General features: G+C 41.9%; 2 protein-coding genes and 2 pseudogenes across 14 annotated transcripts in view; 1 reads left to right on the plus strand and 3 right to left on the minus strand.

The window, feature by feature from the left end:
* Positions 1–13,729: 13,729 nt before the first annotated feature.
* On the minus strand, positions 13,730–119,157 carry LOC114032778 (butyrophilin-like protein 2). Of its 8 annotated transcripts, none has more exons than XM_027848216.1 (9): positions 118,806–119,157; positions 111,059–111,174; positions 87,612–87,748; positions 71,963–72,307; positions 61,079–61,432; positions 28,688–29,032; positions 24,261–24,614; positions 16,769–16,891; positions 13,730–13,880 (listed from the first exon to the last, which is right to left on the minus strand). In XM_027848216.1, the coding sequence occupies exons 3-9, from the start codon at positions 87,718–87,720 to the stop codon at positions 13,771–13,773; spliced, it is 1,740 nt and encodes a 579-aa protein (XP_027704017.1). In that variant the 5' UTR covers positions 87,721–87,748; positions 111,059–111,174; positions 118,806–119,157; the 3' UTR covers positions 13,730–13,770. The 8 variants fall into 8 exon arrangements, with proteins under 8 accessions (XP_027704017.1, XP_027704019.1, XP_027704020.1 ...); XM_027848218.1 differs by lacking the exon at positions 118,806–119,157 and adding an exon at positions 113,684–113,841; XM_027848219.1 differs by lacking the exon at positions 111,059–111,174 and having other exon boundaries at positions 13,730–13,877.
* Positions 19,488–22,089, minus strand: LOC114032777 (annotated as a pseudogene).
* On the plus strand, positions 92,922–94,834 carry LOC114032776 (annotated as a pseudogene).
* Positions 119,158–125,579: 6,422 nt separating the features above from the next.
* Positions 125,580–144,179, minus strand: part of LOC114032742 (myelin-oligodendrocyte glycoprotein-like) — a 24,709-nt gene continuing 6,109 nt past the window's right edge. For 3 of the 6 annotated variants that reach the window (XM_027848152.1, XM_027848151.1, XM_027848147.1), the window contains 3 exons: positions 134,513–134,866; positions 128,821–128,940; positions 125,580–126,725 (listed from right to left, as the gene is read on the minus strand). In XM_027848152.1, coding sequence (XP_027703953.1) covers positions 126,571–126,725; positions 128,821–128,940; positions 134,513–134,866 — 629 coding nt within the window. In that variant the 3' untranslated portion in view covers positions 125,580–126,570. The remainder of the gene's footprint in view (positions 126,726–128,820; positions 128,941–134,512; positions 134,867–144,179) is intronic. The other 3 variants (XM_027848148.1, XM_027848150.1, XM_027848149.1) reach the window with 3 other exon arrangements.

Consider the following 144,179-nt stretch of genomic DNA (forward strand, 5'->3'; position numbering starts at 1 on the left):
CTGACTCAGACTGGAGGTGAGACAGGGGAATGGGGCAGCAATCAGACTTTGCCCTGGCCTAGACCACTTTTAAAGTACTGAAAGCTGTCTGTCTCGAAGACCCTGGAATAACGTAACATTCAATAGCCCAAGAAAGCAGAAACAGGACCACCCAGATCTTTCCCCTAGAGTGTGGCAGAGCCCAACCCTCACATCAGGTCTGGAGTCAGGAAGTAGGCTGGAAGGATGAACAAACAAAAGAGAATCCTACCATCAAAAGCTATCGTGGAGCCAAGATGGCAGAGTAAAAGAAGTGACTTGCTTGAGCTCTCCCCCTTACCTTCCAAATACCTGTAAAAAAATGACTCTAAAAAGCTATTGTGGAAACAGGAAACCAAGATGATGGAGAGGAAAGAAGCAGCTTTCTTCCCTTGGACCTCTTGTCTTAGCTTTTTCCTGGTAGGGTCAAGCTTGACTTTGGCTCCTCTCTTCACTGTGTGGCCTTCCATTGCTGTGGCATGCATGTTTTCTCCAGCACAGTTTCCCCAAGCTGAGCCGCCTCAGCCTTCCTAGTTGGGGTGTGTGAGAGGCTTGTCCTGAGTATACTGCTGGGGGAGGTCTAGTTCCATTTCCCTGGGCATGGAAATGCCTTCCATTCTAACTTGCCCTGCCTACTATATCTCTGCTCCTTTCTATCATCACCTCCCCCACCAGTTGCAATTGTGTGGCTGGACAGGACCAATATTTCCCTCCTTTTTGAAGGAGTGTGTGTGTGTGTGTGTGTGTGTGTGTGTGTGTGTGTGTGTGTGATTGAGTCCTGGGGAAGACTTTTTCTGACAACCAGAGCTATCCAACACTAGAAAAGGCTGCCTCATCCCTAGAAGTGTTCAGGTGGAGTCTGGGGGACTCACCTTACCCCCACCCACCAATCAGGCTTTAATAGAAGAGATTCCTGCCCTAGTTGGGAGGCTGGACTAAGTGACTTTTAAAGTTCCTTCCAGAATGGGTTTCTATTGCGCCAACTACTCTCTGAGTCTGGCACATGGAGATATCTCACACTGTGGATACCATTCCCACTCAGTGGTGTAGGAATCAGAGGCTCAGACTGGCCATAGCAGGGGTGTGTGGGGGTGGCAAAGTCATCAGAATGGACAATATGTTAATTTTTCAAAGACTTACTAAGAGATTGAGTAAGTAAGCCTTCTGGGCCTTAACTGAGTTGCTCTGAATGAAAACATTCGCCTCCTGGTGGCCAGCCTTCTGTGGATGAGTTTCTCCATGCTTAGCTAGCTAGGCTGAACCTCAGATAACAAACACAGTCTGTCACAGGGCCCATTCTTGAAGCTTTTCCATCTTGGCAGGGTTTTCTAGGGCTTGTAATCTGCTGGCATGGGTCTCTGAGACCAGAGAATCCTAACCTTTTTGTGTGCCATGGATGCCTTTGACAGTCTGGTGAAGGCAATGGGCTCCTAATGCATTTAAATTAATAAAATAAAACACACAGGATAATAAAGGAAGTCACTATATTGGAATGTAGTTATCAAAATATTTAAGAAACAACCTCATGGACCCTAGCTTAGGAATTGCCCCCCCCATAGGATTATAAAATATAATTTGGAAAGATACCTTAAAAATAATACCAGATAATCCCTTGTTTTTACAAAGGAGAAAAATGAAGCTCTGAGAGGTAGAAATGATTTGCTCAAGGTCACATTAGTACAAAGTTCCAGACCAACTTTCTGGGGATTCAAACTGTGAGAGATTAAGGTACTTGCCCAGAGTCACATGGTTAGTAAGTATCTGAGGCAGAATTTGAATTTAGGTTTTCTCACCTCCAAGGCCATCCAATATGCCACTTAGCTGCCTGGGGTATGTAGTTGACCAAACGTGGTAGAGATTTAGGATATAGGGCAGAGACTAGAGTTGATGGGATTGAAACTTTGGAGATTATGGTACAAAGGAGCACCATTCCTAGTCCTAGGGCCTTCTCAACTTTGTTAGCTGGCTCCAAAATCTATAGCCCATCTGGGCTTCATTTTCTGCTACCAAGAGGAAAATCAGGCACATGGAGCTTAGCTCAGTGTCTTACATATAGTAAGTGCTTAATAAATATTTGTTAGTTGACTGGGGCTCTTTTTTTGTACCCTAATGTACTTGTTTATGATCTTGAGACTGCTGGCCTGTCTTTCAAACAGAGATAGAATAAGTGTGCCACTCCTCCTCCTCCTCCTTCTTCTTAATTCTTCTTCTTCTTCTTCTTCTTCTTCTTCTTCTTCTTCTTCTTCTTCTTCTTCTTCTTCTTCTTCTTCTTCACCTCCTCCTCCTCCTCCCCTTATCCTTCTCATCCTGCTTCTCTTCCCCCCTCCTCTTCCTCCCCTCCTTCTTCTTTTCCTCCTTCTCCTCTTCCCCCCTCAATGTAATTATAGTTTCCTCTCTGACAATTGAGTACCAATAGAAACAGTCCTGGGACAAATCACTATTTCTGCTATTATTATTTTATAGCTAATGTTCAGACAACAGTAGGGGTTGATAAAATATCTGCCTTTTGTATTTGGCTGATCCTCTGTAGGATTACAGAAAATATATGGAGAGGTTGAATGATTTGTCCTAAGGTCACCCTCATTTTAAGTGGCAGAGCTGGGATTTATGCCCCTGTCCTCTGGCTACAATTCCAGTGCTCTTCCCTCTGTGCCATGCAGTCTCCAATACTATTATTTCTCATAAATAGAATTATTTTTCTTCTGCTATTCCTTCCACAAGACAGCCCATCTCCTGACACCATGCATATTCACTGGCTGTCCCCTTTGTTCAGATTAATCTCCCTCTTCCTCCTCTCCAACTCCCGGCTTCCCAAGTCTTAGCTAAAACCCTGCTTTCCTAAGAAACCTTACCTATTTCTTCTCTCTGTTGATCATCTTCAATTTATCCTATATCTATCTTGCTTTAATATGGTTGTTTACATATTGTCTCCCTCATTAGGTTATAAACTCCTTGAGGACAAGAACTATTTTTGCTTTTCTTTGTATCCCCAGAAACCAGCACTATGTATACCTGACATTTGATTAATGCTTGTTGATTTGTCTTGATTCATGACTGTAGTATCCTCCTCACTTCAATGGTTTAATTCTTCCTGTTCATCCTTTAAGGCACAACTCAACCTCATATGGGAGGCCTTCTTTGACCCCTATAATTGGTTAAGAACTTTCTCCCTGGGACTTCCCATAGCATTTTTTCACCATTCAGATTCACTTTTCACATAATATTATCCATTATAATTCTCTGTGCATCTTATGCCCACCTTATCCAAAGTTCGCATCTCTTCCACAAACAACAGTTGCTTACTAAATGTTTATTGAATGAATAACAGCTTACCTTTAAATCACACTTCATAGTTTATCAAGTGCTCTCTGTCTCTTTATACACATATATATACATACATGTATATGTAATATATATATATATATATATACATATGAAATCTCATTTGATATACATAACAGACCTTTGAGTAGGTATGTTAGGTTGATTATCACCATTTTACAAATGGAAAAACCAAGAGTGGAAGAAACATGTCAATAATAACACAACTAGTAAGACCAATACATGGGATTTGAACCCTTGACTTCTGACTCTAGATACAGTGCTCTTGCTATCCCACACTTCCCTCTGGTGTTGCTGAGCCATGGGACTTCATATACATTGTATGACTGATTCACAGTGTTTAGTGATGTCGTCTCCTTAGTTCTGTAGCAGTTCCATTTCATACCACATCCCTGTAACCCAGAATTCATACCAGTGTTTTCCTCTTAGTCTCTAGCCTGCTATCCTAATTCCTACTCCCTATTAGGACACAATCCAACACCTATTGCCCCCATTGCTCAGGCCCAGTATTCCTCAAGGCATTTAAAAGCATTTTCTATTGGGCAAAAATGTGGACCATAGAAATGTTGTCCATACCCCTGTGCTTAACTATAAATGCTTTAATTAGGTGCTCACTCTGGCAGAAGAATACCTGCTTGACCTCTGACCCCTCATTGTATGACATTATGAGGATCAGAAGATGTTTGGCTACAGTGTCCAAAAGAACATTTCCTGTAGAATTGGCAAAGACCAAGGATCCAGGAAGTTCTGAGATGTGAAAGTAGAAAAAAAATACTGGAGTTAAAACACCTGGGCTCAAGTCCACACTCTGACATTTACTAGCTGTGTCACATTGGACAAGTCATTTTGCCTCTCTAGGATTTGTAAAAAAGAAGAGGTTGGGAAAGATGATGAATGAAGTTCCTTCTAGCTCTGAATTCTGTTATGATCTCACAATCTCTAAGGTTCTTTCCAAGTTTAAAAGTCCATAATGTGATCCTGTTTTGCTGTGAGAATGTGGGCAAATTACTTAATTTCTAAGAACCTGTACCCTAATCTGTAAAATGGGGTTGATTTTTCTTACTCTGCTTCCCTCACAAGATGTTGTAAAGATCAATTATGATATGATATATGAAAAATCCATTCATAAGAATGTCATTGGATCAGACTGGGATGGACTGTTTAGGACCATGGAGAGTTTAGAGTATAGCAGATATTGGGGGGAGGGGGTGGGGGATCTAGACAAACCAAAAACTACTCCTACCCCTAAAGACATTTAAAGCTGTCCCTGAGACTATCTTCCTATTCATATTCTTCAATTGCCCTTCCCTTTAAGTAATTAAAACCTCTTTGAATTAAAAGGCCAATTTTGGGCAAAGGTTCTATTTGGTTGTTCAGTCAATTAGTTGTGTCTGATTCTTCATGATCCCATTTGGGGCTTTCTTGGCAAAGATACTGGAGTGGTTTGCCATGTCCTTCTCCAGCTCATTTTACAGATGAGGAAACTGAGGCAAAAAGGGTGAGATGACATTCCAAGTCACGCAGCTACTAAGTGTTTGAGGCTGGATTTGAACTTAGGTCCTCCTGACTCCAGACACTTTATCCACACCACCACTTAGCTGCCCCTGAAGAAGTTTCTATAGTGAGCCTTGTTTCTGCTTACCCTCACCCAAATCTGGTCCCATGACAAGTGAGTTATCAGAATCATAAAATATTAGCGCTAAAAGAGATCTTAAACTGATTGAGCCCCCTTCATTTTACAGTTAGGAAACCAAAGCCTAAAGAAATGAAGTGACTTGCCCAAGGTCACATATTTAATGTCAGAGCCAACACTGTTTGCTTAGGATTGGGTTGGGTAACTCCATGTGTATGTAATAGTGTATATGTAATACACATATGTATGTATACGTAATATACATAATAGTAATATGTAATAGTGACTACTCTTGTTGTACTACTAATAGTGACTACTGGCCCAAAAGCCCAGTGTGTTACATTTTACCCTTCCCTCAGGGTTCTCTGGTACTCTTAATAGAGTTGGGAGGATCTCTCTTCTCTACTATTGCCTCAAGACCCTACTGATTATGTCATCTTAATTTTTAGGGGTCCTAAAACTTCATTTTCATTTAACCACTGCAGAGTCAGATTAGATTTTACAAAGTTATATCTGCTTCAAAGGTATGGCAAGAACAAACGTTTAAGCATCTCCCCCAGCACCTACCCTACCTCAGTCTCTGGGGAAAGGAGAGGGATTAGGTTCACACTTTCACTTAGTTCCTATATATCATGGTCCCACCAAGTTACAAGTCCAAAGCCCCACTGGGCTTACATACTGGTACTTTGGCTTCTCAGGGCTTCCCAGCCCAAGTAATAGCAACATCGGGCCTAGAATCTTGGCTCCAAGGTCACCAATGCTCAGGTTCCCAGGTCATAGACTTGACGGCTTATGCCTGGAATTGAAAAAGATAAATGAAATAGACCAGAGGTTTCCAAACTTATTTGGCCTACTGTCCCCTTTAAAAAAAAATTACTCAGCATCCCCCTGGAAATGTTTAACATTTTAGGCATTTAACTTTAACTTTTTTTTTTTGAAATTTGTGTCATTTCAAAAAAATATATAAAATATATATTTTAAAATGATGCATCTTAAATTTAGTAATTTATTGTAAATTTGTATTGTAAATTTTTTCTGCATTGAAATTTTGATGATGCAATATTGTGTCATGTAACCACATAATGTCATTTGTAAACAGGTCATTATATGCACATATTCCTGCTGATGCATGATGGACTTCCCCACAACATGCTCACCTGCCAAGACTTGCTTGTTAAGACCTGTGGGTGGACTTGACCACTGATTGGTTATAACTTGCATTTTGTATGTTTATTTGGAAAATAACATAATCACTATGACTTTAACTCTGTCACACAACAGATGAAACATGTATGAATATCAAAATTTTCTTCTTTTTTCTTCTTTCCTTATGCTTCCATTATCCTCTTATTTTTATTAAATGCCTCCCAATTGCACTTAAGGCTACAACTGCCCCCCCCATCATTCCAGCACCCCCAGGGGGCAGTATTGCCCACTTTGGGAACTTATTTAATGGACCAAAACATCTAATCCAATTCTTGTGGCCACAGGGACAAAGATAGGTGTTGGAGGGAGGTGAACCTACCACCCCAACACTTAACTTGGTGCATGGTACCCATGCAGTGGGCAAATAGGACCTTCACCCCTGACTGTAGCTGGAAAGAGAGAGAGGTGCTGATCCAGTCTGGTAGTTTAAAGATGTAACCAAGGCTGTGCAGTCAGTGGGAAGAAGCATTTCTTACTCATATGTTAGGGAAATACAGAATGTCTTGTCCTGACTCTTCTCACATGGGTGCCTCCATTTTAGATAATCTGGGCATGATCAAAGCCTGGTTACATAATCACAGACAGTCACACCTGGAAAGGTCCTCCTCAGAGGTAATTGAGTTCAGCTCTTCCCGGAGCAGGATGGAAGGGGAACGTCATCTGTCTTTACAAACATTTCTCAGTAATATTTGACCAATGATTCTGTAGCTCCATTTGAGCTCAAGCACGGGCTAAGCACACAGTCGATGCTCATTGATCCTGGATAATTTACTGGTGGAGCTTTATTTTAAGGCCAGCCTGAAAAGGCAACTCATATTCTCTCACATATCAGGCCTGCTCTGTGGTGCTAATGGATGGACCCTACATCATAGCACTTCAGAAGTGGTTACCCAAAGGACCCCATTAATCTTAACCTTTATCAGCTCTGCATTCCCAATCTCCAGGAAGGCCAAGAATATGAACAACTTATACTTTCCTCTTTAAGAAAAAAATGGCCCTCTCAACCCCATAAATATCCTGGAGCAGGAGGGAAATGCAAAATAAATATCAGGCTGACTTTTCCTCTGTTGGTATAAAGACATAAACATCCTTCTTACTTCTTGCTCAGTGGTCCCCTAGTGAGGGAACAGAGGTGAGGAATCCAGACAGGGTTCTTGGTGTCTGAGGATGGCCCACTGAGAGAGGCATAAATAATAATTTGATAAGATCATTTGTCAAGGGACATTGGTAAGTAAGTTGATCTTGGAGTCAGGAAGACCTGAGTTTGTATCCTGCCTAAACCACTTACTATCTGTGTGACCCCCGACAAATCACATCAATTCTTTCAGCTAAAGATTCATCTTCTATAAAATGGGAATAGTAATGATAATACTTACTTCCCAGAGATGTTATGAGGTTCAAATAAAATAATATGTATAAAGCTTTTTGCAAATCTTAAATTTCTCTATAAATGGTAGTTATGATGATGATGCTCTTTTGGGGGAATGTGTTCAGCTTCAAGACCTTCTCTTCCATCTGTTCTCTATGTATCCTAAGGACAATGACTGTTTTTGCCTTTCCTTGTATCCCCAGCACTTAGCACAGCATAGTATATACTTAATAAATGCTTGTTGATTGATGGATTGAGGTAATGGGAACCCTTTGCCCACATTTCCTTGCCTTTCCCTTTGCCAGTAATTAGGCACAAATGTGGATATAATACTAAAAATGTTTTCCATGTCATCAGAAGACTTCCTGATAGGCTGAGGTGAGTCTTGGATTATAGGATATAAACTCAATCCAGAGTAAATTAATATGGGAATATGTGAGGGTGGGAGATTCCATTTTTAAATATTCCAGGCTGAGGGTGGGTCATGGACCAAGCCAGGCCTAAGGAATCAGAGCACAGTAGAATTGCTTAGGAAGTTTAGGGAGACCTCCCAGTCTGGGATGAGGTAGTCTTTTCTGTGCATATCTAATCATTTTATTCAGAGATCTTCTTTTTTAAAATGAATTTTATTGACATCTTTTACACAATCTACATTTCTCACTAGATCTTTCTTCCTTCCCTCCCAGAGAACCATCCATTATAATAAAGATATTTTTTAAAGAGAAAAAGAAAAAATGTTCCACAAAACTAACTAAAATCTCAACAAAATATCATGTTAAACGTAACATTCCACATCGATGGTTTCCAGCTTTGGCAAAGAAGTTGGAGATATCTTTTCATAACTCCTTTTTGGGGTTGAACTTGGTCAATATAATTTCACAGAAATTAGTTTCTGTTGTGTTTTTTGGGTTCTTTTTATTCCCGATATTAGAATCATCATGTATATATTGTTTTCATGGGCAGGCTTCACTTTACTTTGCATTCATTCATATAAATCTTTCTGTGATTTCTTTTATGATGTTTAACATCTCTATTCTCTTGTAAAGTCTTTGAAAATGCATGCTTGTAATCTGGAGTGTATAACTCCAGGAAGAAGTTGTTAGAATGGGATACTGAGATACAATGACAGCAGTAGAAAGTAGGTGGAATGTAGAAGTTGGGGGAAACCAGATCTTTGAGCCCATGCAACCTAGCAGGCTCACAGTGCAGGAAAACTTAGGGAACCCAGTCCCATAGGCTGTGATTCAGTTTGAGGGAAATTTAGAAATTAGTTATAGGTGAAAGCTATAGTGCCAAGGGGAAGGTGCCCTAGAGTTGCTCCAAGGTCCTGGGAAGCTAACTGAGACCAGCAAGGCCTAAGACCCACAGCCAGGTCCAAAGCTCCTGAAATCTTCCTCTAAAAAAGGAATATCTCAAATAAAAGTTTTGAAGCTAGTCATGTTTGTCTTCAGAGTTTTCCCTACCCCCAATGGTGCTTTCTTTCTTTTTTTATTTTTAAATAATATTTTATTTTCCCCCAGTTATATATGAAGAAAATTTTCAACATTCATTTAAAAAAAAACTTTTGAGTTTCAAATTTTCTCTCTCCCTCCCTAACCTGCCTCCTCCCTGAGACAGTAAGCAATTTGATAATAGGTCATATATGTTCAATCATGTAAAACATATTGCCATATTAGTCATATTGTAAAAGAGGCTACAGACCTAAAGGAAAAAAACACACAAAAAATACAGAAAGTCAAAAATAGTATGCTTCAATCTGCAGTTCTTTCTCTGGAGGTGGATAGCATTTTTCATCATGAATACTTTGGAATTGTCTTAGATCAATGTATTGCTGAGAATAGCTAAGTCATTCACAGTTGATCATCATACAATATTGCTGTTACTGTGCAAATAGTTCTCATTCTGCTCACTTCACTGTGTATCAGTTCATGTAAATTTTTCCAGGTTTTTCTGAAGTCTGTTTGCTCATCATTTCTTATAGCACAATAGTATTCCATTATATTCATATACCATAACTCTGTCAGCCATTCCCCAATTGATGGGCATCCCCTCAATTTCCAATTCTCTGCTACCACAAAAAGAGCCACTAAAAATCTTTTTGCACAAATAGGTCCTTTCCCCTTTCCACAATGGTGTTTTCTGTAATCTTTTCCCCAGTCCTTCATCACTCCTTACTTTTAGGAAGGAAGATAATCTTTACACTCCTTTCTAGATGTAACGTTCCAGGTGAAAATGATCTGATATAAGCCACTTACACTTTAATGTGAAGTCCCTTTTTTCCTCTTAAGAGTATTTGCATGTTGAACTTCATCTCTTACAGTGGAAAGAAAAGCCTCGCTTTCTGGAAAAAAGGATTTCATGCTGAGCAAGTGAGGGAGGGGCTTGGGGGAGAGAGGAGGGCCATCCCAGGACTCCTGACATGACAAGTCTGGCTGTGTCCTTGCCAGGGAAACTAATTACCTTCCAAATCTTATGTGAGAAGAGGAATGAAAGGAGTAGCATTCTGTAGGGTCCTTGGAGGCTGGTTAGACACTTCTGCCTCCTTTATTTTCAGAGGCACTAGATAAGGATAAGGGTTCACAGTAGCTAGAGGGGTGGACTTCCAGCCAGGAAGAACTGTATTCAAATTCTGCACTAAGATAGATGGAGTCCTAAACTTGGCATCAGGAATAATTGAATTGGAATCTTGTCCTGGTCACTTAGTTGCTGGGTGAGCATGGGCAAGCCATCCAACCCTTCTAAGTCTCAGATCCCTTATCTATAAAAATGACAAACCCTCTTTAGCCCTCCCCGAAAAGGTGGACATCAGTTACCCTTACAAGCACTCAGACTCATAAGGCAGAATTCATAAACCAGGCTTTATTTATGAAAGAATGTGAATCTTAGCCTATAGAGAGTTAAGAAGCATTCCCTTTCCTTTACAATGCATCTTCATTTCCCCTCTTCAGGGGCCTATATGGATAACTTGCAGCTTAAAATGCTACCTTGGGTGGGGTTGCCAGGAAAGGGAAAGAACTTGGGGTTTTTTAGGGGAGTAAGGGTTCCCTTCTTTCTATCCCTGAGCTCTCCTCCCTTGGGTCCTCTATAGTCCCTTTGACTTAGACTGCTTCCCTGAGTAGAACCACAGAAAAGGGGAGACATTGAGTTTCACACCCCTGCTAGCTACCCTTCCTTCTGGTGGACTATTTCGTCCAAACGAAACTCAATGTCATCAATCATTGGTCCAAGCTCCCTACAAGATGGCTGCACATTGCTATCCTCTACTCCCAGACAGAATCATGATCCTTCTTTTTCATGCTTCTTCACCTACCATCCCTCACTTCTGGGGCTCCACTTATTGGTAATAAATTTAAACTTAGAAAGGACCTCATAGTCCAGCTAATCCATCTCCTGATTTTACAGATGAGAAAACTGAGGCCTGGAGAGTTTAAGTGATTAACTTGTGATCACCCACTGTCAGAGGCAGGTAAATGCAGCTCTTTCTCTGCCTCTCCTCACAGATGCATTTTGATCTGCCTAATCTTTAGCAGTTGCTCATTTTCCCCACGAGATGGTGCCAGCACTCTAGCAACTTTGAGAATTATATTAGCTCATTAATGGTACAGCTCTTCTAGGTCTTCTGGGCAAGGATGGCTTTAGGTTATTTACTCCTTTCTTTTACATAGGGACCTACTGACCTGCCCTATAAACAAAAAACTGAAGAAGTGTGATTATCAAAACTATTGCAATCTCCTTAATGATGAGTTTTCTGGTGATTTATCTACATTATTAATATTTTTTCTCCATCTCCAGGTTGACCCTGACAGGTCAACCTCTTTGTGCAGACTTTTAACAGCTGAGACACTAGAATCAAAGAGGGTCTAATGTGTTCAGATTGTTGCAAGCCAAAGGATTCTACCTAGCTACTTGTGGCTGGCTTTTAGGAGTGCTGCTCTGAGGTCAGCTCTTCTGGCTATAGCCAGAGTTAGGAGATTAGGGGATTAAATTTTGAATTCACATAAATACTGTCTTAGTCATTTTTCTTCTTGCAAAGTATAGCTTTGAGCAGATGTCACTTCCACTAATTACCTAGACTAATCTGTTCTAAGAGTTGCCCATTCAGATGGAAGTGGCCCTTATCTTACCCCCAGGAGGCTAGAACGGTGTATCTTTCCATTATTAATGGCACTAGACATAGTTCTTTGCATTTAATTGACTTTTAAAAGTTCTTATTTTTCTCTTCTCACCTCATTTTCCAGCCTCCATGTGATGATTTCAACATAAACAGAAGTTTGCGAGACTGGTATATAGATGCTTGGCAAATTTTGTGAAAGGGAGATTAAAATGTCAAGGGACTGGTGAAATTGGAACACACAGGATTTTCCACTCTGTCTCAGATTGTGTGGTATAACCAAGAAGTCTTCTAATTAGTTTGCAAGTGCTGTCCTAACTGCTATCTTTTTCAAATTTCAAAAGCAAAACAAAAAAAAAACTCAATCAACCTCTCAGGACTTCAGCACTGGACAGCAACCATACCTGAAACTCCAACTCAGAAAGAGCCCTTCCTCTTCACTGTAGGTGCTAGTGTCCTTCAGGAAACCCTACTCCTTTAGAGAGGATGCTATGCCATCACTGACATTTTCCACGTTTTTGGCCTTGATAACATGCCAGATAAGTAAGCTTCAGTTAATGGTAATATCTTCTGAGTTTACTTTTTTTGTTATATTTTGATGGTCTTTTTAAAAAATTAATTTATTTTGAATTATCAATAATCACTTCCATAAGCTTTTGAGTTTTTTTTTGGGGGGGGCTAGGCAATGGGGTTAAGTGACTTGCCCAGGGTCACGCAGTTAGTAAGTATCAAATGTCTGAGGCCGGATTTGAACTCAGGTCCTCCTGACTCTAGGGCCAGTACTGTCTCCACTGCACCACCTAGCTGCCTCCAAGCTTTTGAGTTTTAAATTTTTCTCCCCCTCCCTCCCCACCTTCCTCCCCAAGATGGTGTGCAATCTGATATAGGTTATACATAAACATTCCCATTAAACATATTTTCTCACTAGTGAGATTGTAAGTAAGAATTAGAACCAATAGGAGGAACCACCAGAAAGAGGAAACAAAACACAAGAGAAGAAAAAAATAGCCAATAGTATGCTTCAATCTGCATTCAAACTCCGTAGTTCTTTCTTTGGATGTGGATAGCATTTTCCATCATGAGGCCTTTGGAGATGTCTTAGATCCTTGTATTGCTGAAAAGTTAGTCATCACACAAAACAATAGATTAGAAATTGACCAGGTAAAGAAGTGGCTGCAACCTCCCAGAAAGGATGGAGACCATTGGCATTCTTCCATCAGCTGCTCACCTCATCTGCTTAGCACTGGTTCTGCTCAGGCCATTCCTGCCCTCCAAAATCTTCAGTGGCTCTTTATTGTGGAGCTTACTCAAATTTTGCTTGGCCTTGATACTGGGCTAAACCTCCCCAATGTGGTGCCCTTCTGCCATTCCAACCTTATCCCATCTTCCTTCATGTGCTCTGTTCTTCATCAGAACCAGGTCTTGTGCCCTGAGGTTGCTCTGCTCTTCCTACTTCCAAGCCTCTGCTCACACAGTTCCGTATGTTTGGAACATCCTTCTTCTCTTCCTGTTGAGTCTCTACCAGTCCTTTGAAGTACAGTTCAAACATCACCATCTCTAGAGAGCCTTCCTGCAATTTTCAGTTCTTTGCCACCACAAAGAGAGCTGCTATAAACATTTTAGAACATATAAGTTTTTTTCCTATACAGCTTTTTTTCCTATACAGCTTCTTGGAGCCACAGGAGAGAGTTGGGGGAATGCTGATTCTGGATACCAGAGGTGGATGAGTAGCTATCAAAAGGGCTAGCTGGGTGGGGAACCTGTAATGCTAAGGCCATACGTACCCTTCTAGGTTCTTAATTGCAGCTTTTTGAGTGAATCCAAATTTTATGGAACAAATCTTTTCAAGATTCATTTGTATTTATTCATATCTAGGATTCAGTCAAAAGGCTGCACTTAAGGATCTAGAAGCTCACATGTGGCCTTAAGGCCACAGGTTTCTCACCATTGGGCTAGGCAGTCCTCACACCAAAGTTATTTGTCTTCCCTGAACACAACCTATTATCCCCCCCCCCCCACCACCCTCTCCCCCGCCGAAGGGAAAGGGGACACAAAAGAAGGCACTGCTCTTCAGTCATGCTGCTCTACCTATCAAGATTCTGGTGATGTATGGGGAAGTTGGGCCTCCTCAGGAGGGGCAAGTGGGTCCCTCCTGCTTCTCCGTCCTCTTCCTTGAACTGAACACCATGGAATAATATCTTCTGTCAATAAAACAAAATCAGTTATTTTATAAGAATTAGCAATATTTTGATAAAGCAAGTGTAATACATTTGCAAATGAAGAAATAAGAAATAAAAACCACTAGAATGTGGACCTGGTCTCAGGAACCAGGGCCAGCCAATCCTTGCATGTCTTAGCCTGCTCTCCCTTACCCCCCTGGCCCTTACCCAGCTAACCTGGACTCATACCCTGTCCCTTCCCCAGGCCTACCCACCCACAGGCTGACTCAAGGAATTAAATAATTTTGATTTGAATAAAACATTGAACCATGATTTAGGGGTGGATTGGACTTTGCCTCATCTGAGTCTCATTTATCTGCTCATTGAAGCAGCCTGGTCCTAGATGCCAGCTCCTCTTCCCAGCATCCTGGCAACCCTACTCCCTGTCACTGCCTCCAGCTCCTCTGTCCTAGGTGAGGTAGCCTCCTGCCTCTTGTTGTTGTGGTTTATCCTTCATTCTCAAAGAGGACCATGACATCAAGGAGATGGTGACATGGCGTGCAATTGTCTGATTTGAGTGAGGGAGGGCTGTGCAAGGTCACCAGCCTCACTTTCTCCTCCAGAGCCATCTGGATCCAGTGACCAGATATTCATCAGGAAGACTGGAGATGGCTCAGGTCCTGCACCTCATAAACTGAGGCCCTGAGACTGAGGAGGGATAGCTGAGGCTTCCTTCAACAGTCATATCCTGGACCAGGCCACTTCAATAAGCAGATAAATGAGACTCAGATGAGGCAGAGTCCAATCCACCACTAGAAATCATTGATTATTTTTTTATTCAAGTAAAAATTACTAAATTCCTCGAGTCAGCCTGTGGGTGGGTAGGCCTGGGGAAAGGACAGGGTATGAGGCCAGGTTAGCTGGGTAAGGACCAAGTGAGTAAGGGAAGACAGGTTAAGACATTCAAGGATTGACTGGGCCTGGTTCCTGGGACCAGCTCCACATTCAAGTTTTGAAGGGAAGAGCTCTGGAAATGAGATACATCAAGTCAGGGTTTTTGAAGGAGAAATAGACCATCCCTAAAGTTGGTAGACCAAGTTATCCTGCCTCTTCTGGTACCTGGCCCTTTAGGGGCATAGATGTGAAGGAGGCACTTCTCTGGAAAAATAAGAAAGTATATGAGATCAAAAAGTGAAAGAGGAACCCCCAATTCCTTTGGGTGTGGGAAGGAAGCCTATTGTCCCTGCCTGCTCTTCTAGGGCTACAGCTAGGGAGGCAAGGGGGGGGGTCTCAACTGTGAACCACATGAAAAGGATCTGCTGGGAGATTGGGACCTCATGACTGGGAAGGGGAGTTAGTCTGGAATATCAGAGGCTACAGTAAGGGAAGAGAGTAGGGAAGAGAAAGGAGAAGGGGAGATCCTATTACTCTTTTTATCCTAACACTCAGTAAGGTTATTCTAGGTTCCTTCTCTCTACTTCTAAGTTCTCAGGCCCATTTCTTGCCCCTGTTATCCCTCTGAATCTTGGAAAATCAGGAAACCTCATCTCCCCTAACAATACGGATTTAAACTAAATTGTTTTCTTGATGATAAAACATTTTAAAAGAAAATATAACTGATTTTTTAAAGGATAAGGGAATGGATTTGGCATTTCATTGGTCTAGGAAATTCTGGAGGAAGAACTTTCATTAGCATTGCTGGTCTGTGCCTCCTCTGCTACCTCTCCCCTTAGAGAGCAAGGAGAGGTAGGTGTCTAACCAGGGTCACACATCCAAGATGTGTGAAAATAAAAAGGGAAGAGGATCCATAAGAACTAAATTAGGGAGAAGATAAAAATAAGTGACATAAAATAACAAAATGTTAAGGAAATAAATTTAAAATAAAAATAAGAAAAAATGAGAATGTGTTTTCTAAACAAATTTGAATTGAAAAGACCCAATTCAACTGGTCTAATAAAAATCTTCCTGGTAAAGGACAGAGTAGAATGTCCAACAATTGAAAGGACATAGTCTCAGGCAACAAGTGACAAATGAGGGAGACTTGGAGTCCCTACATGGGATCAAAGTAGATGTCCTCCTGCATTGAGGATCTGACTTTTGGGGAAGCCCCAACTATCCCCCCACCCTCAATCTCAGGGCCTCAGTTAACCAGGGCAGAATCATTCAGAGGAAGCTGACTCACTTAGGCAGAGAAGCTAGAGGCAGTGACAGGGAGTAGAGTTGCCAGGATGCTGGGGAGAGGAGATGGCATCTGGTGCCAGGCTGCTTCAACAAGAAGATAAATGATGATGCCTCAGATGAGGCAAAGTTTGATCTACCCCTAGAAATCACTGATTAATGTTTTATTCAAATTAAAATTACTTAATTCCTTGAGTCAGCCTGTGGGTGGGTAGGCCTGGGGAAAGGACAGGGTATGAGTCCAGGTTAGCTGAGTAAGGGCCAGCAGAGTAAGGAAGAGCAGACTAGGACATGCAGGGATAGATTGGGGCTGGTACCTGAGACTAGGTCCACATTCAAGGATTGAAGGGAACAACTCTAATAGCAGGCTGCCAGGCAAAGGGCAGCCTCAGCAATCTCCATTCCTCCACTAGACCTAGAAAGTAACCCAGAAACTAGTTCTTGGATGGGGGTTTGTGGAGGATTAGGCTGAAGCGAGAACATGACTAAGAGGTTTCTACCCAAGAGTCCATCTTCCTAACTCCCAGTGGATAATCCTTTTTGATCCAACCCAACTATCACAGAGATCACTCCGGAGTTTCTCTGTCATCCCAGCAAAGCCTAGGTCTCTCAGGCCAGATCATAGGTTCAGAGTCAAGGGAGGGGCCCTACTCCAACCAATAAGGGATCCTCAGATCCCTCTCACAGCAATAATCAAAGGGTCTGGTGGGTAATGGAAGGACTAAAGGCCTAAGGACAGGGCCTTCTCTTACCTCTGGTTCTCCGAAGTTTCATTTGGCAGAAGAAATAAATCATAAAGAGGGAACCAATGAAGACCACCGGTAAAACAAGAAGAATCTTTTTAAGAAGTGTCTTCTCAGACGTGGGGATCCTCTCTGAAAGTAAGTCCCCAAACTCCATTACTTTGGGAATCAGAAAGGGAAACCATGGTCCCTCATCCCTGTGACCCAGTTTAGGGTGGGAGTATTGAGGGTATCAGGATTCAGGAAATCCTGGCGAGGATGGTGGCTTTGTGCGCTGATGATGCCATCTTCCTCCCTTTCACCAACCTCTAAACATCCCCCCCAAAACAAGCTTCCCCAGGACTTCAGAGAAGAGAATAGAAGAATTGGAAGACAGCTTGGACAGAATCTAGCCTAACTGCTTCAGTTTACAGGGAGGAAAATGGGAGAGAGAGGTCTTCCATCCTTCAGTCTGTAAGTCACAGAGCCAGGGATGAAGCCTGGGTCCTCTGCCTCCCAATTCAGGCCTCTTCTCACCACCTCACAGCTGTGTCCTTATAGAGTCAGAGGCTTTCAGGGGATGATGGGCCCTTAGATCACATCTAGTCAACCCCATCATTAGACAGAGGGCCACAGAGCAGAGAGGGAAAGAGACTTGTCCAAGGGATTATACAGAGGTAATGAGAGAGACTGGACTAGGCCCCAGATCTCCTGATTCCAGAGGATGCTACTCTCTTCTGAAGTCCATTCTGGGTTTGGTTCTTACATTCCCATTGAGAAACTCTCTCTGGCTCTCTGCTGAGCAGCCTGGATTCCAGCAGCCCTGGGGTCAGCCGTCCACTAAATTGTCACATTGGTCCATTGCCCTCTCTAGACCTTGGTCTGACCAACTATAAAAGGATGGGATTGGGGACAGCAGTGTGATACAGGAGAGAAGAAACAGCCTGAGCCTTGGAAAATCAGAAGATCTGGTTGCAAATTGTGACCCTGTCACTTGGTGGCTAATTGAACTTGACAGGTCATTAGGCTTTCTCTTCCTCTATAAATAGAGGAGCAGCCCTGGATAACCTCTGAGGTTCCTTCCAGAGATGACACTCTTCAATGCCAAAATTGTCTCTGTCAGCATCTTTCACCTTTTTAGTAACCTTCCCTTCCCCCAGCCTCCCAGGAGCCCAGTGCTCCACTGTCCTCATCAGTAACATGGAGAATAGAGTAGAGGGAGGGGCCACGACATTGGAGAGTTATGGTGGAGCCAGATTGTGGAGGACTCTAAGACAATAGGGAGCCATGGAAGTTTCTTGAGCAGCTGAAGTGACATGACCACAGTTGTGTTTCAGGGAGATGAATCTGGCGGCCTGTGTTAGAGAGATTAGTGAAAGGAGGAAATGGAGACCCTCCTTTGAAACAAAAGTGGAAGCTGGATTTTGGAGTCAGGAGAACTAGGGTCGCATCTCATCTCTGGCACTTGTCAAGGACTTTATCAGGTAAATTAGTCCCTTTTTGCTTTGAATCTTATTTTCTCAAATGTGAAATGTAAGTTAAATGATGAATAAGATCTCTTTCAACTGCAACTCTAGATTCTAACTGTTCTGCTCTAGAGAAGGGCAGCTTTTCAGGAGCTAATTAACTGCTGGGCTGTAGCCATGGCCACGGGGACACGGCAAAGGCTAGGGCCAAACCTGGTCCCTAGTCTAGAAATGCACCCTCTCTGCCTCAGGGCTCTTTCTGTAATGCTTCAGAGGAGGAGTTTTCTATCAAGGTCCCTACTGAGAGTCTTCTGTGGGTCTGCCCAGACCTGTCCTAGGCCCTTGGGGTAGGGAAGGAGCAGGAGAGAGAAGTCAAACAGCGTAGGCCCCGCCCCTGAAGAGCTCACTCTCTAGGTGGGGAAATGAGCTTAACTCCTGTAAAGACATTTGTGAACCGGATGACAGTGTAGGGTCTGCTGGTGGGGTACAGAGACACAGCCCTCTGACTGCTTAGAGACCCCATGTTTGACTTCCACCAGATGAACCAGTGTCCTCAGAACTAGACCTGATTTCTTCCTTTTTGCCCTAGAGGCTGAATTGGGAGCAAGAGCTAGAAGTGAAAAGGAGGCCTATTTATCCTTCCTGTCCAGGTGAGCTGCCCCAGGTGGGAGGGGCTGCTTCAGTAGAGGCCAAGGCCTCTGAAGGTCTTCAGCCAGGGGCTGGATGACCATGTGCCCCCAATGTTTTAGACCTTTCAGTGGTTTCCTTTCAGTGGCTGGTAGAACTAGGTGGTCTCTGAGCTCCCTTCCAGCTCTGAGATTTTGTGAGGAGGCTGAGTCCTGGTGAGACAGTGCAGTGTGAGTCTGAGTGTGAGGCCTCTCCCTTCCCTTCCTTCATCCTCAGAGCTCCTCTGCATCTTCACTCACTCTCTTCTCTTCCTCTGTCCACAAAAGGAGAGGCTTCCCTGCTCATTAAGGCTGATTCCTCTCCTCATGCCACTGATCCTGTCCCCTTTCCTTCTTCCTTCCCCTAGGACCCTGCTCTATAATCATCCCCTCTCTTATCTTCAATGTCTCCTTTTCCAGTGGCTTCTTCCCATTGGCCTAAAAATATGGCTGTCTTCCCAGTCCTAAGGCTTTCTTTTCTTTTTTGATGGTGCCAGTTTTAAAGAAATTTTATTCTCCAGGACAAGAATTGCATTTCTGCTTATTTACAGAACTGATAAAGTGCAATGTTGTTCACTTCTCTCCCTCTGCACAAATTTAAGTATTCAGAATGCCCAGACTCACACAGTATATGTTACTTTTAAACTGCTCCTGCTTTGGATACAAATTTGAGTCCTTCAAGTTTTGGAAAGCTGTGCAGAATGCTCTTTCTTCTGGTGTGTTTAGTCGACCTCTTCAATGGTGGGTCCAGAAGAAGCACCTCCAGGGAACCCACCAGGCATGTCTCCTGGCAGGCCCCTGCACTCTGGTACAGCTTAGTAATGATGGGGTTGCAGACCTTCTCCAATTCTTTCTGCTGATGCTCAAATTCTTCCTTCTCAGAACTCTGGTTCTCACCCAGCCAGTTGATTATCTCATTACATTTGTCAAGGATCTTCCATTTGTCTTCATCACCAATTTTGATTTGCAGTTTTTCATCCTCTATGGTAGCCTTCATGTTGAAAGCATAAGATTCAAGAAAATTCTTGGGAGACACCTAGTCTCTCTGTTTCTCATCCTCAGCCCTGTATTTCTCAGCCTCCTGGACCATGCACTCAATATCTTCTTTGCTCAGATGACCTTCATCATTGGTGATGGTGCCCTTGTTCTCCTTGTCTGTGTTCTTATCCACAGAAGGAACAGTGAGGATGCCATTTGCATCAATGTCCAATGTTACTTCAATCTGAGGAACACCCCTGGGTGCTGGGGGGATTCCTGTGAGCTCAACTTGCCAAGCAGGTTGTTATCCTTTGTCACTGCTGTCTCACCTTCATAAGCTGAATAAGCACACCAGGCTGGTTGTCTGAATAGGTGGTAAAGGTCTGTGTCTGCTTGGTGGGGATGGTGGTATTATGTTGGATCAGAACTGTCATAACTCCACCAGCAGTTTCAATTCCAAGGGAAACAGGAGTAACATCCAACAACAGCAAGTCCTGCCCATTCTCAGATTTATCTCCAGACAAAATGGCAGCCTGGATGGCTGCACCATAGGCCACAGCCTCATCAGGATTGATGTTCTTGTTGAGCTCCTTGCCATTGAAGAAATCTTGCAGAAGTTTCCAGATTTGGGGATGTGAGTGGAGCCCCCCAAGAGGACTATGTCATGAATCTGTGATTTATCTAGCTTGGCATCTCTTAAGGTCTTTTCCACAGGGTGCAGTGTGCCATAGAAGAGATGAGCATTCAGCTCTTCGAAACGGGCTCAGGTGATTGATGTATAGAAGTCAATACTTTCACAGAGAGAGTCAATCTTAATACTGGCCTGGGTCCTGGAAGGGAAGGTATGCTTTGCATGTTCACAAGCAGTGTGAAGACAGTGAACAGCCCTCTTGTTCTCACTGATGTCCTTCTTGTGCTTTTGCTTGAACTTGGCAGTGGAATGGTTGACCATCTGGTTGTCAAAATCCTCCCCAGTGGGTGTCCCCAGCTGTGGACTTGAACTCAATGATGCCATCTTCAATGGTAAGAATGGAGACATTGAAAGTGCCACCTCCAAGGTCAAAGATCAACATATTTCTCTTGTCTCTAACCTTTTTGTCCAAGCCATAAGCAATAGTAGTAGCAGTTGGCTCATTGAGACCAGTGATGGTTCCAGCATTTTTGGTGGCCTAATTTTGAGAATTGTTGAAATAGACTGGTACTGTGACCACAACATTTGTGACAGTGTTGCTTTAGCAATTTCTTTCATCTTGGTCAAAACCATAGAAGATACTTCTGGATATAAACTTCTGGTCTCCCTTGGACCTTAGGCCTGCCTGCATCATTCACCACCACGAAAGGCCAATACTTCATATCTGGCTGCACAACTGCATCATCAAATCTGCAACCAATCAGGCATTTAGCTTCAAAAACTGCGTTGGGGGGGTTCATTGCAATGTGATCCTTTGCAGCATCACCAATTAAACGTTCTGTGTTGGTAAAGGCAATGTAGTTTGAGGTGGCCCTGTTTCCTTGGTCATTAACAATGATCTCCACTTTTCCATGTTGGAAGACGCCCACACAGGAATAAGTGGTGTCAAGACTAATGCCAACCATGGGTCCCTTTGACATGATTGCTGGGGACTTGGGGTTGTAGCTGACTGCTGTGGAAGAAGAAGGGCTGCTGCTGCACTGAGTAGACCAGGCCTAAGGCTTTTAATGATATCTTTACCCTTCTCCAGTAACTATTCTTTCACTGCTAGAACTGGGGGGAAATTTGTCCAATCCCAAAAGTCTCCAGGGCCTCATACCACACTTTCTCTTTCATGCCCTTCAATCTAACTTTCTCCCTGACACCATTCTGCTGAAATGTTCTCTCCAAAGACAACAGTGGCCTTCCAAAAAATGGATGCCCTGGAGTCCTTGGAGTCCTCATTGTCCTTAACCTTTCTGATTGTTATTGGCCAACCCCTTCTGGGACATTTATTGTTCTGTCTTCCACTGACTGCAGAGACAAGACCCTCTCCTGGTGTTCCTTTTACTTCTCTGATGACTCCTTCTCCATCTCCTCTGTTGGCTCTTTGTCCTCATCTCACCCTGTTAAGGAGATGTTGGCTGAGACTGTCTTTCATCCTCTTTTCTCTCAATACTTGTAATCTTGGCAATTTTATTCTCCAAATGTATCTAACTAACAACTCAAACCACACGACTTTCAGACCTAAATCTCTAGCCCTGACTTCTCTTCTGTGCCAAGGCCCTCCTCTCCACCTACCCTCAGAGAATCCTCTTCTAGATGCCTTTTCAGCATCCCAGACTCCCCATGTCACACACTGAGCTTATATTAGTCCTTCTTCAATCAGTCCTTCTTTCTGATTCATCATTTTAAAATCAGAGGCACCATGATACACCCATTCCACTACATTTGAGGAATCTTTGATGCCCTATGTCCCTCACCTTGAATACCAAAGACTCTGCTAATTCTTCCTCATCTTGCCTTCCCTTCCTCTTCATTCTCTCTGACACATGGCTTCCTTTCCCCCTGCCTGGAGTCTTCCATTAGCTTCCATACATGATTCCCCACTTCCACTCCCTCTCTGCACCCTCCATCAGCTGCCAGGCTCCTCTGCCCAGCATGCAGCCCTGCTCAGACTATTCCTGCCCTCCAAAATCTTCAGGGGATCTTTATTGTGGAGCTCACCCCATTTCCCTTGACTCTTATAGAGGATTAACCTCTTCACTTGGGTGCCATCTGCCCATAGCCTCCTTCATCCCACCTTCTTCCATGTGCTCTGTGCTTCAGTCAGACTGGACCACACATTGTGCTCTGAAAATGACCTGGTCTTCTAGCTTCCATGCCTTTGCTGACACAGTTCCCTGTGCTAGGAACTTCCTCCTCCCTCTTTCTCTTCCTATTGAGTCCTTACTAAGCTGTTAAAGTCCAATTCAAATGCCCCCACCTCTAAGAAGCCTTCCCTGATTTCTGTAGCACTAACACCTCCCCCATCAGGCTCCACATATTATTTCATTTTGCTCCCTTCTCATGCCTTTATCTTGAACTAGTGTGTATTATACTTAGGTCTTATTATCTTAGTTCTTTTCTTTCTTTCTTTCTTTCTTTCTTTCTTTCTTTCTTTCTTTCTTTTTTTCTTTCTTTCTTTCAGGCAATTGGGGTTAAGTGGCTTGCCCCAGGTTACACAGCTAGTAAGTGTCAAGTATTTAGTCTGAGGCCAGATTTGAACTCAGGTCCTTCTGACTTCAGAGCCAGTGCTCTATCCACTGCGCCACCTAGCTGCCCCTTAGTTCTTTTCTAAATGAGCAACAGGGTCTGCACACAGTGGGAGCTTGATAAATGTTTTTGGAATTGAACTAAATTATGGCCTATATGATCTACCACTTCATTATACAGCTGGGTCCTGATTAGCTTGCAGAATGAGTCCCTCAAAGTGGTCACATTGTTTGATTCCGCACTGCATATTCCCATTGGGTTACAATCAATGACCGTATTTCATATAATTTCAAACCATGTGAATTGGAATACATTCAGTTCACTCTAAGTGGGACCTAGCTGTATACATCAATACCTTAGGCATTGCAACCTTGTGGGTGTGCATCCAGCTAGAATGAATTCTCTTTTGGAATTAAGTTGGCACAGAGACCTTAAGTCATTTGCCTGTGGTCACACAACTAATAATAGTCAAAGGAAGCATCTGGATCTGGGTCTTCCTGACTCCAAGTCCAGGACTCTAGTCCCTGAGCAATACTGCTTTTCACTCTCCTCTAGACTATTTTGGGGGGTGTTAATCATCATGTCTCCATGGCTAGACTAGAATCTCTTCAAGAGATGAGACCAGATTTTCTTCCCTTTTTCCCTTCTTTCCTTCACAGACTCAGCTAGCATAGAGCTGGGCACACAGAAGCAATCTAGTAAATATTTATTAATAGGCCAATGTGGGTGAAAGCTCCATAGATGACAGTCAAGAAGCCCTCAGACATATAGTACACTGGGTAATGTATGGTTTGGGGTCCCAGATGAGGTGTGGCATATTGTAATTAGAGAAAATAATTATCTGAATTTGGGAACCTCGGCATATTGGGAAGGCCTCCATAATTGTTCAGTGAGAAACTCCAGAAGGATCAAAGGGAGGGAAGAGAATGGAAGTCACGAGCCAAGGTTCATGTTTCAAAGTGAGCTGGTCCCTTCCTCAAGCACACGATTTCACACAGGCTGTATCCAAGCAGTGTGTAGAGAAGAAGAAAACGGTCAAATTTGGAGTAAGAAGAGCTGAGTTTGATTTTCAGCCTGACCATTTCTAAGGTATATGATTTTGGTCAAAGCGTCTCTCTTCTCTGTGCCCCATTTCCCTCATTTGTAAAATGAGGGGGTTTTGACTCAACGTTCTTTCAGAAAGAAGTCATAAACCAGATAAGACTTACCTTCTACCTGTAGTTCAAAGTGGGCATCATTGGAATAGTCACGTGCCCGGAAATGGCAAATGTACTGACCAGCGTCAGAGACCTGGACCTGATGGATACTTAAGATCACCTTTCCCTCTGCCATGTCATATTTCAGCATTTTGGTCCTCCCGTGGAACTCAGGGTCCTGTGTTTCCTCCACTTTGCCCTTATTACAGTACTCGTGCACAAGAGTCTGGTCTCGGAAGCATTTCACAGTCATCTTCCTAGCATCCATCTTAGGGGAGAGGTGACAGGAGAACATGATATCCTCTCCCTGCTTGGCTTGAATGACTTGAGCAGGACCAATCACAGTGAAGGGTCCTGTGGGGAGTTCTAGGGACAGAGCAGAAGAAAATCAGAGGACCATGTGGGTCAAGGAGGGAGGGCAGGTATGTTTGGGAGTGGGAGGCAGGAGATCTCAGGACTATAATGCTCTGACTTCTGTTCCCGGATCAGTTGCTGGCTGTGGACCACTTTTTAAAATGTGATTCATTTGTAGACAAGCCATTCTCTCTCTTGACTGCCTTGTGTAGTCACGGAGGTAGGTCAGCTGTTTGGGGGCTGGAAGATTGGAAGCAGGGACAGGAAGTCTCCTGCTGCCATCAATGGCCTTAAGGGAAGTATCAGCTTCCGCTCCACCCTTGCCCATAGATAACTTACAAGTGTAGAGGGAGCCCAGACTTCTGGTCTGGTGTTAGCCTGGCCCTTCTACTATGGCTGTGCAGCTGAGTATTTTAGAAGTGGGGAGAGCCAGGTGGGACCTCTGTGCGGCAGAGTAGTGAACTCAGGGAGGAGTAGGGGAGTCTGGTCATCTGGATAGATGGAAAGGCCTGTTTGGCTTCCTCTTCTAGATCTCAGCTGGCCAGCATGGGGATGGATCTGACCAACTCATTCTTTTTTTTTTTAAATGCAGAAAGCCAATTTATTCCATCATAAGCCTTACACAGTTAGTCATGGACAGTAACAGGCTGCTGGTTGGACGAGTTACCCAAAAGACAGAGTATACAACAAGTGGTCAAGGACTAATTCCATTTCTGTTTGTTGAAAAATAATTTAAAAGAAACAAAAAAGGAAGAGAAGGAACCATCCAGAATTAATTTTAAAGCACATTGGCTCCCAATTGTTATGTTTTCAGATTATTGGGCAGGCTACTAGGCGTGCATCTGTCAGGTAAAAACATACACTTTCTTTATGACTTGGTGGTCCCAAGTTTAAAAAAAAATCCACAGGAAGGAAGGAAATTATATGAAAACATAGCTCTAGAAAGATACTAGGGAGCAAAACTGTATGAGAAGGTGAACAGAGATCTTTTGCAGGTACAGCTATGACATTTCACATGGTTCTTTGTCCCCCACCAGATGAGAAGTGAAGGACAGAGTAAAAAGTCATTAGAAAAAAAAACAAATTAAATGAAATAGAAAAATTTCAACACTTGAAAGACACTTAAAATGAACCAGCAGAAGCCAGTTTATGTTGAAATTTCAAGGTGGTATAAAAAAAAACTTCCAGGCTATAGTCAGATCATTCATTTTCACTACAATTCCTTTTAGGGATGGATTTAAGCTCTCATAGAGTCTGCTACTCTATATCATCCATCCATCAGGGGCCAGCTTTGACTGTGAGGTACCAATAAAATAGATCAAGTTCTATAAAAATTTTTGTAGAAGAATGACTGATGCTAGAAATTCTGGACTTGACGATGTTATTGTTTGAGCAAGTCCAGAGATTAAACTGAAGGTAAATGGAGGCTTCAATTTTGGTAATTTCCAACTTTTGTGTGGATTTCAATCATTCTTTCAAAGCTCAGGCTTGTAGTCACATGTTTCCTTTTGTTGATATCATGCAAGTTATGGTTTAAAATACGGCCAGCCAGTTTGGATGGAATTGCTGAATTCCTACTGTCCACTGGCTAATGCTTTTGGAGCCATGGGAAAGTTGGCTCTCATTTCTTCATACCTAAACCGTTTCTTCATAATAACCTCCATATTTGGAGAGAAGGGAAGAGTAGCAACCAATCCACTCAAACAGTTTTCCTTGTGCTTTATGCCTGATTTCTTCTCATGCACTCCTCCCCAATACAAAAATGTCCATTAAAATCTTCAGAAACCTTACCAACTTTAAAACTATTTTAGTGACAGATTCCAGTTCAAACACTGCTATCTGCACCAGTTTGTATGGGGGAAGGGTGGAAATTCTCAAAGAAAAAGACAACAGACATTGGCTAGGTTCCCTCCAAACCTTTATTTTAAAATCCAAATTGGTTTCCATATTCCCCCAAGAGCTTTTGAATTTTCATTTTTTCTAGTAAGTCCATAATTATTACATATTTTTAAATGTGTATTTCCCTTTATGGACCTGAACCATCAGAAATGAGGAACTTGCAACAGACTCTCTAACTTATCTTCATGGACTTAGGAAAGATTTAGACCTGACAATGATGGATTCAAAGAAGGTGAATAGATTTAACATTTTTTTAAATTTTTAGGCAATTGGGGTTAAGTGACTTGCCCAGGGTCACACAACTAGTATTGTGTGTATCTTGGTACTAGTATAGTATCAAGTATTTGGTCTGAGGCCGGATTTGAACTCAGGTCCTCCTGATTTTAGGGCCATGCTCTATCCACTGCACCATCTAGCTGCCCTGAAATTTAACATTGAATCAGAGGGGCCAATGGGAAGATTTATAGAATGAATTTGAGCAGTCCAGTAACAACAGGTCAGAATTTTTAAGACATCCCACACCCTCATCAAAGCATGGAATGTGGGTGTTAGTCCAGACCTGGTGCCTTTAAGGGAGGGAAAATAGTTATTGTCTCAGTGTTCTGAGTCCAGGCCAGAGAGCAGGTCCCCCAACCAGTCAGTGGAAAACCCAGGCCTGAATGATTTCCCTGTGGTGAGAGTTCCATGTTGTTTAGAAAGCTCAGTGGGACCTGGGCTTCCATCAAAGAAGGGCATCCAGTTTTCTTTGTCTTTGCTCCTTCATTTCCTTGAGAGGGTGGGTTGGGAAAGGCCCTGAAAGGCTAATGGTAAACATGCAGAAATATCTTGTCATCATTTTAAATTGTTCCTTGCTTAGTGAATCTGCAAAATTTCAGGGATGATTGTGATTTTCATCTGAAGCTGTGGGATTGTGGGATTGTGCATGATGCTGTACCATTGACTGCTCTGAGATTCCTTCCTGTAGGTCCCTGGGGAAGCAGATGAAAGGACGTCCCTCATGGCTGCCCAGAGACCAGAGAGGATTGGTCTGAACTGGGGACGAGAACTGGGTTCCAAATGCATCCCTGCCTGTGGGATAAGGATGCGAATATTTGAAATGGAGGGAGAAGGAGAAGGGGGCTTTGCTTTGTGATTGACCTGCTGACCTGACATGGAGGGACCCATGTGGGAGATTCCAGTAGCCTGAGTCAGCGAGAAGCCGTTCTATGTTTCCTTACCACTTGGGTGGGACTAGCTACATTCTATTGGCTGAAACAGGCTGTGACTTGAAAAGTACCAGACTAGGACTCATTCTTTGTCTCTGTCTTTCTGTCTGTCTCTGTCAACCTCTCTCTGTCTGTCTCTATATTTCTGTCTGTCTCAGTCTTTCTGTCTTTGTCTGTCTCTGTCTTCCTGTCTCTCTCCCACTCTTTCCCTCTCTTTCCTTTCAGCTGTGTCCAGGGGATGTGAGTGTCCTATTCACCCACAGGGCACAAGTACCATGAACTGAGCTGGGTATGGAAGAATGTTCTTTCCCTCCCCAATCCAGGCCCTGTGTCCCTCTACAAACAGGCTCAGGGTGTGGGTAGGGGCTCCTTCTAGGCACAGGTTGGGGATCCCCCACCCCACCCATACCCAGGCCATGGGTACCATGTACACTATACAATTAGTCAGAATAGCTTTTATGCAGTAATATTTAATTGTACAGTGTCATGAGAACAAATGTACAAATGACACTTTCCCTGACACCCAAAGACATTGTCCTCTCCACACAGGCCACCTCAGTCTCTGCAGATTGTGGGGTAAAAGGAGTTCAGGTTCATAGCTTAACCCAGTTCCTACATAGTAGAGTCCCTCCAAGTTCCGACTATTTAGTGGTTACATAGAATAAGGGTGCAGAAGAGCCTCTAAAATTGGGGAAGCATCATTGAGGGGGTTTGAGCCAATGACAGAGAGGCTGGATGCCCCCAACCCCATTAAAGGTACCAGAGGACCCTGAGGGGCTGAAAGATAACGGACCTGGCCTTCAGTTGGTGGGGGCTGGGCTGGGTGGTCCCTGTGACAGAAATACTGACCCACAAGGTAGTTGTGAGACTTCAGGGAAAAAATGTATGGAAAGTTACACACTTTAAAGATCTGGGCCAATGCCAATAGTCTGAATGTCCCTTCCAGCTCTAGAGAGAATCCATGCCCCAGGTAGGACCTACCTGATACCTGAAGGTCAAAGCTGGTTTCGTTGTAAAAGGAGCCTTCCTGGAAATAACAAGCGTACTGGCCAGTGTCGGAGAGCTTGACCTGATGGATGATCATGGTCACCTTCCCCTCAGCCATGTCCTGTCTCAGCATCTTTGTCCTCCCTTGGAATGCAGGGGCCTGGACTTCCTCCATCTCCTGGCCCATGCGGTACAAGTGCACAACCAGTGGGCCTCTGACCCACTTCACAATCATACCCCGAACATCGATCTTAGGGGAGAGGTGACAGGAGAGCTGGACATCGTCCCCCACCCAGGCCCGGATGGGCTGGAGCAGAGGGCCAGATACTGTAAATGTGCCTGTGTAGAGAACCAGGGACAAAACAGCAGAGAATCAGAGAACACTGGGGTGGAGGAGTTAATATGGCCTTCAGAGCAGGGGTCAGGGCAGCCCAGGACCATGGAGCTCTGAATGCATTGCTGCTCAGGGGCTGCTCTGCTTTTAGCCCCTCTTTGGTGAAATTGCTTTCCACACTATGACACATCTGTGAGATGGAGACAAGACATTCTCCCCCTTCACTACCTTGTATATTCAGGGAGCCAGGGCAGCTGATTGGGGGCTGAAAGTTTGGGGTGGAGGCAAGAAGGTAACAGCTGCTGTCAATGGCCCCATGGAGGCACCAGCCTCTGCCCTCCCACTGAGGCTGCCCACAGATAAAACAGATCAGGCTTCTGGGCTGGTGTTGGACTTGCCCTCATTCTGTAGCTGTGCAGCTGAGTGTTTTAGAAGGAGCCTGGGCCAGAAAGCTGTGGGAGACCTGTGTGGGACAGAGCAGTGCAGCTCAGTGGGAGAGCAGGAGCGTGATTATAGAAATGTGGGGAGCTTCCAGGGTGACACTGTAGTGATGGCATCCTGGGTTACTGGGCCTTGAGGGAAAGGATTTGAGTTCAAATGAAAGCTCTGTTATTGACTAGCTGTGTGACTTTGGACAAGTCACTAGACCTCTCTGGGCCTCTGTTTCTTCAGTAAAATAATAGGATTGATTTTAATAGTTTCTGGGGCCTTTTCTAGTTCTAAAAGTCTGGTTCTATCTTTGTATTCCCTTTAAGGCAACTAGGTGGTGCAGTGGACAGAGCACTAGCCTTGGAATCAGGAACATTCATCTTCATAAGTTCAAATTCTGCCTCAGACACTTCCTAGCTGTGTGAGCCTGGGCAAGTCACTTAACCCTGTTTGCCTCAATTTCCTCATCTGTAAAATGAGCTGGAGAAGGAAATGACAAACCAATCCAACATCTTTGCCAAGGAAACCCTAGATGAGGTCACAAAGAGTCAGACACGACTGAAATCAATCAACAATAACAAAATTCCCTTTGGTTGTATGTGTCATTGGGGAGAATCTCCCTGAAGCTCTTTGGTATAGAGCCCACAAAAAAGCTGGGGTCTTATCCTTTGTCAGAAGGGGAGAAACAGCTGTGCCCTCAATGACACATTCTAACTTTCCTATTTTCTTAGGTGGGTATGGATCAGAAGAGATCGGACCCTTTCATCTGTGGATGACATCTGTTCCGACAACCTCACTCACACACAGGTCAGGATGTCAGGTCCTAGTGTGGACACCAGCACCCTCAGAAGTCTGCCCATCAGAGGGAGGCAGCAGTGGGGACTGGTCAGTGCTGGGATTGGAAGGCAGAGCTCCAGGATGCAGACTGCATCAAGCACTCATCTCATTGACACTGCTGGTCCTGGGGTCCTGGAACCCTGGCAGAGCTTTCTAGCTGAAACCTCCATCCAGGTCCTGGCTTCCTAAGTGCCCTGTGTGTGGTGTCTCCATGAGAAGCTCTGGGTCCTGGCCTGGCTTGGCCTGAGGTTTTGCTCCACACCTTTCAGTCCTGCTCTTCCTTCCCCAGCAGTGGCTTTCCTTCAGGCCCAGGGCCTTATCACCAGCCCATGTGGGTCCCCTTGGTGGAGGAGGGAGGGAGACTTTGGAAAGTGCTTGGTTGAGCCTCTGAAGGAAACCTGCCCAGGCGTAAAAGCCTTTCAGACCTCACTTCATGCCTCTTCTTCCCTCTGGACAGGACAGAAGTCAGAGAAGTCCTGTAGGCCACAGAGAAGCAGAATCCTGGCAATCCTCCACTGGATGTCAGAAGATTTAGACTCAGGTCCTGCTTCTGTCGTGTCATGTTAAGCAAATCCCAACTGACCCCAACCTCAGTTGCCTTTCTTATAAAATGAGGATTGGGTATTTTATCTTGCCTAGAGTTATTTTAAATGGGGCATCTCTTACTATCTCTTCTTGCATGGTTTTGCTTGTGATCTATAGGAATGCTGATGATTTGTGTGGATATAATTTATATCCTGCCAGTTTGCTAAAATTATTAATTGTTTCAATTAACTTTTTGAGTGTTTGGGATTTTCCAAGTATATTATCCTATCATCTGCAAAAAGAGATAGTTTAATTACTTCATTTCCTATTCTGAGTTCTTCTGTTTCTTTTTCTTTCATTGCTATTGCTAGGATTTCTAATATAATATTGAATAATGGTGCCAGTGGGCATTCTTGTTTCACACTTGATCTTACTGGGAAGGCTTCTAGCATATCCCCATTGGAAATAATACTTGCTAATGGCTTTTGACAAAAGCTTTTTATTAATTTAAGGAAAAATCTATTTAAACCTCTACTTTCAAGTGTTTTTTAATAGAAACGAGTGTTGTACTTGATGAAAAGCCTTTTCTGCATTTATTGATATAATAATATGATTTTAAATCTTTTATTATTGATAAAATCAATTGTGTTAATAGTTTTCCTTATTATATACCCTCATTGAATTCCTGTTCAATTGGTCATAATGTAGTCTTTGTAATATATTGTTGTAATATTTTAGTTAGTATTTTATTTAGGATTTTTCATTAATAACATTGGTCCATAATTTTCTTTCTCTACCTATACTCTTCCTAGTTTAGTTATCATTATCATATTTGTTTCATTAAACCAGTTTGGTGGGATCCCTCCTTTGCCTACTATTCAAAATAATTTATTTAATATTGGAATTAGTTTCTCTTTCAATGTTTGATAGAATTCACCTTTAAATCTGTCTGGTCTTGGTGCTTTCTTCTTAGAAAGCTCATTTATGGCCTGTTCAATATTTTTTTTCTAAAATAGGCCTATTTAGATGTTCTATTTCCTCTTCTGCTAATTTATACATCATATTTTTAAAAATATTCTTCCATTTCACTTAAATTGTTAAATTTATTGGCACATAATTGTGCAAAATAACTCCTTATAATTGTTTTAATTTTATCTTTGTTAGTGGTGTATTCAACTTTTCTTTTTTAGTAATAGTGATTTAGTTTTCTCTCTTTTTTTATAAAAATTAAAATAACTTATGATTTATCTCTTTTACTGTGTTTTCCCATAAAACTGATTACTAGTTTTATTTATTAATTCAATGGGTTTTTACACTCAATTTTATTAATCTAACTTTTAAGTTTTAGGATTTTCAATTTTAGTGTTTAATTGGGGATTTTTAGTTTGATCTTTTTTCAGTTTTTTTTAATGGCATATCCAATTCATTAATCTGCTTTTTCTCCATTTTAGTGATATAAGCATTTAGGGAATACATTCTCCTCTGATCACTACTTTTACTTTATATATATATATATATATATGTTGTCTCATTATTGTCATTCTCTGTAATAAAATTATTGATTGTTTCTATGATCTGTTCTTTGACTCACTCATTTATTTAAGATTAGCTTGTTTAATCTCCAATTAGTTTTTAATTATGTTTCTGTGGTACCTTATAAAAGGTAATTTTTATTGAATTGTGATCTGAAAGGCATACTTTATTCCTTCTGCTTTTTTACTTTTAATTATAAAATTTTTATACCCTAATATATGGTTAATCTTTGTAAAGGTCCCATGAACTGCTGAGAAAAAGGTGTATTCCTTTCTATTTTCATTCTCTCCAGATATCTATCATATCTAGCTTTTCTAAAATTCTATTCACTTTCTTGACTTTTTTTAGGTTAGATTTATCTAGTTCTGAGAAAGGAATATTTAAGTCCCCCACTATTAAACTATTTTCTATCTCTACCTGTAATTCATTTAACTTTTCTTTTAAAACTTTAGATGCTATAGTATTTGGTGCTTATAGGTTCAATATTGATATTGCTTCATTGTTTGTGGTACCTTTTATCAAAATGTAGTTATCCTATTTATCACTTCTAACTAAATCTATTTTAGTTGTAAATTAGTCTGAGATTATGATTGCTACTGTTGCCTTTTATGCATCAGCTAAAGCATAATAAATTCTGCTCAACCCTTCATTTTAATCCTGTGTGTATCTCTCATTCTTAAATGTGTTTCTTGTAAAGAACTTACTATCACATTTTTATTTTTAATTCATTCTGCTGTTTCCTTTTTATGGGGGAGTTCATTCCATTCATATTCAAAGTTATAATTACTATTACTAGATAAAATATCTAGGAGTATACCTGCCAAAACAAACCCTAGAACTATATAAACAAAATTATAAAAAAAAAACTTTTTATACAAATAAAATCATATTTAAATAATTGGGGAAATATTAATTGTTCATAGGTAGGTGTGGCCAATATAATAAAATGACAATTTTACCTAAACTAATTTACATTTTCAATGCCATCCCAATTAAACTATCAAAAAATTATTTTACTAAATTGGAAAAAATAATAACAAAATTCAATTAAAAGTCAAGAATATCAAAGAAACTAGTGAAAAAAAATGTAAAGGAAGGAGGTTTAGCAGTACCAGATCTTAAACTGTATTATAAGGGACTAATTAGCGAAAGTATTTGGTACTGCCTAGGTTTATCAATAGAACAGAGTAGACATGCAATTCATAGCAACAAATAGATATAGTAGCTTTGTATCTCACAAGTGTAAAGACTTAAGATTTTGAGATAAGAATTCATTACTTGGAAAAATTGTTGAGAAAACTGAAAAGCAGTATACCAGAAACTGGGCATATACCAATATTTTACACCACTTGCCAAGATAAGATCAAAATGGATATATGACCTAGATATAAAGTGAAATATTTCAAGAAAATTTGAAGAACACGGAGCATATTCCTTGTAAGACTTATGGATAGATGAACAATTTACGAATTTATCAACAAGAGACAAAACAGAGTGAGGTATAGAATGGATAATTTTGATTCCATTAAATTGAAAAGGCTTTACACAAATAAAGCAAATGTAGCCAAGATCAGAAGGAAAGCAGAAAATTGGGAGAAAGTTTTTATAGAAATTTTCTCAGATAAAGGTCTCATATCTCAAATACGTAAAGAACTCTGTAAAATCTATAAAAAATATGAGTCATTCCCCAATTGATAATGGTCAAAGGATATGAACAGGCAGTTTTCCAATGAAGAAATCAGAAGCATTTATAGTCATATGAAAAAATTCTCTAAATCATTATTGATTAGAGAAATACAAATAAAACAACTTTGAGAAATCATTTTTCACCTACCAGATTGGCTAAAATAATTGAAGGAGAAAGAGACAAATGTTGGAGTGGATGTGGAAAAATTGGGAAACTAATTCATTGTTGGTGGAATTCTGAATTGATCCAACCATTTTGGAGAGCAATCTGGAATTATGCCCAAAGAGTTATTAAACTGACTATACACTTTGACCCAGCAATACCACTAGTAGGTCTATTTCCAAAGATGATTAGGGAAAAAGGAGATGAATCTGTATGTTCAAAAATGTTTATGGCAGCTCTCTTTGTGGTGACAAAGAACTGGAAATTGCAAGTATGCCCTTCAATTGGGGAATGGCTAAACATGTTGTGGTATATGATCTTGATGGAATACTACTGAGTATAAGAAATGATGAGCTCGATAGTCTTAGAAAAAATATGGATAGACTTACACAAAATAATGAAGAGCAAAATAAGCAAAACAAAGAGAATGCTCTATACAGTAACAACAATATCATTTTAAGAAAAACTTTGAGTGAGTAAGTCATTTTGACTACTATAAATACCCAAATAAACTGGAAAGAACATATGAAGGAAGACACTATTTGCATCCAGAGAAAGAACTGATCAATAGAAGTACGTATTGAATGATTTTACATATATATACATATTTGTTTCTAATGGTTGCCATCTCTAGGGCAGAATGCGGGAAGGGTAGAAAAAAGGGAAAAAAAGAATTTAATGTGATAACTTTATTATATATTTAAAAGGAATAGCAAATGGTACATAATAGATTTGTAGTTTCATGCACAACCATCTTTTTATTATACTATATTATACTGCATAAATTAAAAATAAATAAATAAATAAAACTGGGGTTGGGGATTGCATCAGTTCATGTGTGAAGTTAGCCATCCCAGCTCTAATGATCTGTGACTCTCTAGTCTACACTGTCGAGTTGGGAGACCAGGGAAATCTCTGCTAGCCATAAATGAGCAATACTTTTGTTGGCAGAGCAGATGATGTGTAAAGGCCATCCCAGCTCTAATCCCCTCTGACTCTCTACACTGTCTAGCTGGGAGATGAGGGAGCTCTCTTCTAGCCATAAACAGTTAATAATTTGCTGGCAGATTTGCCTTACAAAGGCATAAGTGTGGACAATTTACTTCTATTAACTGTTCTTCTTGTCCCTAGATTTATTTCAGGGCCAATCAAAGAAGATCTTGGTAATAATATTAAGTCTTTGCATCCTAACCTCCAAACAAGTCCTAGAGAGTTATTGGGAGTTGAGGGAGGGCCCAAAACTGGGTTTATGGACATAGACTCTTATGCAACTATTTCATAGAAGTTTTGAGAGATTTTCTGTTCCCTAGTCAGATAGTTATCTGGAACCAAACATGCCCAGTAAGCACTAAACCAAGACAAGAAAAAAATAGTCAATCTTAGCTTGGAGCATTCTGATGACTTTTGTTGATTGCCTGGTTTAGTATAGTGGCTCAGGATCCCTGGTCCGAGAGAACAAGGTTACTAAGAATTACAATTATTTTTTGGAATTCCCATTAGTTCTTTGGTTGTAAGCTTATATTCCCAAAATCCATTTTGGGGTGTGCTTAATAGTCTCTACTCGTTTTCATATATTATGACTATTTAATATGACCTGTTAGTAGAGCAGAGAGAAATTTAAAGTACCTAACTTTCAATGAATCCTCAGAGATATTTGAAAGCCCTTCCATATTGCTCTCATAGACTCCTTATATTTGTACAGCTTTTCCCCCTCTATTCAAGAGTTGACCTGAACAATGACAGTTTCCTCCTTTACTGACAAGAGTGGACCCCTATTATAAGAGATCCTTCTATTCAGTTGTGTCACTTCCCTTCACTGGCCTGTAACATAAGGCACTTGAACTGAGCCAGATCCCCTCCAACTCTACAATCCTATGTTTCTGTATTGCCCATATTGGTGAAGATGCCTTGGAGGGAGGCAATGACCTTGAGATCAGAGATCATATCTTTTCTAAACTTGTAACTTCCAGTAATGTTAAAACACAAGGTTCTGTGAGCAATGGGGGTTAGATAAGTGTTTCTTTTTTAAAAATTTTTAAAATTTAAAAAAATTATTTTTAGTTTTCAACATCTTTCTGTAAGATTTTGAGTTGTTAGTTTTCTCCCTCTTCTTCTCCTCCTCCCTCCTCAAGATGGCATGCAGTCTGATATAAACTATACAAGTACAATCATAACAAACGTTAAATGAGTGTTTCTTGAATTGATGGTTTAATTGAATTGAAATATCAGTGGGTAGTGATATGTGGAAAGCAGAGACCAAAGTGAACTTACCTGAGCTAGGAGTACCAGAAAGGGCAAGGATGAGGTATATGAGGTATAAAGGTAGAATGAGGGTCCTGTAGGAAGCTGGCTGGTGATTCTGCTTCATGGTGCAGATCATGGCTGACAGGAACCCAACCAGGGAGATGCTAAGAGCAAGCAAGGATGTTGCCAGTGAACAGCAGGATCACAGAACCTGAAAACTATCCCCATTGACCCCTTAGCACAGGATTCAGGAGTGTTGTCTCAGAGTCTGGGCAACCACACATTAAAGCACAGATTAAAGGGCACAGAGCTGTGGTCCAGCTTGTGTCCACCCCACCTCATCTCCCCTCCTCATACAGATCTCACAGGTCAGGTTGGTTCCCATACACCACATATTCATTTCAACATCCACAGCTCAGCTTACACTATTTTTTCCTCATCTATAATGTCCTCCCCACTCCTTTCTCTTTATTCCAATACTTCAATGTCTGACTCAGTGGGCCACCTGCTCCCTGAAGGCTTGTTACATTAACTTCTTGTTCATTGATCTTCTATCTCTGTATTTCTCTTCATCATCTCAGCAGCTCACATAGATTCAATGATTTCCTCTATGCAGACGCCTCTCAGCTTCACGGATTCAGCCCTAACCTCTCTCCTGACCTCTAGTGTCTTTTGGATACTCTGACCTGGATGCCCCATAGATATTAAACACAACATGTACAGAACTGAACTCACTCTCTTTCCCCCTAAATGTTCTCAATTTCCTGCCTTCTCTGTTACATCAAGGACAGCACCAGACTTACAACCTAGATATCATTCTCAACTCCTTATTCTTTCTTTCCCTGTAACCCCATTTCTAGTCTCCATAGCCAAGTCCTGTCAAGTCTACCTGTCCAACGTCTCTCATATCCATGTCTTCTCTCCTCTGATATTTCTGTTATCCTCATGCAGTACGTTCTCACCTGGTTAGGGTCTCTGCCTCCAGCTTTTCTGCTCTCCAGCATTTGACATTCAGTTGTCAAAAAGATCCCCCTAAAGTACAGGTGTGACCATGCCAGCCCCCAATTCAATAACATACAGTGGCTCCCTATCACACCTAGGATAAATAAAAACCCTCTAGTGTTGAAAGCCCTTTACAACCTGGCCCTTTCTTACCTCTTTCATCTTCTTACACCTTCCTCCCCCAGAGTATTCTGCCACCTAGTGACACTGGCTTTTTGGCTGTTCCTCAAACAATACCCTCCACCTCCCTCCTTGAGGCATTTTCACTGGCTGTCTCCTTTACCTGCAATTCTCCCTCTTCCTCTCTATATCCTGGCTCCTCTGATGTCCTTCAGATCCAGCTCAAATCTCACCTTCTGCCAGAAGTCTTTCCTCATTCCCCATAATGCTAGTGTCTTCTCTCTTAACATTAACTCCAATTCATCCTTCATATATCTTGTTTTGTGTAAAGGTTTGTGTGGTCTCCATCATTAGACTATGAGCTCCTTGAGAGCAATGAATGAATTTTGCTTTTTGTGGTAACCCCTGTGTCTAATAGCACAGTGCCTGGCACACAGTGGGTACTTAATAATGCTTCTTGACTTGATTTGACTTCTACCCTTGTTATCAGTATCACTAAGCAGAGTATATGGGCGTTGAGGGTATGTGCTGTGTCTTTCCTTCTGTTCCTCTGTGCTGAGTAACTGGGCACAGATGTAAGACCTTACAGGCCCAGCATATAGATGACAGATGATTGATGAATGTGGAATACAGTTCTGTTATCTATGGGCAACACTGTTGGCTAGAGGCTTTTCTAGAAATGCTGGGGTTGGGCCTTCTCTAAGTCTCCAACTGGTTCCTTGGTAGCTGAGGTGCTAATGGTTTTGATTTCATTTTATTCAATCATTCAAAAATATTAATTAACCAAAGGATGGGAGTTAATAGCCTGAATACATCTGTAGAAAGTAAGATATGTTACATCTTTTGTGATTACTTGAGTGGGAATATAATGGAAGTTCTTTACATCACAGCTATTTATGGCATCTTTACATAAATTAACCATGTGCTACGGTATGATTCCCTATTGGAATATAGAAAAATAAAAATTTTAAGTATATACTTTACTGATCACAATGGAATAAAAATTACAATTAATGAGTCCTTTGAAGGAAGAATTGACCCCAGAACTCCTGGATTCAAGAATAGTCCTCTCTCCAGTGTGCCAGGCTGCCTCCCAAGCTTCCTCTTACAATTCAGTCTGCCTCTTAGACAGAGTGGTCAGAAGGGTCTGATTAACAACTGACCTCCCAATTGATAAATGATCAAAAGAAATGAACAGGCAATTTTTTAGATAAAGAAATCAAAAGAATTTATACTCACATGAAAAATTGCTCTAAATCATTATTGATCAGAGAAATGCAAATTAAAATGAGCTTGAGATATCATTTCACAACTATCAGATTGGCTGAAATGATTGAAGGGGAAGGCAACAAGTGTTAGAGGGGATGTGAAAAAAATTGAGACAATAATTCATTGTTGATAGAATTGCGAACTGATCCAACCATTTTGGAGAGCAATCTGGAATTATGCCCAAAGAGTTATTGAACTGCATATACCCTTTGACCCAGCAATACCACTATTAGGTTAGTTTCCCAAGATGATTAGGGAAAAAGGAAAAGAAGCTATCTGTTCTAAAATATTTAAAGCAGCTCTCTTTGTGGTGGCAAAGAACTGGAAACTGCAGGGATGCCCATCAATTGGGTAATGGCTGAACAAGTTGGTGTACATGATTCTGATTGAATATTACTGGGTCATAAGAAAAGATGAGTTTGATGATCTTAGAAAAACATGATTTAACTTACATGAAATAATGAAGAGCAAAATGAGCAAACCCAAGAGAATGTTGTATATGGTAACAGCAATATTGTTTTAAGAACAACTTTGAGAGAATAAGTCATTTTGACTATTGTAAGTACCCAAATTAACTACAGAGAATACATGAGAGATGTGTATCCAGAGAAAGAACTGACATCTAGAAGTATGTACAGAAAGATTTTACATATACATACACACACACACACATGTATATATACATATATTTGTGTGTAGTGATGACCATCTTTAAGGCAGGGTGGGGGAGGTAGGAAAAAAGGAAAGAAAGTAATTTATGTGATAACTTCATTATACATTTAAAAGGAATATCAAATTATATATAAAAGATTTGTATCTTCCTGTACGATTATCTTTTTTTATTATACTGTTTTGGAAATGCTTGTTTCATGCCAGTAACACAAATTTTAAAAAATAAAAATTAAAAAAAATACCTAACCCACCTGTCCTTCCCAAGTTTCTGAAACAGGGCTACAGCCCAGAGAAGAGTGACCGCTATGAAAATGACTACAAGCCCTTTGGAAAAAAGCCCCTCCCAACAAAAGAACTACCCCAGCCTACCCAGAAGTTAAACAGGGACCTCCTTCTGAGGGCTCTGTGACTCACCTTGCTTCCTACTGAATAACAATCATATGGACACGTTCTCAGGAAGAAAGGAGGAAGGAATTCATCCCTTCAAGAAGACAAAGGTCCTTTCTCTTTCTTGCTATTGTCAAAATATTTTGGAGATACCCTGTTTCCCAGAGTGAAGGCCCAGCAAGCAGGCTATGCCCTGAGCTTGGCATAATAACAATCCTTTGCTCTCTGGATGATCTCACCCTCTGGCAAAGTGTATTGCACCACATGTTGACTCTCTCTATTTCCCAGGGACCAGAAAGCCAACATCCACCAGGTCTCTGACATGCTCATAATCTCTGTTCCTTGTATTATACTCCTGTTCCCATCACAGAACTCTGGTTCTGTACTGCATAGAGTAGTAACAACCCCCAAGACTTGGGACAATACTGTTGCAAAGAACCTGTGGGCACAGTAACTCAAGACCTAAAAATGACATAGTCCAGCCCACTTATATATATTAGCATTGTCTGTACCCCAATATGTTAATCCCTCCTTCTCAGGACAGGGGCTTCCTTTTGTGCAAGTCATTTTCCTCACTCTGAAATAAATTATACCACTACTTTATGTCCTGACACCTGCATCTAGTCTGCTCTGTTCAGCTCAGGCCACTTTCAGGTTAGAGACTGATCAGGTCTCCACTACATTCTAAACTCCTTGACACTATTCATCTTGCTTTCACTGTAGGAAGCTGGGAAAAGTCCTTAGCATACTACTCCTTATAGGAGTGGCTTCTTGGTGATCCTGCCAAATGGCTCTCATTTAGGCCCAGGCTAAATGCTTCTCTTTCCTTCAAATCCACTAGACATGTTCTTTTGTCCTCTCCTTTACTCAAGTCTCTGACAAACACATGGCTCTATTTGCCAAAGCTAAACCTTTGAATTGTCATCTTTGTCCTTCAAAATCAGCTCCTGCATCTGAGCTACTGTGTTACACAAAGATCTTCAGAAGTGGCATCTCTGCCAGCTTGTTTACAAACCAGGCATGCTTTCCCCCACTCCTTTTCTATTTCTTGGATTCATCTTCAATAGCAGCATGGTATGGCTAGCAGAGAAGTCTTAGGAGAACTGGGTTGGAGTCTCTAAGTCAAGGCCAGATGATGACTTGTTGGGGCTGTTGGAAAGGGGATTTCTGTTGAGGGCTGGACTGGACCAAACGCCCTCCGAGATCCCTCCCACTGCTGAGCCCATGATTGTCACAGGGGTGGCATAATGGAATGAACACCACACTTGGGGTCCTAGGTTTGAGGTCTGACACTGCCCAGATCTGTGTGACCTTGGATGAGATCCATCCCTGTCTGAATCTTAATGTTCTCCCCCTGTAAAATGAAGATAATAATACTAGGAGGCAATTTATTCTAGTAGAAATAAACTGACTTTGGATTCAGAGGACCTGTGTTCAAATCCTGCCTCTGAGGCTTACTGCCTGTGGGAAGTCCCTTTACCTTTCATGGGACTTAATTCATAGATCTACAAATTGAGGGGGCTGGACCTGAGGTCCCCTGAGGTCCTTTTCAGTGCTAGATCTAGGCATTGAAACAGCTTGGTATAGAGCCTGCTGGGCTTGGAGCCGGGAACACCCAAGTTCTTATCAGTTGTGGGACTCAGACAGAGTCAGGATCTACCTGCTGCTGTTTCCTCATCTGCAGAATGAAGATAACCAGACCTTCAGTGCCAACTGCTAGGGTTGTCATGGGGCCCATTGAAGATAAAGAATGAATTACAGGCTCCAAAACAAAACTAGAGGTTGGTAAATGAAAATAAAAATGTCTATCTTCAAAGAAGAAATATGAGAGGATACCTCCCTCCTCTCACTGACACAGACACACAAATTCACACACAGACGCAGACACATACAGACACATTGCTTCAGATCTCCGAGTCCATGGATATGGAACATTGCATAGAACATTAGTTTTTTTTGGAGATTGTTTTCTTTTCTCCCCTTTTCCTCCTCTTTTTCTTTCTTCTTTTTTTAACTCTTTTTTAAAAGTGCTGGCTCTGTAGGAGGAGGATACATACAAGGGAAATCTAGGCCATGTGTGAAACCCAAACATCTCTAACGGCTTTTTTAAAAATAGCTCTGTAACAATCTCTTGGGGCCCACTCGTCCAACTCATACCTTCTCTCTTAGGATTCTAGGGGTCATCCTGTGGGTGGCTCTCTTACCCAACACTAGGCCACATGCCTTCATCCATGTCCTTCTACCTTAACAATCAGCCACCTGACTCAGCTATTTAATAAGCTATCAGCTCAAACTTCATAGCAAGAACACAGTCCATATCATTTCCCCTCCCCTATACCAGGGGCACACTTTTCCACAAATGCACCCAGTGTCCAGGAGGGTAAAGAATGGGCAGCAAACAAGGGACCAAAGTGTGGGAGACAGACCTGGCCAAAGGCATCTCCCAGCTCCAGAACTGGGCCCTTCACGTCCTTTCCCCCAGAATGTTTGCTTCACTTTCATGGAGTCAAAAGTTCTTTCAGCTGGAGCAAAAACTTAGTTAGGGATGGCAGAAGTTTCTTCCCTTTGACTCCCTCAGAGCCTCAGCTCAGAAGATGGAGCATCAGGTGAGAGTGACAGCCACAAGGCCAGGAGAGCTGGGTCATATACTTCGTGGGGGAGAGGGAAGGGTAAGAAGACTGGAGCTCAGGTGAGAGAGCAGAACTGGCGATCATCTTCATAGAAATGGTAAATGAATCCATGGGAGTCAAGGTCACTAATAAGAGAGCAGAGAAGGAGAAGAGTATTCAGGAAAAAGTCTTAGGGGAACCACAATTAGTGAGAGAGACTTCTATGAAGATCCAGGCAAGGAGCCTGAGGAGGAGCAGCCAGACAGAAGAACCAGGGAGAGCAATGTCACTGAACCCTAGAAAGCAGGGAGAGTCGAGGAGGAGAGGGGCACTCAATTTTACAGTCAATTATAGTATAGGCTTCTCAAAAATATTCACAGAGGTTTAGCAGTACCAGATCTTAAACTATATTATAAGGCAGTAATTATCAAAACTATCTGGTACTGGCTAAGAAATACAAAGGAAGATCAGTGGAACAGAGCAGACATAGCAACTGCCTCCCCAGCAGTTCAGTCTGCCTCTCAGACCTTGTGGTCAGAGGGGCTGACTAACAACTGACCCAGCGGCACTTCCCAAGTTTCTGAGACAGGCCTACAGCCTGAGAAGAGTGACCACTGTGAAAATCAACACTAATCCTGTCCAGCAAAGCTACTTCCAACAAAAGGGCTCCCCCAGCCCACCCAGAGGTTAGACAGGGACCTCCTTTTGAGGGCTCTGTGACCTACCTTGGCTTCTCCTGAATAATAAACAATCTTCTAGGCTCCTTCTCAGTCAGAAAGGAGGAGAGAATTCATCCCATCAGGAAGAGAAGGTGCGTTCTCTGCAGTCAGAGGACTGCCTCTGAGGCTTAGTGCCTCTGAAACCTTCCAAGTCCCTTTACCCTCCGTGGGCCCTAGTTTACATATCCACAAATGGAGGGAGCATTATCTGATGTTCTCTGAGGTCCCTTTCAGTAATTGGTCTGGGCAGCTATGTGAGTGCAGAGCCTGCTGGGCGTGGAGTCAGGAAGATCCTAGTTCAAATTTGAATGTAAACAGCTGTGGACCCAGACTGTGTCAACATCATTATGGAAAATAACAGTAACCATATTTTCAGACTCAACTGACAGGTTTGTTATCTGAAATGAGCAACTAAGTACAGCCGCAAAACCAAAATAGAATGCTGCAAATTTGAAGCCTATATAAATAAATACTAACTGCAGTTATTATTATTACTAGTATCAATCATTGTTATTATTATCATTGTGTTATCATTATTACTAGGGTTGTTGTGACAAGTGAGATAATTGTAAATTGCTTACCACAGCACCTGGCACATAGTAGGTGTTAATGGTTCTTATTACCATGTGGCAGGCATCATGGTAAGCAGTAGGGGTAAAAGAAAACTCTAAACATGGGCACTGCCCTCAGGGAGCTCACACTGGAATGGGAGAAACAACCTGCAAAGAGCTGCACACGTCAGATAAAGAAAAGGCCAATGGAGACCTTGAGGGGAACCAGCAGCAGGTGAGAGATGGGGAGAACCAGGGCTGGCCTCCTCCAGAGGAGGAATTGAGCTGAGTCTGGAATGAAGCCAAGGCAGCCAAGAGGCAGAGGTGAGGAGGGACAGCATTCCAGGCAGGAGGTACAGCCAGTGCATTTCTATTTTGCCCTCTGGTTCTGGAATATCAGGGCAGTTTTCCTTGATAATTTCTTGAAAGATGATATCTGGGCTCTTTTTTTGATCATGGCTTTCAGGTAGTCCAATAATTTTTAAATGATCTCTCCTGTATCTATTTTCCAGGTTAATTGTTTTTCCAATGAGATATTTCACACTGTCTTCTATTTTTTCATTCTTTTGGTTTTGTTTAACAATTTCTTGATTTCTCAAAGAGTCATTAGCTTCCATTTGCTCCATTCTAATTTTTAAGGAATTATTTTCTTAACCGAGCTTTTGGACCTCCTTTTCCATTTGGCCAATTCTGCTTTTTAAGGCATTCTTCTCCTCATTGGTTTTTTTGGACCTCTTTTGCCATTTAGGTTAGTCTATTTTTAAGGTGTTATTTTCTACAGTATTTTTGGGGTCTCCTTTAGCAAACTGTTGACTTGTTTTTCATGATTTTCTTGCATCACTCTCATTTTTTCCTCTCCATCTCCTATTTGATTTTCAGAAACCTTTTTGAGCTCTTCCATGGGCTAAAACCAATTCATATTTTTCTTGGAGGCTTTGGATGAAGGACTTTGACTTTGTTGTCTTCTTCTGGTTGTTTGTTTTGATCTTCTTTCTCACCAAAGTACGATTCTAAAATATGATTTTTTTATGCTGTTTGTTCACGTTTCCAGTCAATTACTTAACTTTTAAACTCTGTTAAAGGAAGGCTCTGCTTCCAGTATGGAAGGTGTGCTGTCCCAAACTTCAGAAGTGTTGTGCAGCTGTTTTCAGAGGTACTTCTAGGGCCCTGTAAATTTTCACTTCTTCCAAGGTGATACATCAAGGGCAAGGTGTTTACTCTACTCCTGGCCTGTGCTCCCTGTCTATGAGTGACCACAAGCACTCTTTTCTGCCTTGGAACTGTGAGGAAGATTCCCTTTCCACCACCACCACATGCTCCACCATGCCAGCATTCCTCCTCACTCTAGGACTGCCACCCAGGATTGTGACCTAGATCCAAGCATGTGCAAAGCAAGAGAATTCTGCCTCAGTACGTGCCAAAAGATCCCTATAATCCCTCACTGAATAGCCACTTGAACCCCCCCATCGTGAGAGCTCCAGAATCAGCAGCTACTGCTTTGGCCACCACCCCAGGGCTGTGCTTGGGCCAGGGCTGGACCATGATCCTCTTACTCAGGTCCGACAGACCATTCCCACTGACCTTCTGAGTTGTCTTTGGCATTTGTGGGTTGAGAAGTCTGGAAAGCGCCACACCTCCCCTTGATTCAGTCCCATGAGGCCTACTCTGGGTTTGCTGGGCCCCTGTTATCATGGCCCACCCTGAACTGCACTCCTCTCCCAGCCTGGCACAACAGACATTTCCTGTCAAACTTCCAGGTTATCTTGGGCTGGAAATTTATTTCACTCTGTCTTTTTGTAGGTTCTGCTGCTCTAGAATTTTTTTAGAGTCATTTTTTACATGTATTTGGTGGGGTTTGGGGGAGAGCTCAAGCAAGTCAGTGCTTTTGCTCTGCCATCTTGGCTCTGCCCCACTATTTCTTTCTTTTTAAAAATTTAATGTTTCCTCAGTTACATGTAAAAACAATTTAAAAAATTCATTTCAAAAATTTTGAGTTCCAAATTCACTCCTTCTCTCCCTTCTGTCTCTTCTTACTTGAGAAGGCAAGCAATTTGATACAGGTTATACATGTGTGGTCATGCAAAATATATTTCCAGGTTAGTCTTGTTGTGAAAGAAAACACAGACCAAATACAAAGAAAGTAAAGAAAAAGTATGCTTTGATCTGCATTCAGACTCCATGCATTCTTTATCTGGAGATGGATAGCATTTTTTAAAAATCATAAATCCTTTGCAATTATCTTGGATCATGATGGTACTGCTGAGAATAGCCAAGTCATTCATAGTTGATGATGATATAGTATTGCTGTCACTGTGTACGATGTTCTCCTGGTTCTCCTCATTTTACTTTGCATCATTTCATGTGAGTCTTTATAGGTTTTTCTGGTAACATCCTGCTCATCATTTCTTATAGCACAATAGTATTCCATCAAAATAATGTATGACAACTTGTTCAACCATTCCCCAACTGATGGACATCCCTTCAATTTCCAATCCTTTGCCACCACAGTGACAGCTGTTATAAATATTTTTGTACAAATCATCTTTTCCTTTTAAAATAATCTCTTTTGAATACAAACTTAGTAGTTTAATCAAAGGTATTGCTTGGTCAAAGGGTATGCATAGCTTTATAGACCTTTGGGCATAGTTCCAAACTGTTCCACAGAATGGTTGAATCAATATATAATTTTGCCAACAATGCATCAGTGTCTCAATTTTCCCATATTCTCTGCAATATTTGTCATTTTCCTTTCCTGTCGTACTAGTCAATCTGATAAGTGTAGGGTGGTTCCTTAGAATTGTTTTAATTTGTATTTCTCTAATCAATAATAATTTAGACCATGTTTTGATATGACTACAAAGAGCTTTGATTACTTTGTCTGAAAACTAACTATTCATATCCTTTGACCTTTTATTAATTGAGTAATGGCTCTTTTTTATAAATTTAATACTGCTCTCCATATAGTTGAGAAATGAGAGCTTTATCAGAGAAACTTGCTTTAAATTTTTTTCACGGTTATGATTACTACTGTGTATTTCCCTGCATCCTATTTCCCCCCTGTTTATCCTGCTCTTGTTCCTTTCACCCTGTCAATGCTTGAATGTTTTGTTTCTGACTTTTACCCCCAAATCCATCTTCCCTTCTACCAGCACACACCACACCCCTTTCTCTCATGCCTTTTCCATCCAACTTTCCTGTAGGGTAAGGGAGATTTCTATTCCCAGCTGAATGTGTATGTTAATCCCTCTTTGAGACAATTCTGATGAGAGATCAGCATCTCAAGGCAGAGGGATGATTCCCAAAAAGATTTTTCTCTCTGACTCTGGCTCAAACTCAGAGTGGACTCCAAGTAAATCTCTAAGGTGACCTCATGCCTAATGGCTCCCCAGGGTGATAACAGGTCAAATCCAGATCAAAGGTATTCGTTGTACAACATGGGTATCAGATACAGCTGGTTATTTCTTCTAACAAATAGCAAACATAAGATACAGAAGAGTTAACATACACAAAGCAACAAATTTTTAGAAGAAAAGTTCTATATTCAGCTTTGCCCTGATTAAGGAGGCAAAACTTAGGAAAATAACATTTATTTATTTATTTTTAAAATTTATTTATTTTCAGTTTTCAACATTCACTTCCACAAGATTTTCAGTTCCAAAATTTCTCCCCATCTCATCCCTCCCTCCACCCCAAGATGGCATGCATTCTGAATACTCCTTCTCCTAATCTGCCCTCCCTTCTATCTCTCCCCCACCTTCTCTTATCCCCTTCCCCTTCTATTTTCCTATAAGGAAGGATAGATTTCTATACCCCATTTCCTGTATATCTTATTTCCTAGTTGCATGTGAAAACAATTTTTTTAAACACGTTTTTAAAACTTTAATTTTCTCCTTCCCTCCCTCCCCATCCTCATTGAGAAGGCAACCAACTTGATACAGATTATACATGTAGTCATACAAGACACTTCCATAGTAGCCATGTTGTGAAAAACTAAGTGTATTTCCTTTCATCCTACCCCACCCCCCATTTATTCTATTCTCTCTTTTGACACTGTCCCTCCTCATAAGTGTTTGTTTTTGATTACCCCTTCCCCCAATCTGCCCTCCCCTCTATCATCACCCTGCTCTCTTGTCCCCTCCCCTCCTATTTTCCTGTAGGGTAAGATCGATTTCCATGCCCAATTGAGTGTGTATGTTATTCCCTCCTTAAGCCAAATCCTATGAGAATAAAACTCACTCATTCCCTCTCACCTTCCCCTGATTCCCTTCCACTGTAAAAGCCTTTTCTTGTATGTTTTATGTGAGCTGATTTACCCCATCCAACCTCTCCCTTTCTCCTTCTCCCAGTGTAATCCTCTTTCACCCCTTAATTTTATTCTCCAGATATCACCCCTTCATATTCAACTCACCCTGTGCCCTATATCTATCTATCTATCTATCTATCTATCTATCTATCTATCTATCTCTATCTATCTATCTATCTATCTACATACATATAATTTTTTCCCTCCAACTACCCTAATACTGACAAAGGTCTCATGAGTTACAAATATCTTTCCATGCAGGAATGTAAACAGTTCAACCTTAATAAGTCTCTTATAATTTCTCTTTCCTGTTTAACTCTTCATGTTTCACTTGAGTCTTGTATTTGAAAGTCAAATTTTCTATTTAGCTCTGGTCTTTTGCTTGAAAAGTCCCCTATTTCATTGAATAACCATTTTTCCCCCGAAGGATTATACTCAGTTTTGCTGGGTAGGTGATTCTTGCCTGTAATCCTATCTCCTTTGCCCTCTGGAATATTATATTCCATGCCCTCCAGTCCCTTAATGTAGAAGCTGCTAAATCTTGTGTTATCCTGATTGTGTTTCCACAATACTTGAATTGTTTCTTTCTGGCTGCTTGCAATATTTTCTCCATCACCTGGGAACTCTGGACTTTGGTTATAATATTCCTGGGAGTTTTCCTTGGGAGATCTCTTTCAGGAGGTGATTGGTGGATTCTTTCCATTTCTATTTTGCCTTCTGGTTCTAGAATATCAGGGCAGTTTTCCTTGATAATTTGTTGAAAGATGATGTCTAGGCTCTTTTTTCGAACATGGATTTCAGATAGTTTTTACATTATCTCTCCTGGATTTATTTTCCAGGTCAGTTTTTTTTTCAGTTGTTTTTCCAATGAGATATTTCACATTATTTTCTTTTGGATTTGTTTTATAGTGTCTTGATTTCTCATAAAGTCACTAGTTTCCAATTGCTCCATTCTAATTTTTAAGGAAGTATTTTCTTCAGTAAGCTTTTGAACTTCCTTTTCCATTTGACCAATTTTGCTGTTTAAGGCATTCTTCTCCTCATTGGCTTTTTTGGACCTCTTTTACCATTTGGGTTAGGCTATTTTTTAAGGTGTTATTTTCTTCAGTATTTTTTTGGGTCTCCTTTAGCAAGCTGTTGACTTGTTTTTCATGATTTTCTTGCATCACTCTCATTTCTCTTCCCAGTTTTTCCCCTGATTTTCTTACTTTTTTCTCAAACTCCTTTTTGAGCTCTTCCATAGCTTGAGACTGATTCATATTTTTCTTAGAGGCTTTGGATGTAGGAGCTTTGACTTTGTTGTCTTCTTTTGGTTGTATGTTTTGATCTTCTTTGTTACCAAAGAAAGATTCTATGGTCTGACTTTTTTGTGCCTTTGTTTGTTCATGATCCCAGCCAATTACTTGAGGTTTAAATTATTTGTTAAGATAAGGGTCTGCTTCCAGTGTGGAGAATGTACTGTCCCAAGCTTTGGGGGTTTTGTGCAGCTATTTTCAGAGATACTTCTAGGGACCTGTAAATTTTCAGTTTTTCCAAAGTGCTATGATCAAGGGCAAGGTGTTTAATCTTTTCCTGGCCTGTGCTCTGGTCTATGAGTGACCACAAGCACTCTTTTCTGCCTTGGAACTGTGAGGAGGATTCCCCCTCCACCACCACTACAAGCTCCACCACACCAGCACTGCTCCTTGTCCCATAACTGATACCCAGAACTGTGACCCAGATCCAAGCACAGGCAAAGCCAGAGAATCCTGCACCAGTGAAGAGATCCCTGCAATTGCCCTCTGATCAGTCACTTGCTTCCCCCTCAGTCTGTGGGTCAGAAGCTCTGGAAGCAGCCACCACCCCAGGGCCAAGCTCAGGTACTGGGGCTGAGACCATGTTTCTCTCTCACCACGGTCACAGACTTTTCCCACTGACTTTCTAAGTTGTCTTTGGTGTTTATGGGTTGAGAAGTCTGGAAACTGCCACAGCTGCCCACAATTCAGTCCCCTGAAGCCTGCTCCAGGTTTACTGAGACCTGTTTTGCCTGCATGCCTATGCCGAACTGCGCTCCTCTTCCTGGCTGGTGTGATATACCTTTCAGATCAATCATCCAGGCTGTCTTGGGCTGTAAATTTGTTTCACTCTGTCTTTTTGTGGGTTCTGCTGCTTTAGAATTTGTTTAGAGCTATTTTTTACAGGTATTTGGAGGGGTTTGGGGGAGAGCTCAAGCATGTCACTGCTTTTACTCCGCCATCTTGGCTCCGCCCCTGGAAAATACCATTTAAAAAGAGTTTTAAAAAAGAACAAAACATCAAGGCAGAAAGCATTGCCTGCTGGGATTTAAAGATATAATTGCTTTAAAGACAACTTTTCATAATAAAAACAAAACAATCCTGACAGGTACTGTCTCCAAAACAGGACACTGAGTCTCAGCTCCTCCCCAATTGCCTCTTCATCAGAGATAAGGGGGACGGGACAAGAGAACATGTGACTACAGATTGATAAGCACTACATGGAAAATCAGACAGGCTGGAAACAGTGGGGTCACCAGAATTGAGTCAGCCCAAATTTTAGCAAAATACTTTTAGAAAGTACTATGAAACACTACCAGACTAAACTGTACTAAACCAACACCATAGAACACCTTAAATACATTCCTACACTCCCTTTCTACTGTTTCAGTTTTACATGTTACAAATCCCCTCCTCCCCTGAATTCTGTGGGATCCAGTGATAGTGGCTTCTTGGCTCACTTTTCCTTCACCATGACCCTCTATCTACCAAATCCCAAAGTTTTCCCTGACTGAACCCCAGGCTCAGAAATCTCTCCCTCCTTGTTTCAGCCTCCTAGCATCCCTGACTTCTTTAGAGACACATCTAAAGTCCCACCGTTTACAAAGTGGCTTTCTCAATCCTCCTTGTTGTAGTTCATCCTTCCTTCTGGAAGAGGACTAATGATGTCACAAGGGTGATGTCTTGACTGCTGAAAAATTAGATTGAAGTGGGGCAGAGCTGCTTCAAGTCATCAGCCTCACTCTCTCCACTAGAGTCAAGACAAAAGTCAGGAAGACTGGTGAGGGCTCAGGATGCTGTAAGTGACCTTGGATTTTTTAAAATTAGATCTTTCCCACTTCTCAGTTTGTCTGAGGCAATGCCCATTCAGTATCTCAGGGCTAGGTAAGAATTGAGACCAAAGATGGCCTAGTTAACCATCACAAAAGTATCAATCTGGGAGGAGAAACCTTAGAGTTTCTGGCCAGAACAAAAAATAATTGCTATGTAGACTCTTTCTAAACCATGGAAACTAAATAATGAGCTTGAGCTGGATGCTGTTACTGGCCATGCAATGAAAGTCAGAGTAATATGGGTTTAAAGGCTAGCCAAGCAGTTCCATTTGAATCACAACGGACTTTTTAGAACCCTATTTTTTCCAGAGCTGTATTTTAAGAAATCATAAATGAAAACTGCACAGGACAAAAAAATGCCAGCTTCTAAAAAATAATAAATAATTTTTTAAAAAATCTAGTCCTTAAACCCTCCCAAAATCTTATAAATATAAGCGACCAAAAATTATCTTCTTATGAAGACAGTATTGATGGAGTGCTAATGATGGACCCCTAAAAGGTCCTGGACTTTCCCACATGGCCCAGGCACTGGCATTCACCTGAGGCACCTGGCCCATCCCAGAATAATCCTTTTAACTGCCCTTTCATCTTGGCCCTCATTGTCTGCACTTGGCCCCACCCCAGGCTATTTTACCACTCCTTAATTCCATCTAGACCCCTTCTCTGTTACCTCTCAGTCACCTGAAGCTATTGCCCACTCCTTGATCACATCCTGATTTTCCCACAGTCTTTCTGTATATGAGTGTCCATCTTGCCCCCATGCTTAGATTCTTTAAGAGTCTGAATCCCTTGTATTCTCATCACAGATGCATGTATTCTTAAGATCTTGTGCTTGTCTCTGACTGAAAGAAGGCTTAAGTCAAATTCTTTCAAGGCAGAACCCACTCCTTTTGCCCTTGAATTTTGGGGTTCTCATTAGACTGCATTAATATGACACCCCAAGTACAGAGGTATTAGGAGGAACAGGAGAAGAGGAGGAGAAGCAAGAGGAGAAATAGGGGCATTTCTCAACTCAAATTAGCAGTTTGTGTCCCCACTAGTAATCACAGATAACATTGGCAAGACAGTTAATACAAAACATTCTCCAAAAACCTGGTTCACTCCTTCCCACAAATACACACAGCATCCATGGGAGGAGGAAGCTTACACTTACATCATAATAGTGATGAGGCTCATATGTAAGAAAACATTGTGACAAAGATTTACCCAACAACACCTGCTATAGCCTTCCCTCTGGGTAGAGGCCCCAGGCAGAACCCTTTGGTGGTATTGTCTTGATTTGCTCCTGAACTGGATCTAAGTGAGGCAGAGTGGCACAAAGTCCTCAGCCTCACTCAACTCCTCCAGTCATCAGTCCTCCTTAATGATTTCTCTAGGGGTTCTCTCCAGATTATCCTGTATGTATCCTGTATGTTCCTGGCTGTTTGCTTCTTGTTTCTCCCATTAGTTGGTGAGCTTCTTGGAAGCAGGAACTGTCTTTAGCCTTTGTATTCCCAGGGCTTAGCACATCATAGGTACTTAATGAATGCTTATTGACTGACTTTGAAAGGCAAAGACCCAGTGTGGAATCTCTGAACAGGGATTTCAGATGAACTTGGGGTCTTCACTGAGAGGCTTTGTAGATGGGGCTAGGTCTCTGCCTGCCTGGCATGGCCCTCTGTAGTCCTTCAATTCAGAGGTGGCCATCCTACTTGAGAGCAGGGTGCTTCTACAGAAATCTCGCTTTTGGCAACTCTCAACCAAATCCAAAATTCTGAAGTTTCCACCCTCCAAGATGCCACTAGGGGAGTAAAACGCTCACTTCTGCAGAGGGTCAGTCAATGAAGTGCTCAAGGAGGAAATGGAAAGGCAGAAGTGGCCTGAGATTTCAGGCTCGCTCTGGCTTGCCTAGGCATCTATGAGATGCAACCCACTGTCTTTGGTGATGGGTTTGGGAGGTGGGGAGAGAGAGAAGGACTACTCTTCTACTATTGCTGGAAGTCCCAGGGAGCAAAAGGAGACACTAAAGAAGGGGTTTTTATATGTGCTGCTCTGTGGTCACGCTACCCTACCTTCCCCTTAGTGTATCACTAAAGGAGAGAGAGATTCTCTGGTTGGCAGCCCTTGGGGAAGCTGGAGGTCCTCAGGGGAGGCAGGGGGGTCCCTGCTTGTCCCTGTTGCTTCTCTGTCCTCCTTCTGGAATTGGTCACTTTGAAATACCTCTGCTGTCAATGAAACAAAATCAGTTTTTTTATAAGGGTTAGTAATATCTTGATAAAGTAAATGTAATACCTTTTTAAAAGAAAATATAAGAAATAAAAACCATTTAAAATAATATGGATTTAAGATAAACATTTGAAAAAATGAAACATTTTAAAATTAAACATAACTGATTTTTTAAAGGATAAGGGAATTGGTTGGGATTTCATTGATCTAGGGAATTCTGGAGGAGGAATTTCCAATAGCAATGCTGGTCTGTGCCTCCTCTGCTCCCTCTAGTCTTAGAGAGTACTAAGGTAGGTGACTAGCCCAGGGTCACCCAGACAGGACGTATGAAAACAAAATTGGAAAAGGTTCCATAGTAACCAAATTAGAGAGAAGATAAAAATAAGTGATATAAACTAATAAGATGTTAAGAAAACATTTAAAATAGAAATAAGTTGTTTTCTAAAACAAATAAGAATTGAATTAAACTGGACAAATAAAAATCTTCCTGGCAGAGGGTGGGGTAGAATGCCTGACAAGTGAAGGGACAGAGGCTCTGGCAACAAGTGACAAATCAGGAGGACCTGGGCTCCTAGTACATTACAGCTGCCTTCAGGATGTGGCTCTTGGGGGAAGCCCCAGCTATCCCCCTCAGCCTCAGGGCCTCAGTTTACCAGGGGAGGAGCATGGGCAGGAGGCTTCCTCGTTGAGGACAGAGGAGCAGGAGGCAGGGAGGCAATGATGGGAGCAGGGCTGCCAGGAGGCTGGGGAGAGCAGCTGGCACCTGGGACCAGGTTGCTTCAGTGAGCAGACATGTGTGATGCATGAAAAGCTGGAGAGACTTAGTTCCTGGGTAACTAATCATTTTATTAATTATGGTTAGTGAGCAATGAATAAAAGGATGGTTACTTGGCTTTCTCTGGTAAACCAAAGACCCCTCCTGGAGGCCTTTTGACCTTTATATACCCTTGGAAAAGTGAGTGTTTCCAAATCAACTCTGGTTAACAATTAATGAGAGAATGAATGTTGTAATGAGAGGTGGGCCTATTCTAATGAGGGGCTGGGGGATGGGACTTGGATTTTGTCACTCCTGGACAAAGAGAGACTCACCTAGAGTCAGAACACTCCCCTGAGTAACCCATACAAAAAGATTCTACACCTACCACACCATCCAATCCTTTCTGATCAGAACATAATGGACTGGAATTCACCTAAATCAGATTCTCTTTGTAAGGATTTTCTAGTTGGGTTGGGGAACAATTCCATCTAAATAAGATGGTCTAGGTGGGGTAAATTTTTGGGCATGGTCAGTAATGCCATTCAAAGACTGACTGTATAACCTACAGGAGTTTGTTTGTGAGTTAGGAAATAGAGACAAAATCTTAATCTTAATCAATAAATAGTTATTAATATAAGAGAAATAATCATTTCTCTTTCCAGTGAGATGCAGATGAGAGAAAGTTTGACCCACACCTGGAAATCATTCATTAAAACAATTTATTCAACTCCAAATGACTAAATTCCTTGAGTCAGCCTGTTGGTGGGTAGGCCTGGGGAAAGGACTGGGTATGGGGTCATGGTGCCTGAGAGTAAGGAAAAGCAGACTAGGACATCCAGGGATGGACTGGGGCTGGTGGTACCTGAGACCAGGACCACAATCAGGGATTGAAGGGAACAGCTCTGGGAATTAGGCTGCCTGGCAAAGGGCAGCCCCAGCAATCCCCATCTCTCCACCTGGACCTAGAAAGTAACCCAGAAACCAGTTGTAGGATGGGGGTATGTGGAGGATTAGGCTGAGGTGAGAACATGGCTAAGAGGTTTCTGTCCAAGAGACCCTCCTCCTGACCCCCACTGGATAATCATCTTTCACAGGGACCACTCAGGAGTTTCTCTGTCATACCACCAAAGGCCAGGTTCCTCAGCCAGGGCCAGACCATATGTTCAGAACCAAGCGAGGGACCCTAGTCCAGCAGATCAGGGATCCTCAGATCCCTCTCACAGCAACAGTCAGAGGGTCTGGTGGGTAATGGAAGGACTAAAGGCCTAAGGGAAGGGCCTTCTCTTACCTCTGGTTCTTTGGAGTTGTGTTTGCCAGAAGAAATAAATCACAAAGATGGAACCAATGAAGACCACCGGGAATAAAAGAAAAATCCTTTTATGAAGTGTCTTCTGAGATGTGGGGAGATTCTCTGAAAAGAGGCCCCCAAACTCCATTATTTTGGAAATCAGAGAAGAGAAACCCTGGTCTTGGAACCATAGAAGGCATCAAGATTCAGGAAATCCTGGGCAAGGATGGTGATGCCGTCTTTCAAATATTCCACCAAAACCCAGCCTCCCCAGGACTTCAGAGAAGAGAATGTAAGAACTGGAAGAGAGCTTGGAGAGAATCTAGCCCAGCTGCCTCAATTTACAGAGACGAAAATGGGAGAAAGAGGCCTTCCATCCTTCAGCCTATAAGTCACAGAGCCAGGGATGAAACCTGGGTCCTCTGACTCCCAATTCAGGCCTCTTCTCACCACCTCACAGCTGTGTCCTTATAGATTCAGAGACTTTCAAGGGTGATGGGCCCTTAGGTAACATCCAGTCAACCCCATCATTAGACAGAGGGCCACAGAGCAGAGAGGGAGAGAGACTTGTCCAAGGGGTTACACAGAGGTCATGACAGAGACAGGACTAGGCCCCAGGTCTCCTGATTCCAGAGGATGCTACTCTCTTCTGAAGTCCATTCTGGGTTAGGTTCTTACATCCCTATTGAGAAACTCTCTCTGGCTCTCAGTTGAGCAGCCTAGATTCCAGCAGCCTGGGGGTCAGCCCTCCACTAAGTTGTCACATTGCTACATTTTCCTCTCTGGACCTTGGTTTGACTACTTATAAAAAGAGGGGATTGCGGGTGGCAGTATGATACAGGAGAGCAGAATTTCCCAGCCTTGGAAAATCAGAAGATTTGGTTGAAAATTGTGACTGTCCCTTGGTGGCTAATTGAACTTTGACAGGTCACTGGGCTCCAGTCTCTTCCTCTGTAAATAGAAGAGGGGGACTGGATAACCTCTAAGGTCCCTTCCAGAGATGACGTTCTTCAATGACAAAATAGTCTGTCAGCATCTTTCCCCTCTTTTAATACCCTTCCCTTCCCCCAACCTCCCAGGAGCCCAGCCCTTCAATGTCCTCATCAGTAACATGGACAATAGAATAGAGGGCGGGGCCATGACATTGGGCTGTTATGGTGGGGCCCGATTGTGGAGGACTCTAAGACAATAGGGAGCCATGGAAATTTCTTGAGCAGATGAAGTGACAGGAACACAGTTGTGTTTTAGGGAGATGAATCTGGCAGCATGTACTAAAGAGATTGGTGAAAGGAGGAAATGGAGACCCTCCTTTGAAGCAAAAGTGGAAGCTGGACTTGGAGTCAGGAGAACCAGGGTCACATTCTATCTCTGGTCCTTCTCATGCACTTAGGGTAAATAAGTCCCTTTGCTGCTTTGGGCCTCAGTTTCCCAAATGTGAAATGAGCTTTGAATTAAATGATAAATAAGGTCCCTTCCACCTGGAATGTCAGATGTGAACTGCTCTGTTCTACAGAAGGGCAGATTTTCAGGAGCTAATTATCTTCTGAGCTGTAACCATGGCCAGAGGGACATTCTCTTGAGGCTGGATGATGCCAAAAGCCAGGGTGAAACTTGGTCCCCAGTCTATGAATGTACCCCCCTGCCTCAGGACTCTTCCTAAAATGCTTCAGAGGAGGATTTTTTTATCAAGCTAAGCTGTCCCTACTGAGAGTCTTATATGAGCCTGCCCAGACCTGTCCTAGGCCCTTGGGGTAGGGAAGGAGCAGGAGAGAGAAGTCAAACAATGTAGGCCCTGCCCCTGAGGAGCTCTGAGGTGGGGAAATGAGCTTAACTCCTGTAAAGACATTTATAAACCAGATGACACTGTAGGGTCTGCTTGTGGGGTACAGGGAGATGGCCCACCCCACTGCTTAGAGACTCCCCTCCCATCTCTCACTTTCACCAGCTGAACCAGTGTTCTGGGGAAGGGGCCTGATTTCTTCCTTTTGGTCCTAGAGGCTGAATTGGGAGCAACAGCTAGAAGTGATAAGGAGGCCTATTGAGCCTTCCTGCCCAGGTGAGCTGCCCCAGGTGGGTGGGGCTGCCTCAGTAGGGGCCGAGGATGGACTTGTATGAAATAATGAAGAGTGAAAAGAGCAGAACCAAGAGAATGTTGTATACAGTGACAGCAATATTGTTTTAAGAAGAACTTTGAGCGACCAAGTTCTTTTGACCATGAAGGAAGATGTTATCTGTATCCAGACAAAGAACAGATAAGTAGAAGTATGTATACAACTATTTTACACACACACACACACACACACACACACGCATTTTGCCTAATGGTAGCCATCTCTAGTTGGGGGGGGGAAGGAAAATGAAAGGAAAAAAGTTACATGACAATATTATATATTTAAAAGGAATTGCAAGTTGTACACAATAGATTTGCAGTCTGATGTGAAATCAGCTTTTTTCCCCTTATTCTACTGTTATAAAAATGGTTGTTTCATTTCTTAAGGTCAGAGTAAAATAAATTTTAAAAAAATAAGAAGCAGCCAAGTCATCCTCCTCCAGAAGGCCTTCAGCCAGGGGCTGGATGACCACGTACCCTGGATATTTTAGTCATTTCAGTGGTTTCCTTTCAGTGGCTGGTAGAACTAGGTGGTTTCTGAGCTCCCTTCCAGCTCTGAGGTTCTGTGAGGAGGCTGAGTCCTGGTGAGACAGTGCAGCGTGAGCCTGAGTGTGAGGCCTCTCCCTTCCCTTCCTTCATCCTCAGAGCTCCTCTGCGTCCTCACTTACTATCTTCTCTTCCTCTGCCCATAGAAGGAGAGGCCTCCCTGCTCGTTAAAGCTGATTCCTCTCCTGGTGCCACTGATCCTGTCCCCTTTTCTCCTTCCCTCCCCTAGGACCCTGCTCTGTAATCATTCCCTCTCTCATTCATCTTCTGGGTCTCTTTTTGCAGTGGTTCCTTCCCATTGGCCTAACACTCCCCAGCCCTAAGGCTTTCCACGGTATTTTTACTCCCATCCAGTAACTGCCTTCCCTACTAAAATTAGGGTCAAAGTTGCCAATACTCAAAAAGTCTCTACTGCCTCATTACCACACTTTCTCTTTTGTGCCTTTCAGTCTGGCTTTCTCCTCCACACTGTTCTGCTGAAATGTTCTTTCCAAAGTCATCATTGGCAAAAAAAAAAAAAAAGAAGAAGAAGAAGAAAACAGAGTAAAACACAGTTGTCATTGGCCTCCTCCACACACACGTGAACTTCCTTGGAGTTCTCCTTGCACTTCTCCTCTCTGGAGTATCTGATGTTACTGACCATCCCCAACCTCCTCTCAGTTATTTTCTCTTCTTCTGTTCCATTGACCTCAGAAACAAGACACTCTCCTGGTTCTCCTCCCATTTCTCTGACAGTTTCTTCTCTGTCTATTTTCTTGAATCTTTATTTCCACCACATTAAGTTAAGGTGGATGTTGGTCAAGCCTCTGTCTTTGACCCTCTTTTCTCTCAACAATTGTGCTCTTGGCAATTTTATTCCCCCATAGGTTCAGATCTCCATCTCCAGCCCTGACTTTTCTTCTGTGCTCAGCACCCTCATCTCCACCTCCCCTCAGGAGGTCTCCATCCCTATGTCTTTTCAGTACTTCACACTCCCCATACTGAGTTTATATTTCTCCTTCTCAAGCCTGCCCCTCCTGATTTCACCTTTCTCCTATCAGAGGCACTATGATTCATCTTTCTTTGAGGAATCTCTGATGCCCACTCTCTCCCTCACCTGGAGCATCAAAACCCCTGACAATTCTTCTTCATCCTGCCTCCAGAGCAGCTTTCCCAGCCTTCCCATCCTCTCTTTCTCTCTGGGATCACGTTGGCCCACGTCCTCCTTACCCCCTGCCTGGAGTCTTCCATTAGCTTCCACACATGATCCCCACCTCCACTGCCTCCCTGCATTCTCCATCAGCTGCCAGGCTCCTCTGCCCTGCACGCAGCCCTGCTCAGGCCATTCCTGCCTCCAAAACCTTTAGTGGCTCTGTACTGTGGAGCTCACACTGGTTCACTTGGCCTTCATCCTGGGCTAAACCTCCCCTTCTAACCTTCTCCCTTCTTCCTCCATGTGCTCTGTGCTTTGGTCAGACTGGACCAGACCTGGTGCCCTAACGATGCCCTGCTCTTCCTGCTGCCAAGCCTTTGTACATGCAGTTCCCTGTTCTGGTAATACCCTTCCACCTCCTTTTCCTTTCAAATCCAATGTAATCACCACTATGTGTAGGAAGCCTTCCCTGATTCCTGTGTCACTAACACCTTCCCCATCAGTCTTCACATCTCATTTCATTTTGCTCCCTTCTTATGTACTTATTTGGTATTACTGTATGTTCCAATTATGTCTCTTGCTTTCTTATCCTAAGGAAACTCATTCCTAAACCGACCAACTTGAGAGTGGGGATACCTGTCTCATCTTAACTTTCTATCTTCCCAACTAAAGTATAGGGACCTGTACATAGTAGTTGTTGGATGGAACCAAATTATATGGGATGAAACTAAATACATAAATAAATATATATTGAACTAAAACACATTGAAAGAAAAGTTTTTGGAATTGAACTAAGCTATGTTCCAAATGATCTATCACTTCATTATAGAGGGAGCTCCAGATGAGTTTAATGAAAAAATCTCCTGAAATGGTTGCATTATTTGAAATCTCACTGCATATTTCCATTGGGTTGGAACCAATGACTCCATTTTACATAATTATGAATTCAATTAGTATGAACTGAAATGTATTAAATTGAGACTACTCAGGATCCAGGTATATGCATCGGTATTTTAAGGGTCTATGACTTTGTCAGTGTGGGAACAGCTAGAAAGATCTTTTGTATTGAAGTTGGCACAGAGAGTTTCAGTGACTTGCCCATGGTCACACAGAGAATAAGAGTCAGAGGCAGCATCTGGACCCATTTCTTCCTGCCTTCAAGTCCAGCACTCTGCCCACTCTGCTACACGTCTTTTCACTCTGCCATACACTAAATTTTTTAATCAGATTAAGCATCATATATCTCCAGCTCCATCAAGGCATGAAGTCAGGCCTTCCTCCGTTCTCTTCCCCACAGCCTCACCTGCCATGGGGCTGGACACAGAGAAGGCATCTAGGAGACATTTATCACTAGGCCAATGTGTATGGAAGCCATGCAGATGACAGTCAAGAAAGTCTCAGACCCTTCTTACACCACTCACTGTATGGCTTTTGAATGCCATATAAGGCCTGGCATCTTTGAAAGAGAATAAAATCATCCCCATTTTTGAGCTACGGGACAGAAAGGAGGTCTCCATCATCTTTTAGTGGGAAACACTAGGCCAGAAGGATCCAAGGGAGGGAAGAGGATTGAAACCATGAGTTAAGATTCACTTCCCAAAAGGAGTTTGCTCCTTTCTCAAAGCCTGTGATTTTACACCTGTCAAGGAGAAGAAAATGGCCAGATCCAGAGTTAGAAGAGCCGGGTCTCATTCCCAACCCAGACATTTCCAAATTGTATGATCTTGTTCGAAGCCCCTCCTCTCTCTGGGTCCCATTTTCCTCATTTATTAAATGAGGGGGCTTTGACTCTTTAGAATCATTTCCAGCTCCAACAGTCTGTGATTCAGAAGAAACCCATAAACCACACAGGACCTACCTGCTACATGCAGTTCAATGTGGGCTTCATCACAATTGTCAGGAGAACGGAAATGGCAAGTGTATGGACCAGAGTCAGAGACCTGGACCTGCTGGATCCTCAAGGTCACCTTCCCCTCAGCCATGTCACATTTCAGCAGCTCCGTCCTCCCCTGGAACTCAGTGCCCTGGGATCCCTCCAGCTTCTCCCCGGTGGGGTACCTGTGCACAAGGGTCTGGTTTCTGAACCAGTTCACAGTCATGTCCCAAGCATCCATCTTAGGGGAGAGTTGACAGGACAGTGTGATGTCTTCTCCCTGCTTGGCCCGAATGAGCTGAGCAGATCCAATCACTGAGAATGCTCCTTCCTGGCGCTCTAGGGACAGAGTAGAAGAAAATCAGAGGATAACGTAGGCCCAGCATTAAGAGTATTTGTTTGTGTATTTGGGGGCCCCAGTGGATGAAGGTCTGACTTCTGGATCAGCTGCTGCTCTGCTGTGGGCCCACTTCTGGAAAATCACTTTCCTTCCTGTGATCCCCTTGGAGACAAGACATTCTCTCTCCTGAATGCTTCCTATGGTCAGAAAGTCAGGGAAGCTTTATGGATGCTGAAGGGTTGGGGGTGGGGACAGGAAGGCAACAAATGTCATCCATGGCCTCTAGGGAGGTCCTGTACTAGCCTCTACTCTACCACTGCCCACAGGTAACTTATGAGGGCAGAGGAAGCCCAGGCTCCTGGGCTGGTGTTTGCCTGGCCCTTATGTGATTATTGGCTGTGCAGCTGAGCTAGGAGGAGGGTGGGCCACAGAGCCAGGTGAGGGCTCTATGTGGAGCAGTAGTTCAGCTTCCTGGGGAGTTGAGGAGTCTGGTCACCTGGATAGATGGATAGGTCTGTCTGGTGTCCTCATCTGGATCTCCCCTGGCTAGCATTGGCGAGGGTCTGATCCACTCATTCTTGGCAAGGTGTTATGATAGAAGATGGATTAATATGCCAATCCCTGCCAGAAATATCTAGACTTTAACAGGATCCTCCCAGAGTGTAATGAGCAGAGAATCTATGAGAGCCGAAAGACTTGGCTTCTGGATCTCACTCTGCTATCACCTTCCTGTGTGACTCCAGGCAAGTCCTCCCGCCCCTTTCAGAATCCTCTTGGTCATTTCCACCTTTGTCTGTGTGTCCATCATCTCCCCCTAGCCCCGAGCAATCTCCTTACCTTTCCATATCTTTCCCTGAGCACTAAAACTGAATCAACCCTAACCATTGCCTCAGGGAACATGCATCATTGGAATGCCCTAGTTTTACTCCTCAAATTCCCAAAAGCACTGCTCCCTGACATGGCCACCACTCTTCTTTTCCTCTTGTTGTGTGCCTCAATCTGCATTCAGACTCCACAGTTCTTTCTCTGCATGTAGATAGCATTTTCCTTCATGAGTCTTGGAATTATCTTAGATCATTGTATTACTGAGAAGAACGAAGTCTATCAAAGTTGGTCATTGCACAATGTTGCTGTTACTGTGTACAACATTTCCTGGTTCTGCTAACTTTACTCAGCATCAGTTCATGTAAGTCTTTGCAGGTTTTTCTGAAATCCACTGGTCATCATTTCATATAGAACAATAGTATTACATTTCATTCATATAACACAACTTGTTCAGCCATTCTCCAGTTGATGGGTATCCCTTCAATTTCTAATTCTTTTTTTATTAATTTATTTTGATTTATCAACAATCACTTCCATATGCTTTTGAGTTCAAAATTTTTCTCCCCCTTCCTTCCCACCACCCTTCCCAAGATGGTGTGCAATCTGATATAGGCTATACATCTACATTCCTATTAAACATATTTTCACATTACTGATGTTGTAAGTAAGAATTAGAACCAATAGGAGGAACCAACAGAAAGAGGAAACAAAACTCAACAGAAGAAAAAAAATAGCAAATAGTATGCTTTGATTTGCATTCAAACTCCATAGTTCTTTCTTTGGATGTGGATAGCATTTTCCATTACGAGGCCTTGGGAGATATCTCAGATCCTTGTATTGCTGGGAAGAGTTAAGTTTATCAATATTAGTCATTGCACAATGGTGGCTGTTATTGTGTACAACGTTCTCTTGGTTCTGCTCACTTCACTCAGCATCAGACCATACAAGTCTTTCTAAGATTTTCTGAAGTCAGCCTGTTCATCATTTCTTATAGCACAATAGTATTCCATTACATTCATATACCACAACTTGTTCAGCCATTCCCCAATTGATGGGCACCCTCTTAATTTCCAATTCTTTGCCACCACAAAAAGAGCTGCTATAAATATTTTTGTACACATGGGTCCTTTTCCCATTTGTATGATCTCTTTGGGATATAGACTTAGTAGTGATATTGCTGAATCAAAGGATATATACATAGTTTGGTTGCCCTTTTGGTATAGTTCGAAGTTGCTTTCCAGAAAGGTTGTTGCAGTTCAGAACACCACCAACAATGCATTAGTGTTCTAATTTTCCCACATTTTTTCCAACATTGATCATTTTCCTATTTTGCCATATTATTTAATCTGATATGTGTGAGGTGGTACTTCAGAGTTTTAATTTGCTTTTCTCTAATCAATAGTGATTTAGGGCATTTTTTTTCATATGACTATAGATAGCTTCAGTTTATTCATCTGAAAATTCCCAGTTCATAACCTTCACCCATTTATCAATTGGGGAATGACTTGTATTCTTATAAATTTGACTCAGTTCTCTTTATATTTTAGAAATGAGACCTTTATCAGAGACACTGGATGTAAAAATTATATCCTACTTTTCTGATTCCCTTCTAATCTTGGTTGCACTGTCTTTGTTGGTGCAAAAACCTTTAATTTCATATAATCAAAATTATCCATTTTGCATTTCATAATGTTCTCTATCTCTTGTTTGGTCATAAATTCTTACCTTCTCCATAGATCTGATAGGTAAACTGTTCCTTACTCTCCTAAACTGCTTGTAGTATGACCCTTTATGTCTAAATTATGAACCCATTTTGACCTTATTTTGGTATATGGTGTAAGATGTTGGTCTATGCCTAGTTTCTGCATACATTTTCCAGTTTTCCCAGAAGTTTTTGTGAGTTCTTATCCCAGAAGCTGGAGTCTTTGGTATTATCAACAGTAGATTACTATGGGCATTGGCTACTGTGTCTTGTGTACCTAATCTATTCCACTGATATACCATTCTATTTCTTAGCCAGTACCAAATACTTTTAACAATTGCTACTTTATAATAAAGTTTTGATCTTGTGTGGCTAGGCCACCTTCCTCTGCATTTTTCTTCATTAATTCCTTTGATATTTTATCATTTATTCTAGCTTTATAAAATAACACACTGGTATTTTGATTAGAATGGCACTAAGTAAATTAGTTTGGGTAGAATTATCATTTTTGTTATATTAGCTCAGCCTACCCATGACCAATTGTTTTTTTTCTAAATCTTTAGGTCTGGCTTTATTTGTGTGAAAAGTGTTTTGTAATTGTGTTCATATGGTTCCTGGGTTTGTCCTGTCAGGTAGATTCCCAAATATTTTATATTACCTACAGTTATTTTAAGTGAAATGTCTCTATCTCTTGACACTGGGCTTTGTTAATAATATATAGAAATGTCCCAGTGAGATAGAACTTTCTACCTGCTCAGTTGTCTTGGGCCATAAAATTATTTCACCAACTCTTTCGGTTGGTTCTGCCAATTCAGTATTCATTTTGAGGTGTTATTTTAAAGCTTTTGGAGGTAAATTTGGCAGAGCTCAGGGGAGTCCTTGCATTTAATCCTCCATTGTGCCTCCTCTTTGTTGCTTTTAGATAACTGTTTATAGCACCCGCACCATAGAACATCTCCACAACACCTGAAACTCCAGGTACCATCCTGTTGATTGGCATACCAGCTTATGTCCCTCTGAGCTAGAGGCATGAATGGTGATGGTGAGGTGAGGAGATCTGAACCAAGGTCTGGGGAGGTGAAGGAGCCTGGTATTAATGGGATTTGCTTCTTTTTGTGGCCTTTTCCCAAACACCATTACTCCTACAGCGCTAAACCTATCTGAGCATCAATCTGTCTATGTATAAAATGGGCATTATAATGCATTGTATCTACATCACATTAATAGTAGGAAGGAAATAATTATTGCTTTAATAACTATTATGTTCTAGATATTGCACTAAGGGCTCTATTAATATTATTTCATTTGAACCTAACAACAACCCTCAGAGATAGGTCTATTGTTATCCCATTTTTACAGTTGAGGAAACTGAGTTAGAAAGAGGTTAAATGATGAGCCCATGGTAACAAAGTTAGTAAGTATCTGAGGCTGTGTTAGAACTCAGGTCTATCCTGACTCCAGGCCCAGTTCTCTATTCACTGAACCACCTCTGCTGCCTCTTTAACCTCTGGTAGTAGTAGTCATCATCATCATCCTCATAAACCTAAAGATATATTGGAAAGAATAGCTGGTATGATTCTCCAAATCATTCTGCCTAGGATTAGAGACTCCCCATAATCTGATATTCACAGTCATATAGATCTCTTGGATACTGGGAACATCACTTATCTCATATAAAAAACTCACCCTCTTTCCCTCCAAACCCACCCTTCTTCCAGATGTCCCTCCTTCTGCTGAGGACACCAGAGTTCTTCTCATCCATTGAGGGTCACAGCCTCAGTGTCCTCACCTGCTTCCTGTCTCCTCCCACATGGACAGGCTCTGGTCAGTTCTGGAAGTTTCTGCCTCTACATTTCTCACTTCCTACCTCTCCCTCCACTCAGGAGCCCCCACCCTCGTTCTGCCCTCATCATCTCTCCCCTGGAATAACCACCATAGCCTCTCACTGGTCTCATGTCAAGTCTCTCCCCTTCCCATCCATCCTCCACTCAGCTGCCAAAGTGTTTTTCCTGGAGGGTAGGTCTGACTACGTCACTCCCTGCTCAAGAAACTTCAGTAGCTCCCTGGTACTTCTAGGGTTAAATACAAATGCTAACATCTTTTTACATCCTCCAAACATGGCTCCAACCTCCCAGCACAGCCTTATCACCTCATTTTCCTTCATATGTACTATGTCCAGTCACACTGGCCTTACTCTTCTCACACATGACACTGCTGTCCATCACCCCTACCTCTGTGTCTTTGCACTGGCTGTACCTCCTGCCTGGAATGCTGTCCCTCCTCACCTCTGCCTCTTGGCTGCCTTGGCTTCATTCCAGACTCAGCTCAATTCCTCTTCTGGAGGAGGCCAGCCCTGGTTCTCCCCACCTCTCACCTGCTGCTGGTTCCCCTGAAAAGCCTCCATTGGCATTTTCTCTATCTGACGTATACAGACATTTGCAGGTTGTTTCTCCCATCCCAGTGAGAGATCCTTGAGGGCAGTGCCCCAGGTGTGGCTTTTCTTTTCACCCCCAGTGCTCACCACAACGCTGCCATGTGGTCATAATAAGAATCTCTCACTTTCCCGTAGCACCTACTATGTGCCAAAGACTGTGCTATGGGTTTTATCATTATTATGTTACTTGATCCTCACAACAACCCTCCTAATAAGGGAGGTGCTGGGTGGGTAAATAGAGCACTGGACTTGGAGGCAGGAAGACCTGAGTTCTAATCCAGCCCCAGACACTCACTAGCTGTGTGACCTGGGACAAGCCCCTTAACCTCTGCCTGCCTCAGTGTGTTTATTGGTAAAACTGGATTAGAAACAGTCCCCACCTGCCAGGGCTGAGGATAAAAAGCAGTCATTTTTGTCAAGTTCTTTGAAAACCCCCCAGTGCTACAGACATGCTAGTTGTTATTATTCCTATATTACAGATGAGGAAACTGAGGCCAAGAGAGTTTAAGTGACAAGCACAGTGTCATACAGTTAATAAATGTCTGGCAGGATTGGAACTCCTGTGGGCCCAGCTCCACTTCTGAGTATCTGCTCTGCCACCAAGATGCCTTAAGACTAATGAATGCTTGTTGACTGATAGACTGACATACATGTGTTCTTGACTCTAGATCCCCACCTGCAATCTCCTTTCCCACTTGGCCTGGGCTCTAGGCTAATATTATTTATATCTAGAAGTGACCACACCACTCCTTTCTTCATACATCTTTAGTGGTTTTCTACTTCCTTCTGGGTGAAGCTCAGGCTCCTCCTCCTGGCATTCAAAGCCCTCTACAATTTGATGCCATCCTACCCTTCCCATCTATTGCACTTTATTCCACTCCTAGGACTCTGGACTCTGGCTAGACTGGACACCTCAAGTCTAGCTCACCTCAAGCTCTGCTCAGCTAATATGCCTTTGCTCGCGCAGCCACTAGGTGATGCAGTGGGAGAGCTCTGGTCCTAGAGTCAGGAAGACTTGAGTTTGAACCTGATCTCAGACACTTAGCAGCTGTTTAACCTGGGCAAGGCATTGAATCTGTGTCTGCCTCAGTTTCCTTATCTGTAAGATGTGGATAAATTAGTGTCTAACTCTTTATATCTCTCCTGCCCTTTGTAGCTCAGCTCCTCCAAAAGGCCTTCTACAACAGGTGCTGCCTTCTCCTCTCCTCACCCTTTCTTATTAACCCCTTACAGTCTGGCTTCTGGCCTCATTCCACTGACACTGCTCTCTCCAAAGTTACTAATGGTCACTTAGCTGCCAAATCCAATAGCCTTTTCTCAATCCTCCTTTTCCTTGTTGTCTCTGTAGCCTTTGCCATTGCTGATCACTCTCTCCACCTAGACTCTGGTCCCTCTAGGTTTTCAGGATATCCTCTCTGCCCTGGTGTTCCTCTTACCTAGCTGACTGCTCCTTCTCTGTCTCCTTTACTGTATCCTCACACAGATCCTGCCCTCTAACTGGAGGTGTCTCTGAGACTTCTGTCCCCAGGGCTCTTCTCTTCTCCCTCTATAGGACTTCATTTGGTTATCTCATCAGCTCCCAGGGATTTCATTACTATCCCTCTGCTGATGATTCTCAACTCCACATTACCTGCCCCAGTCTGTCTGCTGACCTCCAATGTTAGATCTCCAACTGTTTTCAGATATCTCATTCTAGATATCCAGTAGACTTCTTAAACTCAATATGTACAAAACAGGACTCATTTTCCCCCCCTATGTGCTCCCCATGTGCTACCTTCAATATGACTGTAGAAGACAACACCATCCTCCCAGCCCCTTAGCCTCACAACCTAGCAGTCATCCTGTATTCCTCACTATCTCTCATCCCCCACATCCAATCCCTTGACAAGGCCTCTCAATTTCACCTTTGAAACATCTCTCTTAGAAGCCCCTTGTCTCCTCTCACTTGGCCGCTACTCTAGTGCAGTCTGGCCTCACCTCGTGCCTTGATTATTGCAATAGCCTGCTGGTGGGTCTGCCTGCCTCAAGTCTCTCCCCACTCCAATCCATCCTCAACCAGCCAGTAAAGGGATTTTCCTAAAGTCCTAGTCTGATCATATCCCTCTGCTACTCCATAAACACTAGTGGCTCCCTATTACCTCAGAGAGCAGATTCAAAACTCCCTGTTCTGAATTCAAAGCCTTCCATGATCCAGACCCCTCCCACCACTCTGATCTTCTTACATCTTTCTCCCCAGCACATACTCTTCAAGGCTGTGACGTGGCCTCCTGGCCACCAACAAAACGTTCAATGTCTCAGCTCTGGGCATTCTCTCTGGCTGCTCCCCGAGCCTGGAATGTTCTCCTTTCTCCTCTTTGACTATTGACCTCCTTGGCTTCCTTCAAGTCCCAACAGAAACCACACTCTGTACAGAAAGCCTTAGCTAACCCCTCTTAATTCCAGTGCTTTCACCTTTTATTTATTTCTTATTTGTCCTGTACGTACTGGGCTTTGTGTATATTTGTTAGCATGTTCTCTCCCCCATTAGATTGTAAGCAGGGACTGCCTTTCACAAACTCTTTTGTACCCCCTGTGCCTGGCACATAGTAGGTACTTACTAAATATTATTGATTGATTGCTTATTTATAAAGCACTTTTTCAACATTTAATCTGTCCAGAAATTCTAGAGATGAAGAAGATGATGATGATGATAGTGATGATTCTGTTTCTGGTTAGTGGGATGCCTTCCTTCTTTCTCTTTCTATTTACCTGCTCCCCATCCTCTATAGCCCATAGAAAGCCTTTCCTAGTCCCCTCCTCTGTAACAAGACTCAGTGTTAAATATTGTCTAGGACAGAGGGTCATATAAAGTATGTGTTTAATGTTGGCTAAATTTAATTGAATACCATTTAATTTTGCATCTTGCTAATCCACTTAGCATATGTTATTGTTTATTATACTAATTTGTGCATCTTCCCTCCTTACTGTAAATGAAGTTCCTTCAGGTCGGGGTCCTGGTTCAATGTAAACATTGTATCTCCCACAGCACTAAGCACAGGGCCATGGAAACAGTAAGTGGTTACTAAATAACAATAGCAACAAAAGCAATAACACCTCACATATGTATAGTGCTTTTTGGATAGGTAGGTGACTCAGTAGATAGAGCACTAGGTCTGGAGTCAGGAAAACCTGAGTTCAGATTCTGCCTCAGACACTTCCTTGCTGTGTGAGCCTGGACAAGTCAATTAGCCTTTCTTTACCTCAGTTTCCTCACCTGCCAAATGAGCTGGAGAAGAAACTGGCAAACTACTCACAGAATCCCTGCCAAGAACACCCCGAATGTGGTCACAGAGAGTTGGACGGGACTGGCAGAACAAAACAACATCAACAAGATGGTGATTTATGTGTGTGTCATCCATTTTACAAATCTGTTGCATTTGATCCCCACGACAACCCTGGGGAGTAAAAGCTCTTAATTTTACAGATGAGGAAACAGAGGCAGAGGTTAAGTCTTGTGACTTGCCTCAGGTCACATAACTAGTAAGTGTCTGAGTCTGGATGAGAATTCAGGTTTTCCTACCTCCTGGTCTTTAACTTGAATTAATTATGGTCTGAATAATTATTGAGAAGCTCGTTATAAAATATTTTGTTTAATATGTGTCTTTTTTTTAGGCAATTGGAGTTGTGACAAGCCCAAGGTCCCACAGATCAGATTTGAACTTAGGCCCTCCCTACTCAAGGGCTGGTGCTCTATCTGCTGTACCACCTAGCTGCCACCTTTGTATATTACCTTGTGCCTCTCCCCTCATTCCCTCATAGACTATAAATTCCTTAGGAGCAAAATTCCTGGGGCCTTCTTTTGTCTTCCCAACGGCACTGGGCTGGTCACACAGGAGACATTTAGTGAAGATTTGTGGGCGGAAGACTTGAGAGAAGTCCTTAGGAACTCCATACCCTCCTCAGTCCATGAACTTGGGTGTCAGTACAGGGCTTTTATCCCAGTTCTCAGAGTCCAGGCCAGAGACATGCCCCCAATCTGTCAGTGGGAAACCCCAGGCCTGAGTGATCTCCCTGTGGGGAGAGCTCCATGTGGTTCAGAAAGCTCAGAGGGACCTGGGCTTCCATCAAAGACGGGCATCCAGCTTTCTTTGTCTTTGCTCTTTCTTTTGCTCGAGAAAAAATGGATTAAGAAAAGTCCTGAAAGGCTGAGTCTAAACAGGCAACAATGGTTTGTAATCATTGTAAAATGTTCCTGGGTTTATTGGATCTACAGAACTTTGTATTTAGGGATGATGTTGATTGTCTTCTGAGTCTGTGGGAATGTGTATGACCCTGCACCATTGATGGTTCTGAGATTCCTTCCTGTAGGGCCCTGCGGAAGCAGATGAAAGGACGTCCCTCATGGCTGCCCAGAGACCAGAGAGGATTGGTCTGAACTGGGGACGAGAACTGGGTTCCAAATGCTTCCCTGCCTGTGGGATAAGGATGCGAATATTTGAAATGGAGGGAGAAGGGGAAGGGGGCTTTGCTTTGTGATTGACCTGCTGACCTGACATGGAGGGACCCATGTGGGAGATTCCAGTAGCCTGAGTCAGCGAGAAGCCGTTCTATGTTTCCTTACCACTTGGGTGGGACTAGCTACATTCTATTGGCTGGAACAGGCTGTGACTTGAAAAGTACCAGACTAGGACTCATTCTTTGTCTCTGTCTTTCTGTCTGTCTCTGTCAACCTCTCTCTGTCTGTCTCTATATTTCTGTCTATCTCAGTCTTTCTGTCTTTGTCTGTCTCTGTCTTCCTGTCTCTCTCCCTCTCTTTCCCTCTCTTTCCTTTCAGCTGTGTCCAGGGGATGTGAGTGTCCTATTCACCCACAGGGCACAAGTACCATGAACTGAGCTGGGTATGGAAGAATGTTCTTTCCCTCCCCAATCCAGGCCCTGTGTCCCTCTACAAACAGGCTCAGGGTGTGGGTAGGGGCTCCTTCTAGGCACAGGTTGGGGATCCCCCACCCCACCCATACCCAGGCCATGGGTACCATGTACACTATACAATTAGTCAGAATAGCTTTTATGCAGTAATATTTAATTGTACAGTGTCATGAGAACAAATGTACAAATGACACTTTCCCTGACACCCAAAGACATTGTCCTCTCCACACAGGCCACCTCAGTCTCTGCAGATTGTGGGGTAAAAGGAGTTCAGGTTCATAGCTTAACCCAGTTCCTACATAGTAGAGTCCCTCCAAGTTCCGACTATTTAGTGGTTACATAGAATAAGGGTGCAGAAGAGCCTCTAAAATTGGGGAAGCATCATTGAGGGGGCTTGAGCCAATGACAGAGAGACTGGATGCCCCCAACCCCATTAAAGGTACCAGAGGACCCTGAGGGGCTGAAAGATAACAGACCTGGCCTTCAGTCGGTGGGGGCTGGGCTGGGTGGTCCCTGTGACAGAAATACTGACCCACAAGGTAGTTGTGAGACTTCAGGGAAAAAATGTATGGAAAGTTACACACTTTAAAGATCTGGGCCAATGCCAATGTCTGAATGTCCCTTCCAGCTCTAGAGAGAATCCATGACCCATGTAGGACCTACCTGCTACCTGAAGGTCAAAGCTGGTTTCGTTGTAAAAGGAGCCTTCCTGGAAATAACAAGCATACTGGCCAGTGTCAGAGAGCTGAACCTGATGGATTCTCACGGTCACCTTCCCCTCAGCCATGTCCTGTCTCAGCATCTTTGTCCGCCCCTGGAATGCAGGGGCCTGGACTTCCTCCATCTCCTGGCCCATGCGGTACAAGTGCACAACCAGTGGGCCTCTGACCCACTTCACAATCATTCCCTGAACATCCATCTTAGGGGAGAGTTGACGGGAGAGCTGGACGTCTTCCCCCACCCAGGCCCGGATGGGCTGGAACAGAGGGCCAGATACTGTGAATGTGCCTGTGTGGAGAACCAGGGACAAACAGCAGAGAATCAGAGAACACTGGGGTGGAGGAGTTAATATGGCCTTCAGAGCAGGGGTCAGGGCAGCCCAGGACCATGGAGCTCTGAATGCGTTCCTGCTCAGGGGCTGCTCTGCTTTTAGCCCCTCTTTGGCGAAATTGTTTTCCACACTATGACACATCTGTGAGATGGAGACAAGACATTCTCCCCCTTCACTACCTTGTATATTCAGGGAGCCAGGGCAGCTGATTGGGGGCTGAAAGTTTGGGGTGGAGGCAAGAAGGTAACAGCTGCTGTCAATGGCCCCATGGAGGCACCAGCCTCTGCCCTCCCACTGAGGCTGCCCGCAGATAACACAGACCAGGCTTCTGGGCTGTTCTTGGACTTGTCCTCATTCTGTGGCTGTGCAGCTGAGTGTTTTAGAAGGAGGCTGGGCCAGAAAGCTGTGGGAGACCTGTGTGGGACAGAGCAGTGCAGCTCAGTGGGGGAGGAGGAGCATGATTATGGAAATGTGGGGAGCTTCCAGGGCATTACTGTAGTGATGGCATCCCGGGTTACTGGGCCTGGAAGGAAAGGATTTGAGTTCAAATGTTAGCTCTGTTATTGACTAGCTGTGTGACTTTGGACAAATCACTAGACCTCTCTGGGCCTCTGTTTCTTCAGTAAAATAAGAAGATTGAACTCAATGATCTCTGGGGCCTTTTCCAGTTCAAAAACTATGTTTCTGTCTTTCTTTTCCCTTTTGTTGTATGTGTCACTGGGGAGAATCTCCATGAAGCTCTTTGGTACAGAGTCCACAAAAAAAGCGGTTTTTTTTCCCCCTCTTTGTCAGAGGGGGAGAAACAACTGTGTCCTCAATGACACATTTTAAGTTTCCTATTTTCTTGGGTGGGTCTGGATCAGAAAAGATGGGACCCTTGTGTCTGTGGATGACATCTGTTTCAACAATCTCACTCACACACAGGTCAAGAGGGCAGGTCCTAGCATGGACACCAGCACCCTCAGAAGTCTGCCCATCAGAGGGAGGCAGCAGTGGGGACTGGTCAGTGCTGGGATTGGAAGGCAGAGCTCCAGGATGCAGACTGCATCAAGCACTCATCTCATTGACACTGCTGGTCCTGGGGTCCTGGAACCCTGGCAGAGCTTTCTAGCTGAAACCTCCATCCAGGTCCCGGCTTCCTAAGTGCCCTGTGTGTGGTGTCTCCATGAGAAGCTCTGGGTCCTGGCCTGGCTTGGCCTGAGGTTTTGCTCCACACCTTTCAGTCCTGCTCTTCCTTCCCCAGCAATGGCTTTCCTTCAGGCCCAGGGCCTTATCACCAGCCCATGTGGGTCCCCTTGGTGGAGGAGGGAGGGAGACTTTGGAAAGTGCTTGGTTGAGCCTCTGAAGGAAACCTGCCCAGGCGTAAAAGCCTTTCAGACCTCACTTCATGCCTCTTCTTCCCTCTGGACAGGACAGAAGTCAGAGAAGTCCTGTAGGCCACAGAGAAGCAGAATCCTGGCAATCCTCCACTGGATGTCAGAAGATTTAGACTCAGGTCCTGCTTCTGTCGTGTCATGTTAAGCAAATCCCAACTGACCCCAACCTCAGTTGCCTTGCTTATAAAATGAGGATTGGGTATGTTGTCCTGCCTAGAGTTATTTTAAATGAGGCATCTCTTACTATCTCTTCTTGCATGGTTTTGTTTGTGATTTATAGGAATACTAGGCAAGATGGGGTGAAAATTTGGAACTCAAAATCTTGTGGAAGTAGATGTTGAAAACTAAAAATAAAAAAATATTTTAGCACAATAAAAAAAAGGAATGCTAATGATTTGTGTGGATTCACTTTATAGCCTGCCACTTGGCTAAAATTATTAATTGTTTCAATTAACTTTTTGAGTCTTTGGGATTTTCCAATTATATCATCATATCATCTGCAAAAAGGGATACTTTTATTACCTCCTTCCTTATTCTGAGTCCTTCTATTTCTTTTTCTTTTATTGCTAAGATTTCTGATATAATATTGAATAACAGTGTCAGTGGGCATCCTTGTTTCACATCTGATCTTACTGGGAAGGCTTCTGGCTTATCCCCATTGGAAATAATGCTTTCTAATGATTTTAGAGAAATGCTTTTTTTTAATCAATTTCAGGAAAAATCCATTTATACCTTTACTTTCAAGTGTTCTTTATAGAAATGAATGTTGTACTTTATGAAAACCCTGTTCTGCATCTATTGATATAATCATATGATTTTTAATCTTTTATTATTGATAAAATAAATTGTGTTAATAGTTTTCCTTATTATATACCATCCCTTCATTCTTGGCAAAAACCCCAATTGGTCATAATGTATATTCTTTGTAATATAGTGTAATATTTTAGCTAGTATTTCATTTAGGGTTTTTACAACCATATTCATTAATGAAATTGGTCCATAGTTTTCTCTACATTTATTTTTTCTTGTTTTGGTAACATTATCATATTTGTTTCATTAAAGGCATTTGGGTAGGATCCCTTCTTTGACTACTATTCCAAATAATTTATTTAATATTGGAATTAGTTTCTCTTTCAATGTTTGATAGAATTCACCTTTAAGTCTGTCTGGTCTTGGTGCTTTTTTCTTAAAAAGCTTACTTATGGCTTGTTCAATTTTTTTTCCCAAAATAGTTCTATTTAGATATTCTATTTCTTCTTCTGCTAATCTAGGCAATTTGTATTTATATTTTTGTAAATATTATTCCATTTCACTTAAATTGTTAAATATATTGGCACATAATTGGCCAAAATAACTCCTTATAATTGTTTTAATTTCATCTTTGTGTTATATTCAAACTTTTCATTTTTAGTAATAATGATTTGGTTTTTTCTCTTTTTAATAAAAATCAAATGGACTAATGGATTATCTATTTTATGTGTTTTTCTTTCATAAAACCAACTCCTACTTTTATTTATTAATTCAATGGGTTTTTACACTCAATTTTATTAATCTAACCCTTAGTTTTTAGGATTTTCAATTTAGTATTTAATTGGGAACTTTTAATTTGTTCTTTTTCTAGTTTTTTTTTAGTGGCATATCCAATTCATTAATCTGTTCTTTCTCCATTTTATTGCTGTAAGCATTCAGGGATATAAAATTTCTTCTGATTACTACTTTTGCTTTTTTTGTTTTGGTATGTTGTCTGATTAGTGTCATTCACTTTACTGAAATTATTGATTCTTTTTATGATTTGTTCTTTGATCCACTCATTATTTAAGATTAGGTTGTTTAATCTCCAATTAGTTTTTAATCTATGCTTCTGCATTCCATTATTAAAGATAATTTTTATTGCACTGTGATCTAGAAGGCATACTTTTAATCTTTCTGCTTTTCTACTTTTAACTATAAAATTTTTATGTCCTAATATATGGTCAATCTTTGTAAAGGTACCATGAACTGCTGAGAAAAAGGTGTATTCCTTTCTATTTCCATTCAATTCTCTCCAGATATCTATCATATCTAGCTTATCTAAAATTCTATTCACTTCCTTGATTGCTTTTTTTTTTTGATAAATTTATCTAGTTCTGCGAAAGGGAATATTTAAGTCCCCCACTATTAACAGTGCTACTCTCTATCTCTACCTGCAATTCATTTAACTTTTTTTAAAAAAAATTTAGATGCTATAGTATTTGGTGCATATAGGTTCAATATTGGTAATGCTTCATTGTCTGTGGTATCTTTTATCAAAATGTAGTTATCCTAGTCATCACTTTTAATTAAAACTTTTAGCCATAAATTTGTCTGAGATCATAATTTCTACCATTGCCTTTTTTGCATCAGCTGAAGCATAATAAATTCTACCTAACCCTCCATTTCAATTCTGTGTATATCTCTCATTCTTAAATGTGTTTCTTATAAACAACTTATTGTTGCAGTTTTATTTTTAATCCATTCTGCTGTTTCCTTTTTATGGAGGAGTTCATTCCATTCATATCCAAAGTTATAATTACTATTACTAGATAAAATACCTGGAAGTAAACTGCCAAAAGAAACCCAGGAACTATAAAACATTATTATACAAATAAAATCAGATTTAAATAATTGGAGAAATATTAATTGTTCACATGTAGCCATGGCCAATATAATAAAATGACAATTTGGCCTAAAGTAATTAATGTATTCAATGCAATCCCAATTAAATTATGAAAAAAATTATTTTACTGAATTAGAAAAAATAATAACAAAATTCATTTGGAAGAACAAAAAGTCAAGACTATCAAAGAAACTGATGACAAAAATGTAAGTGAAGGAGGATTAGCAGTACCAGATCTTAAACTATATTATAAGGCAGTAATTATCAAAATATCTGGTACTGCCTAAGAAATAAAAAGATCAGTAGAGCAGAATAGACATACAATTCATTGCAACAAAAAGATATAGTAGGTTTGTATTTGTCAAGTGTAAAGACTTTGGGATAAGAATTCATTATTTGATAAAAATTGTTGGGAAGACTGGAAAGCAGTATGGCAGAAACTGGGCATAAATGAATATTTTACATCATTTGCCAAGAGAAGGTCAAAATAGATACATGACCTAGATATAAAGAGAGATATTTCAAGAAAATTTGCAGAACATGAAACCTATTACTTATAAGACTTATGGGTAGGTGAACAATTTATGAGTAAACAACAGACAGAGAACAGTGAGGTGTAAAATGGATAATTTTGATGCCATGAAATTAAAAGTTTTGTACAAATAAAATAAATGTAGCCAAAATCAGAAGGAAAGCAAAAAATTAGGAGAAATTTTTAGATACATTTTTTTCAGATAAAGGTATCATCATAAATATATAAAGAACTCTGTAAACTCTATAAAAATATGAGTCATTCTCCAGTTGATAATGGACAAAGGTTATGAACAGGCAGTTTTCCAATGAAGAAGTCAAAACAATTTATAGTCATATGAAAAAATGCTATAAATCATTATCGATTAGAGATGCAAATTAAAACAAGTTTGAGATATTTTTCACCTACTAGATTGGCTAAAATGATTGAAGGGAAAAGAAACAAAAGTTGGAGGGGATGTGGAAAAATTGGGATGCTAATTCACTGTTGGTAGAATTGTGATCCAACCATTTTGGAGAACAATCTGAAATTATGCCCAGAGTTTTTAAACTCTATATACCCTTTGACCCAGAAATACCCTACTAAGTCTATTTTCTTTTATTTATTTGTTTGTTTACTTATTTATATATTCATTCATTTGTTTATTTGTTCATTCATTTATTTATTTATGGTTTTTAACATTCACTCTTATAAGATTTTGAATTTTAAATTTCCCCCTCTCTTCCCAAGATGGCAATATGATATAGGATATATATGTATAATCATATTAAACATATTTCCACATTAATCATGTTGTCAAGAAGAATCAGAACCAAAGGGAAAAAGTACAAGAAAGAAAAAAATAAAAATAAAATAGTATCCCTCAATCTGCATTCAGACTCCATAGTTCTTTCTTTGCATATTGTTAACATTTATTTTTCATCATGAGTCTTTTGGAATTGTTTTAGTTCATTGCATTGTTGAGAAGAGCTATGTCTATCAAAGTTGGTCATTGCACAATGTTGCTATTACTGTGTACGATGTTCTCCCGGTTTTGCTAATTTCACTCAGCATCAGTTCATGTAAGTCTTTGTGGGTTTTTCTGAAATTGCCTGTTCATCATTTCTTATGGAACAAATTACATTCATGTGCCAGAACTTGTTCAGTTATCCCCTAATTGATGGGCATCCCCTCATTTCCAATTCTTTGCCTCCACAAAAAGAACTGCTATAAATATTTTTGTACATGTTGGCCTTTTTCCCTTTTTTATGATCTCTTTGGGACACAGACCTAATAGTAGTATTGCTGGATCAAAGGGTATGGCACAGCTTTATAACCCTTTGGGAATAGTTCCAAATTGCTCTCCGGAATGGTTGGATCAATTCACAACTCTACCAACAATACATCAGTGTTCCAATTTTCCCACATCTTCTCCAACATTTATCATTTTCCTGTTTTGTCATGTTAGCCAATCTGATAGATGTGATGTGGTTCCTCAGAGTTGTTTTAATTTGCATTTCTGTAATCAATAATGATTTAGGGCATTTTTTTCAAATGACTATAGTTAGCTTGGGTTTATTCATCTGAAAATTGCCTGTTCATATCCTTTGTCCATTTATCAATTGGGGAATGACTTGTATTCTTATAAATTTGAATCAGTTCTCTATATATTTTAGAAATGAGACCTTTATCAGAGACACTGGCTATAAAAATTCATCCCAGTTTTCTGATTCCCTTCTAATCTTGGTTGCATTGTCTTTGTTGGTGCAAAAACTTTAATTTAATATAATCAAAATTATCCATTTTGCATTTCATAATATTCTCTGTCTCTAGTTTCATCATAAATTCTTCCATTTTCCATAGATCTGAAAAGTAAACTATTCCTTGCTCTCCTAATTTGCTTATAGTATCACTCTTTATGTCTAAATTTTGTACCTATTTTCACCTTATCTTGTTATACAGTGTAAGATGTTGGTCCGTGCTTAGTTTTTGTCACACTATTTTCCAGTTTTCTCAGGAGTTTTTGTTAAATAGTGAGCTCTTATCCCAGAGGCAGGAGTCCATGTATTTATCAAACAGTAGATTACTATAGCCATTGACTACTGTGTCCTGTGTACATAATCTATTCCACTGATCTACCACTTTATTTCTTAGCCAGTACCAAGTAATTTTAATGATTGATGATTTATAATACAGTTTTAGATCTGGTACAGCTAGGCTGCCTTTCCTTGCATTTCCTTTCACTAATTTCCTTGATATTCAGGACTTTTTGTTCTTCCAGATGAATTTTGTTATTATTTTTTCTAGTTCTATAAAACAATTTTGGTAGTTTGGTATGGCACTGAATGAGTAGATTAATTTAGGAGGCGTCGTCCTTGGTCTACCCATGAGTAAATGATATTTTTCTTATTGTTTAGATCTGGCTCTATTGGTGTGAAAAGTGTTTTGTAATTGTGTTGGTATAGTTCTTGGGTTTGTCTTGGCAGGTTTACTCTCAAATATTTTATATTTTCTACAGTTACTCTAAATGGGATTTCTTTTTCTATCTCTTGTTATTGGGCTTTGTTAGTAATATATAGAAATGCCAATGATTTATGTGGGCCTATTTTATATCCTGCAACTTTTGGTAAAGTTGTTAATTCTTTCAAGTAGTTTTTTAGTTGATTTTCTAGGATTCTCTCAGTATACCATCATACCATCTGCAAAGAGTGATAGCTTTGTTTCTTCTTTGCCTATTTTAATTCCTTCAATTTCTTTTTCTTCTTTTACTGTTAAAGCTAACATTTCTAGTACAATTTTGAATAACAGTGGTGATAATGGATATCCTTGTTTCACCCCTGATCTTATTGGAAATGCTTTTAGCTTGCCGCCATTACATATAATGCTTGCTGATGATTTTAGATTTATGCTACTTATCATTTTAAGGAAAACTCCATTTATTCCTATGCTCTCCAGTGTTTTTTGTTTGTTTGTTTGTTTGTTTTTTGGTGAGACAATTGGGGTTAAGTGACTTGCCCAGAGTCATACAGCTAGTGAATATTATGTGTCTGAGGCCGAATTTGAACACAGGTCCTCCTGACTCCAGGGCCAGTGCTCTATCCACTGTGCCACCTAGCTGCCCCTCTAGTGTTTTTAATAGGAATGGGTGTTGCATTTTGTCAAAAGCTTTTTCTGCATCTAATGAGATAATAATGTGATTTCTGTTAGTTTTGTTGTTGATATGGTCAATTATGCTGATAGTTTTCCTTATATTGAACCAGACCTGCAATCCTATTATAAATCCCAACTGATCATAGTGTATTATCCTCATGATAAGTTGCTGTAAGCTCTTTGCTAATATTTTTTTTAAATTTACATTTATATGCATTAGGGAAATTGGTCTGTACTTTTCTTTCTCTGTTTTGGCTCTTCCTATTTTAGTTATCAGCATCATATTGGTATCATAAAAAGAATTTGGTAGGATTCATTCTTTGCCTGTTTTTCCAAATAGTTTATGTAGTACTGGAATTAATTATTCCTTAAATGTTTGGTAGAATTCACTTGTAAGTCCATCTGGCACTGGAGAGTTTTTCTTAGGGAGTTCATTGATGGCTTGTTCAATTTTTTTTATGAAATGGGGTTATTGAAGTATTTTATTTCATCTTCTGTTAATCTGGGCAATTCACATATTTGTAAATATTTATCCATTTTACATAGATTATCAAAGTTCTTAGTATACAGTTGGGCAAGATAGCTCTTAATTATTGTTTTAATTTACTCTTCATTGGCGGTGAATTAATTCTTTTCATTTTTGATACTGGCAATTTAGTTTTCTTCCTTTTCTAAAATCAAATTAACCAAAGATTTATCTATTTTATTGTTGTTTTTTTCATAAAGCCAGCTCTTAGTTTTATCTATTAGTTCAATAGTTTTCTTAATATCAGTTTTATTAATCTCACCTTTGATTTTTAGAATTCTAATTTAGTATTTAATTGAGGATTTCTAATTTGTTCTTTTTCTAGCTTTTTCAGTTGCATACCCAAGTCATTGATCTCCTCTTTCTCCATTTTGTTTATATAAGCATTTAGAGGGGGGCAGAGCCAAGATGGAGGAGGGAAAGCAGTGACTTGCTTGAATTCTCCTTCAAACCCTTCCAAATACCTATAAAAAATGGCTCTAAACAAATTCTTAAGCAGCAGAACCCACAAAAAGACAGAGTAAAACAAATTTCCAGCCCAAGAAAACTTGGATGGTTGATCTGAAAGGTATATCGCGCCAGGCTGGGAGAGGAGGGCAGTTTGGCATGGGCGCGCAGGCCATAGCGAACCTGGAGTAGGCCTCAGAGGACTGAATCGCAGGCAGCTGTGGCGGTTTCCAGACTTCTCAACCCAAGAACACGAAAGACAACTTGGAAGGTCAGTGGGAAAAGTCTGTGACTGTGGTGGGAGAGAGAAGCTAGGTCTCAGCTGAAAGTCCTGAGCGTGGCCCAGGGCTTCAGCTGCCTCCTGAGCTTCTGGCCCACAAACTGTGAAGGAATCAAGTGGCTGATCAGAGAGGGAGATTGCAGGGATCTCTTTGCCAGTGCTGAGACAAGCATCTCTTGCTTTGCCCATGCTTGGATCTGGGTCACAGTTCTGAGGGGTGGTCCTGGGGTGAGGAGGAGAGCTGGCCTGGTGGAGCTTGTTGTGACGTGGAGAGAAAACACCTCGCCCCTTATCATAGCACCTTGGAAGAACTGAAAATTTTCAGGTCCCTAGAAGTATCTCTGAAAACAGCTGTACAAACTCCCAAAGCTTGGGACAGTACATTCTCCACATTGGAAGCAGACTTTTACCTTAACAAAGAGTTTAAAACTCAAGTAGTTGGTTGGGATCATGAGCAAACCTTGCAAAAAGAGTCAGACTATATTATCTTACTTTAGTGACAAAGAAGATCAACACATACAACCAGAAGAAGACAACAAAGTCAAAGCTCCTACATCCAAAGCCTCCAAGAAAAATATGAATCAGTCCCAGGCCATGGAAGAGCTCAAAAAGGAGTTTGAGAAAAAAGTGGGAGAAGCAGAGGAAAAACTGGGAAGAGAAATGAGAGTGATTCAAGAAAATCATGAAAAACAAGTCAATGGCTTGCTAAAGGAGACCCCAAAAAAAATACTGAAGAAAATAACACCTTAAAAAATAACCTAACTCAAATGGCAAAAGAGGTCCAAAAAGCCAATGAGGAGAAGAATGCCCTAAAAAGCAAAACTGGTCAAATGGCAAAGGAAATCCAAAAGATTACTGAAGAAAATACTTTTTTAAAAATTAGAATAGAGCATTTGGAAGCTAGTGTCTTTATGAGAAATCAAGACACTGTAAAACAAATCCAAAAGATTGAAAAATTAGAAAACAATTGGGAAAACAACTGACCTGGAAAATAGATCCAGGAGAGAGAATTTAAAAATTATTAGGCTATCTGAAAACCATGATCAAAAAAAGAGCCTAGACATCATCTTTCAACAAATTATCAAGGAAAACTGCCTTGATATCTTAGAACCAGAGGGCAAAATAGAAATTGAAAGAATCCACTGATCTCCTTCTGAAAGAGATCCCCAAAGGAAAACTCCTAAGAATATTGTAGCCAAATTCCAGAGTTCCCAGGTCAAGGAGAAAATATGATAAGCAGCCAGAAAGAAACAATTCAAGTATTGTGGAAACACTATCAGGATAACACAAGATTTAGCAGCTTCTACATTAAGAGACCGCAGGGCATGGAATATAATATTCTGGAGGGCAAAGGAGATAGGATTACAACCAAGAATCACCTACCCAGCAAAACTGAGTATAATCCTTCAGGGGAAAAAATAGTCATTCAGTGAAATAGAAGACTTTCAAGCATTCTTGATGAAAAGACCTTAGTTGAATAGAAAATTTGACTTTCCAATACAAGACTCAAGTGGAACATGAAGAGGTAAACAGGAAAGAGAAATCATAAGAGACTTATTAAGGTTGAACTGTTTCAATTCCTGCATGGAAAGATGATATTTGTAACTCATGAGACCTTTGTCAGTATTAGGGTAGTTGGAGAGAAAAAATTATATGTATGTATGTATATATATATATACATATATATGTAGATAGAAGGCACAGGGTGAGTTGAAGATGAAGGGGTCATATTTGGAGAATAAAATTAAGGGATGAGAGAGGATTATACTAGGAGAAGGAGAAAGGGAGAGGTAGAATGGGGTAAATTACCTCCCCAAAAAAAAACAGAAAAGAAAAGACTCTTACAGTGGAGGGGAAATGGGAAAAGGTGAGAGGGAATGAGTGAATCTTATTCCCATAGGATTTGACTTAAGGAGGGAATAACATACACACTCAACTGGGTATGGAAATCTGTCTTACCCTACAGGAAAATAGGGGGGAAGGGGACAAGAGAGTAGCAGGATGATAGAGAGGAGGGCAGATTGGGAAAGAGGGTAATCAGAAGCAAATACTTCTGAGGAGGGACAGGGTCAAAAGAAAGAATAGAACAAATTGAGGGGTGGGATAGGATTAAGGGAAATAGAGTTAGTTTTTCACAGCATGTCTACTAGGGAAGTGTTTTGCATAACTGCACATGTATAGTCTATATTGAGTTGCTTGCCTTTTCAATGAGGATGGATGGGGAAGGTGGAAGGGAGAAAATTTGGAACCAAAAGTTTTTAAAACACTTGTTTAAAAAAAAATGTTTTCACATGCAACTGGGAAATAAGAAATACAGGAAATGGGGTACAGAAATCTATCCTGCCCTACAGGAAAATAGAAGCGGAAGGGGATAAGAGAAGTGGGGGGAGAAATAGAAGGGAAGGCAGACTAGGGGAAGGGGTATTCAGAATGCATGCCATCTTGGGATGGGGGGAGGGGTGAGATGGGGTGAAAATTTGGAACTCAAAATCTTGTGGAAGTAAATGTTGAAAACTAAAAATAAATTTATTAATTAAAAAAAAGAAAAGGAAAAAATATATAAGCATTTAGAGACATAAAATTTTCCCTAAGAACTGCTTTGGCTGAATCTCATAAATTTTGGCATGTTGTCTCATTGTTATTCTCTTGGATGAAGTTATTGATTGTTTTTATGATTAGTTGTTTGACCAATTAATTCTTTATTCTTAGATTATTTAGTTTTCAATTAACATTAAGTCTATCTTTCCATGGACCTTTATTACATGTAATTTTTATTGCATCATGATCTGAAAAGGATGCATTTAATGTTTCTGCCTTTCTGCATTGGATTTATGCCCTACTACATGGTCAATTTTTTTGTGTAGGTGCCAGGTACCACTTTGAAAAAGGTATATTCCTTTCTATTCCTATTCAATTTTCTCCAGAGGTCTATTATACCTAACTTTTCTAAAATTTTATTCACGTCCTTAACTTCTTTCTTGTTTATTTTGTGGTTGGAATTATCTAGTTCTGAGAGGAGGAGGTTAAGGTCTCCCACTAGTATAGTTTTGCTGTTTATTTCATCCTATAACTCACTTAAGTTCTCTAAAAATTTGGATGCTATACCACTTGATGCATATATGTTTAGTATTGATATTATTTCATTGTCTATGGTACCTTTTAGCAGGGTGTAGTTTCCTTCCTTATCTCTTTTAATTAGATCTATTTTTGCTTTTGCTTTGTCTGAGATCAGGATTGCTACCCTTGCTTTTTGTTTTTATTTCTGCTGAAGCATAATATATTTTACTCCAAACTTTTACCTTTACTCTGTATCTCTATGCTTCAGATCTGTTTCTTGTAAACAACATATTGTAGGACTATGGTTTTTAATCCACTCTGCTATATGCTTCCATTTTATGGGAGAGTTCATCCTATTCACATTCTCAGTTAAGATTACTGTGTCTTTCTCTATATACTATTTTCCCCCATTTATGTTTTTTCTCTCCCTTCTCCCTTTGTCTCCTCACTAGTGTTTTGCTTCTGACTACTGCCTCCCTCAATCTACCCTTCCTTTTCAACCCCCCTTCCTTTTCTTTCCTTTTTTTTTTTTTTGGCTAAGTAATAGGGTTAAGTGACTTACCCAACATCACACAGCTAGTAAACGATATGTGTCTGAGGCCGAATTTGAACTCAGGTCCTCCTGAATCCAGGGCCAGTGCTCTATCCACTGTGCCACCAAGCTGCCCCCCTTTTCTTTCCTTTACCCCCTACTACTTCTGCCCTCCTTTCTATCCACTTCCCTCTTTTATTTCCCCTTTCCCCTCCTACTTTTTATAGGGCAAGACAGGTTTCTATACCCAACTGAGTATGTATGTTATTTGCTCTTTGAATGTAATCTGATGGAAATAGAGTTCAAACAATGCTCGCCTCCCTCCCTTCTTTCCCTCTATTGTAATAGGATTTTGTGCCTCTTCATGTGATGTTATTTACCTTTTTCTTCTTCCTTCTTTCCTCTTCTCCCAGTACAGTCCTTCTCCCCTCCTGCATCCCACCCCTGCATCAGAGTATGGGGAGGCTTGGCTGCTGGAGGATGCCTGCCTGCCAGGGGATACCCTGATGCATGTGGTGGTTCTCTGAGCTGGAGTCTGCCAGTTTCCCTGGCTATGCTAAGGCACGTGGGGGCATGGAGTCCTAGTATTGGCTCTTGTTTGCTCCACCACCCTGGGGCTCAGGATTTCCTGCTGGTTTGCTGAGGTGGAGCTTGTTGCTGGCTTGCTGGGACCCCTCCTGTCCTGGATTGTGCTCACCTTTTGCTTCAGTGAGATGGACATTTCTTGCCAATCCTCCAAATTTCCTGGGCTGAAAGACAGATCCACCCTATCTTACCACTGGTTTTGCTATTCCAGAATTTTTCCTGGGGTGCTATTTTCTGGTTTTTCAGAAGTCAATAAGGAAGAGGAAGAGCAATTTGCTGCTTACTCTGCCATCTTGGCTGCCAGAAATGGATGGTTTATTAGGTCTATTTCCAAAGATGATTAAGGAAAAAGGAAACTAACCTAGATGTTCTAAAATGTTTATGGCAGCTCCTTTTGTGATAGGAAGGACCTGAAAATTACAGGGATGCCCATGAATTGGGGAATGACTGAACAAGTTGTGGTATATGATCATGATGGAATACTACTGAATATAAGAAATGATGAGCTCAATGACCTTAGAAAAAAACATGGATAGAATTGCACAAAATAATGAAGAGCAAAGTGAGTAGAACCAAGAGCCCATTGTATTCAGTAATAGGAATATTGTTTTAAGAACAACTTTGAGTTAATAAGTAATTTTGACTATTACAAATACCTAAATAAACATCTGACATATGAGAAAGGAAATATGAAGGAAGACACTATTTGCATCCAGAGAAAGTACTGATAAATAGAAGTATGTATAGAATGATTTTACACAAATATATTTGTGTCTAACGGCAGCCATCTCTAGGGCAGAGTAGGGGGAGAAAAAAAAAGAAATTCACGTGATAACTTTATTATATATTTAAAAGGAATAGAAAGTTGCACAGAACAGATTTGTAGTTTCATGCGCAATCATCTTTTTATTATACTATATTATATTCCATAAATTAAAAATTTGAGAAATAAAAAATTAAAAAGAAATAAAAGAAATAGGGGTTGGTGATTGTATCAGATCATGTGTAAAGTTAGCCATCTCAGCTCTAATGCTCTGTGACTCTCTAGTTTACACTGTCCAGTTGGGAGACCAGGGACATCTTCTAGCCATAAATGATCAATACTTTTGTTGGCAAATTTGCCTTACAAAGACACAAATGTGGACCCTCTGCTTCTATTAATTCTTCTTCTAGTCCCTAGATTTATTTCAGGGTCAATCAAAGAAGATATTGGTAGTAAAATTAAGTCTTTGTGTCCTAACCTCAAAAAAGACCTGTAGAATTAGTGGGATTTGGGGGAATAGGAATTGGGTCTCCAAAGTGGGTCTGTGGACATAGACTCTTGGGCAACTATTTTATATAAATTTTGAGGGATTTTCTGTCCCCTAGTCAGATAGTTATCTGGAACCAAACATCCCCAGTAAGCACTGGACCAAGACAATTAAAAAAATAGCCAGTCTCAGCTTGTAACATTCTGATGGCTTTTGTTGATTGCCTGGCTAAGTATGGAGGCCCAGGATCCCTGGTCCCAGACAATAAAGTTACCTGGAGTTATAAAGTTTTTGGAATTCCCATCATTTCCTGGGTTGTGAGCTTATATTCTCAAAACCCATTTTGGGGAGTGCCCATGAATCTCCACTAGTTTTCTTATATTATGAATATTTAAGATGACTTGTTAGTAGAGCAGAGAGAAATTTAAATTGCCAAAGTTTAAATGGATGCTCACAGATATTCGAAAGCCCTTCCATATTGCTGTCATAGACCCTTTATATATTGTACAAGATTATCTAACATTTTCCCCTCTATTCAAGAGTTGACCTGAACAACGACAGTTTCTCCCTTTACTGAAAACTGTGGGTCCTCATTATGAGAGATCCTTCTATTCAAATGTGTCTCCAGCCTTCATGGGCCTGTAACATAGACTTGAAGTGGGTGAGATCCCCTTCAACTCTACAATCCTATGATTCTGTATTGCCAGTATTGGTGAAGATGCCTAGGTGGAGGACAATGACCCTGAGATCCAAGATCATGCATTATCTAAACTTTTAACCTTTGCTAATATTAAAACACAAGGTCCTGTGAGCAATGGGGGCTAAATGAATGTTTCTTGAATTGAGGGTTTAATTGAATTGAAATACCAGTGGTTATTGATCTGTGGATGGCAGAGACCAAAGTGAACTTACCTGAGCTAGTAATATCAGAAAGCACAAGGTTGAGGTGTATGAGGTATAAACGTGGAGTAGGGCTGTTGTAGGAAGCTGGCTGGTGATGCCACCTTATGGTCCAGATCATGGCTGACAGAATCCCAACCAGGGAGATACTAAGAACAAGAAAGGATGTTGGCAGTGAAGAACAGGATAACAGAACCTGAAAATTGTTCCCACTGATCCCTTAGCCCTAGGAACCAGGAGTGTCGTCTCAAATCTGGGCAACCACACGTTAAAGGGCACAGAGCTGTGGTCCAGCTTGTATCCATCCCACCTCATCTTGCCCTCCTCATACAGATCTCATAGGTCAGGCTGGTTCGCACACACCCCGTATTCACTTCAACCTCCATACCTCAGATCACACTATTTTTTCTAGGCTCTAATGTCCTCCCTGCTCCTTTCCACTTATTCAAGTATTTCAGTATCTAACTCAAAGGGCCATCTGCTCCCTGAAGACTTGTTACTTAACTACTTGCTCACCGATCTTATATCTCTGTGTTTCACTTCAGGATCTCAGCAGCTCACATGGATTCAATGATTTCCTCTATGCAGAGGCCTCTCAGCTTCACTGATCCAGCCCTAACCTCTTTCCTGACCTCTAATGTCTATTGGACACTCTGAACTGGATGCCCCATAGACATTAAACACAAGTTGTGCAGAACTGAACTCACTCTCTTTCCCCTAAACATTCCCAATTTCCTACCTTCTCTATTGCTGTCAAGGACAGCACCAGGCTCCAACCTAGGTGTCATTCTCAACTCCTTATTCTCTCTTTCCCTGCCTCCCCATATCTAGTCTCCATAGCCAAGTCCTGTCCAGTCTGCCTTTCCAACATCTCTCATATCCATTTCCTTCTCTCCTCTGTTACTTTTGCTGTCTTCATGCAAAACTTTATCACCTGGTTGGCTTCCCAGCCTCCAGCTTTTCTGTTCTCCAGCATTTGACATTCAGTTGTCAAAAAGATCTCCCTAAAGTTCAGGTGTGACCATGCCAACCCCCAATTCAATAACATTCAGTGTCTTTCATATTTAAGATAAATAAAAGCCCTGTAGTGTTGAAAGCCCTTCACAACCTGGCCCTTTCTTACCTCTTTTGTCTTCTTACACCTCCCCCCCCGCCCGTGTCTTCTGCCAACCAGTGACACTGGCTTTTTGATTGTTCCTCAAATAATACCTTCCACCTTCCTACTTGAGGCATTTTCACTGGCTGTCTCCCTTACCTGGAATTCTCCCTCTTCCTCTCTATATCCTGACTCCTCTGGCATCCTTCAGATCTAGCTCAAATCTCAGCTTCTGCTAGAAGCCTTTCCTCATTCCGCATAATGCTAGTGTCTTCTCTCCTAATATCTCCAATTTATCCTTCATGTATCTTGTTTTGTGTAAAGGCTTGCGTGGTCTCTCTAATTCGACTGTCAGCTCCTTGAGAGCAAGGAATGAATTTTGCTTTTCATGGTAACCTCTGTGTCTAATAGCACAGTGCCTGGCACATAGTAGACACTTAATAAATGCTTCTTGACTTGGTTTGACCTCTACCCTTGTTATCAGTATCACTAAGCAAAATATATGGGCTTTGGGGGTATGGACCGTGTCTTTCCTTCTGTTCCTCTGTACTGAGTAACTGGGCACAGATCTGCAACCTTACAGGCCCAGCATGCAGATGACAGATGAATGTGGAATACAGTTTCCTTTTCTATGGGCAACACAGTTGGCTAGAGGCTTTTCTAGAAATGCTCTTCTCTAGGTCTCCAACTGGTTCCTTGTCAGTTGGGGTGCTAAAGGTTTAAAGATTTCATTTTATTCAATCATTGAAAAATATTAATTAACCAAAGGATGGGAGTTAATAGCCTAAATACATCTGCAGAAAGTAAGATATATTACATCTTTTGTGATTACTTGAGTGGGAATATAATGGAAGTTCTATGTATCACAGCTATTTATGGCATCTTTACATAAATTAATCATGTGCTATGGCATAAGATTCTGTACTGGAATATAGAAAAATAAAAATTTTAAGTATATACTTTACTGATCACAATGGAATAAAAATGACAATTAATGAGACCTTTGAAGAATCAATTGACCCCAGACTCCTGGATTTAAGACTAGTCCTCTGCTCAGTGTGCCAGGCTGTCTCCCAAGCTTCCTCTTACAATTCAGCCTGCCTCTTAGATGTGGTGGTCAGAAGGGGCTGATTAACAACTGACCTCCCTACTGATAAATAGTCGAAGGAAATGAACAGGCAGTTTTTTTAGATAAAGAAATCAAAAGAATTTATAGTCATATGAAAACCTGCTCTAAATCATTATTGATTAGAGAAATGCAAATTAAAACAAGCTTGAGATATAATTTTACACCTACCAAATTTACTAAAACGATTGGGAAAGTGACAAATGTTGGAGGGGATGTGAAAAAATGAGGCAATAATTCATTGTTGATAGAATTGTGAACTGATCTAACCGTTTTGGAGAGCAATCTGGAAGTATGCCCAAAGAGTTATCAAACTGCACATACCCTTTAACCCAGAAATATCACTATTAGGTTAGTTTCCCAAGATGATTAGGGAAAAAGGAAAAGAAGCTAAATGTTCTAAAATGTTTATGGTAGTTCTCTTTGTGGTGGCAAAGAAGTGGAAATTATAGGGATGCCCATTAATCAAGGAATGGCTGAACAAGTTGGGGTATATGATTGTGATGGAATACTACTATGCTATAAGAAATGATGAGCTCAATCATCTTAGAAAAACATGGAAAGACTTAACATGAAATAACGAGGAACCGAACAAGCAGAACCAAGAGAATGTTGTAGACATAACAGCAATATTGTTTTAAGAAGAACTTTGAGTTAATAAGTCATTTCAACTATTATAAATACCCAAATTAACTCTAGAGAATATATGACAGATGTATATCCAGAGAAAGAACTGACAACTAGAAGTATTTATAGAAAGATTTTACATATATATGTAAATATACACACATATTTGTGTCTAATGGTGTCTATCTCCTGGGTGGGGCAGGAGAAGGAAGAAAAAAAGGAAAAAAAGCAATTTATGTGATAGCTTTCTTATATATTTAAAAAGAACAGCAAGTGGTACACAATAGATTTGCAATTTCATGTGCAATCATCTTTTTTATTATACTAATTTATGGGAAAGCTTGTTTTATTCCATAAATTATGAAATTAAATGAATAAAAAAATTTTAAAGGTAACCTACCTGCATTTTCCAAGTTTCTGAGATTGTGCTACAACCCAGAGAAGAGTGACCACCATGAAAATGACTACAAGCCCTTTGGAACAAAGGCCCTCCCAACAAAAGAATTACCCCAGCCTACCCAGATGTTAAACAGGGACCTCCTTCTGAGGGCTCTGTGATTCACCTTGCTTTCTACTAAATAACAATCATCTGGATACATTCTCAGCAAGAAAGGAGGAGAGAATTCATCTCATCAGGAAGAGAAAGCTCTGTTCTCTTTCTAGCTATTGTCAAAATATTTTGGGGATATCCTATTTCCCAGAGTTTAGGCTTAGCAAGCAGACTGTGCCTTGAGCTTGGCATAACAACAATCCTTTGCTCTCTGGATGATCTCACCCTCTGGCAAAGTGTATTGCACCACATGTTCACTCCCTCTATTTCCCAGGAATCTGAGAGCCAATATCCATCATATCTCTGACATGCTCATAATCCCTGTTCCTTGTACTGCACTCCTGTTCCGATAACAGAACTCTGATTCTGAACTGCACAGAGTAGTAACATCTCCCAAGACTTGGGACAATACTCTTCCCACAGGAGCCGTGGGCACAGTAACTCTGGACCTAAAAATGACATAGTCCAGCCCACTTGTATACATTAGCATTGCCTGTATCCCAATATGTTAAGCCCTCCTTCTCAGGGTGGAGAGGCTTCCTTTAGTGCAAGTCACTTTCCTCACTCTGAAATAAATTATACCACTACTTTATGTCCTGACACCTGCATCTAGTCTGCTCTGTTCAGCTCAGGCCCTTTCCAGGTTAGAGACTGATCAGGTCTCCACTACATTCTAAACTCCTTGATACTATTCATCTTGCTTTCACTGTAGGAAGCTGGAAAAAGCCTTTAGCATATTATTCCTTATGGGAGTGGTTTCTTGGTGATCCTGCCAAATGGCTCTCATTTAGGCCCAGGCTAAAAGCCTCTCTTTCCTTCAAGTCCACTAGACGTGTTCTTCTGTCCTCTCCTTATTTACTCAAGTCTCTAACACATGGCTTGATTTGCCAAAACTAAACCTTTGAATTGTCATCTTTGTCATTTGAAATCAGCTCCTGCATCTGAGCTGCTGTGTTATACAAAGATCTTCAGAAGTGGCATCTCTGCCAGCTTGTTTACAAACCAGGCATGCTTTCCCCCACTCCTTTCCTATTTCTTGGATTCATCTTGAGTAGCAGCACGGTATGGCTAGAAGAGAAGTCTTAGGAGAACTGGGTTGGAGTCTCTCAGTGGAGGCTAGGGGATGACTTGTTGGGGCTGTTGGAAAGGGGATTTCTGTTGAGGGCTGGACTGGACCAAACGCCCTCTGAGATCCCTCCCACTGCTGAGCCCATGACTGTCACAAGGTTGGCATAATGGAATGAATACCACACTTGGAGTCCTAAGTTTGAGGTCTAGAACTGCCTAGACCTGTGTGACCTTGGATGAGAACCTTTCCTGTCTGAATCTTGATGTTCTCCCCTGTAAAATGAAGGTAATAATACTATGAGGCAATTTGTTCTAGTAGAAATAAACTGGCTTTGGAATCAGAGGACCTGTGTTCAAATCTTGCCTCTGAGGTTTACTGCCTGTGAGACCTTCAGAAATCCCTTTACCCTCCATGGGACTTAATTCATAGATCTATACATTGAGAAGGCTGGACTGGATATCCTCTGAGGTCTTTTTCAGTTATAGATCTAGGCATTTAAATAGCTTGGTGTAGAGCCTGCTGGGCTTGGAGCCAGGAAGACTCCAGTTGAAATTTCAACTGCTTCCTTATCAGTTGTGGGACCCAGACAGAGGCAGTATCTCTCTGCTGCTGTTTCCTCATCTGCAAAATGTGGGTAACCAGACCTTCAGTCCTAACTGCTAGGGTTGTTATGTGGCCCACTGAAAATAAAGAACAAATTACAGGCCCCAAAACAAAACTAGAGGTTAGTAAATTAAAATTAAAATATCTATCTTCAAAGAAGAAATATGAGAAGATACCTTCTGCTACTCAGTGCAGTAGCAGTCCTTCTTCCTCCACAGCAGTCAGCTACAACCCTTTACCCCCTAGCAATCATGTCAAAGGGACCTGCTGTTGGCATTGATCTTGGCACCACTTATTCGTGTGTGGGTGTCTTCCAACATGGGAAAGTGGAGATAATTGCTAATGACCAAGAAAACAGGGCCACCCCAAACTACATTGCCTTTACCTACACAGAATGTTTAATTGGTGATGCTGCAAAGAATCAAGTTGCAATGAATCCCATCAACACAGTTTTTGATGCCAAGCATCTGATTGGTTGCAGATTTGATAATGCATTTGTACAGTCAGACATGAAACATTGGCCTTTCACAGTGGTGAATGATGCAGGCAGGCCTAAGTTCCAAGTGGAGTAAAAAGGAGAGATCAAAAGTTTCTATCCAGAAGAAGTATCTTCTATGGCCCTAACCAAGATGAAAGAAATTGCTGAAGCTTACCTTGGGAATACTGTCACAAATGCTGTGATCACAGTACCAACCTATTTCAACAATTCTCAATGTCAGGCCACCAAAGATGCTGAAAACATTGCCAGTCTCAATGCACTCCAAATCATCAATGAGCCAATTGCTGCTGCTATTGCTTATGGCTTGGACAAAAAGGTTGGTGCCAAGAAAAATGTGTTGATCTTTGACCTTGGAGGTGGTACTTTTAATGTCTTCATCCTTACCTTTGAAGATGGCATCTTTGAGGTCAAGTCCACAGCTGGGGACACCCACTTGGGTGGGGAGGACTTTGACAACCATATGGTCAACCATTTCATTGCTGAGTTCAAGCAAAAGCACAAGAAGGACATCAGTGAGAACAAGAGGGCTGTTCACCATCTGCATACTGCTTATGAACATGCAAAGTGTACCCTCTCTTCCAGTACTCAGGCCGGTATTAAGATTGACTCTATGAAAGTATCAACTTCTATACATCAATCACCCGAGCCTGTTTCGAAGAGTTGGATGCTCATCTCTTCCATGGCACACTGCACCCTGTGGAAAAGGCCTTAAGAGATGCCAAACTAGATAAATCACAGATTCATGACATAGTCCTCTTGGGGGGGCTCCACTCACATCCCCGAATTCAGAAGCTTCTGCAAGATTTCTTCAATGGCAAGGAGCTCAACAAGAATATCAGTCCTGATGAGACTGTGGCCTATGGTGCGGCCATCCAGGCTGCCATTTTGTCTGAAGATAAATCTGAGAATGGGCAGGACTTGCTGTTGTTGGATGTTACTCCTCTTTCCCTTGGAATTGAAACTGCTGGTGGAGTTATGACAGTTCTGATCCAACATAATACCACCATCCCCACCAAGCAGACACAGACCTTTACCACCTATTCAGACAACCAGCCTGGTGTGCTTATTCAGTTTATGAAGGTGAGAGAGCATTGACAAAAGATAACAACCTGCTTGGCAAGTTGAGCTTACAGGAATCCCCCCAGCACCCAGGGGTGTTCCTCAGATTGAAGTAACATTGGACATTGATGCAAATGGCATCCTCACTGTTCCTGCTGTTGATAACAGCACAGGCAAGGAGAACAAGGTCACCATCACCAATGATGAAGGTCATCTGAGCAAAGAAGATATTGAGCGCATGGTCTAGGAGGCTGAGAAATACAGGGCTGAGGATGCAAAGCAGAGAGACTAGGTGTCTCCCAAGAATTCTCTTGAATCTTATGCTTTCAACATGAAGGCTACCATAGAGGATGAAAAACTGCAAGTCAAAATTGATGATGAAGACAAATGGAAGATCCTTGACAAATGTAATGAGATAATCAACTGGCTGGATGAGAACCAGACTGCTGAGAAGGAAGAATTTGAGCATCAGCAGAAAGAATTGGAGAAGGTCTGCAACCCCATCATTACTAAGCTGTACCAGAGTGCAGGGGCCTGCCAGGAGACATGCCTGGTGGGTTCCCTGGAGGTGCTTCTTCTGGACCCACCATTGAAGAGGTCGACTAAACACACCAGAAGAAAGAGCATTCCGCACAGCTTTCCAAAACTTGAAGGACCCAAATTTGTATCCAAAGCAGGAGCAGTTTAAAAGTAACATATACTGTGTAAGTCTGGGCATTCTGAATACTTAAATTTGTGCAGAGGGAGAGAAGTGAACAGCATTGCACTTTATCAGTTCTGTAAACAAGTAGAAATGCAATTCTTGTCCTGGAGAATAAAATTTCTTTAAAACTGGCACCATCCAAAAAGAAAAGAAAGCCTTAGGACTGGGAAGATGACCATATTTTTAGGCCAATGGGAAGAAGCCACTGGAAAAGGAGACATTGAAGATAAGAGAAGGGATGATTATAGAGCAGGGTCCTAGGGGAAGGAAGGAGAAAAGGGGACCGGATCAATGGCATGAGGAGAGGAATCAGCCTTAATGAGCAGGGAAGCCTCTTCTTTTGTGGACAGAGGAAGAGAAAAGAGTGAGTGAGGATGCAGAGGAGGTCTGAGGATGAAGGAAGGGAAGGGAGAGGCCTCACACTCAGGCTCACGCTGCACTGTCTCACCAGGACTCAGCCTCCTCACAGAACCTCAGAGCTGGAAGGGAGCTCAGAAACCACTTAGGTCTACCAGCCACTGAAAGGAAACCACTGAAAGGTCTAAAACATTGGGGGTACATGGTCATCCAGCCCCTGGCTGGCAATCATCTTCATAGAAATGGTAAGTGAATCCATGGGAGTCAAGGTCACTAATGAGAGAGCACAGAGGGAGAACAGAAGAGTACTCAGGGAAAGGTCTTGGGAGAACCCACAATTAGTGAGAGAGACTTCTATGAAGATGCAGGCAAGGAGTCTGAGAAGGAGCAGCCAGACAGGAGAACCAGGGAGAGCAATGTCACTGAACCCTAGAGAGCAGAGAGAGTCGAGGAGGAGAGGGGCACTCAATTTTACAGTCAGTTATAGTATAGGCTTCTCAAAAATATTCACAGAGGTTTAGCAGTACCAGATCTTAAACTATATTATAAGGCAGTAATTATCAAAACTATCTGGTACTGGCTAAGAAATACAAAGGAAGATCAGTGGAACAGAGCAGACATAGCAACTGCCTCCCCAGCAGTTCAGTCTGCCTCTCAGACCTTGTGGTCAGAGGGGCTGACTAACAACTGACCCAGCGGCACTTCCCAAGTTTCTGAGACAGGCCTACAGCCTGAGAAGAGTGACCACTGTGAAAATCAACACTAATCCTGTCCAGCAAAGCTACTTCCAACAAAAGGGCTCCCCCAGCCCACCCAGAGGTTAGACAGGGACCTCCTTTTGAGGGCTCTGTGACCTACCTTGGCTTCTCCTGAATAATAAACAATCTTCTAGGCTCCTTCTCAGTCAGAAAGGAGGAGAGAATTCATTCCATCAGGAAGAGAAGGTCTGTTCTCTGGACTCAGAGGACCTGTTTTTAAATCCTGCCTCTGAGGCTTACTGAATGTGGGTCCTTCTGAAGTTCCTTTGTCCTCCATGAGCTTTAATTTTCATATCTACACAATTGAGGGAATTTGACCTGGTGTCCTCTGAGGTCCCTTTCAGTTATTGATCTAGACAGCTAAACAGCTTGGAGTCAAGAAGATTCATGGTCAAATTTGAATTTCAACTGCTGTAGACTAAATCAACATCTTTCTGTGTCTTACTTTTATGGAAAATGGAAATAACCACTTTGAGTCTCAACTGAAATGTGAAATGTGCAACTACTACTGACAGAAACTGGATGTTGCAATATTGATGTCTAAAGAAATACTAACTGCAGTTATGATTATCATTAGTATCAATCGTTGTAATTATTATCAGTATGTTATCATTATTACTAGGGTTGTTGTGATAATCAATGAGATAATAATTGTAAAGTGCTTACCACAGCACATGGCATACAGTAGGTGCTGCGGGAATGTGAGCAATTCTTATTATTACCATGTGGCAGGCATCATGGTAAGCACTGGGGGGAGGGGGTAAAAAAAGAAAGCCACAACATGGGCATTGCCCTCAGGGAACTCACATTGGAATGAGAGAAACGACCTGCAAAGAGCTACAGATGACAGATAGAGAAAAGGCAATGGAGGCCTTGAGGGAAACCAGCAGCAGGTATGAGGTGGGGAGAACCAGGGCTGGCCTCCTCCAGAGAAGGAACTGAGCTGAGTCTGGAATGAAGCCAAAGCAGCCAAGAGATATGAGGAGGGACAGCACTCCAGGCAGGAGGTACAGCCAGTGCAAAGACACAGAAGTAGGGGAGATGGAGAGCAGTGCCATGTGGAGAAGAGTAAGGCCAGTGTGACTGGCATAGTACATATGAAGTGTCATATTTTTTTTAAAGGGGCCGTCCCTTGACTCACTTCTTAAAGAGGCCTATTCATTGAATGGGTGTTGCCTCATTCAAAGTGAGAACTTGGAAAGACTTTAGCTTACAAAGGTCAAGTTCTCCCACTGCATCCTGGACCATCTCCAGTTGTCCTGATCTATATCTGGCCACTGGACTCAGATGACTCCTGAGGAGAAAAGGAGGCAGGTGACTTTGCATCACCCTCCCTCCCTGAAATCTAATTCAATTGCAAGTCATGCCATAATCTTCCTGATGTCATGGTCCTCTTCAAGAAAGAAGGGCAAACCACAATATATATGAAGGAAAGTCAGGTGATAAGCCTGGAATGGGAGGTTGGGGCCAGGTTTGGAGGGCATAAAAAAATAGCATCATTTGTATTTGGTCCCAGAAGAACCAGGGAGCCACTGAAGTTTCTTGAGCAGGGAGTAACATAGTCAGACCTACTCTCCAGGAAAAACACTTTGGCAGCTGAGTGGAGGATGGATGGGAAGGGGAGAGACTTGACATGAGACCACTGAGAGGCTATGGCGGTTATTCCAGGGGAGAGGTGATGAGAGCAGAATGAGGGTGGGGGCTCCTGAGTGGAGGGAGAGGTAGGAAGTGAGAAGTATTGTGGAGGCAAAAACTCCAGAACTGACCAGAGCCTGCCTATGTGGGAGGAGACAGGAAGCAGGTGAGGACACCGAGGCTGTGACCCTCAGTGGATGAGAAGAACTCTGGTGTCCTCAGCAGAAGGAGGGGAACAATTAAACACCAAATTGGAAGTCTTGAGAATCAAAGGAGAGATTAATAAAATTGAAAGTAAGAAAACCATCAAACTAATAAATAAAACTAAGAGATGGTTTTATGACAAAAAATAGATAAACCATTGGTTAATTTGATTAAAAAAATGAAAGAAAAAAAAACAAATTACCAGCTTCAAAAATGAAAAGGGTGCATTCCTACCAGTGAAGAGAAAATTAAAGCAATAATTATTTTATAAAGCTATGTTGCCCAATTGTATGCCTACAAATCTGACAATCTAAGTGAAATGAATGAATATTTACAAAAATATAAATTGTCCAGATTAAAAAAAGAGGAAATAGAATACTTAAATAATCCCATTTTAGAAAAAGATTAAACAAGCTATCAATGAACTCCCTAAGAAAAATCCCTAGGGCCCAATGTATTTAAAAGTGAATTCTACCAAACCTTTAAAAAACAGTAGATAAGGAGTTTGGGAAAAGGATGGGTTTGGAGGGAAAAAGAATGATTTCTTAGTTGAGGAAAATGAGATTCCCAATGTCTAAGAGACCTTTGTGTAGCCTGTAAACCTAGGAAGAATTATTTAGACAATGATACCAGCTACTATTTATTTATTTGGGGGGGGGGGTAGACAATGGGGTTAAGTGACTTGCCCAGGGTCACACAGCTAGTAAGTGTTAATGTGTCTGAGGCCGAATTTGAACTCAGGTCCTCCTGAATCCAGGGCCGGTGCTCTATCCACTGTGCCACCTAGTTGCCCCTATTTATTTCTTTTAAAAAACTTAATATTTCCTCAATGACATGTAAAAGCAATTTTAAAATTCATTTTTAAAGTTTTGAGTTCTAAATTCACTTTTTTCCTTTCCCTCCCTGCTTCATTGTGAAGGGAAGCAATTTGATACAGGTTATATATGTGTGGTCATGCAAAATATATTTCCATGTTAGTCATGTTGTGAAAGAAAACATAGACCAAAAATAAAGAAAGTAAAGAAAGTGCATGCTTTGATCTGCATTCACACTCCATCAGTTCCTTATCTGGAGATGGATAGCATTTTTTTTAAAATCATGAGTCCTTTGGAATTATCTTGGATCATTGTATTGCTGAGAATAGCCAAGTCATTCACAGTTGATCATTATACAGTTTTGCAGTTACTGTGTACGATGTTCTCCTGGTTCTGCTCATATTATTTTGCATCGCTTCATGTAAGTCCTTCCAGGTTTTTCTGAGCATCCTGCTCATCATTTCTTAAAGCACAATAGTATTCCATCACCATCACATATGACAACTTGTTCAGCCATTCCCCAATTATTGGACATCCCCTCAATTTCCAATTCTTTGCCACCACAAAAAGAGCTGCTCTAAATATTTTTGTATACATAGGTCCTTTTCCTTTTTTAAGGATCTCTTTTGGATACGAATCTAGTAGTGGTATTGCTTGGTCAAAGGGTATGCATGGTTTTATAGGCCTTTGGACATAGGTCCAAATTGTTCCACAGAATGGTTGAACCAAGTAAACAATTTTGCCAACAGTGCGTTAGTGTTAGCCAATTTTCCCATATCCCCTTCAACATTTGTCATTTTCCTTTGCTATCATACTAGCCAGTCTGATAGTTGGGGGATGGTACCTCAGAGTTGTTTTAATTTGTATTTCTCTAATCAATAGTAATTTAGAGCATTTTTATATGACTACAAATAGCTTTGATTACTTTGTCTGAAAACTGACTATTCACATCCTTTGACCATTTATCAATTGAAGAATAGCTCTTATTTTTATAAATTTGACTTAGTTCTCTATATATTGGAGGAATGAGGTCTTTATCAGGGAAACTTGCTTAAAATTTTTTTACAGTTATGATTACTATTGTGTATTACCCTCCACCCTATCTTCCCCCTGTTTATCCTACTCTTTCTCCTTTTGCCCTGCCAATGCTCGAGTATTTTGTTTCTGACTTTTACATCTCCCCCTGCCCCAATCCATTTTCCCTTCTTTCAGCACACCCCATTCCCCCTTCTCTCATGCCTTTCTCATCCAACTTTCCTGTAGGGTAAGGTAGATTTTTATACTCAACTGAGTGTGTATGTTGATGCCTCTTTGAGCCAGTTCTGATGAGAATAAGGTTCACCAGCTCCTATTTCTAATACACTGTTAGGTTTATGAGGATGATGATGACTACTACTACTTCTAGAGGTAAAAGAGGCAATGAGGTGGCACAGTGGATAGAGCACTGGGTCAGGAGTCAGGATACACCTGAGTTCTAATCCAGTCTCAGATAATTACTAACTTTGTGACACTGGTCACATCATTTAAACTTTGCTGACTCAGTTTCCTTAACTGTAAAAAGGGGATAATAATAGTACCTATTTCCCAGCATTGTTATTAGACTCAAATAAGATAATATTTATAAAACCCATGGTACAATGTATGAAACATAGTAGACACTTAGTAAATTATTATTTCCTTCCTACTATTAATGTGATGTAGGTAAGATAGTATTATAAACTCCATTTTACAGACAGACAATTTGATGCTCAGATAGGTTTGGTTGTGGAGGTGCAATAGCATTTGGGGAAAGGGCATAGAAGGAAGCAAATCCCATTAAATCAGGGTCCTCCACATCCCCAGACCTTGGTTCAGATCCCCTCACATCACCATCACCATTTATCCTTCTGGTTCAGAGGGACATAAGCTGGTATGCCAATCAACAAGATGGATCCAGAGCCTCAGGAATGGTGGAGACATGCTCTGGTAGAGGTGCTATGAACGGATCTCTAAAAGTGACAAAGAGGAGCCAAGATGGTGAAGTAAAGACAAGGACTCACCTGAACTCTAACAAATTGCCCTCCTAACAACTTTAAAATAATACCTCAAAATGAATTCTGGAGCAGCAGAACCAACAAAAGAACAGAGAAACAATTTTACAGCCCAAGACAACTTAGAAGGTTGGTAAGAAAGATTTTTTCCCCAGGGAATGAGTGGAGCACATCCCATGCAGGCTTTGAGGTGGCTTCAATCAGCAAGAGTGGCAACCCCTGGGGCTCTCAGCCCACTGCAGTAAAGGAGTCAGACAGCTGGTCAGAAGGAGATTACAGGGAACCCTTTGCTGGTAGTGGGTGCAGGACTCATTGCATTACCCGTATTCAGTTCTAGGTCTTAGTACCAGGACAAGGAGGAACACTAGCTCACTAGAATATTAGCCTCAGGGGAGTGGGAATCCTGGTCACTGGAACGATGTAGAAGTCTTCTGAACGTGTAGAGAGGTGAGAAAACTACAAGGCAGAGTGGGGGAGAGACTTTTAGAGGGGTATATGGATTGGGATTTGGGAGGGTACAGGAGAGGATGGGGGAACTTTTGGAGGGGTGTGTGTATTGAGATTGGGAGAGGAGATGGCAGACCCTTGAAGGAGTGGGTGAAGTAGGGGGTGGGAGGGTGGAGGGAGAAGATAAGGGAACAGGGACAGGATGAAAAAAGAGGATGAAAATGAAAGTAGTGAGTAAAAATAAGATGGAGGGAAATTCACAAATAGTAATTATAACTTTGAATATGAATTGGATGTTCATAGCAACTTTCTTTGTGGTGGCCAAGAACTTAAAATTTCAGGGATGCCCATTAATTGGAGAATGGCTGAACAAGATGTGGTGTATAGTTGTGATGAAATATTATTGTGCTAAAAGAAACTATGAGCTCAATGGTCTCAGAAAGGCGTGGAAAGCCTTGCATGAAATGATGAAGGCCTAAGTGAGCAGAACCAAGACAACATTGTATACAGTAACAGAAATATTATTTTAAGAATGACTTTAAGTGACTAAGTCATTTTGACTATTATGAATATACAAATTAAAAATGAAGGATATATGAAGAGAGATGCTATCTACATCCAGAGAAAGAACTGGTAAATGGAAGTATGTATAGAATAATTTTACATACATACATATGTGTGTATGTGTGTGTTAATACATACACGCACACACATTTTGTGTCTGGTAGCCATCTCTAGGGCAAGGGGGGTGGAGAGGGAAGAAAAAAGGAAAAACTGAAGTTTACATGATAACTTTGTTGTATATTTAGAGAAAATAGAAAGTTGTACACGGTAGATTTGTGGTTTCATGTGTAATCATCTTATTTTATTGTATTGTGTTATGGAAATGCTTGTTTTGTTCCCTGAACTGAAAATTTTTTAAAAAAGAATGCTTATAGTTGCACACATAATAGAGTACAGGCCAGGAGAGTAGTGACTGATGGAATCCTAATAAAGCTGCCCCCAGACACAATATTCTAACTTCCTTATAAGCCTCACTGAACAACAGGCATGTCCTTATTTGACCACGCAATCTGGCTTTAACCATACCACAGGCCCTTAGCCCCAATCTAGTCACTGCCCCCATCCCCAATATCTCAACTTCCTCATATGCCTCACTGCCTCACTAGAATAGCAGGCATATTCATGTGATGGAATCCTAACCACTGTCCCCAGCTAGCCACTGCCCCCAGACTCAATATTCTAATTTCCTCATATTTGTCACAGAAACAGCAAACGTGTCCATGCACTCAGCCATAACCACATCCATCTAATCTCAGACAGAAACACAACAGTCAGCCAATCAGAAAGCAGCACTACCATGATACCCAAGCAGGATGTGGACGCCAAAACATTAGAAGGGACTTTCCTTAAGTAGGCACCTGTGTAATAATAACAAAGGTTGTCCTTTAGGTGAACTTATGACATAGAGAGGCTTATTATAATATCATTATCATATATATGTCCTACTCCAATGGGTTTTTCTGTATGCATTATGGGAAATCACATGTGCAGTTCTACTGAAGCTAAGTCTCCCCTATTGCCTAATCCCTTGACAAATGCTTGATATCTTTTTAATATTCATATTTTCTATTGTGTAACCAACATCATATATGTTGATGTTGCACAAAAACACATTGAATACATATGCACATATGCACATGTGTAACATATATGCTCTATAAAAACGCATCATATAGAACACTATATGCTCTATAAAAATCCTTGTCTTGGTTTCATTAAGCTGCCATTCCTTCTTGGAACTCAGCTCGCTTCTTAAGAGGCATAATTCTCTATGAATGCCTTTGCTTGAGTTGGAGACAGTATGAGTATGTGAATTATTTTGAGATGACCCCACAACACACCATGAAACTACAACAGTAATCACATCTTTCCTTAGATCATACTACCTTAGAAGCATCAAAAACTTGTAGAACCTTAGAACTAGCTCTGAAAACAGCAGCACAAAACCGTTGAAATTTGAGACATTGCCTCTTTCGCTCTGAGAGCAGAATCCAATTTTCACATAAAGTTAAAAGTCAGTAAATAGACTGAAAGAATGAGCAAACAACAAAAAAAGAACCTGACCATAACATGTTATTATGGTGACAGCTAAGACAAAAACACAAACTTAAAAGAACACAACTAATCAAAAGACCTACATAAAAAGCCTCAAAGAAATATGTGAGTTATATATCTGCCCAACAACAATTCCTGGAAGAGCTCAGAAAGGATTTTAAAAATAAAATAAGAGAGGTAGAGAAAAATTGGGAAAAGAAATGAGAGTGATGCAAGAAAATTATGAAATTAGAATTAGCACCTTGATAAAGAAGGCTCAAAAAAGTACTGAAGAAAATAACACCTTAAAAAACAGAATTGGCCAAATGCTAACATATGCACAAAAACACTTTGAAGAGAAGAACTTCTTAAAAGCAAAAAAGACAGGAATGTCCTGTATTTTCTGAAGCATACATCCTCATGAAAGAAAATTACTATGGGGAGATGTCTTGTATCATTCAAAACACTACCCTGAATCAAGAAAATGGCTGTACACTAGAGGCAACAGTTTAAGTAATTATGAAATCGTGCACATAATTAAAACTGGAAGGGATCTTAGAGGACATTTTTTAATCTTTCTCATTTTACAGAGGAAGAAATTGAAGCTCAGAGAATGAATGAATAAACAAGTGGTAAGGAAGCACCTAATTAGCTAACTGAATAGCTAGAAATAAAAAAAAAATATTTAGTATTTGCTACATCCCAAGCACTGGATACACAAATACAAAAATGAGGTAGTTTCTGCCCTCATGGAGCTTCCATTCCAACAGGAGAGACAACTGGAAGAGAAGGATGGGGGCCAGGGCAAGGAGCTGTGCTTTGGAGAGTTTGGAGAATGGAACAGTAGAGCAATCCATTGACACACTTTCCCCAGACGCAATGGTTAGGATTGCTTCAGTTACAGTGCTCAGAGCAAGATGTGGAAAGGTAAAGAAAGTGTTTGGGGCTGGGGGAGATGAGGGACCCACAGCATCAGGGTAGAAAATGACCAGGAGGATTTGAAAAGGGGGGAAGGACTTGCCTGGAGTCACACAGGAGGATGATGGCAGAGCCAGGTCCAGAAGCCAAGTCTCTCAGCTCTCATAGATTCTCTGTTCATTACAGTATGAGAGTGTCCTGTTAAAGTCTAGGTATTTCTGGCAGCTACTGGCATCTTAAGCCATCTTCTGTCATAACACTTTGGCAAGAACAAGTGGATGAGACCCTCACCACTGCTAGCCAGGGGAGACCCAGATGAGGACACTGAACAGACTTATCCATCTATCCAGGTGACCAGACTCCACACCTCCCCAGGGAGCTGAACTACTCCTCCACATAGAGCCCTCACCTGGCTCTGTGGCCCACCCTCCTCCTAGCTCAGCTGCACAGCCAATAATCACATAAGGGCCAGGCAAACACCAGCCCAGGAGCCTGGGCTCCCTCTGCACTTGTAAGTTAAACATGGACAGTGGCAGAGCAGAGACTAATACAGGGCCTCCCTAGAAGCCATGGATGGCATTTGTTGCCATTCTGTCCCCACCCCTAACCCTCCAGCATCCAAAAAGCTTCCCTCCCTTTCTGACCATAGGAAGCATTCAGGAGAGAGAATGTCTTGTCTCCAAGGGGATCACAGGAAGGAAAGTGATTTTCCAGAAGTGGGCCCACAGCAGAGCAGCAGCTGATCCAGAAATCAGACCTTCATCCACTGGGGCCCCCAAACACACAAACAAATATTCTTAATGCTGGGCCTACATTGCCCTCTGATTTTCTTCTGCTCTGTCCCTAGAACACCAGAAAGGAGCATTCGCAATGATTGGATCTGCTCAGCTCATTCAGGCCAAGCAGGGGGAAGACATCACTCTCTCCTGTGAACTGATCCCTCAGAGAGTTGCCCGCTACGTGACTGTGAACTGGTTCAGAAACCAGACCCTTGTGCACAGGTACCCCATTAGGGAGAAGCTGGAGGCATCCCAGGGCACTGAGTTCCAGGGGAGGACGGAGCTGCTGAAACGTGACATGGCTGAGGGGAAGGTGACCTTGAGGATCCAGCAGGTGCAGGTCTCTGACTCTGGTCAATACACTTGCCATGTCCAGTCACCTGACAATTGTGATGAAGCCCACATTGAACTGCAGGTAGCAGGTAGGTCCTGTGTGGTTTATGGGTTTCTTCTGAATCACAGACTGTTAGAGAGGAAAGTGAGTTTAAAGAGCAACAAGTCAAAGCCCCCTCATTTAACAAATGAGGAAAATGGGACCCAGGGAGAGGAGGGACTTTGCACAAGATCATACAATTTGAAAAAGTCTGGGCTGGGAATCAGACCCACCCAGCTCTTCTCACTCCAAATATGGCCATTTTCTTCTCCTTGACATGTGCAAAACCACAGCCTTTGAGAAAGGAACAAACTCCTTTTGGGAAGTGAATCTTAACTCATGGTTTCAATTCTCTTCCCTCCCTCAGATCCTTCAGGCCTGATGTTTCCCACTAGAAGATGATGGAGGCCTCCTCTCTGTCCTGGAGCTCAAAAATGGAGATGATTTTGTTCTCTCTTTCCAAGATGCCAGGCTTCACCCGGCCCTCAAAAGCCCTACACTGAGTGGTGTATGAAGGGTCTGAGGCCTTCTTGACTGTCTTCTATATGGCTTCAATCCGCATTGGCCTAATGACAAATTTTTCCTAGATGCCTTCTCTGTGCCCAGCCCCGTGCTAGGTGAGGCTGTAGGGAAGAGAAGGGAGGAAGGCCTGGCTTCATGCCTTGGTGGAGCTGGAGAGATATGATGCTTAATCTGATTTAAAAATTTAGTGTATGGCAGGGTGAAAGGAAGTGTGGTAGAGTGGGTGGAGTACTGGACTTAGAAGCAGGAGGAACTGGGTCCAGATGCTGCCTCTGACTCTTATTCTCTGTCTGACTATGGGCAAGTCACTGAATTGCTTTGTACCAACTTAATACAAATGGCCTTTATAGCTGTTCCCACACTGACAAAGTCATAGGCCCTTAATATTGAGGCATATACCTGGATCCTGAGTAACCCCAATTTAATACATTTCAGTTCATACTAATTGAATTCATAATTACGTAAAATAGGGTCATTGGTTCCAACCCAATGGAAATATGCAGTGGGATTTGAAATAATGCAATGACTTCAGGAGATTCCTTCGTCAAACTTATCTAGACCTTCTTCTATAACGAAGTGATTGATCATTTGGGATATAGCTTAGTTCAATTCCAAAGACTTTTATTTCAATGCAATTTGTTAAATCTATATTTATTTATATATTTAGTTCAATCTCATATAATTTAATTCCATCCAGTAAACACTATGTACTTTGGTGGGAGAGATATGGAGTTTAGGTAAGACAGGTCCCCTCAACCCTCAAGTTGCTTAGTTTAGGAATAAGGCAGCTTAGGATAAGAAAGCAAGAGACATAATTGGAACATATAGTAATACAAATTAAATGCATGAGAAAGGTGCAAAATGGGAGGATGACACCAAATTGGGGTGGCTTAGCCCAATATGGAGGCCAAGCTAAGCAGGGTAAGTTCCACAGTACAGAGCCCCTGAAGATTTTGGAGGGCAGGAATGGCCTGAGCAGGGCTGTGTGCAGGGCAGAGGAGCCTGGCAGCTGATGGAGGGTGCAGGGAGGCAGTGGAAGTGGGGATCATGTGTGGAAGCTAATGGAAGACTCAAGGCAGGGGATGAGGAAGACTTGGGTCGACGTGGTCCCAGAGAGGATAGAGAGGAAGGGAAGGCTGGGAAAGCTATTCTGGTGGCAGGATGAGGAAGAATTGGCAGGGGTTTTGATGTTCTAAGTGAGGGAGACAGTGAGCATCAGAGATTCCTCAAACAAAGGGCAATGGGTGAATCCTAGTGCTTCTGATATGAGAATGATGAAATCAGAAGGAAGGGCAGGCTTAAGAAGGAGAAACATAAACTCAGTGTGTGATATGGGGAGCGTGAAATGCTGAAAAGACACCTGGATGGAGATGTCCTGAGGGAAGGTGGAGATGAGGGTGTTGAGCACAGAAGAAAAGTCACGGCTAGAGAAGGAGATCTGTGTTCATGTGGTTAGAGGCAGTAATTAAAGTTACAATGGAAATAAAATTGCCAAGTGCACAATTGTTGAGAAACAAGAGGGTCAAAGACAGCCTTGATCAACACCCATCTTAACTTGGTAAAATGAAGACAATAACCCAACAAAAGAGGCAGAGAAAGAACTATTGGAGAAGTAGGAGGAGGACCAAGTGAGAGCCTTGCTTCTGAAGGCAAAGGAGGAGAGAAAGAGAAAATAACTGAACTTGTGGTTTGGTGTCAGCAGTCACCCCCCCCCCCCATATTCCAGCTTCCAACCTTAAAAGATTCCCATTACTCAACCTAACCTCCAGCTCAAGAAAGAAAGGGACCTTGTTCATTAAGACTGCAAAGAGAAACTTAACCTTTGGCTAATACCCCTTCCAGCTGCCAGAAAGGAGAACTTGGCCTTAAAAAAAAGTCTTGTAAGCCTTCTGACTTTTAATTATCTGCTACTCGGTGATAGAGTATTATCAATCTATCTATTCACTAGATCTCTAGGTAACCTAGACTTAAGGGACATTCTATGTTAGTCTGGCTTAGCTGTTAGGGTAGCTTTTCCTAAAGAAGGGAGCTTAATCCAACCATCAAACTAAAAATAAAGTCTTCATCACTGACTGATTTGCTTTTCACTAGAACCAGATGTCCACAGACACCTTAAACTCAATTGTCCCAAACCAAACTCATTATTCACCCCCACCCAAATCCTCCCTGCTTCCTCACATTCCAATTACTGCTGAGAGCCCCCTCCATCCTCTCAGGCTCCCAGGCTGACACCCTAAATGTCATCCTCAGCGCCTCCTCTCTTACCCTCCAATATCCAAACTGTTTCCAGGCCATTGATTTGACCTTCCATCACATCTCTCGCCTATTACCCTCTGTGTCTTCTGGCACTGCCTCCATCCTGGGGCAGGCCTTTATCACCTCAGGCCTAGACTGTGGCTCAGGCCTGCTGCTGGTCTGACTGCCATCAGTGTCTCTGCACTCCAGTCCAAACCTTTACTGTCTAAGTGATTTTCCTAAGCATAAGTCTGATCATGTCACTCCTCTCCTCACTGAATCCCAGTGGCTCCCTATCACCTCCAGGATGAAATAGGAAATTCTGTTTTAGGCTCAAAGCCCTTCATGACCTGCCTCTCCCATCCCAGCTTCCCCGTCTTACACCTTAAATGCCTCACATCCTCTGATTCAGAGACACTGGCCTCCTTGTGATTCCCCCTATGAGACCCTCTATCTCTAGGCTCTGGGCATTTGTCCTGGCTGGTCCCCATGCCTGGAATGCCCTCCCTCTTCACCTCAGCCCGCTGGCTTCCCTTACTTCTTCAAGTTCCCACTAAAATCACACCCTCTACAGGAAGCCTTTCCTAATCTCTCTTCATTCTAGGGCCTGTCTTTGGTTATTTTTTCCTATTTGTCCTCTCTGTAGCTTGTGTGTACATAGATGTTTGCATGTTGCCTCCCTCAGTAGATTCTGAGCTTGGGGAAGGTGAGGACTGTCTTTTGCCTTTCTCTGTATCCTTAGCACTCAGCATAGTGACTACCTAGCACACAGAAGGTGTATAATAAATGCTTATTGACTGACTGACTGACTTTCTATACTAAATAGGTATTTCTCTATTTTGTGGCTAAGGTGAAATGTCAGTAGATGGTAAGATGAGAAGGACCAGAGTGACCCTCCTTGAGCTGGTATGGCCAGGAAGCGTGGGAATAAGGAATATCAAATACAGAAGAAGATTAAGGCTTCCACTTCGTTTTCCAGTTCACAGCAAACCTGAAATATCCAGGCAGGTCCTGAGGACAAGTCAAGGATGCTGGCAGTGAAGAGCAGGGTGACAGTCTGAGCATAGTTCCCTCTGCCCCTTCAGCCTAGAAAGAAATCCATGGTGATGATGAAGAGTGTACTGATAAATGTTTAACAACTGGCTCTCCAAGGGGGAAAAATACCTGTAGGACACACTTTTAAGTTGAATGTGCATTACTAATATTTATCCATCTCTCTCTTAAGTCAAGACAATCAACAGAATCAAATCAAGCCCTAATTTGTAGCATTTGCCTATTTTTGAGGTGTAAGTATTCACACTTAAAATTTCATCCAGCTGCTCTGTGCTGAATTCATATGAATGAGCTTCATTCAGCACAGCCCTGGACTGGGGCCTCAGAGGATGGCATGAGGAGCTGACTGGGGGAAAGGCCATAAAACACAGTAAGAAGTGAAAGCCACAACTTAAAACTCTGTGAAAGATGGAAGCTTGGACATGGTGACCTGTTAAAAATTATAATTCAGATGCTGAGTCATAACTTAGATACTGTAACTGACAAAAGCCATAACATGCACACGGTGACCAGTTCATGACCCGTACCTGATCAATACACAGACCTGTGTTTGGGCATTTTACTCAATAACATTGGCTAAAGCCCAAACTCAGAAGTGAGCTCATTACTAAGCAGAAACCCAAAATATCCACCATTTATCAGTGATGTACTCTCTGGCTTCACCTCCCTTGGTTTGATTTCTATAATTACCACTGGGCTTTCCCAAAGTCTTTGCAGGGATCAATCCATTACTGAGACTGTTTCGTCTGGCAGCCACCCCAGACTGGCCCCTATTGTAAGTAATCCATCATAATTATTGAAACCATTTATTAAAATCTATTTTTGATCATAATGAAGCCCTCGGCCTCTTTTTTTGTACCAAATTGACTCTTCTGATTGAGGAAGCTGAGAATTTCCCGGTGTACAGGATTTTGTGTTTCTTTACATCCCCAGAGCTTAGTGCAGTGCCTGGAATGTGTTGTTGTTTGTTTAGTTGTTTCAGTCATGTCCAACAACACTTCATGGCCCCCCTTAGGGTTTTCTTGGCAAATATTCTGTAGTGGTTTGCCATTTCCTTCTCCAGCTCATTTTACAGATGAGGAAACTGAGGCAACCAGCGTTAAGTGACTTGCCCAGGGTCTCACAGCTAGTAAGTGCCTAAGGCCAAATTTGAACTCAGGAAGAAGAGTCTTCCTGACTTCAGGCAGGACACTCTATCTTCTGCACCACCTAGCTGCCCTAAGGCATATTAAAATACTCATTCATAGACTGATGGGGTGAGGGAGAGTTTGGGTAGCCCTGGAAAAGGACGGTGAGTGTTTACTAAACTCTTTCCTAGGTAAATCAGATTGCTCCTGATAGTCTCAGGCAAAGGAATAGAGAAACAAACATTGGAGAAGTTAATAGTGCCCCCACCCCAGATCAGGGTTACCTATCAGGAATACCTGTAATGACAGTCATGTTGACTTGGTTCAGTTCCCTGCAGTTGATAGGAAGCTGCTGGGTGTCATTTGCCTTCCTCATAGGCAGCACAGGGTTTTATAAGGGGAGCTAGGATAATAAAATACTGTAGCTTCTATCATCTCCATCACTAGATAAGAAATATCTTTCACTCCACTTGGGGACCCAGTATTATTTGGTGCTAACTACGCGTGATGGTTCTGGCTACTCTAAGAGTTTCCATTTGGCCTTATTCATGATAAGCTGCACAGAGGTTTCTAAAGCGGCTCCAGCAGATCCTGCCTCCCAAGAACCCAAGTTATTCCTTTCCTCCATGGTCTTCCCTCTATGACCTCTCCTGAATGATCAAATGGGACAGAAGCTTTAGAACATGCCTTAGGCTTGGGTGGGATGAAGGGCCCCTACTGCTCTAATATCCAGCTTTACTGGTACATCCATAGATTGACCATTGATTGCTTTCTTACCAATCCCATGTTTCAGGAGCTGCAGCCAAAGCTCCCTCCAGAAAAAGCTATCAGTGCTCTCTGGCCCCTCAGCAGGATGGCAGGTTCTGGGACTTTTCCCCTCATTCTCAGAGCACCTATTTTTTTAAATTTATGAAATAAAACAAGCATTTCCATAACATAATACAATAAAAAAGATTATTGTATATAAAACAGTAAATCTGCTAAGTACAACTTTTAATATATTCCTTTCAAATAAACAACAAAATTATCATGTATATTTCTTTTTTTTCTTCCTTTCCACCCCCACACTAAAGATGGCTACCATTAGACACAAATAAGTATATACGTGTAAAATTATTCCATACAGCTATTTATCAGTTCTTTCTCTGGAGGCAGATAGCATCTTCATATGTCCTTTATAGTTAATTTGGGTATTTGTAATGGATAAAATAATTTATTCTTAAAATAATACTGCTGTTACTGTATGCAATGTTCTCTTGATTCTGCTCATTTCACACATCATTTCATGTAAGTCTTTCCATGTTTTTCTAAAATCATTGGGCTCATCATTTTTTATAGCACAGTGGTATTTCATCACAATCGTATACCACAACTTGTTCAGCCATTCCCAAACTGATGGGCATCCCTGCAATTTCCAGTTCTTTGCCACCACAAAAAGAGTTGCTATAAACATTTTAGAACATGTAAGTTCTTTTCCTTTTTCCCTAATTATCTTTGAAAAATGATCAAGTAGTGGTATTGATAGTTCAAAGGATATAGGCAATTTAATAACTCTTCGGGCATAATTCCAGATTGCTCTCCAAAATGGTTGGATCACTTTACAATTCCACCAGCAATGAATTATTGTCTCAATTTTTCTACATCCCCTCCAACATTTTCACTTTACCCTTCTATCATTTTAGCCAATCTGGTGGTATAAAATGATATCTCAAGCTTGTTTTAATTTGCATTTCTCTAATTGACAATGATTTAAAGCATTCTTCATATGACTACAAATTATTTTGATTTCTTCATTGGAAAACTGCCTGTTCATAACCTTTGACCATTTGTCAATTGGGCAATGACTGATATTCTTATAGATTTGACAAAGTTCTCTATATATTTTAGATATGAGACCTTTATCTGATAAACTGTCTATAAAATTTCCCCCCAAATTTTCTGTTTTCCTTCTGATCTTGGCTACATTTGTTTTATTTGCCAAAACCTTTTTGATTTAATGGAATCAAAATGATCCATTTTACACCTAATTTTGCTCTTTCTCTCTTGTTTATTCATAAATTGTTCATCTATCCATAAGTCTGATAAGTAATATGCTCCTTGTTCTAATTTTCTTGTAAAATCTCTCTTTACATCTAGGTCATGTATCCATTTTGACCTTATCTTGGTAAATGGTGTAACAAATAGGTCTATGCTCCTATTTCAACTGACAATAGGGTTTTTTCCCCTCCCAAACCATAGCTGTCCCAACCTCTTGTTCACATTTCACCAACTGATCAGGCTGCATGTTTATAATAGTGTGCCAGGGGGAGATCTGTAGCACAATAGTATTTCATTACATTCAGATACCACAACTCATTCAACCATTCCCCAATTGATGGGCATTCCCTCAATTCCCAGTTCTTTGTCCCCACAAAAAGAGCTGCTCTAAATATTTTTGCACATGTAGGTCCTTTTCCCTTTCATATGATCTCTTTGGGACACAGACCTAGTAGTGATATTGCTAGGTCAAAGTATAAACAATTGGATTGCCCTTTGGGCATAGTTCCATATTACTTTCCAGAATGGTTGGATCAGTTCACAATTCCACCACCAATGCATTAATAATCCAATTTTCCCACATCTTCTCCAACATTTGTCATTTTCATTTTTCTGTCAAATTAGCCAATCAGATAGGTATAAGGTGGTACTTTAGAGTTGTTTTAATTTGCATTTCTCTAATCAATAATGATTTTTGTCATGTGTTTGTGACTACAGATAATTTTAATTTCTTCATATAAAAACTGTCTGTTTATATTCTTTGACCACTTATCAGTTGGGGAATACCTTGTATTTTTATAAATTTGACTCAATTCTCCATTCAGTGTTTCTTAAACTGTGGGTCACAACCCCATAGGGGTCACGTAACTGAATGTGCAAGTCACAAAAAAATTGGCAACAGTAAAAGGTTTCTGAACATTGCAACAACCAAAAATTAATTTAAAATTAAACATGTAATGAATCCAGTGTTTCTGGCAATGCTTGCTTATGTTGCATCGTGCAACTTTATTGCAGCCTTGGTTCTGAACACACATGTGCACTTTGCACTGTGCAAGCCATCATGTCATACAACAACAGGAAACGCTGCCAGAAACAACTCAACTCAGATTCGAGACTATGCCATTATGAATTGCAGTGTTTTTACTGTGCATACAACATTTTCTGATCTTACAGAAATATCATAGTTTAATTATGGAAAATAAAGACTTTTAATATTTCCCTACCATCATTCTTCAGCATGTAAGTATCAAATTGGGGTGTAGGGTGTGTTAAGGGAAGACTAGTACCTCTGGTGTGAAGGTTGCAGAGCCCTTTTCAGGGCTGCTTTTCCACCTTTGGTGGCCACCTGTTCCACCTAGCTCTCACCTGTGGCTCCAAGAAGCTGTAGCATGCACAATGACCACAGGGCGGCCACACCCCAGTAAACTGTTTTCGCAGCTGGGCTAAACCAGGTCGAGGGTAACCAAAGGATCTCAAACCCATTGGTGAGTTAGGGGGGTGTCTACCCCAAGCATGTGAAGAATTCCTCTGGTGGAATGGGAGGATGAGAACAATTTGTTCCAACGGCCATGAAGGTGGCTGAAGCAGGCGCTGAGGAGTGCTTAGTGCTTGGTTAGACATTGAAGATACCAGTCCTGCCACTGGACTGTGATGACTCTAGAGGAGAGAGTGAGGCTGACGACTCTGTGCAACTCTGCCTCACATAAATCCAATTTACGCATGAATCAAAGGACATCACCCATACCATTTTACGGCTTTACCTATATCAAAGTCCTGTGGTAACAAGCAAGTGATGAAGCAGCAGGTACAGATACTCTGGGAGCTGTACTCAAAATCCTGCACACAGGTGACCCAGGCCATAGGATTGTTTCTCACTGGAAGAGCAGTGGGATTTGGCAGCCCCCGGGGTGTCTGAGCAGTCATTTAGGATAGCACTGCCACTTCCTGGTGTGAGGAAGGGGCTAGAAAAAAATGCCTTAATAATTATCTGTGGGGCAGCTAGGTGGTGCAATGGACAGAGCACGGGCGCTGGAGTCAAGAGGACCTGAGTTCAAATCTGGCCTCAGACACATAACACTAGCTGTGTGACCCTGAGCAAGTCACTTAACCTCAATTGCCTAAAAAAAAAAAAAGAAGTAAAATGGGCCAAATGGAAAAGGAAGTACAAAACCTAATAGAAGAAAACAACTCCTTAAAAATTAGAATGGGGCAAGTGGAAGCTAATGACTCTATGAGAGAGCAAGAATCAGTCAAAGAGAAACAAAAGAATGAAAAAATATAAGAAAATGTAAAATACCTCATTGGTAAAACAACTGACCTGGAAAATAGATCCAGCAAGTTGTGGTATATGAATGCAATGGAATACTACTGTGCTATAAGAAATGATGAGCAAGCAGATTTCAGAAAAATGTGGAAAAACTTGTATGGACTGATGCTAAGTGAATTGAGCAGAACCAGGAGAACATTGTACACAGTAACAGTCATGTTATGAGATGACTAATGTTGATAGACTTAGCCCTTCTCAACAATGCAAGGATTTAATACATCTCCAAAGGGCTCATGATGGAAAATGCTATCCACATCCGAAGAAAGAACTATAGAGTTTGAATGCAGATCAAAGCATACTACTGGCTCTTTTTTTCCTTCTGTTTTGTTTTGTTTCCTCTTTCTGATGGTTCCTCCTATTGGTTCTAATTCTTCCTTACAACATGAATAATGTGAAAATATGTTTAGTAGGAATGTATATGTATAGCCTATATCAGATCGCAATCTGTCTTGGGGAGAGAGGTGGGGAGGGAGGGGAAGAAAAATTTAAAATTCAAAAGATTATGGAAGTGATTGTTGATAAATCAAAATAAATTAGTTAAGAAGATATATATATATATATATATATTAAAAAAATAGATCCAGGAGAGACAATTTAAAAGTTATTGGTCTACCTGAAAACCATGATGAGAAAAAGAGCCTGGACAACATCCTTCAGGAAATCATCAAAGAAAACTGCCCTGAGGTCCTAGGACCAGAGGGTAAATTAGTCATCAAAAGAACCCACCAATCACCTCCTGAAAGAGATCCCAAATTGAAAACGCCAAGGAGTATAGTAGCTAAATTCCAAAACCACCAGATCAAAGAGAAAATATGGCAAGCAGCCAGAAAGAAACAGTTTAAATATCATAGAACCCAGTCAGGATTACCTTGCAGCTTCTACATCAAAAGATTTGAGGGCATGGAATACAATATTCCATAAGGCAAAGAAGCTTAGATTACAACCAAGGATCAACTACCCAGCAAAACTAAGCATAATCTTTCAGGGGAGGAGACGGATATTCAACAAAATAAGGGACTTCTAAACCTTCTTGATGAAAAGCCCAGAGCTCAACAGAATTGACCTTCAAATGCAAGACTCAAGAGAAGCATAAAAAGATAAATAGGAAAGAAAAAAAAACCCAACATACTATTAATAAGAGCAAACTGTTTACATCCCTACAAGGGAAGATGACACTTGTAACTCTTAAGAACTGTAATGTCATTATGACATTTAAAAGGGGGTATACTTAGAGGGCATAGGTTTAAGTTGACTTTGATGTGATGGTAAAAAATCTAATTAAGTGGTGAAAAGGGATTGTACTGGGAGAAGAAGAAAGGAGGAAGCAGACAAGGATAAATTACATCACATGAAAAGGCACAAAAAACAAATACAGTAGAGGGAAAGAAGGGAGGGAGATGAGCATTGTTTGAACCTTACTCTCATCAGATTTGGTTCAAAGAGGGAATAACACAATCAGTTAGGTATAGAAATCTAATTTACTCTATAGTAAGTAGAAAAGGTAAAGGGAAAAGAAAAGGGAGAGGGCTAATAGAAGAAAGGGTAGATTGAGGGAGGTGGTGGTTGAAAGCAAAACTCTACTGAGGAGGGAAAGGGAAAAGGGAGAGAAAAAAGCATAAATTGGGGAGGGGGGCATAGGATGGAGAGGAAGATACAGTTAGTAATCATAACTGTGAATGTGAATGGGATGAACTCTCATAAAATGGAAATGGATAGCAGAGTGGATTAAGAATCATAAACCTACAATATGTTGTCTATAAGAAACACATTTGGTGCAGAGGGATACACACAGAGTAAAGGTAAAAGGCAGGAGCAGAATATACTATGCTTCAGCTGAAGTAAAAAAAAAAAAGCAGGGGTAGCAATCTGTATCTCAGACAAAGCAGAAGCAAAAATAGATCTAATTAAAAGAGGTAAGGAAGGAAATGACATCCTGCTAAAAGGTACCATAGATAATGAAGCAATATCATTACTAAACATATATGCATCAAGTGGTATAGCAGTCATATTCTTAAAGGAGAAGTTAAGGGAGATACAGGAAGAAATAGCAAAACTATACTAGTGGGAGACTTCAACCTCCTCTCTGAACTAGATAAATCTAACCACAAAATAAAGAAGAAAGAAGTTAAGGAGATCAATAGAATCTTAGAAAAGTTAAATATGTTTGACCTCTGGAGAAAATTGAATGGAGCCTCCCTTGCCAGGGAGAGACATTTCAGTCACTGCACCCAGCAATCAGCAGCCCTGAAGGGAGAAGAGATATCATGCCTGGCAGACTTGATGCTCAGCAGATAACTTCTTGGGACATCTCCAGAGGGCACTGATGGTACTACGGTAGCAGGTGAGAGTTCACCTGACCACGTGTGTCCTCCAGGCATGTTCCCATGTGTACTTGGTGTGTTTTCTGACATATTTGCCTTGCATGTGCAGTCCCTGTTTCTATGTGTTCTCTGCATGTGTGCCCTCTCCACTGGTGTTGGGATAACCTATGGGGGATGTACCCCATGTGTGAATGGAGAAATGTTGGGATGTGTGTGTGTTTGTGTGTTCAGTCTGACTTACTAAACACAGAAATTGTGCCAGGGACTTCTGAATTGTGGTTTTGAGTGGTTGAATGCTGGTCAGGAAAGCCTGTGTGGGAAGTGATAAGAAATCCCTGCAGGCTACATACCAATAGGAATGTTTAAGGCCCAAAGAGAGGAAAGGACCTGTCCAAGGTCATGCAGTGAAGTAGGGGAGGAGCCTGAGCCTGAGTTCTGGTAAAGGGGAGAATCAGCATTTCCATCACTTCCTTTAGGGTCCTGTTTTCCAACTCTAATTGGGGTTTTGCTTTTTGCTTTTCTTAACCTTGTGTGGAGTCCCAGCAGCAACTCCTAGGGTCCTTTATCTGCAAAATCACTTTCCTTTAGGGATGAATTGCATTTTCTTGTCTTTTTTTTTTAAATAAATTTATTTATTTTTGACAATCATTTAAAAAGTTTTTTAAGTTATGAATTCTCTCCCTCCAGCCCCTCCCCTACCCACTGAGAAGATAAGCAATATGATATACATGTAAGATCATGTAAAACATTTCTATATTAGTCATGTTGCAAAAAACAAAAATATAAAATGTGAAAAAAGTTTATTTCAATCTGCATTCTCAGTCCATCAGTTCTCTCTCTGGAGGTAGATAGCATTTTTTGTCATGAGTCCTTTGGAATTGTATCAATCATAGTAGCTAAGTAATTTATAGTTGATCATGACACAGTGTTGTTACTGTGTACAGTGTTCTGGTTCTGTTCATTTCACTTTGTATCAATTCATGGAAGTCCTTTTGGGTTTTTCTGAAACCATCCTGCTTGTCATCTCTTGTTGCACAGTAGTGTTCCATTGCATTCATGTACCACAGCTTGTTCAGCCATTCCCCAATTGAGGGGCCTCCCCTCAATTTCCATTTTTAGCTACCACAAGGGAAGCTGCTATAAATATTTTTGTACATATAGGTCCACATCTTTTTTCTTAGCTGTCTTTGGGATACGGACCTAATGGTGGTATTGCTGGGTCAAAGGGTATACATGGTTTTGTAGCCCTTTGGGCATGGTTGCAAGTTGTTCTCTGGAATGGTTGGATCAGTTCACAGCTCCACCAATGATGCATTGGTGTTACAGTTTTCCCACATCTTCTCCAACATTTATCATTTTCCTTTTTTTGTCATGTTGGCCAATCTGATAAGTATAAGGTGGTAGCTTAGAGTTGTTTTGATGTGCATTTCCCGAATTATTGGTGATTTGGGGAATTTTTTTTTTTTTTAGTTTTTAGGCAATTGGGGTTAAGTGACTTGCCCAGGGTCACACAGTTAGTAAGTGTCAAGTGTTGGTCTGAGGCCAGATTTGAACTCAGGTCCTCCTGACTTTCAGGGCTGGTGCTGTATCCACTGTGCCACCTAGCTGCCCTGATTTGGGGCGCTTTTTCATGTGTCTATTGATAACTTTGATCTCTCCTTTGATCATTTATCAATTGGGGAATGGCTTTTGTTTTGATAAATTTGACTCAGTTCGTTCTATATTTGGGAAATGAGACCTTTATCAGAGAAACTTTCTTTACAAATTTTTCCCCTAGTTTTCTTTCCAATAAACCATTTACATTTTCAAAAAAAATTTTTCTAAGGACTTTAATTCTTACCTTGATCAAATTCTTGGGTCTTCAGTCTTCATCCAGGATTTGGGACATTAAGGGGAACTCTGAGATGGACATGGAGAGTGCCAAGTTGGTGAGTCAACCTCTTCCCAGCTTGAAAGCACAGAACCAGGCTTCCCATCTAATGAAGTACCAGATCCCAACTCTGCTGCTTATTCCTGTGTGGCCCTGGGCAAGTCACCCAAACTCTTGGCTTGGTTTCCCCATCTGGGAAAAATGAAGTCATTGCTTTGTGCTCCATGGCTTCTGAGGTGCTGCTGCTAGGTCTAACTAGGTCTTAGGTGCTGCAATTTTCTAATCTCACCTTCCTCCCCCTCCCCACTGCTCCTCCCCGCTGCTAGTGCCTTCCCCTCTAAAATTTCCTTTTGTCTACTCTTCATATATATTGTGTTTTCTTAGGTATTTGCATGGTATTTCCTCAATGAAAATGAGAGCTCCTTTAGGACAAGGACTGTGGTTTTGTGTTTTTTTATATCCCCAGACTCTCTGTCTATCCCTTAAAGATTAGCTCTCCTGAGGTTATCCTGAGCAGACCCAGGAGTGCCTGCTGGCAGACCTTGAGATGTCAAATGATTGCAATCATTTATTTAGCACCAATTATGTGCCAGGTCCCATGAGAGGGTCTGCCTATGGGAAGAAAAAGCATGAAACAGCCCCTGCCCTCATGGAGTTTCCATTCTACCCAATGCACAGGTCAACTAATCTGTGCCTAGTATATCAAGTGCTTTGGGTAGAGGGTCCCTGATTCTGAACTTCACTTTGGGTGCTTGCTTTGAATAGGGTGACAGCAATTCATTTTCTCTGACTGTGTGAGTGATGAATACATTACATGAGACAGGTGAGGCATTTGTGCATGATCACAATCACACAGCAGAACAAGGTTGAATACCAAAAGGTGATGTTAACACAGAGTAGGAGAGGATTCTTGCTCAGACACAGTCTGACTTTCCCAACCCTGAGATGCTGAAATTCAGTGGTTAGGTAAGTTCACTGGCATCATCCTCAAAGCTTCCTGACCTTCCTCCTCTCCCAACATACTTTTCTACTTCTCATCTCCTAGGCCCTTTTGCCCCCAACCACAGCCTTCTCCCATGGATGTCTATTTGTTCTCTCCCTCTCTCCCATCTGTCTGTCCTGTGTGAGGTCCTGGAATACAAGGCAAAAACAAAATATTCTTTGCCATGAAGTAGCTTATACTCTACTGATAAATATTATTGGATCCAATTGATTCCAATCGGAGCCTCCATGTACATGGGTAAAAGAAGAGAGCAGGAGAGCAAGGTGGCTACTCTACCTGAAGGATAATCAACCACTCCTGCATTAGAACAGTCTTGTTGGGGTGTCCAAACAAGCTCAGCCCAGCTGCTCCTAGGCCCCTCCCTGTGCACTCCATAAAAAAAGCTCTGCCTTTGCTTGTTAAATGTGCTAGGACAGTTCATTTTTAGTTTTTTTTTTTTACCTTCTTTTTTAACTTTTATTTATTTTATTTTGAACTTAAGAAATAAAACCAGCATTTCTATAACATAGTAAAATAGGAAAAAATGATTGCACAAGAAACTGCAAATTTATTATGTACAACTTGCTATTCCTTTTAACTATATATTTCATATTGTATATTTGTATATTACATTTTAAATATATAATATATAATAAAGTTATATGTAATATTCATTTTTTCTTCCCCACCAAGGCTATTATTAGAAACAAATACAAACATACATATATGTGTATATATATTACATATATAACTACAGATGGTGTATTCCTTCATAGATCCTTTGTAGTTAATTTGGGTATTTATACTCATCAAAATGACTTGTTCTCTCAAAGTTGCTTTTAAACAATATTGTTGTTAACTATATATGATGTTTTCCTGGTTCTATTCATTTCACTCTTCATTATTTCATACAAGTCTATCTGTGTTTTTCTAAGATCACTGAGGTCATCATTTCTTGTAGCATGGTATCACAATCATACACTACAACTTATTCAGACATTCCCCAATTGATAGGCATGCCTACAATATTCAGTTCTTTGCTATCACTCAGAGAGCTGCTATAAGTATTTTAGAATATATGGGTTCTTTTCTTCTTTCTCTAGTCATCTTTGGAAATAGACCTAGTAGTGATATTGCTGGGTCAAAGAGTTTAATAACCTCTTGGACATAATTCTAGATTGCTCTCCAAAATGGTTGGATCAGTTCACAGTTCCTCTCACAGTGAATTGATTTCCCAATTTTTCCACATCTCCTCAAACATTTGTCCTCTTCCTCTGGATGCCAGGCCTAGCAGTGCTGACCAAACATGATTCCAGGCTACTGCTGTGGGCAAGGAGGAGCAAGCACATGCCCAGTAAGTGTGATTGCAGGAAGCAAGAGCATCTTGAGGACAGCATGGCTAGAAACCCTGACCATGGCTTAGGGAGGTTAGAAGAGTGCCAGAGTCCCTTAGACAGGATTCAGAACATAACAATAAGAAGGACCTGAGGCCTGGGGCACCATTACCCACAACTCAGGATTAAAACCTAATTATAATAATAAGCAGATAAAAATAAAATAAAGCAAAACAAATTAAAAACCAGGAAGCAAAGGAGAAAGAACCCAACCACAGAGAGCTACTATGGTGTGAAAGAAGATCTGGGTCCATATTCAGAGGAAGATAGTGAGGTTAAAAAAAAGATTTCAATCTGATTCTGTTGGCAGTCCAATTTCTGCAGGATGGTGAACAATGACAAGAGAATGCTAGGAAATATGTTCTCTCTTCTCTCTCTGGCAGCCACCTTCAGCACCATGGACCTAATCATTCTGCATGAATGGGAGTTTCTCCTTGTTCCACTGCCATCACTTCCACGGTGCCCTATCTGCCGATCCTTGAGTACCCCACCCTCTGTATTCACACTGGCTTTGCTATAACTAAACCATGATGTAATCCATGAAGCCACCTCATTTCATTCCAATTTCTGTCTATACTAGTGTTAGAGCTAAGCCTGAAAGCAACACTCTGTTGGTTCAGGTTTGATATTGGAATAAAATAAGGCACTGGGAAGTCATTGAACAGTTAACAAAAGCAAGTTTACTTAGTTTAACATAGCAAGGAGATACAGCAAGGATAGAATAGCACCTAACTTCCGTAGACATCCCCTACCCTCTACTCATGTTGTCTCCACATGGAAGCAGATCTGGTCAGCAGGGCATAGAATGATAACTCTTCTAGTCTACAGTCTTCCAAGTGGTAGGGCCCCTGATCTCACCTGGGTGGGTGGGACTTTTTATGCCCTTAACTGAAGAAGAAGACACATGAGCATAGCCAGAGCCTCCTAGGATGCTGAGTCATGCTTGAGCCTGGTCCCACCCTTGGGCCAATCATGTTCTTTTCCTAACCTATTTTGGGGGAGGGTGGAAGAGAGAAAGCTCATAGCTAATGAACCAATCAACTGCTCAATCCTCTGTATTCCTGAACTGCATTCCACCTCCTGAATCTTTGAAGCTCAGAGTGCTGGATCTTCATGGATCCAGGACAGAGGGCTGGCTTTCTCAGAACAACCTTGGTGCCTGGGCTGTCCAGTAATGAGCACCTTCCTGCTGCTCAGTTCATTCTATTACCTAAGGCATCCAAAGTCTTCACTCTGGGTCTTTCTGATCACCCTGGGTTTTTGTCAGAGGGCCTCCATTCTTGTGACTTTCAAACACAAAACCTTGCAGTTAACATACATCTGTATTCCATTGATGGGGTGATGGGACCTGGACCCCGAAAGGAAAAGACCGTGTCTCTGGAAGTAATCCAGTGTCTCAGTGGACCCCTGTAGGAAATTCTCTCCTTATTGCAGGCACATCCATACCTGACCCTGTAATCCTGCAGATAAAAACTCTCAGTGCAGGCACAGGCACAGGCCCAAGGACCATGCCTCTGGCAACCTTTTGTGTTATCAGAACTATCTTGTTCTTTCTCCCCCAAAGTCTGGTATCAGCAGAGCTATCTCTCTTGACTCCCTGAATTTTCCCTTACATTGCAGGTGTCCAGACTACTAGTGCCTGAGCTCAAGGCACCAAAACTTCTTGCATATTCCTTTGAATACTGACCACTCCTTAATCCTGCCCCAGACCATCTAATTAGCATATTTGGAATTCTTTTGACTATCCCTTTTTCTATATAAGCTTTAGCTTCACCCCTTTCAGTTTGCAGGCTCCTTAAGAACTTGACCTGCTTTATTAGCATTGCAATACACTTTGCCACATAACTAGAAGATGGCTTGAGTAGGTGGATTCTTTCCAGGCAACAGTGTGCTGTACCCTGGCATTTTGGGGTTTCCAGTACCCCTAAACTGCATCATGGTAAAGTATAAGATATTATGTTTCCACAGATGTAGAGGAAGTGATACTAATAATAGAATTCAGAGGTTGCCACAGTGGCGGAAATAGTGGTTTTGCTAACAGACAAAACCAACTGACAGTAGTAGCCTGGTTAGAAGTGAAGAAGCAGGACAAAGGTTACAAACTGCTCAAACTGCATTTGTTTAATGAGTCTATGCATAGTAACTTCTCCTGGGGAGGGGGGAAGGATTAACACAATTCTAGGCACAATGTTGTATGTAGAAGGACGGAGGAACATATTAAGGAGTAATATGAAGTAGGCATTCTGGGAAGTTGTACACACTGAAGTATCTAGCCAATTGGGAAATGAGAAAGGGACCTTGCATTTTGGGACAGGAATATAACTGCTTGCTCTCCCTTCTGTAGAGTGTGTCTGCCTCTAGCAGCACATCCGCTTCTTGCAAGAACTTATAATAAATGAGCTTGCCTCATCTACCTCTGGAGTCTTTGTTTTTCCTATAGAAGTTGTTCCTAACATCACCACGACTGGTTCTGTCTGCCTATGCTGGCACTGGCTTTACTGGTCTCCTTGGATTTATTACTCATTATTTGGTCTGGGGTGAACTTCAGGTCTTGGCTGGAGTACGTGTGTAGGGCTGGACAGTCGGCCCCCTTTCTGGAAGCCATCAAGGCCCTCTGTACAATACCCATAGTAATACTTCCATCTGATATCTTACAAGATTGTTGGGGGATGAGGGTGGCGGTGGAATTCTTTGTAAACTTAAAGTCCTGTAGAAATGGGAAACATTGTTATTTTGATGTGAATTATAGCCCAGGGATTCCCCACTAAGGAACTGTGTTCTAGGCTCCTAGTGACCTGGATACATGGAATGACAGGGATGATTGTCAAAGAGATTTTTCTCTCTGACGCTGCCTCAAAACCATAGTGAACTCCTGGGAAATCTCTAAGGTATGGCTTAATAAGGCTCATGCCTAGTGACTCCTGCCCGAAGTCAGGAAGACTCATCTTCCTGAGTTCAAATGTGGCCTCGGGCACTTACTAGCTGTGTGACCCTGGCCAAGTCACTTACCCTGTTTGCCTCAGTTTTCTCATCTGTAAAATGAGCTGGAGAAGGAAATACCAAACCACTCCAGTATCTTTGCTAAGAAAACCCCAAATGGGGACATAGAGAGTCAGACATGACTGAAATGACTGAACAACAATATGTTCCAGGCACTGCACTAAGCTTGGGGATACAAAGAAAAGCAAAAGCCAGTCCCTGTCCTCAGGAAGCTCCCAGTCTAATGGGGGAGAGAAGAAGCAAACAAGCATGCACAAACACACTATCTTTAGGGTGAGTAGGAAATAATCACAGGAGCGAAGGTGCTAGAATTTGGAAGGATCAGAAGAGACTTCTTGTAGGAGACTGGATTTTAGCTTGGACTTGAAGAAGTCAGAGAAACCAGGAGGAGACAAGAGGAGGGAGGAGGAGGAAGAGCAGTCCAGGCCTGGAGGCCAAAGAAAAGGCCCCAATCTGAGAGGTTCCTTGTCTTGTTGGAGGAGCAGCTCAGGGCCAGTGTCACTGGGAGAAGACCCGGGGGCTTTGAGGGAGAAGAAGAAAAGGGGAGCAGGGGGGCTGGTTACCAAGGGCTTTGAAGGAAAACAGAGCATTTTGTATTTGATCCTGGAGTGATGGGAACCACGGAAGTTTATTGTGTGTGGAGAGGGAGTGACATGGTCAGGCCTAAACTTTAGGAAAATCCCATTGGTGGCTGATTGGAGGATGGACTAGAGTGGAGAGACTTGTGGCAGGGATTCCATATTGCTCTGTCTGACTCCAGGGCACAGATCTAGAAGGAAGAGGGGGCTCAGAGTGCAGGGAAGATTAGGCTCATATAGGTCAAAGCTGCCCCAAGGGGGAATGGGCTAACTTCACAGGTAGTGAGCTCCCCATCACTGCTGGTCTTCAAGGAGAGGCTGGATGGTAGGGGATTTCATTCTTCTGACAGGGGTTGTGCTAGGTCACCCCTGAGCTCCTTTCTGGGGGCCTGCTGAGGTTCTAGGATTCTAATGGGAAAAGAGAGTCAAGTCTTCACCCATCTGGGTGTTTGCTCTACTCTGTCTTCAATGTTTGTTCTGGGTTTCACTGCTTAACTGAATCTTAATTTTTTTTTAAATAAATTTATTTTTAGTTTTCAACATTCGCTTCCATAGGCTTTTGAGTTTTCAATTTTCTCCCCCTCCCTCTCCCACTTTCCTCCCCAAGACAGCATATAATCTGATATAGGCTATACATATACATTCCTATCAAACGTTTTCACATTAGTGATGTTGTAAGGAAGAATTAGAACCAATAGGAGGAACCACAAGAAAGAGGAAACAAAACAAAACAGAAAGGAAAAAAAGAGCAAATGGTATGCTTCCATTTGCAATCAGGCTCCATAGCTTTTTCTCTGGATGTTGATAGCATTTTCCATCATGAGTCCTTTGGAGATGTCTTAGATCCTTGCATTGCTGAGAAGGGCCAAATCTATGAAAGTTAGCCACCGCATAATGTGACTGTATCTGTGTACAACATTCTCCTGGTTCTGCTCACTTCACTCAGCATCAGTCCAGACAAGTCTTTCCAGGTTTTTCTGAAGTCCTCCTGCTTGTCATTTCTTACAGCACAGTAGTGTTCCATTACAAGGAATCCTAATATTAGGAGCTTTGCCAAATCGCCCCCTGCTGGTACTAGGCAGACCTTCATGGGCAAGGAACAAAACAATAGCCCCTGATGTCTCTCTAAGACCTGGCAGCTAACAGAGCACCTTCACAGCCATGCTTGTCTTGTGAGCCTCCCGACTACCTGAGAGGGAGGCACACAGGTTATTCTCACAGACTGAGAGATGAAGCAAGGGAATAAGAGAGAGACAGGGACTTGTCCTAGGTCACACAGCTTCTGAACAGGTATTTCAGATGAATTTTGGGTCTATACTGAGAGGCTTTGTAGATGGGTCCAGGTCTCCTGGCTAGCCTGGCATGGCCCTCTGTAGTCCTTCAGTTTGGAGGTGGCCATCCTACTTGGGAGCAGGGTGCTTCTGCCGACACCTCACTCTTGGCAGCTCTTAACCAAATCCAAAATTCTGAAGTCTCTACCCTCCACGATTGTACCAAGGGAGTAAAATGCTCACTTCTGCAGAGGATTAGTCAACAATGTGCTCAAGAGGGAAATGGAATGGCAGAAGTGGCCAGAGATTTCAGGTTCTCTCTGGTTCTCAGGCCAAGGCATCTATAAGCTACAATCCACTGTCTTTGATGCTGGAGGCGGGGGCATGAAGAAGAGCAAGACTACCCTTCCACCATTGCTGGAATTCCCAGGGAGCAAAAGAGGGCACAAAAGAAGGGGGTTTTATAGGTGCTGTTCTGTGGTCATGCTGCCCTACCTTCCCCTTTCTGTATCAGTAAAGAGAGATAGATTGTCTGGTTGGCAGTCCTTGGGGAAGCTGGAGGTCCTTGGGGAAGCTGGAGGTCCTCAGGGAAAGCAGGGAGGTCCCTGCTGTTCTTTCTGCTTCTCTGTCCTCCTCCTGGAATTGGTCTTTTTGAAAAACCTCTGCTGTCAATGAAACAAAGTCAATTGTTTCATAAGGGTTAGTAACATCTTGATAAAGTAAATGTAATACCTTTTTAAATGAAAAAATAAGAAATAACCATTTAAAACAATATGGATTTAAGCTAAATGTTTGAAAATATAATTGAACATTTAAAAAGCAAATATAACTGATTTTTTTTTAAAGGATAAGGGAATTGGTTAGGATTTCATTGGTCTAGGAAATTCTGGAGGAGGAATTTCCAATAGCAATGCTGGTCTGTGCCTCCTCTGCTAGTGACTAGCCCAGGGTCATGCAGACAGGATGTATGAAAACAAAATTGGAAAAGGTTCCATAATAACCAAGTTAGAGAGAAGATAAAAATGAGTGATATTATGAAACTTATGAAAAACAAATAAAATGTTAAGGAAACATTTAAAATAGAAATAAGTTGTTTTCTAAAACAAATATGAATTGAAAAGATCAATTCAAATAGACAAATAAAAATCTTTCTGGCAGAGGGTGGGGTAGAATGCCTGACAAGTGAAGGGACAGAGGCTCTGGCAACAGGTGACAAATCGGGAGGACCTGGGTTCCTAGTACCTTACAGCTGCCTTCAGGATATGGCTCTTGGGGGAAGCCCCAGCTATCCTCCCTCAGTCCCAGGGACTCAGTTTACCAGGGCAGAAGCATGGGCGGGGGGCTGCCTCCTTCAAGACAGAGAAGCTGGAGGCAGGGAGGCAGTGATGAGAGCAGGGCTGCCAAAAGGCTAGGGAGAGTAGCTGGCACCTGGGACCAGGCTGCTTCAGTAAGCAGACAAGTGTGATGTATGAAAAGTTGGAGAGACTTAGTTCCTGGGTACTAATTATTTTATTAATTATGACTAGTGAATAATTAATAAAAGGATGGTTACTTGGCTTTCTCTGGTAAATCAAAGACCCCTCCTGGAGGCCTCTTGACCTTTATATACCCATGGAAAAGTGAGTATTTCCAAATCAAATCTAGTTAACAATTAAGGAGAGAATGAATGTTATAAGGAGAGGTGAGCCTATTCTAATGAGGGACTGGGGGACAGGACTTTAACACTCCTGAGCAATCTATGTAAAAAGATTTTACACCCACCAACACCACCCAATCCTGTCTGAGTAGAACATAATGGGCTGGAATTCACCTAAATCAGATTCTCTTTGTAAGGTTTTCTAGTTGGGTGGGGGAACAATTCCATCTAAATAAGATGGTCTAGGTGGGGTAAAATTTTGGGCAAGGTCAGTAATGTCATTCAAAGACTGGCTGTATAATCTACATGAGTTTGTTTCTGAATGAGGAAATAGAAAAAATCTTAATCTCAATTAATATTAATAATTAATTATTATTAATAATGACACATTATTATATTTTCTAGGTTATTTATAATTATTACCATATTATAATAATCAATTAATTAATAATTAGCTATTATTATAAGAGAGAAATAATCATTTCTCTCACAAGTTAGACTCAGATGAGGGAACATTCAACCCACACCTGGAAATCATTCATTGAAACAATTTACTCAACTCCAAATGACTAAATTCCTTGAGTCAGCCTGTGGATGGGTAGGCCTGGGGAAGGGACTGGGTACGGACGGGGTCATGGTGCCTGAGAGTAAGGAAGAGCAGACTAGGACATCCAGGGATGGACTGGGGCTGGTGGTACCTGAGACCAGGTCCACAATCAGGGATTGAAGGGAACAGCTCTGGGAATTAGGCTGCCTGGCAAAGGGCAGCCCCAGCAATCCCCATCTCTCCACCTGGACCTAGAAAGTAACCCAGAAACCAGTTGTAGGATGGGGGTATGTGGAGGATTAGGCTGAGGTGAGAACATGGCTAAGAGATTTCTGCCTAAGAGATCCTCCTCCTGACCCCTAGTGGGTAATCATCTTTCATACAACCAACACAACATAGAGATTGCTCAGAAGTCTCTGTCATCCCAGCAATGCCCAGGTCCCTCAGCCCAGGGCCAGACCAAGGGAGGGGCCCTGGTCCAGCAAATCAGGGACCCTCAGATCCCTCTCACAGCAATAATCAGAGGGTCTGGTGGGTAATGGAAGGACTAAAGGCCTGAGGGAAGTTTTTCTCTTACCTCTGGTTCTCTGTAGTTTTCTTTTACAGAAGAAATAAATCACAAAGAGAGAACCAAGGAAGATCACCAAGAATACAGCAACAATCACAGTAAGTGTCTTCTGAGATCTGTGGAGATTCTCTGAAAATAAGCCCCAAAATGTTGGGAATCAGAGAAGGGAAACCCTTGTCTTTGATCCCTGTGGCCCAGGGTAGGATGGGAGCAATGAGGGCATCAGGATTCAGGAAATCCTGGGCAAGGATGGTGGCTTTGTGCCCAGCTGATGTGGTCTTCCTCCCCTCCACTAGCCTCTAAACATCCCCCCAAAAACAAGCTTCCCCAGGACTTCAGAGGAGAGAATGTAAGAACTGCAAGAGAGCTGGGAGAGAATCTAGCCCAGCTGCCTCAGTTCACAGAAAGGAAAATGGGAGAGAGAGGCCTCTAACCTTCAGCTTGTAAGTCACAGAGCCAGGACTGAAGCCTGGGTCCTCTGACTCCCAATTCAGGCCTCTTCCCACCACCTCACAGCTGTGTCCTTATAGAGTCAGAGACTTTCAGGGGATGAAGGGACCTTAGATCACATCTAGTCAACCCCATCATTAGACAGAGGGCCAGAGAACAGAGAGAGGAAGAAATGGAGGTAATGACCCAGACAGGACTAGGCCCCAGGTCTCCTGATTCCAGAGTTTGCTACTCTCTTCTGAAGTCCATTCTGGGTTTGGTTCTTACATCCCTATTGAGAAACTCCCTCTGGCTCTCAGCTGAGCAGCCTGGATTCCAACAGCCCTGGGGTCAGCCCTGTACTAAATTGTCACATTGGTCCATTACCCTCTCTGGACCTTGGTTTGACCACCTATAAAAGGACAGGATTGGGGATGGCAGTATGATACAGGAGAGCAGAAACAGCCCCCACCTTGGAAAATCAGATCTGGTTTCAAATTGTGACTGTCACTTGGTGGCTAATTGGACCTCAACAGATCGTTGGACTTTAGTCTCTTCCTCTGTAAATAGAGGAGGGACCCGGATAACCTCTAAGGTGCCTTCCAGAGATGACATCATTCAATGACAACATGGTCTCTATCAGTATTTTTCCTCTATTTAAGTAACTTTCCCTCACCCCAACCTCCCAGGACCCCAGTGCTTCAGTTTCCTCATAGTAACATGGACAATAGAGTAGAGGGAGGAGTCCTGACATTTGACAGTTATGGTGACAATAGAGAGTCAGGGAAGTTACTTGAACAGCTGAAGTGACATGACCCTAGCTATGTTTTAGGGAGATGAATCTGGCAGCGTGTGCTAGAGAGATTGGTGAAAGGAGGAAATGGAGACCCTCCTTTGAAACCAAAGTGGAAGCTGGACTTGGAGTCACTAGGAGTGACTTAGAGTCACTTGGGGACAAGTCACACTTGGAGAACTAGGGTCACATCCCATCTCTGGTCCTTCTCAGGAACTTAGAGTAAATAAGTCCCTATGCTGCTTTGGGCCTCAGTTTCCCAAAAGTGAAATGAGCTTTGGATTAAATGAAAGATAAGGTCCCTTCCACCTGGAATGCCAGATGTGAACTGCTCTGTTTTATAGAAGGGCAGATTTTCAGGGGCTAATTATCTTCTGAGCTGTAACCATGGCCAGATGGACATTCTCTTGAGGGTGGATGATGCCAAAAGCCAGGGTGAAACCTGGTCCCCAGTCTATGAATGTACCCCCCTGCTTCAGGACTCTTCCTAAAATGCTTCAGAGGAGGATTTTTCTATCAAGGTAAGATGTCCCTACTGAGAGTCTTCTGTGGGCCTGCCCAGACCTGTCCTAGATCCTTGGGGTAGGGAAGGAGCAGGGGAGAGAAGTCAAACAATGTAGGCCCTGTCACTGAGGAGCTCACTGTCTAGGTGGGGAAATGAGCTTAACTCTTGTAGAGACATTTGTGAACCAGATGACACTGTAGTGTCTGCTTATGGGGTACAGAGACACAGCCCTCCAACTGCTTAGAAACTCCCCCCGCCCCAATCTCTGACTTCCACCAGATAAACCAGTGTTCTGGGGAAGGGACCTGATTTCTTCCTTTTGGTCCTACAGGCTGAATTGGGAACAACAGCTAGAAGTGATAAGGAAGCGTATTGAGCCTTCCTGCCCAGGTGAGCTTCCTCAGGTGGGCGGGGCTGCCTCAGTAGAGGCCAAGGATGGACTTGTATGAAATAATGAAGAGTGAAATGAGCAGAACCAAGAGAATGTTGTATACAGTAACAGCAATATTGTTTTAAAAACTTTGAGCGACCAAGTTGTTTTAGCTGCTATCTGCATCCAGAAGAAGAAGAGGTAATTACAAGTAGGTGTAGAATGATATATATGTGTGTGTGTGTGTGTGTGTGTGTGTGTGTGTGTGTGTATTTGTGCTTAATGATAACCATCTCTAGAGTGTGTGGAAGAAAAAGAAAGTAAAAAGTTACATCATAACATTGTTATGTATTTAAAAGAAATTGCAAGTTGTACATAATAGATTTGCAGTCTGATGTGCGGTTTCCCACCCCCCCATTCTTCAATATTATAAAAACATTTGTTTTATTTCTTAAGTTCAGAATAAAATAAATTTAAAAAATAAGAAGGGAACAAGGCCTGCTCTAGAAGGTATTTAGTCAGGGGCTGGATGACCATGTGTCCCGGATATTTTGGACATTTCAGGGCTTTCCTTTCATTTACTGGTTGGACAAGGTGGTCTCTGAGCTCCCTTCCAGCTCTGAGGTTTTGTGAGGAGGCTGAGTCCTGGTGAGACAGTGCAGTGTGAGCCTGAGTGTGAGGCCTCTCCCTTCCCTTCCTTCATCCTCAGAGCTCCTCTTCATCCTCACTCACTCCCTTTTCTTCCTCTGCCCATAGAAGGAGAGGCCTCCCTGCTCATTAAAGCTGATTCCTCTCCTGGTGCCACTGATCCTGTCCTCTTTCCTCCTTTCCTCCCTTGGGACCCGCCTCTGTATTCATGCCCACTCTCATTCATCTTCTGGGTCTCTTTTTCCAGTGGCTCCTTCCCATTGGCCTAACTCCCCAACCCTAAGACTTTCCATGATGTTTTTACTCTCATCCAGCAACTATCTCTTCACTGCTAAAATTGGAGCCAAAGTTGCCAACACTCAAAATGTCTCTAGTGCCTCATTACCACACTTTTTCTTCTGTGCCCTTCAATCTGGCTTTCTCCTCCACATCTTTCTGTTGAAATGTTCTCTCTGAAGTCATCATTGGCCTCCTCACACACGGATCCTGTAGACTTCCTCTGAGTTATGGTCCTTGACCTCTCTGGAGTATCTGATGTTATTGGCCATCCCCAGCCTCCTCTCAGTTATTTTCTCTTCCTCTGTTTCATTGACCTCAGAGACAAGATACTCTCTTGGTTCTCCTCCCATTTCTGACTGTTTCTTCTCTGTGTGTTTTCTTGAATCTTTATCTCCACCACATTAAGTTAAAGTTGATGTTGGTCAAGCCTCTGTCTTTAATCTTCTTTTCTCTCCACAATTGTGCTCTTGGCAATTTTATTCCCACCATAACTTTAACTACCCCCTCAAACCGCATGATGTTCAGATCTCCTTCTCCAGTCTCGACTTTTCTTCTGTGCTCAGCACCCTCGTCTCCACCTCCCCTCAGGAGGTCTCCATCCTGATGTCTTTTCAGCACTTCACTCTTCCCACATCACACACTGAGTTTATATTTCTCTTTCTTAAGCCTGCCCCTCCTTCTAATTTCACCATTCTCATATCAGAGGCACCATGATTCACTCATTGCCCTTTGTTTGAGGAATCTCTGATGCTCACTGTCTCCCTTACCTGGAACATCAAAACCCCCGACAATTCTTCTTTATCCTGCCTCCAGAACAGCTTTCGCAGCCTTCCCTTCCTCTCTATTCTCTCTGGGACCACACTGGCCCCAGTCCTCCTTACCCTCTGCCTGGAGTCTTCCATTAGCTTCCATACATAATTCCCCACCTCCACTGCCTCCCTGCACCCTGTATCAGCTGCCAGGCTCCTCTGCCCTGCACACAGCCCTGCTCAGGCCCTTCCTGCCTCCAAAACCTTTAGTGCCTCCATGGTGTGGAGCTCACCCTGCTTAGCGTGGTCTCCATACTGGGCTAAACCTCCCCAATCTGGTGTCATCCTGTCATTCTAACCTCATCCCTTCTTCCTCCATGTGCTTTAATCAGACTGGACCAGACCTGGTGCCCTAACAATGCCCCTGCTCTTCCCCCTACCAAGTCTTTGCTCATGCAGTTCCCTGTGCTGGCAATGTCCTTCCTCCTTCTCTTCCTTTTAAATCCAATGTAATCACCTCCAACTCTAGGAAGCCTTCCCTGATTCCCCTGTCACTAACACCTTCCCCATCAGTCTTCACATCTCATTTCATTTTGCTCCCTTCTCATTCACTTATCTTGTATTACTGTATGTTCCAATTATGTCTCTTGCTTTCTTATCCTAAGCTGCCTTATTCCTAAACTGAACAACTTGAGGGCAGGTGGAAAATGTCTTATCTGAACTCTCTATCTCCTCCACCAAAGTATAGGGTCCTGTACCTAGTAATTGTTGGATGGAACTAAATTATATAGGATTGAAGTAAATATATGAATAAATATAAATTGAATTAAATTGTATTGAAATAAAAGTTTTTGGAACTGAACTAAGCTATGTCCCAAATGATCTATCACTTCATTATAGAGGGAGATCTAGATTAATTTGATGAAGGAATCTCCTGAAATGGTTGCATTATTTGAAATGCCACTGCATATTTCCATTGGGTTGGAACAAATGACCATATTTTACATAATTATGAATTTAATTAGTATGAACAGAAATGTATTAAATTGGGACAGCTGAGGATCCAGGAATATTCATCAATACATTAAGGGCTATGACTCCGTCAGTGTGGGAACAGTTATAAACATCTTTTGTATTGAAGTTGGCACAGAGAGTTTCAGTGACTTGCCCATAGTCAGGCAGAGAATAAGAGTCAGAGGTAGCATGTGGACCCAGTTCCTCCTGCCTCCAAGTCCAGCACTCCACCCACTCTACCACACTCCCTTTCACTCTGCCATGCACTAATTATTTTTAATCAGATTAAGCATCATATCTCTCCAGCTCCATCGAGGCATGAGGCCACATCTTCTTCCCTACAGCCTCACCTAGCACGGAGCTGAGCACAGATAAGGCATCTAGGAAACATTTGTCACTAGGCCAATGTGGAGAGAAGCCATGCAGATGACAGTCAAGAAAGCCTCAGACCCTTCTTATACCACTCAGTGTGTGGCTTTTGAGGGCAGGGTGAGACCTGGCGGCTTTGAAAGAGAATAAAATCATTCAGGACAGACTGGAGGCCTCCATCATCTTTTAGTGGGAAACCCCAGACCTGAAGGATCTGAAGGTGGGAAGAGAATTAAATCCATGAGTTAAGATTCACTTCCCACACTGAGTTTGTCCCTTTCTCAAAGCCTGTGATTTCACCCAAGCAGGATCCAAGGGATGGGTCAGGGAGAAGAAAACGGCCAGATCTGGAGTGAGAAAAGCCAGATCTCATTCCCAGGCAGACATTTCCAAATTGTATGATCTTGTGCAAAGCCCCTCCTCTCTCTGGGCCCCATTTTCCTCATTTGTTAAATGAGGGGGCTTTGACTCAATGCTCTTTAAAGTCACTTCCAGCTCCAACAGTCTGTGATTCAGAACAAACCCATAAACCACACAGGACCTACCTGCTACCTGCAGCTCAATGTGGGCTTCATCATAATTGTCAGGTGACTGGACACAGCAAGTGTATAGACCAGAGTCAGAGACCTGGACCTGCTGGATCCTCAAGGTCACCTTCCCCTTAGCCATGTCACGTTTCAGCAGCTTTGTCCTCCCCTTGAACTCAGTGCCCTGGGATGCCTCCAGCTTCTCCCTAATGGGGTACCTGTGCACAAGGGTCTGGTTTCTGAACCAGTTCACAGTCATGTCCCGAGCATCCATCTTAGGGGACAGTTCACAGGAGAGTGTGACGTCTTCTCCCTGCTTGGCCTGAACGAGCTGAGCAGGTCCAGTCACTGAGAATGCTCCTTCCTGGCGTTCTAGGGACAGAGCAGGAGAAAATCAGAGGACAATTTAGGCCCAGCATTAAGAGTATTTGTTTGCGTGGGTGGGGGCCCCAGCAGATGAAAGTCTGACTTCTGGATCAGCTGCTGCTCTGCTGTGGGCCCACTTCTGGAAAATCACTTTCCTTCCTGTGATCCCCTTGGAGACAAGACATTCTCTCTCCTGACTGCTTCCTATGGTCAGAAAGTGAGAGAAGCTTTATGGATGCTGAAGGGTTGGGAGTGGGGACAGGAAGGCAACTAATGTCATCCATGGCCTCTAGGGAGGCCATGTACTAGCCTCTGCTCTACCACTGCCCACAGGTAACTTATGAGTGCAGAGGGAGCCCAGGGTCCTGGGCTCGTGTTTGCCTGGCCCTTATGTGATTATTGGCTGTGCAGCTGAGTTAGGAGGAGGGTGCATCACAGAGCCAGGTGAGGGCTCTATGTGGAGGAGTAGTTCAGCTCCCTGGGGAGGTGTGGAGTCCGGTCACCTGGATAGATGAATAGGTCCGTCTGGTGTCCTCATCTGGGTATCCCCTGGCTAGCATTGGGGAGGGTCTGATCCACTCATTCTTGCCAAGGTATTATGACAGAAGATGGCTTGATATGCCAGTTCTTGCCAGAAATATGTAGACTTTAACAGGACACTCCCAGAGTGTAATGAACAGAGAATCTATGAGAGCTGAGAAACTTGGCTTCTGGACCGGGCTCTGCTATCACCCATCTGTGAGACTCCAGGCAAGTCCTTTCCCTCCTTTCAGAATTCTCTTGGTCATTTTCCACTCTGATGCTGTGGGTCCATCATCTCCCCCCAGCCCCAAACACTTTCCTTACTTTTCCACATCTTGCTCTGAGCACTGTAACTGAATCCATTGCCTCTGCGGCAAGTGTGTCAATGGACTGCTTTACTGTTCCACTCCCCAAACTTCCCAAAGCACAGCTCCCTGCCCTGGCCCCCACTCCTCTCCCCCTTTTGTTCCTCCTGTTGGAATGGAAGCTCCATGAGGGCAGGCACTACCTCATTTTTGTATTTGTATATTCAGTGCTTGATATGTAGTATGTACTTAATAAATGGTTGTCTTTTATTTCTAACTATTCAGTTACCTAATTAGGTGCTTCCTTACCACTTGTTTATTCATTCATTCATTCTCTGAGCTTCCATTTCTTCCTTTGTAAAAGGAATGAATTCGAAAAAATGTCCTCTAAGGTCCCTTCCAGTTTTAATTCTGTGGATGATTTCATAATTACTAAACTCTCAGCTGTAGTGTATATCCTTTCTCCTTTTTCCCTCACTTAATAATATTTCATTTTTTCCAATTGTATGTAAAGTTACTTTTCAACATTCACTTTTATAAGATTTTGGGTTCCAATTTTCTTTCTCCATCCCTTCCTCCCCTTCCCTTCCCCAAGACAGCAAGCAATCTGATATAGGTTATACAAGTGTAATCATATTAAATGTACTTCCATGTTAGTCATGTTATGAAAGAAGAATCAGAGCAAAAGGGAAAAACCACGAGAAAGAAAAAACAAAAAAGAAAAAAAGAGAAAATAGTGTGCTTCACTCTGCATTGAGGGTCCATAGTTCTTTCTCTAGATGTGGATAACATTTTCCATCACGGGTCTTCTAGAATTATCTTAGATAATTGTATTGCTGAGAAGAGCCAAGTCTGTCAAAGTCAGTTATCACATAATGTTGCTGTTACTGTGTACGAAGTTCTCTTGTTTCTACTCACTTTACTCAGTATCTGTTCATTTAAGTCTTTCTAGGTTTTTCTGAAATCCACCTACTCATCAGTCCCTATAGAATGACAGTTTTCCATTACATTCATACACCACAACTTCTTCAGCTATTCCCCAATTTATAGCTATCCCCTCAATTTCCAATTTTTTGCCACCACAAAAAGAACTGCTGTAAATGTTTTTGTTCATGTGAGTCCTTTTCCCTTTTTTAGGATCTTTTTGGGATGTAGACCTAGTAGTGGTATTGCTGTATCAAAAGGTGTGTATGCACAGTTTTATAGCCCTTTGGGCATAGTTCTAAATTGCTCTCCAGAATGGTCAGATCAATTCAAAACTCCACCAACAATACATTATTGTTCCAATTTTCCCACACCTTCTCCAACATTTATCATTTTTCTTTTGTGTCATATATACAATCTGCTACAGTGATTTAGAATATTTTTTCATCTGACTATAGATAGCTTTCGTTTCTTCATCTGAAAACTGCTTGTTCATATCCTTTGACCATTTATCAATTGAGGAAAGACTCGTATTCCTATAAATTCGACTCAGTTCTCTATATATTTGAGAAATGAAGTCTTTATTAGTGACACTGGGTATAAAAATTGTTGCTAGGGGCAGTTAGGTGGCTCAGAGGATAGAGCGCTGGACCTGGAGTCAGGAGGAGCTAAGGTCAAATCCAGCCTCAGACACATAACACACACTAGTTTTGTGACTCTGGGCAAGTCACTTAACCCCAATTGCCTCAGAAAAAAATTGTTTCTAAGCTTTCTGCTTCTTTTCTAATCTTGGTTGCATTGGCTTTATGCAAGAAAAAAAATTAATTTAACGTAATCAAAGTTATCCATTTTGCATTTCATAATGTTCTCTATCTTTTGTTTGGTCATAAAGTCTTCCCTTCTCCATAGATCTGACAGGTAAAATATTCTTTGTTCACCTAATTTGCTTATGGTATCAACCTTTATACCTAAATTATGTACCCATTTTGACTTTATCTTGGTATATGTTGTTAGATGTTGGTCTATGCCTAGTTTCTGCCATACTATTTTCCCATTTTCCCAGCAGTTGTTGTCAAATAGTGAGTTCTTATCCCAGAAGCTGGAGTCTTTGGGATTATCAACAGTAGATTAGTATAGTCATTGACTATTGTGTCTTGTGTACTTAATTTATTCCACTGATACACCATTCTGTTTCTTAGCCAGTACCAAACACTTTTGATGATTGCCACTTTATAATAAAGTTTTAGATCTAGTGTGGCTAGGCCACCTTCCTTTGCATTTTTTTTCCCTATTAATTCACCTGATATTCTTAACCTTTTGTTCTTCCAGATGAATTTTGTTATTATTTTTTCTAACTCTTCAAGTTTTTGGTAGTTTGGTTGGTATGGCACTGAATTAAATTAATTTACTGAAGTAAATTTATTTAGGTAGAACTGTCATTTTTATTATATTGGCTCAGCCTACCCAAGAGCAATTGATACCTTTCCAATTGTTTAGGTCTGACTTTATTTGTATGAAAAGTGTTTTGTAATTGTGTTCATATAGTTCCTTAGTTCCTGGGTTTTTCTTGAAAGGTAGACTCCCAAATATTTTATATTGTCTATAGTTATTTTAAATTTATTTATCTCTTGTTGCTGGGCTTTGATAATAATATATAGAAATGCCCCAGTGAGACAGGCTTTTCTTCTCAACCTTCAAAGTTCTCTTGGGCCATAAAATTATTTCAACACATTCTTTGCTTGGTTCTGCCACTCCAGAATTTATTTTGAGGTATTGTTTTAAAGTTGTTTGGAGGGGAATTTGGAAGAATTTAGGTGTGTCCCTGCATTTACTTCATCATCATGCTCCTCTTTGTTTTTTTTAGATATCTGTTTCTAAGAACTGTAGAGAGCATGTCTCCATCACACCTGGGGCTCCAGATACCATCTTGTTGATTACCAGCTTATGTCTCTCTGAGTTAGGGGGACCAATAGTGATGGTAGTGTAGGGGGATCTGAACCAAGGTTTGGGATGTGGAGGAGCCTTGAGTAATGGCATTTGTTTCTATTTGTGCCTTTTTCCCAAACACTATTATTCCTACACACCAAACATGGCTGAGCAAAAACCTGTCTATCTGTAAAAGGGAGATTAAAATATTACTGTACCTGAGTGTTGTCCTTTATTCTCAAAGAGCACCCAAATGACATCACTATGCTAGAGTCAAGTTTCAATGTGTTCAACTGTGGCTGATCAGACCAACAGGAGCTCAGAATGTTTTACCACAGGTTGAGCATAAATAGCCCATGTGAACATTTGGGGTGTATTCTCTATTATACCTACACCACATTAGTCATAGGAAGGAAATACTTATTGCTTTAGTGACTACTATGTTCCAGATACTATGTATGGGCTTTATAAATATTGTCTTATTTGCACTTAACAACAACTCTGGGAGATATGTGCTTTATTATACCTTTTTATAGTTGAGGAAACTGAGTCAAGCAGAGGTTAAATGGTATGCCCAGGGTCACAAAGCTAGTAAGTATCTGAGGCTGTCAGAACTCAGGTCTATCCTGACTCCAGGCCCAGTTGTCTATTCACTGAACCACCTCTGCTGCCTCTTCCCCCTCTGGTAGTAGGAGTAGTCACTGTTATCCTCATAAACCTAAAGATACATCAGGAATTGTAGCTGGTATGATTCTCCAAATCATTCTGCCTAGAGTCAGAGACTCCCCATCATTTGATACTCATGGTCACATAGATCTCTTAGACATTGGGAATCTCACCTATCTCATTTTTTAAAACTCACCCTCTTTCCCTCCAAACCCACCCTTCTTCCAGATGTCCCTCCTTCTGCTGAGGACACCACTATTCTTTTCATCCATTTAGGGTCACAGCCTCGGTGTCCTCACCTGCTTCCTGTCTCCTCCCACATAGGCAGGCTCTTGTCAGTTCTGGAAGTTTCTGCCTCCACATTTCTCACTTCCTACCTCTCCCTCCACTCAGGGGGCCCCCACCCTCGTTCTGCCCTCATCATCTCTCCCCTGGAATAACTTCCATAGCCTCTCACTGGTCTCACGTCAAGTCTCTCTCCTTCCCATCCATCCTCCACTCAGCTGCCAAAGTGTTTTTCCTGGAGGGTAGGTCTGACTATGTTACTCCCTGCTCAAGAAATTTCAGTGGCTCCCTGGTACTTCTAGGATCAAATACAAATGGCGTTGTTTTTTTAACACCCTCCAAACATGGCCCCAACCTCGCAGCCCAGCCTTATCCCCCTCACTTTCCTTCATATGTACTATGTCCAGTCACACTGGCCTTACTCTTCTCACACATGACACTGCTGTCCATCACCCCTACCTCTGTGTCTTTGCACTGGCTGTACCTCCTGCCTGGAATGCTGTCCCTCCTCACCTCTGCCTCTTGGCTGCCTTGGCTTCATTCCAGACTCAGCTCAATTCCTCTTCTGGAGGAGGCCAGCCCTGGTTCTCCCCACCTCTCACCTGCTGCTGGTTCCCCTGAAAAGCCTCCATTGGCATTTTCTCTATCTGACGTATACAGACATTTGCAGGTTCTTTCTCCCACTCCAATATGAGCTCCCTGAGGGCAGTGATCATGTTGTGGCTTTTCTTTTCACCCCCAGTGCTCACCACATGCCTACCACATGGTCATAATAAGAATCACTCACTTTCCTGTAGCACCTACTACGTACCAAAGACTGTGCTAAGTGCTTTATCATTATGATCTCACTTGATCCTCACAACAGCTCTAGTAATAAAAGCAACGTAATGATGATAATGATGATACCAGAAATAATAATAATTGCAGTTACTATTTCTATAGGATTCAAGGTTTCTAAAGCACTTTCCATAGGTGATCTCACTTGGTCCTCCTAACAACCCTAAGAGGTAGGCAGGTGCTGGGTGGGTAAATAGAGCACGAACTCGGAGACAGGAAGACCTGAGTTCTAATCCAGCCCCAGACACTCACTAGCTGTGTGACCTGGGGCAAGCCCCTTAACTGCTGCCTGCCTCAGTGTGTTTATTGGTAAAACTGGATTAGAAACAGTCTCCACCTGCCAGGGATGAGGATAAAAAGCAGTCATTTTGTCAAGTATTCTGTAAACCTCCCAGTGCTACAGACACACTAATGGTTATTATTCCTATATTACTGATTATGAAACTGAGGCTGAGAGAGTTAAAGTGACTAGCACAGTGTCATACAGTTAATAAATGTCTGGCAGAATTGGAACTCCAGTGTGCCCAGCTCCACCTCTGAGTACCTGCTCTGCCACCAAGATGCCTTAAGATCTTAATGAATGCTTGTTGACTGACTGACTGACTGACATGTGTTCCTAACTCTAGATCCCCACCTGCAATCCCCCTTCCCATTTGGCCTGGGCTCTAGGCTAATGTTATTTATATCTAGAAGTGACCACACCACTCCTCTCTTCATACATCTTTAATGGTTTTCTACTTCCTTCTGAGTGAAGCTCAGGCTTCTCCTCCTGGCATGCAAAGCCCTCTACAATTTGATACCATTCTGCCCTTCCCATCTGTTGCTCTTTACTCCACTCCTAGAACTCTGGGCTCTGGCTAGACTGGACACCTCAAGTCTCCTGAAGACACTAGCTCTGCTCAGCTAACATGCCTTTGCTCCCGCGGCCAATAGGTGGTGCAGTGGGAGAGCTCTGGTCCTAGAGTCAGGAAGACCTGAGTTTGAACCTGATCTCAGACACTTAGCAGCTGTTTAACCTGGGCAAGGCATTGAATCTGTCTGCCTCAGTTTCCTTATCTATAAGATGGGGATAAATTAGTGCCTAGCTCTTTATATCTCCTGCCATTTGTAGCTCAGCTCCTCCAAAAGGCCTTCTACAACAGGTGCTGCCTCCTCCTCTCCTCACCCTTTCTTATTAACCCCTTACAGTCTGGCTTCTGACCTCCTCATTCCACTGACACTGCTCTCTCCAAAGTTACTAATGGTCACTTAGCTGCCAAATCCAATAGCCTTTTCTCAATCCTCCTTTTCCTTGTTGTCTCTGTAGCCTTTGCCATTGCTGATCACTCTCTCCACCTAGACTCTGGTCCCTCTAGGTTTTCAGGATACCCTCTCTGCCCTGGTGTTCCTCTTACCTAGCTGACTGCTCCTTCTCTGTCTCCTTTACTGTATCCTCATCCAGATCCTGCCCTCTAACTGGAGGTGTCTCTGAGACTTCTGTCCCCAGGGCTCTTCTCTTCTCCCTCTATAGGACTTCACTTGGTTATCTCATCAGCTCCCAGGGATTTCATTACTGTGTCTCTGCTGATGATTCTTAAGTCCACATTTCCTGCCTCAGTCTGACTGATGACCTCCATTGTTAGACCTCCAACTACCTTTCAGACATCTCATTCTAGATGTCCAGTAGACTTCTCAAGTTCAATATGTACAAAACAGGACTCATCTTTCCCCTTATGTGCTCCCCATGTCCTACTTTCACTATGACTGTAGAGGACAACACCATCGTCCCAGCCCCTTAGCCTCACAATCTAGCAGTCATCCTGGATTCCTCACTACCTCTCATCCCCCACATCCAATCCTTTGGCAAGCCCTCTCAATTTCACCTCTGAAACATCTCTCTTATAAGCCCTTTCTCTCCTCTCACAGGACCACCACTCTAGCACAGTCCCTCCTTGCCTCATGCCTTGATTTCTGCAATAGCCTGCTGGTGGCTCTGCCTACCTCAAGTCTCTCCCCACTCCAATTCACCCTCAACCAGCCACTAAAGGGATTTTCCTAAAGTTCAAGTCTGATCATGTCCCTCTGCTACTCCATAAACACTAGTGGCTCCCTATTACCTCAGAGAGCAAATTCTAAGCGCTCTGCTCTGAATTCAAAGCCTTCCATAACCCAGACCCCTCCTACCACTCTGATCTTACATCTTTCTCCCCAATACATACTCTTCAATGCAGTGACTCAGCCTCCTGGCCATTCCACCAACAAAGCCTTCCATCTCTCAGCTCTGGGCATTCTCTGGCTGCTCCCCACGCCTGGGATGTTCTCCCTTCTCCACTCTATTAACCTCCCTGGCTTCCTTCAAGTCCCAACAGAAACCATACTTTGTACAGAAAGCCTTAGCTAACCCCCCCTTAATTCCAATGCCTTCACCTTTTATTTCTCATTTATCCTGTATGTACTGTGTTTTGTGTATATTCGTTCTCATGTTCTCTCACTCATTAGGTTGTAAGCAATGACTGGCTTTCACAAGCTCTTTTTGTATCCCTGGTGCTTAGCAGGGTGCCTGGCACATAGTAGGTGCTTAATTAATGTTATTGATTATTTATAAAGCACTTTGTCAACATTTAAGCATTCTAGAGAAGCCAGGGTTGAAGATGATGATGATGAAGATGATGATGATTCTGTGTCCTGTTAGTAGGATGCCTTCCTTCTTTCTCTTTCTATATACCTGCTCCACATCCTCTACAGCCCATCTCAGAGGCCACTGCCCACAGAAAGCCTTTCCTGGTCCCCTCCTCTCCAACAAGCCTCACTGTGAAATATTGTCTAGGACTGAGTATCATATAAAGTAAGTTTTTAATGTTTGCTGAATTTAATTGAACAGCATTTAATTTTGCACCTTGCTAATCCACTTAGCATATATTATTGATTATTTTACTTATTTGTGCATCTTACCTTCTTAGCATACACAAAGCTTCTTGAGAGCAGGCTCCTGGTTCAAAGTAAACCTCATATCTCCCTCAGCAATAAGCACAGGGCCATTTAAACAATAAGTGATTACTAAATAACAATAGCAACAAAAATAATAAGAGTTCACATTTGTATAGTGCCTTTTAGGGCAGCTAGGTGGCTCAGTGGACAGAGCACTGTGTCTAGAGTCAGGAAGACCTGAGTTCAAATTCTGCCTCAGATACTTCCTAGCTGTGTGTGCCTAGGCAAGTCACTTAACTTGTTTGCCTCAGTATCCTATCTGTCAAATGAGCTGGAGAAGGAAATGGCAAACCACTCCAGTGTCTCTGCCAAGAAAACTCCAAATGTGGTCCCGGGGAGTTGGCCAAGACTGAAACAACAGAACAAAATCAACAAGATGGTGATTTACATGAGCGATACGCATTACAAATATTATTTCATTTGATCCTCAGAACAACCCTGAGGAGTTTAAGCTCTTAATGTGCTCACTTTACAGATGATGAAACTGAGGTAGACAGAGATTAAGTGACTTGCCCCAGGTGACACATAGTGAGTGTCTGAGTCTGGATGAGAATTCAGGTTTTCCCACCTCTGCGTCTTTCAATTGAATTAATTATTGTCTGAATAATTATTCAGAAGCTCACTATATTGCATCTAATATTTTGTTTTGTATCTATATCTTTTTTCTTAAAGGCAATCAGGGTAAAATGACTTGCCCAAGGTCACATGGCTAGTAAGCGTCTGAGGTCATATTTAAATTCAGGCCCTCCCCACTCAAGGGTTGGTGCTCTATCCACTGTACCACCCAGCTGCCCCGTTTGTATATCATCTTGTGCCTCTCCCCTCACTCTCCCATAGACTATAAACCCTTTCAGAGAAAATCATTGGGTCTCCTTTTGTTTTCCCAA

The sequence above is a fragment of the Vombatus ursinus genome, unplaced genomic scaffold (genome assembly GCF_900497805.2).
Source record: "Vombatus ursinus unplaced genomic scaffold, bare-nosed wombat genome assembly UNPS02005659.1, whole genome shotgun sequence".
Classification (NCBI taxonomy): Eukaryota; Metazoa; Chordata; class Mammalia; order Diprotodontia; family Vombatidae; genus Vombatus; species Vombatus ursinus.

Excerpts from the sequence above, each read along its gene's own strand:
- LOC114032778 (XM_027848215.1), bottom strand. The coding sequence starts at position 87,720 with ATGATCTGGACCATAAGGTGGCATCACCAGCCAGCTTCCTACAACAGC. Across the intron at positions 24,615-28,687 it reads CTTTGACCTTCAGGTATCAG|AACTCCCCACAGGACCCTTC; the intron begins GTAGGTCCTACC and ends CTCTGTCCCTAG. Across the intron at positions 13,881-16,768 it reads GAAACTTCGGAGAACCAGAG|AAGATATTATTCCATGGTGT; the intron begins GTAAGAGAAGGC and ends TTTTATTGACAG.